We start from the raw sequence: 143,007 nt of genomic DNA, 5'->3' as shown, positions 1-143,007 counted from the left end.
GATAGTTTGGACAACTAAGTTACCATAATTTGGTAGTTCATTTTTTTCCTTTTCTTCAGTAGATATGATCAAATACCGATGACAGGGCCAAATTCCTATACTGCTGTTGTCGAGATCCGAACATTGGCCTCTTCTTCAAAATATTACCTACCGAACCAGTGAGTTAAATCTGTGCGGACACTCATCTACTATCTTGTTAGGCTAAAATGTGAAGGCCAAAATTTTGCCTTATTCGGTAGGGCAAGAAAAAGTATTGTGTACTTATCAAACACAAATGTAAATGCGTAATAAATATGACGAAACAATACATATTGTACTATTGAGATGTCAAAAGAAAAAATCTAGGTACGGTGATAGTGAATTTGGAGACAATATTCCATATTTTCGTTATAAATATCTTTTGGTACATCTATCAAAATACGGAGAAAAGAAAAGAAAACACCCCCAAATAGTTAACCTATTATAATTAATTTATAAGTAGGGTAGACAGCAGATAGGTATAGTACTCAGATGTTTAACACTATTCGAATTCATCTCAAATCTGACTAAATATTATCCGTTTCAAATTTTTGTTATCAATACCACTGATTTATTTCAAAAAAAAAAAAAAAAAAAATCATTGATTTACAAAAAAAATTCGGCAACCACTACTCAAAGTTACGCTTTCCTAAAACAAGCATTGTGACCTAACTGACAAAGAACTCTAATGAAGTAAACTAGTTTAGGTTGCATATAGCTGACTGCAGACTCAAACGCAATAAGTCAATAAACTACTTACATAGACATGAACTTGAAACTTTATAATTTACTAAGCCAATCATCCCACCAACTTGACTGGAGTTACATTATCAATACCTATAGAGTATGAACTCATTTAAGAGATTTTAATTTGGCAACATCAAATTAATGATAAATATTAATTTATCTGTCTCATTTTACCTACCATGTTTACTATTCATTAGTCAAACAACTCTTTTTTCTTTGCTTAATTTCTTTATAGTATTTCTTTAATGATTTATAAATTTAAAATTTTTTGTGCGTTTAATAATACTGTTAATATAGTTTCTAAATAAATAAATTTTTTATACTAATAATAAACTTAATATTATGAAAAATAGAATTAAAAATAACTTAAGTCAAACACAATCAACTAACATGGGACAAAGGGAGTATAAAAGTAATTTCTTATTATCATTATGGAGTTATGATGCGTCTTTACTCTTCAAATGAGACGTATACTCATTTAAAAGAACATGGTCCTCTTGTAAAAAGTGAGGATTGATCTCAATTGTCCATCAGAGTTTATCAATGGTTGAGAATTTTAGTAAAAAATATGTAGTCAATTTTATAATTATTCAAAATTTTTAAAAGCGGGGTTCATTTCATAATTCTTACAAACTTGAAAGTATAGTAATGATAAGATTCTAGTCTCTGATTTCTCAAGATAAAAAGTGTGGATGCGTCCCATTTTTTACCGGGGAGGTGTTCTCACCAATAGATTACATTGGATATATATATATTACGAATCATATGCGAATGTTTCTTTAGATAAAACCCGTTTTGACGGCTCTATTTTCGTAACATCCAATATCCAATGTAATCTGTAGTTCTATACACACATTGGCAATTATATTGTAACATCATATATTAATGTCGTGAAGCTCATCACCTCACGTTATTCCCCCATATATCATATGATATTATTATTCCAATGCACTCATTATTTCCTGATCCAATACGCACAACAATGATACTTCTCCAATCAACACTGCCTTGCATTTTGAGCCTGTCTTCAATATCAGATATTCAGATATGTATGATGAACATCAAATACTTGTGTGATGTTATGATCATGCATGATAACATTATTATTATTTATTTATTTTTGTTCTGAAAAGAGAAGGGCATGCATGCCAGTTCTGTCTTAGCTAACTTTAAAGCTTTGTCCTTAGGGCTGATGACAGTATTTTCCGCACGGGAATTTCTCTTTGTCACCTCATTTTGGGTAAGAGACAAATCCGGATTAAATACAACAAAAATAAATCAAAATGTTAGGGTACGTAGTAGATGGATTTGTGGTCATTCCTTGGTGACTTAGCTTGAGCCTTGAGGGAAAAATCATGATAGAGGGTAATGAGAATGGCACCCATTATTTGCACAATTATTGCACCTCATTAACACCATTTGGGATTTTTTTGGGTGAGAATTTGGGAATTGTTAATAAGAGACTAGAGTTGTCAAATCTAGCACATTAAGGGAGAGGTGTACATTTTTATGGACTGAATGGCAATATATGTGGACGAGAGAATTTTGACATTCAAAATTTTATTAATTAGAAAATTCTTTTGAGTTCGTCATTTTTCTAGGCTCCCCTACTCCAGTTTGACAGGATGGTGGAGGGATAAGTCACAGTGATCACCGGCCTCTTAGATGTGAGGATGCTCAGAAGGAGGCCATCACATTGGGTATAACTCTAAACTGTGACTGTCAATGCACGATCATGTGCCCTCGCTCACAATCTACCAGCTGAAAACTAATTGAGTTTTCTGTGCGGACTATATATATTCTTTATTAACTCATCATTGCAAGGTCGAACGACTCAATATAATCCGTGAAAACAAATAGTTTTTTTTTTTTTTTTAAATAATTCATACAACATGAAGTAGTGAATAACTGAATATAATGCAGTGACTTCAGTAGGGGAGAATAGCACTTTTCTTTCCCTTTTATCAAGTACTGAATTAAATGAGTATATATTATATATTATATAAGTTCGTATTAACTTAGCTATGATTAAAAATTACAATAAATATGACATAAAATTAAAAGGAACATCTTAGCGAAATTTACTCTGTTCATACTCTAGAGTTGCGGGTTTCTCTTGCCACAGGTCGAAAAGGAACTCCAATAATGTATATATGTTAACCGGGCAAGATGAGCACGTCTAGTGTAACAGCTGAATTGGAATTCGTCAAGTTTGGTATACTTGAAAATGATATTGGAAAGATTAGTGGTAAAGTCATTATCATTTTGATACTCCTAAATTGCCCCCTAAAATTGACGTTGTGCTGGACGCCATTATTACCGACACTCAAGATTTTCCACAGTTGAAAAAATATCTTTTAAGGGGGCCACAAATTTTTCTTACTCAATATAAGATCAATCCCAACGACTTTCCATGTTTATTAATTATTTAATTATAGGTCATGTGAAAGCCGTGAGACGAGTCAGGTCGGATTGGATCAATATGAAAATGTAATACTAATTAGGAATAAAATGTTTGTTGGAAAAATATGATACTTTTGAGTAAAAAATTGTAATACTTTTAAATTAAAATGTAAAACTATTACACTTTCTCATACAAATAATAAACATTTTATTCCTTATTAGTATTATATTTATAATATAATTATTACATTTGATATTGATCTGACATGTTTTACGGACAAAGATCCGAGACGGCGGAGACGTCTTACACAAGTTTTTAGCTTGAATTATATAGGGGCAGACTCTGAAAGAGAGAATTAGGGAACAATTAGAGTTGTTCATCTAAAAAGATCTAACAGATTATTAAAAAAAAAAAATTATGGTGACATATTTGTAAATAATTTGAATTTTAAAGTGTCACGGAATACAACTTTCAATAACATAAAGTGTAATTGGCAAAATTAGAGAGTATATTTGTTGATAAATCTTAAAAACCAAACCAAAAGACTAAAGCCAAAGGCCCAAAGTTAACCATGAATACCAAACAAATAACAGTAAAAAGTAATTAAACTCCCAAACAAAATTAAACTACCTACGGAGATTTAAAAAAAAAAAAAAAAAAAAAAAAAAAAAAAAAAAAGCTACCGAGTAAATAACAACTAAATCATAAATTTTTCGAATGCATGACCAGCTTTAATATCAATTGGCAGGATGCTGGACTTAACTCTTTGAGTTATAACAGGTAAGTGTATTTAATTTTCACATTGGGTGTATTTAATAACATTGTTGATTATTTGATTGAATGAATATATTGTTCGTCAATTAATAGTATTGTACTTTTCATATTGAACATTAAATCAAAAAAGATTTAAAAAAGAAAAAAAAAAAACTAATTGAGAAGAACTGAGAAGGAGTTAATTTGAACTTTTGTTCGTCAATTAATAGTATTGTACTTTTTACACTTTTGGTATTCAAGTTATTATTTAATTAGAGTTGGTTCTCAATGTGAACTCTATATGTAGTAATAATTTTACTTGCATACATAAACGTCATGTATACTATTAAATAAAAGGAAAAGGGTCAAATAGGCTCTTGAACTTTAATTTAAAAGTCAATTAAGGTCTTAAACTTTTTAAAGGTGCAATTACACCCATCAATAATTCATTTAAGTGCAATGAAGACCAAAAACAAATTAATGACCTGCTATCACAGGTCATTAGGGTTCAAGCCACCTTTCGGCGAATTTTTCGGCAAAAAAAAAAAAAAAAATGACCGGCGAAATTTTCAACAAAAGAAGTGACCGGCGAAATTTTCGACAAATCTGGATCGGTTGCTGGTCACCTTTTTTTTGTCAAAAAATTCGCCGGAAGGTGGCCTGAACCCTAATGACCTGTGATAGCAGGTCATTAACTTGTTTTTGGGCTTCATTGCACCTAAATGAATTGTTGATGGGTATAATTGAACCTTTAAAAACTTTAGGGGCCTAATTTACTTTTAAGCTAAAGTTCGAGGGCCTATTTGACCCTATTCACTTAAATAAATAATTCAAAAGTTTGTTTGTTTGTCTTTTTCCTAACCACATATACCCAGCCCTCAGCTATAGTTGAGTAAGACCTAGGGTGGCAAAGTGTCCCTTCATGAATTTTAGGTTAACTACACTTCCAACTTCCAAGCTAGGCTCCGATCCGTGATCTCTTCTTCTCCTAAAAGGTTGAATTTCCAATCCTAAGAACCTCACGTCCCGGCCCAACAGAATATGTGGGAGGAGGTAGATCATGGTAAGTCAGTGGCTCTGCAAACATGGCCAAATGATGGTGCGCACATTCAAAAAATATACCTACTTTGCACATAATCTCCTTAATACCGCTGCTAGTTTCGAACATTGGTCTCTAATCTCAAATATTGTGTATTAAATCATTGAGTTAAGCCCGAACAAACCCATGATCACTAAGAGACCTTTATCATCTCATTCACACCCATGAGTATTCAAAAGTTAAGTTAGCCTTTTTAAAAAAAATATAATAATAATAAATTAAAATAAATAAATAAATAAATAAAAATTACATTAGCCTCGGTAGTTGAAGAGTATAATTTTGGGTAGTTGAATACTCCGTATATAACGTGCAGACTGCAGAGAAAGGATAGTAATATGAGAAACTGTGCACGTGATAAGTGTAATTTTTACCACAAGCTGCGCTTCACGTACTTTGGATCATTTTAGGTTATGTTTAGTAAAATTTATTATAGAGCTTATAAATTATTTTTTAACAATACGGTTGGTTCACGGGATGAATTTTGAAGGGTAAAATAAAAAATAAAATAAAAAAGTTATTTCTGAAGACTTAGAAATATGTATACCAGGGGCTCAAATAATAGCTATTCCTTTAGGGGGAATGAGTCATTCTCAGGAATAATGTTTATGGGAATAGAAACTTTTATCAAACAAAGGAATATACCTATTACTAGGAATGCTATGTCATTTCAAGCCTATTCCGCGAATCAAACATGCCATAAAGGTTTCTACAAATTTTCATTGAAGTCACCCTAGAAATTAAATCCAAGCAATATAATGTGTATTCTGCGACAAAGTTATTGTTTAATGAAAAATAATAAAATTAAACAAAAAGCAGATAAAGACAATAAACTAATCAGCATATCAATAAAAAGGAAAGAAGAAATATAAAATTAAAAAAGCTGTAAATGGACAAGCAAATAAATATAATGTATAAATTATCACATATAACAATAATGTTATTTAATGTTGGTAACAACTAAAATAGGAAAAAAAAATGAAAAATGAGTGTAAAACCAAAAGAATGTGCAAGTGCAATGTATATGTGAGGTAATGTACATTATAACTGTAATTAATTATATTAATACGGAGTATATTTTTATTTGTATTAGTTTTTATCATTACTGACTCTTATATATATTATACGCATGTTTGTATGTGTCTGGTCTGTCCATGCGTGAAATAGAGTTTTAAATATTATGTGACAATACTTTATTTTATTTGTCTAAATCTCGTCAAATAATATTAATATTAAAAATAATAAATATCGCTTTTTTATAGAGATTTTGAGAAACCTTTTTAATATTTTGATGATAAATGAAATATGACAAAAATCATTCTATCACTTTGTCGATTGACTTTAATGCAAGAAATGACAATAGTGGTTTCAAGAAGAAATGTAATGTGATGGACCACGTAGCCACATTTGTATGTATAATTAATGAAATGTTTGTCCATTCATTTTGTCTGTTATGTCGTTGTGTGTATATATTTTCTTTGCTTTTATTCACCAAATTATTTAACTTTTTCCCGACATAAAAATATACAATCCTCGAATTTTTCTTCATTGTTGGAACCTTCATTCCCTTTTCGTGAGTTCAATTTTTTTAATATTTCATGTTGGTTGGTTTCACTTGAATTATATTTGTATTTTAGTGTTTTGTTCATTATATTTTAATTTTTTATATTTGTGTTGTGGACTTACCGTGTAATACACTTTCTTTTTAATTCTTTTCCGTTCAAATATGTTTAATTATCACGATATAAAAACTTAAATTTCTGAATAGAAAAATTCATAAGTAAATTACTGAAATCTGTAAGTATTTAATTACCAACAGATTTTCGTCATTGGTAAAACAGCAAAATATAATCTATAAGTATTTAAGTTGTTGATTATTGTGGTGTATTATTGGGCTAACTAGCTTCCAATTTCTCAAATTGTGTCTAGCTAGGTAGGTTGTGAGTTATGGAATGAAAGCAGAATTGATAGAGAATCAGTGTCGGCGGGCGAACCAAATTAAATCATATCACCTTTAATTGTGTGAAAGAAAAGACTGCAAGAAGGAGATGAATTGAAGCTTATTAATTAGTTTTGATAGGTAGGTAGCTCACCTCCCAACCCAACATATTGCTGAGATTCTGCGATAGTTTTGTTGTTTTATATGAACATTTTGATCCATACCTTGTATCTTGTCTTGTTGAGTATGTTAGCTTATTCAATTCTAACATTACAACCACCCCCAATTCAACCTTAGTAAATTTCTAAAAATAATTGAATTGAATAATATATGGCTATAATATAGATTAGCTAGGTAGTGTAGTGCCCAATATAATGTTGCCTCTATGTAGATGAGTGATAGTTGCTACCCGTCGTTGGCGGTAGAGTTTAAATCTAATCAAAGATATATATAAAAAAAAATGAAAGTATGAATTTGACCTTGTTGTGAGTACTAGAGTAAAAATATTTAGTCCATCTAGGTCCGGCAGAATATTGAAGTTGTTAGTTGTAGCAATGGGTGGTGAAGGGGCGAGCTTATCAATCTATTTACCTCTCTATTATGTTCTCTAAAAATATACTTAAACTCATCAAAGTTTTTAAGCTCCTGCCTACATGCTTCAATCACATTCTGAACATGAATATTAGAATGGCCTACATGCTTCAATCACATTCTGAACATGACTATTAGAATGGCAACGCCCTTAACACAAGTCACCACTATGGCTGAATCACTCTCGATTTCCAGCTGACAAGTCCTTGGTTGTGTGCTAATCGTAGTACTTTAAGAAAAGCGCATATCTCTGCTTCCTCAATCGAGCATCTTTCAATTAATGTTGAAGGTGAAACACTTAACCCAATTACCTTCCAAATCTCTGTGAAGGCCTCTACCCCAGCCTTGTAAGTCGTACTTTGCAACACCCATCCACATTTAACTTTAGCCACTTAGCCTCTAAACAATTTCTATATAATATAATGATGAGGGTTCATTTTCAATAAATTCTTATATAAACATATATTTTTAGTCAAATACATTTATAGTTTGTATAACATTCAAACTAGAACTTTAAACATTTTTTTTTTCTTTCAAAATTGTTAATTAATCATTACTTCCGATAAAAAAGCAACCAGCTAATCATTGACATTATGATTATATTAAAATTAAAAATACCAATTAGGAGAAGATTGCTGAGACGATTATTTATCAATAATCATCATGTGTACGTTTCTTCCAACTAATTAAGTCATGTATGTAATAAGCAAAAGAAGCATTATATTCCGATTGGATGAATGAGACATGAAAAGGGGTTACGTGATCCTCATAATTTCATTAATTAGTGGAAATAATTAAGACATGATGTTTAGGTTAAAACTAACCTTTCATTAACCTTAAAAGCTGGATTCCTTTCACCACAGCCAAACATCAAAGATTCGAAATCAATCATTATCAAAACCTTTTGTCGCTTTTCCTGCCTTTTTTTTTTTTTTTTTTTTTTTTTTCATAACCCAGGTATCCTTAGCACATTAAGCTCAACCCAATCCTAGTCCATATCTAAGAACCTAATTTTTAGATTGTCTCCGACATTATTCAAACTCTTACCCTATCACGAAAAGTAAATTTTAAATACAGCTTCTCAACAATTGAACCCTGCCTTGAGGGCAAAAGAGAATTATGAAACCAAATTTTCCTGCCATTTATAGATTGTAGAAAGTCAGAGTTTAATACTTTTTACTCACTCATCTGTTAAAATAATATTGTTTTTCTTTTTTCTAGATATACATAAATTTGGAAGCATATATTTAAAATGGGCAAAAACTTGTCTTATACCATCTCACAAATTCTTATCCGTAAGACGGTTCGAGTCGAGATGAAAATATAATACTTATATTAAAAAATATAATACTAATCAAGACTAAAGTGTTTGTTACTTGGGAAAGGGAATTTTGAGAAAAAATGTAATACTTTTTACATTTTGATTTATAAGTATTTCATTTTTTCATAAAAAATATTACATTTTCCCTTATAAGTAATTAAAAAATATTTTATTTCTTATAGGTATTACATTTTTCAATATAAGTATTAGGTATTACGTTTTTCAATATAAGTATTACATTTTCATATTAACCCAACCATTACGAAGATTCGTGAGTTTTAAACTAGTTTGTATTGGGTAAGATCTTAAATGTGCAAAACATTCTCTCATGAGTTTTAAACTAACTAGTTGGAAAAAAGAATTAAAATTTTAAATTATAAAAATGAAATAAATATTTGTTTCTTCAAATTTCATATCATATCAATAATTCAATATAGAAGTCCACATGCCAAGAATTGCACGTACTCAGAAGTCAGAACACGAATGATTAAAATTCTAACATTTGCTCTCTTTAAAGTAATTAAAATTGTGGATTGGGCCTTATCTGCGGTTTGGGCTCAACCCACATTTCTCATTGAGCTATCTATCCAAGATGAATTTTTCCTTTCGCTTAGGATAAATGGCAAATTATGATGCGGAACCGTGTCCAACTTGCATGATGGATACGGTTTCAAAACTGTTAATAATTATGAATATATAGTTCAAAAATTATAAACATATAGTTCTATAATTATGAACATAGAGTTGTGAACATAATCATGAACATATAGTTCTGTAATTATGAATATAGAGATTCAATAATTGTCAATATGAAGTTCAAAAATTATGAATATATAACTTTATAATTATGAATATATAATTCAGTAATTATAAACATAGAGTTCTATAATTGTAAATATAGAGTTGAATAATTATGAATATGAAGTTAAAAAATTATGAATATATAGTTTTATAATTATAAACATATAATTCAATAATTATGAACAAAGAATCATGTCCAACTTGCAAGGTGGACACGGTTCCAAGGCATAACGATTGAGGATAAATATTATTATTTTTTTGGGAAGTTAAGGTAAGAGGGGAAAATAAAGGCTTTGGGCAACTCAATCAAGTTGCTCAGTGTGGTTAATTAATGACTAGGGTCATAAGGTTTGTGGAAAAATGTTACAATATAATCAAGCACATTCATTATATCACAAGACACAACATTCTGCATTGTACATGTTTTTGGTACAAATCTTATAATGTACATAAGAAGACTATAGAGTCTGCATTATTGAACTAAGGTCTTAGAAGACTCACCCGAAGGGATGAGCGAAATTCTCCACACTGATGCAGGAGGAACAAGATTCAGAAGGATTAAATAGTCGTCGCAGGTCTCACCAAAAAAAAAATCCATTTTGTAAGGCTGCTGGGGACTTACTCACTTGCTATGATGCGGTGAAGAACTCCTTTTTACAAGAAGATTTGAACCCGAAATCTCTTATTAAGCGTTAAATATGTCACTGAACTTCAAAGATTTTTCACTAAGTGAGAAAGAACTTCATCGGCCAAACGGTTGAAACGAACGATTCCCCTTGCAGGAATATTCAGCCGGTTCATGGTACCCAATATTCTCGACGGCGCCAACCGTCTTGAACAGCCGCCGTTTATTAACCTCCTCCACCAGTGTCCGGTGCAACAGTTGGCTACGAAGATCCACCATCGACCGAACTCTACTCATCTTTGGCCGCTGATGATTCGACCCACAACAACCCTTCTTCTTATTGCTCCTGCTTGTTTCTGGGCACAACCTCGTACCCGTGTTTGTCTTTTGAATCAACAAAGATTCCCTACCCCCAATGGAGCTCAAATCACCTTCGCTTTCGGTAGCCCAACACAAGTTCGAGCAGTCGTACGAGTTCATTGAGCTTCGCGAACTCGTATCATCATCTGGGACAAGTCAAATTTGATTCTTAGATTAACTTTTAGTTAAGACAGAACACAGAACATGAACATATAGAACTAAAACTATCCGAATTTAAATGAAAAATGAACGTACTTTGAAGCCAATCATGGTTTATTTTTTCAAGGAGGTCTGGGAGAGAGGCCTGGGAAGATGACTGCGAGGAGAGGGAATAAAAGGGGTGGCGAGTAGTGCTAATTCCTACGTTGTTGTCGTCATCATCATCATCAATGTAGTTGAAGCTATGCTGTTTCTGATATTGAGTTGATCTCCAGGTTGGGACTAATGCAGAAATCTCCTCATCAATCATCTCTGCAATATCCAGAGGCATCCAATCTGTTATCTCCAATTCCTTCACCATTTCCGTGGCCACCTCCATTGCAGTGTCACTAGTGATATCAAAAGGGAAAAATATGTTCCTAGCTTTCCCTGCAATGCCAACCAAATCATAAAAATCAATGCTAATATTAGAAAGTTGGTTAGGCTACATCAGATTGTTCACTTGGTAACTAAAAGGTTGCCATTAAGCTCAACTCTCAACAAAAGTCATGGTTTATCATTCTTTACTGGCTAGGGTCACTGGGTAAACACCCCTCCGATAGCTGGGGTTCCAGATAAGGTCACAAGACAAAGTTTACCCAGTGACACTATTGAGTAGCTGTGGGTTTCTGGTTTGGGTTAGAAGGTGAACTTTACCCTCTGGGTTGCAGGTTTCTCTGGTCACTCAAAAAATAAAGGAAGGTGGAGCAGTATGTACCATCCTTATCAGAGATTTGTACTCTGAGGAAGATGGTATCATCTTCAGGATTCAATGTCCCAGTGATGGTCATATCTGAGCTTTTAGCTTGTTGGTCAACAAAACATGGTTCAACTTCAAGCAATTTTCCATTGGGAATCAATTTCTGGGATGGGAGTTTCGCAGATTCATCTTCTTCTTCATCAGCAGCAAGAAATGGATCCAGCAGCAACTCGTGAGCGGATGGGCGTTTGGAAGCAGGCTCCAAGCATCTTCCCACGAATCTTTGAGCCTCAGCATTGTCAATCCGATAAAATGCAGCAGGGAGCTTTCCCTGTGACAAACAATTAATGCGTATATGTTAACGTTAATTTACCAGAACTTTTTAAGGATGAAGGTAGCTTGCTAGCATGCATGCATGCATGAGCTTACAGATGTGACTTTCTTGTATATTTGAGCCGGATTGGTGCACTCGCTGTATGGATATTCAGAAGTGAGCATCTCCAATACACACATGCCAAAGGAGTATATGTCAACCAGCTCATCGTACTCCTCCTCGTACAACTCCGGTGCCATGAATTCAGGTGTACCTACCAAAACAACATCATTAATACTATTTTATAGGTCAACTCCAGTCAAGTTAGTCAAGTTGTTAACTTTGTAATCAACTAATCATAAAGTTACAAGTTCAATTGGTTTAACTAGTTTTTTACTGGCTAGGGTGCCTATTAGCTTTCTTAATTTGAGCCCGTTCTTTGCAGGTTAGGCTGCCTATTAGCTTTCTCGATTTAAATTAGTCAGCGGGAGGCAACAGATTTAACTTATCTTTTACCGGTTAGAGTCACAAAGTAGTCATTTGCTGGTTAGATTCACAAGTTTTAATTTACAAAATGCACCTCTCCAATAGTAACTACTAGTTTTTCTCCTCACTCAAATCGGAATGCACCCCCTCCAATAATAACTGAAAATAATGTGTACTTTGGTAATAACGAAAATAATGTACAATCAAACTGTCAATTTAGACTTTTACCTATGACACTATGGGCATGGGATCCACGGAGCATGGCTGCTAAGCCCAAATCGCCGATCTTGACTTGGCCGAGATGCCCATTCACAAAAATGTTATCACACTTGAGATCGCGGTGGATTACTGGGGGATCATGGCTGTGCAAATACGCAAGACCTTCAAGGATTTGGCGCACCCAGTTCTTGATTGCTCGAATGTTCACTGTCGTGTACCTCTGCCTGTACCTGTTTCAAAGACAACCCAACCCACGATTATAACCTTATTATCTCCGAAAGCGTGATTCGAGATGGAAGATCCATATATGAATGAATTATTTATTACTCTCTGAGCGTGCCGGAAGTGAACAACTCGGTGATGAAGTTGAAAGTCCGGCGATCGGTGTCGATCCAGGATGCATGGAATCGCATTATGGAGCTGTGATCAAGGTCCTTGAGGAGGAGGACTTCGGAGTATAGCCTCTGCAGCTCTTCCGGCGACCGGAAAACATTGTTCAGCTTGATCTGGTTCCAGGCAACCTCCATTCCTAGGACTTCATCAAATGCTCTGTAAACTGTCTTTATTGCTCCTTTACCCAGGATGTCCCTGAACTGCATTCAACCATCGCACCATCCATAATTAACCGACTCTAACTAATAAGATCACTAGTTCACTCCCAATAAAAATCAAGCTTCAAACTTATAATTATCAAACTAACTCTTTGACCAACTTGAGTAATAGATTACATTAGAGAATCTAAACTCAAAAATCCATTTAACTACTCTATTGCGTGTTTGGTAAATGGCTGATAGCTTATTGGGTTATTGAGTTTCATTTGACTAGTTGATAACATTAGCTGATTGTAGAAAAGTGTTTGATAAATTAATTGTTAGCCGCTTTTTGAATTTTAGCATTTTGGAGCAATAAATTATTACAAAAAATTAATTAATCAAATATTAATATTGATTGTTTAACCAAATCAAATAGCTAATAAATTAATCAAATACTAATATTGATTGTTTAACCAAAACAAATAGCTAATAGTCATCAAATAAGTCAAAATTGACTAACTATTTTACCAAATGGGGTCTATATTTTTTGTATCATCGAGGTGTGGGGCCAATACTTCAATGTTTGACAAAAACTGTGAATAATGCAAGGAACAGCTAAGGCCATAATAAGTCGACAAGTTGTAGTGCCATCCAGGAAAATCAGTTTCAATTCGCCAATAATGGAAAACTTGTTTTTTTTTTTAGTTATTAATACTATTTCTTCATAATATTTATCAATTTAACAAATTCAATTTTAAAAAGTCAACTCTTGGAGTTCAGCAAACCTCAACAAAATACATGCATATATGGTGTCCGGGTGCCAATTCAACAGTTCTACCACGCCTCCTAATTTAAGTCAACGCAGCAAATTGGTGCCCCTATCCACACGTGTTAAAATATAGATTTGGTGTGCTCAGCCTAAGGACATATTATCTCTTAAAATAGTCCAAAATCTTGAGATCAAACTATATTGGTTTATAACTTTAATATTAATATTATATTATCTAGTATCTACAATGATAACAAGCACTATAAAAGAAAGATAGAGGTGGCCACGAGTTTCTGATTAACAACTTTAAATTAAAAAAGACGGGCTTAAAATTAAATTTATAAATCACTAAATAATACTACATATAATATATGCATTTTGAATATGAAAGTGCTTCTTACACTACAAGAAAATAACAAAATACTAGTTGCAGATTAATAAATACCTACAAATATAAATGTTATAGTTTATGCCCAATCAGGGAGTTTCGAAAAGAAAGTGATTTTTTGAGGAGTGTTGTCTAATATGGTTCTTCCGAATATGAAGTCACAAATTTAATCATCAACGAACTTTATGGTGTATTGAAAACTATATATATTACCTCAAAAGCAAAAGAACTTTAGGTAATAAGACGTGTTGAATTCAATCCCAACCCTCAAAGGTTTTTTTTTTTTTTTTTTTTTTTTTTTTAACAAACAAACAAAACAAAAAAAAAATATATAGATTCTTTATAATTTTGACCCATCTCTTAAAAGGCAAATTTGGCTCCTCCTCACATGAAAAGGCATTAAATTCTTAAATACATGCATGCTACTAATATAATCCATGACAAATTTCAACCTAGACTAGAAAACATATAAATTATTAATGATTTAAAAAAAAAATCATGATAGTTAGTACTAATAAGTAATAATAGAGCAAATTAAAAACTTACACGTCCATAGCGTTCCGATGGATCCATCTCCACATATTCCAACTTGGTGGCTCCGCCGCCGAGGATATCATTTAGACGGCCGGTTTTGTGCATGGTGATGAAACACACACAACACTATCAAAGTGTGTGTATATATATAAACCTTAATTCCTCAAAAAGCTTGGTTATTATATTGCACTACTACTAGTTGTGTATATATGTATGTATGTTTTTAATTTCCTAGTTTTTGAAAGCTAATATTACGAAAGAGGGTGCTAAAAAATCCGAGGTTTCCCCTCGTGATTCTCGTATGAAAAAACACCAAACAAAAGCCAGAAGAGCCTCGAGTAATCGATCCTAAGCATGATCCAGCCCATCCCTATAACTCCACGCGAAAACTCGTCGTAGACTGTACCAGAAGGATTCATCTGACTTCAACAACGTTGTGCGTGTGTGTGTGTATATATATGTGTGTGGGCAGGAGATATATGTATCTATAGAAGCAAGGAGTGGGGAAGAAAGAGAAGCAATAAAATCTGAAGAATATTCTTTATGAGTTGTGATTTGCAGAGATGAATGAAGTGGAGCCACTAAAAGTGGGGGAATTGAGAGGAAACGATGTGGGAATTTCTGAATTTGAAGAATCTACAGCAACGTCGTCTTGGGAGCACCAGCACCATTGTTTGTGGTTGAATATGGCAGATAAGTCCAAGCAGATTCTTGACAAAAGGGAAGAATAGAATTGAAGGAGAGAGAGAGATTAGATTGATGGAAAACTGTTGGCTTTTTGGAGATCAAAGATTTTTTTGGGTAGGATGGGACTTTTGGTGAGAGGAAGAGGTTAATAATGAAAGGGAGATGGAAAGATGTATGGTATTATTGTTGTTGTTATTATTGTGTGTATGTGCTATTGTTCAATGCATGCATTATTCATTCATATATGGCCGTCCCGGGTTCCGGTTGGCCATGTTAAATAGTAAACTAGCTGACTTAGGGATAGTGACCCGACTTCCTTATTAATCTAATTTCATACAATATGAATAGTAATATAATATGTTAGAAAACAAATAACAATTACATTGAAATTGTATTATTTAAAGCTATAAATTTGGGTCATTGAATTACAAGTTGATGTTAGAATCGAGTGATTCCTATTTATAATGACTTAAATTGTGATTCAGTCGATCTGTCTTATTCAGCATGTTCATGCGTTAGTCGGATGGAATCAAATTTTATGCACTCCATCTCAAGCTTCATGTATGTCTTTTGGATTGCACCAAAGGGCAAGTTTTGCGACCTCAATTGCCTTAGAGCCTTCACTTATGGGAGTAGTTAGTTTTGTCACGGTTGAGTTTCATGTCTTTTGGGCTGCACTAAGCTAGGGGCTTGCAAGTTGCGACCTTAATTGCCTGAGAAACTTAGCTTGTGGGAGTAGCTTTAACACGTACGGTTGAGCTTCATGTCTTTTGGACTGCACCAAGGGGCTTGTAAGTTGCAACCTCAATTGCTTGAGAAGCTTAGCTTGTGGGAGTAGCTTTATTATCACGGTTGAGCTTCATGTCTTTTGGACTGCACTTAGGACTTGCAAGTTTCCAACTCAATTGCCCGAGAACCTTAATTAGCTTGTAGGAATAGCTTTATCATCACGGTTGAGTTTCATGTCTTTTGGAGTGCACCAAAGAGCTTGTAAGTTGGGACCCCAATTGCCCAAGAACCTTAGCTTGCATTGTGGGATCGGAGTAGCTTTATCAAGGTTTATTTAGAGGCACAGGTACACCTATAGTATATTTTGATACAAAGCTTTATTAAGGTTTATTTAGAGGCACAGGTACACCTATAGTATATTTTGATGCAAAGCACACAAGTTCAAGATGTTTGGAATTTGATTTGCACATCTCATACATGCAAGAGAGAGCCAATTAATAGACTATACATACAATTCAAACTTTAAAAAAAAAAATTGAATTGTATTTATATACTAATGCAAACCCACATTCTGAAACAAAGGCTACCCAAACGCGCGTCTTTTCAATTCCATTTCAGCCAACTCAAATGGATACATTTCAAAAATCAATTTCTTATTCATGCACCCATTATTCGTTTTGAGCGTATAATAGATTAAGTTATATAATACTAAGCTACTTCTACTCCCAACTTTTACTCCCTCTTACAAAATTTTGATGTTGACATTTTCCATGAAACTAATAGAATGAAGATAACTAATAATCAATATAATTGTCAAATCCGGGAGTAAAAGTGTGGAAGTACATGTAGTAGAACTCTATTAAATTTATCACCTCAACTAGGAGAATCCAAATCACTTTGACTCAAATCAAATCCGAAATGAACCCCACTAAAAATTATATATTCCACACAATGGTCATTTTAAATGTCAAATTTTAGCTAATTTTTTCAATAATTGATAACTTTTGTCTTTTCTTCTATTATATTATTAAATAATAATAATAATAATAATAATAATAATAATAATAATAATAATAATAATAATAATAATAATAATAAGATATCATATATTCGGTAACAACAATAGGGGGCTAAAACAGCTTCAACTTTTAGAATTAGTTGATCAAATAATTATAGTATAGGGTCGCTATAAGGGTTAGAAATTTATCATCAATCCTTTTCATATTGAGTAGTTAAAGAACAATAAAATGAGGAGAGTTTATGATGTTACAAGTTTTTTTTTAATCGCAATAATGGAACTATTTTATTCTATTATATATATATATATATATATATATATATATATATATATATATATATATATATATATATATATATATATATATATATATGGTGATGTTCCTATGAGAACCACCCTCCCATGAGTCCATGGGAACCAATTTAGTGCATTAAAAATTGGGGGTCCAAATTAAAATTCGCGTGTGCATATTAAGCATGTGTTGTGTGTAATTGAGGGATTCAAAATACGTGTGTACATGTCAAGCATGTATTGTGCGCAACATAGAATATGCATACATGCTCCATATACACACTCGAATTTTGAATCTCCAACTAATCTTTCATAGATCTAACTTTTTTAATGTACCATATTGATTCTTATAGACTCATGAGATGATAGTTCTCATAGGATCACTATCATAGATTTAAAAATTGAACATCCGCTTGGCAAAATAATATTGAAAATTCACATCCAATAAAATTTAAACATTTTTTATTAGTTTTAAAATTTTATTCTAAAGCTAAGATAGGAAAATAAATAGAATTATTTGGGATTTAAAGAAAAAAAAATAGGTGAACACTGTTTTAGAATAATGTACTACGAAATCAAACATTCTTTTTTATGTGTAAATAAAAAGTAATTAGACATTTTAAGAATGGATTTAATCAAAGGATGATGCTACGAAATTAGCTTGGTTGGCGTGAGTGGTCATGCATTCTCGTTCTTTAGGAGAGGTATTGGGTCGGCTTGGTACGAATGTGGATTAGTCTGAGTATGGTACGTGCTTAAAAGGTACCTCCGATCCTACAGTTAGGTACTCAAAAACTCAAAAAAAAAAAAAAAAAAAAAAAAAAAAAAAGATGCTACGAGATTGAAAATTTTTCACTTGCAATACATGATTTGTATTATTTAATAAATAGATTTTTTTTAATGGAAGGTGTGATCCATTAATTCATAATAAACAACTAAAGTGTAAAACCAATTACATTCTTTCCATGTTCTATACAAATTTCACAAATTCTCCAATGTTCCATTATTTCATCTTCACCGTACCATCCCAATTTGTTGGATTCAAATATTAGCTCAGTTAGATATTTCTAAGACATTAAGGAACTAAATTTCTAAGCCATTTTAGTCAATGGTTCATTACATTCTCATTCTATATGTTTGGACTCAAAAACAAAATAAATTCATTATTTAATTTATGTTAGGATATATTAGTTCAATTTACACAAACACCTATCACATTTTCAAACTATAGGCCGGTCTCCCGTTATGAATAAAACTTCATGAAATAAATAATAGAATAAAAAGAGACTAAATGTATATTACTCTTATTTTTGTATACACCAATAAAAGATAACAAATCATTTCATATTTATATTCAATTCATACATTTTTATTACATTATATTATGCCATATTATATTATATTACATTATACATACCCCATAAATTAAAGATTATTAGAATATATAGTTCAACACCGGTCTCCTGAGGGTTGTTTGCATTTGTGGTTAAAGGTATGCGTGGCAGTTATATTATAAATAATATAATTGTGAATTGAAAGGGAATACACTAAATTATTGAATTATTAGCATGTAATCCCATCTATTTGATGTCATGTCAGCTGGTAATTATATTTAATTTTGTCAACTCAATCATTTTTTAAAAATCAAAAAAAAAAATTAAGGAAAACCTCAATGAGGTATTACATATTAGTTGGTGAGAAATAAGTCTTCAAAATAATTAGTATAAAACTCAAATGCCCTACATATTAAATATATGTGAGAGTAATATAAAATGTTACTTCGTATAATTTTATTTTAAAATGTGTGGAAAATAAAATACCAAATGAGAGCAAGTAATTCATTTTTCTCAAATGTAAAGAATTCATATTTCATTGAAATAAATTATCCATTAATCAAATAAGGTAAAATTTATTTTTTTTTCGAATTTAAATAAAAATTTCTCTCAGAAAAACTTTTCCTATCAACCAAACAGGCCATAAGAGTTATACTATTTCAAATATACTACGTGACATTATCATACTTGACTAATTTTGTATCTAATTAATAAGTAATTTTTTTAACCCATAATGAGGTCAGTCAATTTATTAGAAATTTATAAGTTTTATTATCTCAAAATAAAAATAAATTTTATAATTTATTATTTTGAACCTCAAAGCTCGTCTTTTATAAAGTTTTTCCACCCAATGTAGGAATTTTACAGAGCCTATATATAATATGACAAATAAATTGTTGTTATTGTTGTATCTTTATAAATATTTTTACATGTTAATCGCTAACAATAAATAACTAATTCTATCAAATATTTTCAATAAATCGCTAATATAATTCACTAGTCAAAAATTTAAAATTGTTAATAATAATCAACTAACTGCTAACCTCTAATTGCCAAAGAAGGCGACCACCATTTGAATTAAAGAATAACAATAATATAATATTAATAATAATCTGTATTGTTGTTTTTTGTAATTATTATAACTACATAATTACAATACTTTCACAAATTTAATTTGTTGTTCTAGTTGTTGTGTTCAGTAGCATAGGAAAACAAAAAGTGATTAAACACCCACAAATATATCAATTAAGACAATTATACACGCACTCCGCACTCAAATTGCTTTGGGCAATATTGAATTTAATCAAAATACATGTCCAACTATCTCAACTAGAGTTAAAATTGATAATTCGTATAAACAAGTTTGTTAACAAATATATATATATATATATATATATATATATATATATATATATATATATATATGATACGATCATATGATTTAAATAGAGATACTACCCATTAAGATTAATGAGTTAGAATTCTAACAAAAAACATAATTTTTAAATGGATTAGTACAATATATGCATTTAGGTAACATGTTTTGGATTCACATGACACGATATAACATATTCTGTTTAAACATGTTATACATATTAATATACTTTTTAAATAAAATAAAACTTTGAAAATACTTTTTTTAAAAAAAAATTACAATGAAATGCAACAAAATATAATAATAAAGATATTCAATTCATAACTACCAGATATTTATAAAATGACAAAATAATATCTAAAAATCATTACCAATAGTCCAATACTAAATTTAACGGGTCAATTAAGCAAGTTAATCCATTAAGATACGAAATTTAACGGGTTATTAATAGGGTCGTAAATGAACTGAACATGAACGAATTGAACATAGCTTGTTGGTATTCATTTATTAAGATTTTTAGAGTATTTGTGTTCGTGTTTGTTTGTTAAGATTTTTGAAAATCATGGTCATATGTTCATATTCGTTTGTTAATTATTCATTAGTGTTCGTTAATGTTCCCGAACATGTTCATTCGTTTGGTCAATTAACTGTGTTCGTGAACAACCAACTAATTTTGTTCATAAACACTAAACAAACAAACACATGTACATGTTCATAATCATAATTTGTGTATGAATAAGAAATAGTCTAGGTTCACGAATAATAAACAAATTAAACAAACAACATAACGTACAACTATAAAAAATAATACAAATAAGTCCAAAAGTAACGTCCAATATCAAAGCCAAAAACGAGCACGAGTTTTTTTTTTTTTTTTTGAAAACTCGCCTTCAAAAGATTTATTATAATAAAGAAGCAATACAAGAAGGGAAAGTAGAAATCCAACAATGAGAATCAGTATCCGAACGAGCCGCCCTAGCTAAGGTATGGGCAAGCTTATTCACTGATCTAGAAACATAACAGAAGGACACCCTATCAAAGTGTCGTTTAAGCTCTCTACATTCATTCATAACACAGCCCGCATAAGAAAGGTCCTGCAAGGAACCATTAAGTAAAGAGCAGACTGTTTGGCAATCAGTATTCACCACCACCTTTCGAACTCCTCTTGCTTTAGCCCATGAAAGTGCTTCCTTAATAGCAATTGCTTCAGCTAGATGTACGTCATTTATTTGTTCATGAACATTATTAAACGAACAATAAGCATGCTTGTCTACGAACTCTTAGCAAATGATGTACCACTACTGGAAATTCTGAAATTTCCGACCATCTGAAAATAATCTTAAATTAAGTTGATACCAAAAAGTCCAAAAAATGGTCGGAAATAGCAACAAATGTTTTTCCGAATACCAAAAGTGATCGGAACAAAACTTTCAACTTGATTTAAGATCACTTTCAGGTGGTCGGAAATTTCAGAATTTCCAGTAGTGTACATACAAATGTTCAGATTTTGTTCGTTAATTAAATGAGTTCTAAAATTTAATTTGTTTATTTATATTCGTTTAAAATGCTTATTGAACATAAACACGAATAATTTATCAAAAACTTTATTCATACCTACTTACTAACATATCAACTCATTAATGACTCAAAAATACTAATTCATTTTCATGCATCATTTCATATCATGTTAACATATCGTGGCGCTCTTACTTACAATAACCAAATTGCTAGTATAGGGGAAAATATGGGCTGATATATAAATAAATAAATAAATATCTAAAAATTAATAAGTGTAAATGAAGGTTATATCATTTATTTATGTTGGATTTTTTTAATATCTTCAACCCACTTTTTACGAACTTAAACATTTCTCTTTTTTTTTTTTAATTATTTATTTTCGTCCATTTTCTCACCAACCTCTTTTCTTTGACGGCAAAATTTACTATTCGTATAGGTGACCACGTGTATGCGCATTTTCGTCCTCATTTTTTTTTTTATTGAACTAATATTCATTTTTAATTAACATTTACAATGTATTTTTTTATTTTTTATAATGGATAAATTAGACAAAATGTGGTTTTGTGGGTGGGGGTGGGGGTCATGGCTTAATTAAAAGTTCTCCCCTATTTAAATATAAAATATTGTTGTTGTTGGTGTTATTGTTCCACATGTTTCATTTTACCGGGTGTGTTTGGTTCACACATGAGAATCGAAATCAAATACTTAATAATCGTATAGGTTTTTGTAAAAGTATTTTGCATGTTTGGTAGTTGGGTGGAATTGAAATGATTATCAATATTGATGTTTAGTTATGTATGATTCTATAATGAGGTAATCAAATCTCATAATTGTGTTTTAAAAAGTTGTCAATCAAACACTAACTATGATTTTGATTCTCATTCTTAGTGTGTAAATCCATGAAGCAAACACACCATTACTCTTCATTTTTTTTTTTTAAAAGTATTTTATATACTAATGCTAATTACTAAACTAGATATAAATTTTAAGTCATAAATTACTCGAGTATTCTCGTTAACTCAATCCGTTATTGGTCAAACTAAATATTTACTCTTCATTTATTTTTTTAAAAAAATATTTTATATATTAATGCTAAATTAGATATAAAGTTTAAGTCGTGAATAACTTGAGTATAACAGAGACTGTTTTAGCGATTTTATTCTCCGAACGAAAGTCAACTGTGTTGGTGGCAAGTGGCAACCCAGAGTTGGTACAAAAGCAGGGCGAGCGGCAAGAAAACCAAGTCAGATTAGTTGCTGATGCCTGATGCTGTTTATAGAAGAAGATTAGAGTGGGGACCATAATAATTCATATATAAATTTCATGTGTGAAGTCATCAACCTTCAATTATTGAGTAATTGTAATTATTATAGCAAATAATAATCCAAAAAACTGCGATTTTATAACGAGTCAATTTTCTACTTGATTGGGAAAAAAAGAAAATTCAGCATTATGCCACCTGAAACACTAATAGTTTACATTCCCCGCAGAATTAGCTCAGTTAATTCAACCAATCAAGTCTTGTTAACTATCACTTGACAGATCAATGGTAGTGTAAGAGTACGAAGATTTAAATTCCACTGAAAACTTAGGGTCATTAAGAGACCTTAATTGATCAGAGGAGAATTGAAGCAAGGATGAAAATCTGGAGACTGATGGAACAACTCGTGATTTACTTTACCTCTTCCAAGGACTTTGGAAGCTTAAAATTAGTCTAACGTAAGCTGTGATACCTAATGTATAAACAACAACAATAAAAAAGAATAGTTGCCACTATAAAAAAGTATTACTGTATATCGCTATTTCAGTTACCTGACATTTCAGCCTGTTTTGTTTCATCCAACAACAACGTTGTAATGTTACAAAATGAAAGAATCATCAAAGGCTGACGCAAAATGTATGGTACAGACTGTAACTTACAGCTAAACTGAAAACGGATTAGTACTAAGTACTAAAATCTTCCTGTTCTAACTGGTTCTGGGATATTCACAATCCATGGCAGATGTTATACAACTTGTGATCATAGGTTGTCGTACCTATATCAGGGTTCCTCGTAAACACCGGTTTTGATTGCTGCAACCATACTATTGACTATTGACAAGGCAAGGATGCAGGCTTTACGAGAACTATGCGTCAGGTGGGAAGTCTGTCATCCATGGAGCATTTAGGTTAGGGTGCACCTTGTCCCGAGGAGAAAACGATTGGTTCACCTCTCTCTGATCAATGGCGAAATGGACCTCGCTGTGAGCAAAAGCGGGGCGAGAGTGTGGCATCTCATGGTAGTTACTGTCGAGCGTGTATGTGTCTGTGAAAGTCGGTTTCCTCCCGTTGGTTCTTGGAGAACTCAACGGTGCCCTAATCCTTCCCTTTGGATACCTATAACCGTGAGGAGGTTGATTCTGCGAAAATTTAAAGCACAGAGCTCTTAGGAACACAATGATCATAGTATTAGGAAAACATCGTATGAGAAATTACCATGTTTGGGAAATATGTTCCGGTTCCTCGTGGCTTTAGCATCTCTTCGAAGCCAAATGCAGCGGTGGGTAGTAACCGGGGGTTTGTGGGGTAGAACAACTGACTAGGAATGAAGCCGTTAGGACTCCCCTGAGAAAAACCATTCGGTATCAACTGTGATGGCGGCCAAACCGGACCTGACAGATTCTTGACGTGAAACGGTGGGGGTGGCGGCGGCGGAGGTATAGGTAATGCCGACAGATATTCATAGCACCGCCAACCATATTGCATACAACGAAAGTAATGGTCATAGTCCCCGCTGAGATCTGACAAACCCTTCAAGGGCCGTGAGCTTTGAGTGGTCAACGCCTCGTTTTTATCATTCAAAAGGTTCTGCTCCGAACCCTTTCCTTCGTTACATCCATGCCTCTCTGCCGGCTTTTCCTCCGAGCTTTCCCTTTTCATCTCCCCATTGCTTCCCGATTTAGTAAAGCAGAGATGTGGTGCAAAAAATGGCTTACCCGCTATTCCATTGGGCTTAACCTTACAATCTCCAGTAGAATCAGCAAGACAACTGGATTTCATTTTACAACTGACATCCTCCATTCCGGATGAATCACTCCCCGAAACAGGACGTGATGGAAAGAAACTATCGGGGCCCACTGCTGGACCGAGATCTTCAACACCAAGCCTCGGTGCACTTTCATGACGGTGCAGAGTATTAGAAAAAAATTTATTAAGTTCATCAGCAATGTTCTCCTTCGGCTGCAGAAGAATTCTCCCCAGTTTCCGAGCCCCAAATGTGAAAGCACTCTGTATTCGGTAGAAATTTCCTGTACACAATATCCAAGATATAAATTATTTAAGATACGAGCTTAAAACAGTGCAATGTTTATGCACCTATTTTAGCCCTGTTGGAAGGGCTAATATTGACATTTTCACAAACAAAGGTCAAGGGACAATTTTGAAGTCAAATACTAATTTTAAGAATACAATATAGTCAAGGGACCAAAAGTGAATTAGAATAATGCCATTTTACAGAATATTGAGAATATTTATGCCTTAAGCAAGCTATCCTGACCAAAAACGAAATATATAAAATTGAAAGGAATGCCAACTCAAGAAATAGAATTCGATCGTACCTTTACTGACACTACGCCCAAGATTATTATTTTCTTTGAGAGGATCAACAATATTAAGGTGCTTTTGTTGGAAGGTCCGGGAGTTCATTTCAAAGCCTCTGGAAGGAACCGAAAACTTGCTGACACAATATCCAATAAAATCATTACTCAACAGAAAATCACCACCGCCATTTTCAGGTGCCTCGGCTGCAAAAGGGACAAGAAAATCGCCTCGATGAAATAAAATGAAGAAGCATATAACAATGCTATGAGAGTATGAGATGTTGCTTACCCACAATATCAGGTAAAGATGATACGCGGACTGGACCGTTTAAACTAACACAATAATTCTCCCAGTCAAACTTGCTAAAATAATCCAAAAATTTGTACAGAACCTGAGAACGCAAACGTTCCAATCATTAGATTGTAAAATGCAAATAAAATATCGCGGATACATAGCATAAGTCCAAGGAAACTCACTGCTAAGGGACCATCTAGAGAAGAGTGAAATAGATGAAAGATGTATAGAACCAGAGTCTCCAAAGCGTAAGTAGATATCAAGCCGTGATGAGAACCGAGGATACGGCTTTCATAATAGCACCACGCTTTTATCAATATAATGCTGCGCTTAAATAAATGGTCTTTCCCAACTATGTGATCGACCTGCACAAATATAAGAACGCCTCTTCAAACTTCACGAGCACAATGATAAATAACAAGATTATCGAGTAAATGGCAAGTGAAAAGAATCTTATGAGAAATGTGACTGTGTGCATGTTGAGTGCACGTTGAGTGCATCTCGAGTGCATTCAATCACTTTTTAGTAGTCTCCGCAAAATTAAAATTCAATTTCAAGGAAGTACCTTCTCAAGAAAGCACAAAGAGCAAAGACCGCCGATTTGATTGAAGGAGATGTCAACGACAATATTTTGTACTATACATTTCACAATCTTGACCTGCCATAAAAATAAAAAAAAATAAAAAATAAAAAAAAAATAAAAAGGCAAGCATCAGTATACAATATATGATTGTAACTATAATAATAATAAAATTTAAAAAAAAAAAAAAAAAAAAAAAAAAAGACCTCGGCAGAAATGAGTTGGACATCGTCTACTGTGAACTCAGCAGCCTTATTTCGGTGCTCTCTTTCAAGAATGTATACTATGTCATTTGCCAACCCATCTTCCAGCATGGGAGCACCAAAGGCAGTCAAATCAATGTCGCCATCAGGAAGAAAGGTTTTTAGAGGTACCGATCCATATGGAAATACCTGTTATTAATTCAAAAGAACTTTTATTATAAACTGTAGAGTAATACCGAAAGCATAGCATTTTCACAACGTGTACAACGATTAATAGTTATGTTTATATTTGAAACTATCCAGTGAGCTAGCCGTGTGAAACAGTGCAAACTGTTAGATAACATAGATAAAAGCATGAACAATGCCCATCGTACAAACATAGCTACCTTCACAAACGACGTCACTAACAAAAATATGTTTCCAAAAAGGTGTAAATTATTAGAACCCAAAAAGGTTTCCTTTTCAAAAGTTTTTTTTTTTTTTTTTTTTTTTGGCAAAAACAGCAACACCCAATGCTCAGTGTTTAACTAAAATGAACTTTGGCTCAACTAATCGAAGTGCACGAGAATAGGAAAACCAAATCTTTATGCTTCACAGTTTGTCAATGCAAGGTATCCAAAACAGATATGAGATATTTAATACTCCATAACTGTTAACAATACATACTGAAATGACTTGCATAAATGCATTTATACAAATTTTCATCAAATCCTTAAACCTAAGCTTAAAAGTTATCTAGCAATCATCAGCAAACAACCTTAGCCACCTTTAAGTATACTTCACATATATACAGAATACACAAACTTCCTAAAATTAATATATTATGCAAATAAGCAAATTTAACCAAAAGTTATGCTTTCCCATTTGCCATTTGCCAATATATCCAAAACAGATATGAGATATTTAATACTCCATAAATGTTAACAAGACATCACTGAAATGAATTGTGTAAATGCATTATGCAAATTTTCATCAAATTATTAATCCCAAGCTTAAAAGTTATCTGGCAATCATCAGCAAACAACCTTTAGCCACCTTTAAGTATACTTCACATATATACAGAATACACAAACTTCCTAGAATTAATATATTCTTATGCAAATAAGCAAATTTAACCAAAAGATATGCTTTGTCATTTGCCATTTGCCATTTGCCAATGCACCATCTTGCGTAAATGCATTATGCAAATTTTCATCAAATTATTAATCCTAAGCTTAAAAGATATCTCGCAATCATCAGGAAACAACCTTAGCCACCATTAAGTATGCTTCACATATATACAGAATACACAAACATCCAAAAATTAATATATTTTTATGCAAATAAGCAAATTTAACCAAAAGAATTCAGCTTTTTTAACCAATGTAGTGGACTATATGCAATCAAAACATTTGTTACCCTTGTGGAAAATAGCAATTTCACATTCTACTGCAAAAAGAACAGATAAAAGATTTGCATAAAATTCAATCTGACAAAGAACAAATAGAAAAGACATGCATGAGCATTAAACTTAAGTACAACCTCACAGTGAATTGAATCTCTGATCAACCTCTGAATATAATTGGTGAGCGCTTTTCTCCGCTCTTCAGACTCAGTTGTCGGCTGGACATTCTGAATGATATCCCGGGTCAATTTCTCAGCCCCGGCCCATCGTTCTGGCCCGATAGAAGACGGGTCTGGGTTCGCCGCCGAGGGCGAAGACGACGCCGGCCCCTCCTTCCCTGCTGCGCTGGCGAAAGGCCCTCTAAGATCACCCATGAAAGCACCAAAGATTAGTCCTCAGAGCACCACTGATATCTCAGAAAGCAGCCGCCATTCCCAACGCTTCGATACGATACTCCGAAAGTAGATTTGGTGGGGCAAAGGGTTCTGCCGGAGAATCGAGAATTCCAATAACTACACACAAAAAGAAAATTCTACGAAGGATCAGAAAGGTGTTTGTTTCTATCCTCTTTCCTTCTCAATGGGAGTGGAGTTATGCAAAAAAGGGAGAGTCTTTGGGGAGACAGAAGATCACACGGAGAAGAATTTGCTCAGAGCTTATGAGTAGAGCCGTAGAGAAACAGAGAGTAGCTTCAATTTCCAGCTTTCATGTTTTCCAGTGTTTTGTACTATATCCCTTTTTGATAGTATCCTTGGTAAATTTAGGATTAGATTTTAGGAATAGGCAAAAACCCTATTCATAGTATCCTTGTAAATTAGGATTAGATTTTAGAAATCCTATTCATAGGATAAGTAACGCCTCATGCACATACCGCTCAGTTGGTCCCACACTATAATATACTCCGTAATAGTTAAACCTAATTTTATGAACCTACCGCTCAATTCGTCTCACACTATAATGTACTCCGTAATAGTTAAATCTAATTTAATGGGCTCTTTTTAAATATTAAAATACGAGCTTCTTACTTAATGGGCTGCCGTTTCATTTTCTTTTTATAAATTAAGATATGAGTGTCAGAATTTTAACTTTTGTGAACAAAGGTAAATAAGGTATTCTTGATTTCTTCTTCTCTATCGTTAGCCGTTTGATATACGCCAAATTCAACAATGATTCCTCATTGCATCAGTGTCATTTGTTGTGTTTTCCTTGAAAATTATGCTCAAAAGACATTTCAAAATACGTTAATTCAAGTACCAATGAATTTTCGAGACTTGAACATGAAACCGTAATCAAATTTTAATTAGATTAGTCTTATTCTGTTGGTACAAATACCAATGCGCTATGTAAATATTATACAAATTTACTAAATTATATAAAAGGTTAATATATGTTTTAATGAAAATATAAAATACATTGATGTAATCACATTCATGATGAGTTTTGCATTTTGATTACTTTTTTTTTTTCATGCATTTTATTTTATTTATTTTCTTTTACTTTGGTAAGACATTTCCAAATTTGCCCACTTTCCTTTTGTTTTCTCCTTTATGTACAAAAATTTTGTTAAACGAATATGCTTTGACTTATTATTATTATTATTATTATTATTATTATTATTATTATTATTATTATTATTATTAATTATAATAATAATAATAATAATAATAATAATAGGTATTTTGTTTTTATACTATTATTATACTCCGTAACTTTTTAAAATGTTTATTTATGTTCATTTTCATGTTTTATAATAATCAAGTTAGTGTGCGTAAAAAGGAATATTTGATATTTTTTTTGATTTTTGCTTATTTAGAAAAAAATCTTTTGCAAATTTATTGTCCTTTGGGGTAAGAATTAAAATATAATAAGTTTACTTAATTTGAATCGTTTAATTTTTTCTATCATTAGAAAATTGGAAAAAAAATATTATTTTTTGAATCACTTCTCTAAAAGAAATATAGATGTCATAGTAACATTATTTTAAAAATAACTAGTATTTCACCCGTGCGATGCACAGAATGAATTTGTTATAACATATTAAGAATATTTGGATCGATATACAATTATTTAAATTATAACATCAAATATTATATAATGCAATTGAAGATATGGTTTGGATCGTTTATGTTTGTTGATGTTATTATTGATTGAATTCGAGCAAATTATTGCTCAAATTAATAGCTAATGTGTAAATGTACGCATGTGATGCTGTAAGTTTAGAGATTTTATTCTCTTTGCTTAAATTATCATTTTTTAAGTAATTAAACCGTGTTCATTGTTTATGAATTTTGATTTTCTATTCCAAATAACTTCAATTAGAATATACAGTTGATTACGAGTTTACTATGTTTGCGGCAAAATTTCTCTCCCGTTTGAGAATTTAAATGAAAAAAAAAAATCATTATTTAATCAATATTATATAAATAATTTTTTTTTAAAAAAAAATAATAAATTTAATATTTTAAAGTGAAAATTATCAAATATGCTCTTAAACTTTACATGAAAGTGCAACAAAGTCTCTGGACTTGTGAAAAGTTTAATTAAACACTCGAACTTCTCAAATGAGTCACATAAGTTCGATTTACCGGTAACCAATAGATTTCTAGTAAAATTATATATATAATATGACACACACCAACACACGTGCATTATTATTATTATTATTATTTTTAAATAGTTAGCCGGCTAGGCGCTAAGTGCTACTCTCTACTGTCCGACTAGCTATTTGGCAATTTATATTGTGCACCACGGTGCACATAGCAATGTGCACCCAGGCACAAAACGCGCGCGTTTCAATTGCTGACGTCACTCCGCCCGTCCAAACGGTAAAAACCCCATTATGTGTATTCAGTTAAAAGTTTCTGCGTATTCAATTAAGAGTTTATGTGTATTCAGTTAAGAGTTTCTGTGTATTCCGTTAAGAGTTTCTGTGTATTTAGTTAAGAGTTTATGTGTATTCAGTTAAGAGTTCCTGTATATTCAGTTAAGAGTTTATGTGTATTATGTATCATGTTAGATTATGTGTATTCAGTTATGAGTTTCTGTGTATTCTGTTACGAGTTTATGTGTATTCGAAACAGATAAATTTTTTTTTTGATAATGCACCAAAACGACGTCGATTTTAGTAGGGCGGGGCGCACAATGCATTGTGTGCCCTGGTGCACGATATAACGACTGAGGTTTCTAGCACCTATTACAACCATGGATTTGGAAACCAACTTCTTCATATTTGGTAAGTGCGGGCCAACTCTTTCAACAATAATTTTGTTAATTTACAATGTTGAATTTTAAGATCGTTGTGTACACTACGGCATATGCCACGTTATATATCTAAGGGTGTTTAGTTTTGACATTTGTTCGACATTCGAGTAAAGTGTTTATTTCTCAAGGGCATTTGATTTTTTTTAGGACATTTTGTTTTGACATTACCGCATCCATTTTTGGTATGCTAGGGTTTCTTAGCTTCCTAATGGTGTTTTGTGGTTTGTTTAGGTGTTGTGTTTAAGTTATTTAGAACTCTTATTTATTTATCAAAATGAATCTATTGAACTAACCATATCTAATGGGGAATTAGGCTATTTAATGGCCTATTAAATTAGTTGACATTATGCTAGAATACCAATATGGCAATATAGGAGAAGCATTCAAGGGACATGGAGGTTTTATGCAATGGGACCTAGTAGCAATCAGCTGGCTAGGTAGGTGGGTGTGTTTAATTTGATTAGAGGGTGGTAGGTGCATGGTGCATCGTGGGAGCATGCGTAGACATAACGTGAGTAGAGTGTGAAGTGACATGTAAAAGTAGTCAGGGTTGCATGTGAAGTAAAATTAGAAATAACGGGTTCGTGAATGCAGAGAATAGTCTATTGAAACACAAACTGTTAATTACAGTGAAAGGGTTGCACAATACATAATGCTCGAATGTGGAGTAACTTGCACTTATGTATATAAAGATAGTGGAACGTGATTTCTAATGAGCTATATAGTAGCATAAATGTAAGAATCAACGAATTGAACCTGAACCTGATTACCCACATATTAACTAAGATGGCAAGCTCTCAATCTAATTTCCAATATTGACCTGATTGTATTCTCTCGTTTTTACCGGTTTCCAGTCAGTACTTTATAATAATAATAATATTCATTTGGATTTTCTTAAAAACCCAACGTAAAGTAACACGTCAACATTGGACCGAAATAGAATGTTAGTAACCAACTCAAGGCCTACTAAAAGAAAGATAAAGAATTAACGGGTAGATGAGAGAATGTAAACCCAATTAACTACTATGCTATGAAAAGCCCAATAGATACATTGCAGATTTATGGGCAAATTATGCCCTGGACCCGTGTCCACATTGAATTGTGGACACGGGCCCAAAACGACGTCGTTTTTTTAAAAAAACGCGTCATTTAGTTAAAAAAAAAAAAAAAAAAATTGCGCGCGTTTTGCCGTTAACGGCGTTAACGGCGTTATTATTTTTTTTTTTGGATTATGAATGTACAGTTATGCCGTTATGAATATACAGTTATGCAATTATGAAATTATGAACACAGAGCTCTAACATTATGAACTTACAATTATGAACATATATAGTGATAAAATTATGACCATGGAGCTTTAAAATTGTGAATATAGAGCTTCGAAGATTATGAATGTACAGTTATGGAGTTATGAATGTACAGTTATAAAGTTATGAATCTACAGTTATGGAGTTATGAATCTACAGTTATGAGATTATGAATCTACAGTATGGAATTATGAATGTACAGTTATTGATCAAATTATGAACAAAGAGCTCTAACATTATGAACTTACAATTATGAACATATAGTGATAAAATTATGAACATAGATCGAGCTCTAAAATTGTGAACATAGAGCTTCGAAAATTATGAATGTACAATTATGGAGTTATGAATGTACAGTTATGGAGTTATGAATGTACAGTTATGGAGTTATGAATGTACAGTTATAGAGTTATGAACGTACAGTTATGAAGTTATGAATGTATAGTTATTAACATATAGTAATAAAATTATGAACATATACTCTTACAATGAAGCGGTCTGAAATTTTTTTTTAAAAAAAAAAAAAAAAAAAAAAAAAAAAAGATAACAATGCCGTTAGGCACTGTTACCCGTGTCCAGCAAGCTTGCTGGACACGGGTCCAACGCATAAAGATTGAGATTTATGCTGGTTGGCCATATTTTGGCCCGTTCATGTCATTTTTTTTTCTATTAAATCAAAATGATAAGAATTACATATATAGTTACGATGCTATTAAAAAAATTCTAACCAATTGTTTTTCTTCGGGTCTCTAAGCCCACCACTGTGATCTATTATTATATTAACAACAAATAGAAGTGAGAGCAATCTCAATGGTCACAATTTTTTGTGCAAAATAAGAGAGAAGGGAAGAGAGGGGAGAAAAAAAAAAAAAAAAAAAAAAAAAAAGGAAAAAGCAAAAAAAAGAACACTTGCAAGAGTTTCCTATCTTTTCTCTCTTATTTTCTCTTTCCGTTATATATATGTTAAAAATCTAACTAAAATTCTGAAAATGTCACTATTATGATTGCTCTAAAAGCTTTGGAATTAGGTGCTCAGTAATGGAAATTTGTATAAAGATTCTTTTCAAAAAAAAATTTAATTATTGTGTGACTCTAAGAGAATATTGAAATATTATAAATATAGAAATTCATCTAGAATTCAAATCTACTCTAACTCACTCAAATTGGTAGTTGACACCACTCAAAATAATACCTGCTCAAACCAACCATTCACTTGCCAATTTTATGACAAATTTCCAACACCAATTAAATTATTGAAGAAATAATTCCCAAGGAATGCATTTGCGGGAAACAACTTTGTTATGGCAGCCTACCCTAGATTTACTTCTCAAAAAATCACAACATGTGACAGTTTACTCTAGATTTACTTCTAAAAAAATCACAAATAACCCAAACTTTCTAAGGTCAAAACACTCTCCCAACATGATAATATCTTTCTCACATTTTAAAGGAATAAGGTCAAATAGGTCATTGAACTGCACACTAAACTACAATTAGGTCATCGAATACAAAAAAGATGCAATTAGGTCCTTGAACTACACAAATTTATGCAATTAGGTCTAAAATGACATGTTTACCTACCTTGTAGGTTGCGAATTTTTAAAATAATTTTTAAAATAATTTTAAACAAAAAATTAATTAAAAAAAAAAACAGAACGGCCGGAGACGATTTCATCTCCGGCCGTTTTTTTTTTTAAATTAATATTTTGTTTAAAATTATTTTAAAAATTATTTTTAAAATTCACAACTTCGCTCCACGCCAGCAAAGTATCAGATAAACAGGTCATTTTAGATCTAATTGAATAAATTTGTGTATTTCAGGGACCCAATTGCACTTTTTTTGAGTTCGATGACCTAATTGCAACTTAGTATGCAGTTCAGTGGCCTATTTGGCCCTTATTCCCATTTTAAACTATCACAAACGTTTAAACCCATATATGTTGAGTTGGATCTTGGATGTATTAACACCAATAGTTGTCCTCCAAATCCAAAGGTACAATGCATGATATATACAGCCATGGGCATTTCTCCATTGCCCTCTTTTGGTGTTTGAGTGCCACCTTTAACCCCTTTTTTTGGTTCACTTTTTTCTGTATTTGCTAAAGTGTCACTACAAATATGTGTATTGTGTGTTGGACTGACTTAGCTTCTTCATTCACCACCCACATATATACATACAGATACAGAGAATAATAAGAAAGTAAAGAAGCTGGGATGCTGTGTGGGCTTTGCCCTAAAGCTAACTATAATAAGAAAGGGACTTTTGCAATATCTGGTAAAAAGTACAACTTTGTGATGCATCACAACCTGTCAACAAAGGTTACAAAGCACAACCAAAGTAGTGACGACCCACTAATGAAGATCAGATTTTTAATTAACACACTATTAATTAGCTAGAGATACTTATTAATTATCACTTTAATTTATATATACATATATATAATCCAGATTATTGGTTGGTCCCTACATTTCAAATTAAAGAGTTATAATCATGGTGCATCATACATTTGATACCCTATGCAGATTAAAGAATAGAGGACGTGAATTTAGGCAAAAAGCTTATCAACTAATTAATGTTGTTAATTTTAAGGATTCTTGTATTGGTTGAAGGTAATAGCTTGGCTAGGGGGAGACATCAACCGGAATAGGTGGCAATAATAATTTTCCTTAAAGGAACCAAAAATCTAAACCGGCATTGTATTATTTTTTGTCCTTCTTTTTCTTTATATTCACAGCAATAAATGAGTATCATTACAAACAAAATGAGAGAAGTAGACTAGTGTTTCATAATTAATATGCAGAATAGTAGCATTTGCCATGATTTTCCATATCTAATAATCTCACAAAAAAAATGTTATAACTCACAAATGTAAGTGTCAGATGCAGAGTTGATAGTTTTGTTTTGTTAGCAATCACAGTGTGTATTGTGTAGGCTTCAATTCTTACCAATAAATGATTTTCCATATCTAATAATCTCACAAAAAAATGTTATAACTCACAAATGTAAGTGTCAGATGCAGAGTTGATAGTTTTGTTTTGTTAGCAATCACAGTGTGTATTGTGTAGGCTTCAATTCTTACCAATAACCGACCAAAAAGGAAATTATAGAATAGCATATTTGCACATGAATGAATATAATGTTTATATACATTTTCATTAATAGGCCAGGAAAACCCACAGTTTCTACCAAATATACGTGCACGCTAGGAGAAGTCTGTCTTGCGATCCTAGTCAAAAAATAACCACAAAGAGGTAAACTAGGTTGTCCATTGCTAACCAGCTTAAACCAAGAAAGCTAATAGTATAGATAGCTCCATAAGGTGTTGAACTTTAAACAATGTGGTTACTAAACTATCTGTCCGACTAACTTAATTAGTTGGAATAACCCCACCATTTGGGTGGGTTTTAGGTTTAAAAAAAAAAATGAATTGGTTCTTCAAAGATTTTTAGCTAATAAGTGAGTGCATGTTATCTCCACACTTATTAAATAAAAATAATTATAAAAAACAAGGTTATCAAAGTGACGTTATCGTTAAACACAAATAAAGTAAACATTAATTAGCACCTACCAAGTCAGAGTGGACAAAAGGAATGAAAAAGAAAGAGAAGGAGCAAGCGATGAACCTCTTGGAATATGGACTTCCTAAGCATTGATTTGATGATAAGATAAATTAGTATAGTTCGTAAAATACTTTAATTAGCTTAAATGACTTTAGTTTAACGTTGTTAATTTAATATAACTACTCGTGATGAACTGAAGGGGGGACTGGGGGAAAAGCTAGGTTGAAAGTAAAGTGAGTTTAACGCATGTTAATGATCATTATGGTGTGCCAAAGTACACTTAATTAATTAGGTGACCGTGCGAACTGAATGTTGTTTCAGAAGGTCCCCAGCACGTAGATGAGAAATGCAAGGTACAATAATTGTGAAGTTTTGCATGTGAGGTAAACCTAATTGGTGTTTTGCAGCATCTTCATAACGGTGTATTTATCATATTTTAAAAAGTTGTTGATAATTTTTCGACCGGTTAATAATTTAAGATATTAAAGTCTTCTGGCATAATGTTTATAGGTACGAGTTTAAGACTTTTGTTGAGTTATAAGAACATCTTGTGGTGATTGTGATGGGAGTGCGGTAATGAATTGAATTAGCCTATTTTGCTTGAGAATGCTTAGGTTAAGTCGCTGTGAGTTTTGTTGGGCGAAAGTTTAGAGAATCAAATTAAATATTCTGCTATCAAAATCTAACTTTGGTTGCTATAAATATTCACTACTACATATTATTTTTTTACCTAAGAATAAATGCTTGAGCTGACATTTACATGAAATCCGTCATAACTATCAAATATTACAGCTATCATGGTGCCAAGTTACCTAACAAATAATGGAACACACTAGCTAGGAGTAACTTTTAAGACGAAGCCACTGCCATCTACTAGGCATCTTTCTCCTTTAATTTGAGACAATAATATTGAATTCAAAGAGTAAAACACTTTGGTCTAATTTACTACTATTTAATGCAATAGTTTTTAGTTTGTTTTATTTTAATTATTTTTTGTTTTGCTCTAAATGATGTATTTAATCAAATTTTTAAAAATTTTAGAATAAAAATTTAATGGTTCACACTAGATTGAGAATAAAAATTCAAAATTTTCAATCATGATGTGGTGAATTTAATGGTAGATAGATATAGAATCAATCTCAAAACAAACTCTCATTTCATATCATCCATGCAATTAATAGAGAAATAATCTAAAAGTAAGACATACACTTAAACTTACAAGACTTCATTAGGTCTGGTGCCAATAACTATTGTCGATTGATAGGTAGTCAAATTAAGTGGAAAAGTTCATCTCATCCCAAAATATTAATCGATTACCTCCTCTATTATGATGGTAGTATGACACTAGCTAGATGAGCGTATAAATTTCATTCAAGAAATTAAAGCTTCCATTTTAGAATCTTTCTTGACACTAATAGTCTTTTTCCTTACTCACAAAAGGTAAAATCCTCCACCCTAAGAACTTTCACATGCCGACCTGACTGCAAAGTTGTGGAGATTAGAGATAAATCATGGTAACTTAAGGTTTCATTAAGTAGAAAGACTATTGATAGTCTCTTTCATTATAAATTAATCTCTCAATAATAAAACTAATAACAAACACTTAAGATAAGAGGAAAATTAAACTAATATATATATATATGGTTGCATTCAAATATAAACTCCCTTAAAATACAAACTTGAGCTCGTGCACATATTAACATACTTACATACACACAAGGCGCACTGCCAACAATTTCTAGGATTAGTTCGTGCACACATTAACATAATTACATGCACACAATGTGTAGGAGAAAAAAATTGCAGATATCCATCAAAGCTCGTACACACATTAACATACTTACATGCACACTGCCAACAATATCTAGGATTAGCTAGCTCGTGCACACATTAACATGCTTACATGTACACAGTTTGTATTTTAAGGGGATTTGTATTTGAAAATAATTATATATATATATATATATGAGAATTTCTAAATTTAACTATCATCCCTGATCCCACAATTTCGAATCCATAATTCTAAACAGGACATGACATTTCCCTATACCATATATGCATTATTATTTGTTGTTGTTGTTGTTGAGGTGGTTTGACTTTGCATTTCTATGCAGATTCAAAAGCTGCGGCCTATGAGCCTATCTACATTCCCTAGCTGGGCGAGGCATAGGGAGACACAGACACTCGGACAGGTAATAACAAATTAAAGTTGTCAAAAACGAAAAGTTAATTAATATGGGATTATGAAACAGTAATCACTTCCATGTTTTTTATATTATTATTTGAGTAACAACACCAACCCCTTTATTATTTGGGAACAATGATTACTACTATACAGTCCGCATGGACAGCTCAATTAGTTACAGAGGTGAAGTTTGAAAACAATGATCTTGAATCAAGTCTCACCATCAGTAGTGTGACAGTAAGTATAAATGTCTAATATTTGTGTTTATATAAGTTATCATGATTTACATCCTCCCAAATGCTCTCGGATCGGAGCGTGGGGATCTTGGCGTTGGAGATTCAACATTCTTGGAAACAATGATTACTACTATACATACCTTAATCATAAAGTTAATTAGGTTAGGGGAATCATAATTTATCCAATAAACTGATGACTTTGCGAAATACAATGCCACTATGGTTCCAATAATGGGTTTTAATTTGCAAATCAGATTTCATTTAAAAACGTGGATTCTGAGAAATCATATCTTACTGTTTAAACCCTTTAATTTGCTTCTGGGGCACCTCAAAGGCCAGTTTTGGGAACCAATGGTAGCTAGCCAAAACGTACAAATTAAACAGATCAAGATCCACACACTGCAATGCCACATACATACACTGGATGGCTTTTGAAATGTCAGATGGGACTTTGCTATTTTTGCTTACTTCACCAAAGGCCAATGCTAATATTTAATAAACAAACTAAAGATGATAATAAATAGATTTCAAGAAGTGAAACTTTTTCTCTCTAATAACAACAATGTGAGGTCAGGAATTATATATACAAGAGAGTGAAATTAAAATTAGATTATTCAACTAGTTTGTGGTGGTCTTTATTTATAGTAGTAGAGCAAGAGCATAACATTGGAATCTCATCAACAGATCTGACGTGGCAGTATATAACTAGTAGTTCAGGTCGGTCATGACGCGTGTTGGATACCAATGTGATGCCTAAAGTAGTAATGACAGCAGAATTGACATGTTTTTCTAACGGCACCCGATCTTTGGTGACTGGTTTCTTGGACTAAATCTAGCTAAAAAGTAGGGTCATTATACTCGGGTTCTGACCCTATTGTATAACTCCATCAAAATTTAGAAAGGAATACAACTTGTGATTCACTTTTTTTTTTTTTAATTTTATTTTGTGGATGAATTAAAGTGTGTGGTGATAGTAGGGGGTAAAAAGTTAAGTGAGGGTATTATGTTTTGACAAAGAAGAATTATTTTTGATCCACTCTTGACCTTAGGACTATTTGTTCACTTCTACATTTGGTCTCCAAGTATTATTTTTATCATATTTGGTGCATGACTTTTATTTTTGTCACATTTTGTCATTTTGACCAAATCTTTAACAAAAACAGTTAAAATGTGTCAAATTTCTAGTTTAGACTTAGAATCCTGGCTTAAACATCTCCGCACTTCTTGATAGAAAACGGATGGGATATGGTTTCAAACTGGAACTATAATGTATTTTAGCTATTTTCTACTAGATATTTTCTCAGAAGAATCAAATATGGTAAAAATTAGTCGCATATAAAATATAGCAAAAATAATATTTAAAGACTAGATGTTATATTTAGCAAATAATCATACGGAAATCCAAATAATGCAACCTAAGGTGCCCTTATATGATCAAATGCTCCTCGTAGTTGTACTGTACATAATATTCATCCAAGTTGTAAAGAATTTTTATCACTCTAATGTTCATTTCAAGTTAACTAAATAAATAAATAAAAACCTTATAATAGCCAAATATCTACAGTAAGTCAGTAAGGCAAGTTGCATGAGATACAGATTATTGATAAAACATTACAATATACAAAATATATGTATATTATTGTTTCAAATTAACCTAGAGTGGCCACCAAAGTCAAATCGTAAGTACAAAATAAAGAAAAACTCGCACACCATTGCACTCGGTTTTGCTTTATACTGTACAGGTGGGTTTTGGCCTTTTTCTTGTTTAAAAAAAAAAAAAAAAAAAAAAAAAAAAAAAAAAAAAAAAAAAAAAAAAAGAAAAGTACATAAGGTATAATTAATTATCTTTAATTAATTATATATATAATTAAAGTGGAAACCTAGTACTTCATGTGTACAGGTGGGTTTTGGTCGAGTGATGATTATCTTTAATTAATTATATATATTTGTTTGCCAGTCTAAGCTCAAATTATTCCTAGTACTTCATGTGCATAACTGTCTAGCATTAACCACAATTTCTTCCTTAAAATTGTACGAGAAATATTCCATAAACAACGGACCACTGTACTGGAAACCTAGAAGGAATTCAGTTTGTACAATATAGTTGTCTGTGTGGAAGCATGCATGTGAGTTTCAGAATACTGGTACAGATTTCTTTTTCCCTTTGAAATATTTATTATAATGAAAAGGATAGGGAACATACAGCATTAAATAGAGCAGAAGGGATATGGGTGCAAATGGTCCACGACTTAAAAGCGTATATTATAATACCACTGAAATGTACCTATCAAATGATAAACAAGTCAGCCCCAATTTGTCAATGATTTTTAATTAATGAATTTGATATTTTGAATCCAAGAGCTCTCATACTTAAGGTTGTTAAATTGTTAAAGTATTAATCTCAGTTCCGAAGTTGCACTTATCTTGAAAGACACGAGTATTCTATTGTTTTTAGGTCTTAATTGATAGAATCGAGATTAGTTTCATTGGTGTTGTTGAATATATAATATATAAACATAAATATGCAATTCAATTATTAGCTTAGGTTATTAGTAGAGACGGAACACATACATCATTGGTATCAGAACCAGCAACCCATTAGCTTAGGAAGTAATTGGCTAGCATACATGAAGATACTTGAAAACTTAAGCATTATTCATAATTATATTAAAATCAATCAGTATTTAGTCATAACTTAAAAAATATTTATCATAAATTTCCACAAATCAAGTGTCTTTATGAGCCTTCAAAACCTAGTTTTAGCTTTGTCACCCACCTATCGATGTTCATTGTTGGAGGGCCGAATCCAACATCTTGCTATCAAAAACTGTTATTGATGACTACGTAAGTATAAGAAATACAGTTACACAGCGCTATTAAACGTTTGATCCTAACAATTGATAACAGAGCAGGTCACAAGTTCGCGCATCACACACGTAAAGATAAGGGTCCATTCAGAAACCTAGAAAATGACATTTTTTTGTGTTTGGTATTTAACAGAAAATGAAGTCAACAAAAATACTTATTTTGATCAAATAGAAATGACCCATTCTGAAGAAAAATGTCTTTTGAGATTTTTACTCACAAGACAATTTTTTTTATCTCTCTCTCTCTTACCGTTATAACTTCTGTTATCTTTTTTTTCATCATTGTTACCATGCATTTGCATCCACCATATATATCCTTATATCTTTAATTGTAACAAAGTCAGTAATACTAAAAACAAAAAAATAGAGCTTGTGGTGGTTTTACTGTACATTTGAATATTTAAATAGATACAGAGCTCCTAACATCAAGCAATATTCCAGAAACAAAAAATAAAAAATAAAAAATTGTCTCCCTAGGTTGAACGATTTCAAAGGTATGTGTGATTCCTTTATAATATTCATTCCATAAGGAATGTAATAGGCAAGGAATAGAATATGAATTGTATTTTATTATTTGGTTCGCGGAAGGAATAGACTTTAGGAATTATATTATAGTGTTTGGTTGGTTTAAGGAATAGAAATGAAATATGTTTTAAAAGACATAAATACCAATATAAAAATATGTGGGGATGGTGGTGGTGGTGGCGATGGCGGCGGCAGTGGCGGCGACATCGACATCGACATCGACGGCGGTGGTGTTAGTGGTGCTGGTGGTGTTGGTACTGGTGGCGTGGTGCTGGTAGGGTGGTGGTGGTGGCGGTAGCGACGGCGGTGGTAGTGGTGAAATAGGAAATAAATTTAATTGGGGTAAAATAGGAAATAACAACTTTAGGCTATTCTTGAGAACTCAGGAATAGCCTAATACCAGGGGCCAAGAATATATGTTTTTACCGAACAAAGAAAAAGGCCTATTACTGGTACCCGTGTTGGACGAAAATGTAGTATCTGTTCATATACTTTCTCAATCTACTGAAACACAAAGAACCAATAACGCCTCTACTGAGGCTCAAACTCACAACCTTCCCAATGGAAGTCCAACACAGGTACCATTATGATCTATATATTGACTATTGGCCTTTTCAAATTTTCGTCCTCAACGTTTAACTTGACCATAAATAGTCTCTTTGATTTTGTTCTAAATTTAGTTCTCCAGTTAAATATCCATTTAGAGCATCCATATTTGTACTTCGGAGGATTTTTGTCAGAACAAAGAATTGGGTGTTCGGTTTCTAACTAATGGGAGGGTGGATTTTTGTTGGGTTTGTTTTTCTGCAAATGTAATTTTTTATGCGACCCATAGCTGGAGAAATGGAGAAAAGAAAATATTTCCTGCGCATTTGGAGCACAATCTACGCTCAACACGCATTTGCTGGGACGCGTATGTGTATGTAGTTGTTTTCTATTTTATTTTTAAAAAAAAAATTGTCACATTTTTTTTTCTTTTTCCCTTTCTCTTCTCCCTCTTGCTTACATAGACTTACAAAAACTTGGAAAAAAAACCAAACAAATGAGCTTGCTCTAGTAAACATTAAATTTAAGGGTACGGTAATAATGTAATTATACAATTGTTAGTTAACTACAATCATATCATATATTATATATGCCACCATATATTACATTACCATATATATATATAATTCATCATTCACGTATAGTAGTTCTCTAAATGATTGGATATTCAATTGATTTAATCCCATAAAACTTTAGAGATTCCTTAATTTCTTTTTCCTACCAATCACTTATCTGCAGGAAATATAAATTAATATATTTTCTAATGCCAATAATTTTCTCTAGTGGGGTACATACCTAACCCTCATACGTATATAGTAGTATCGAGGGCTGATTGGGCACATTTACTATGTAAGTTCATGTTATAGGGGACAAATTAAATTAAAGAAGACTAAAGAGAGTATATAATTTATAGAGCTATTGGTTCAAAAGCCAAAAAAGTGAGTTTGGTTTCCCTTATTATGATTGCACTCTTTTTTTCTTTTCTTTTAAAACAAAATGTCCATACAACAAAAGAACAGAAGAAACAATATACATAAATTGTGACAATAAATGCTGCATTAATATTGTCCACCATCCAGAGTAGCTAGTTACCGTAATTTACTTGGAAAAGATCAATTACGTGAAGATCAAGTTGTAAATCCTCAAAATTAATTGATGTCCAATCAACACACTTGTTAGCCTCTAAGCTTATTTGTGATTTATGATGTCTGATTATTTCTCTTTTTACACGCAAAAAATTGAGAGTGGAGAATTTATCTATTATAAACTCATATCACCAACCATCGACAAAAATTATACTTATATTAATACCATTTTAAAATGATTCTTATTATCAATTCAACCAACCCAATTAGCTATGAATTGGATTAGTTTAATTGTGATTAAGGACAATTATAAGTAGTGTGTGTAAGTATATGTGTGCGCACATGCATATATATGTCCAAAGTTGATTCCTTAATTTAAGAGCTTAGCTTATTGCAAGAAATTGGTGATAAAGTTTGCCTAAGCTTTCAAGAAGCAAACTTCCATTATTGAGTTGAGGGTTGTCATCAAGACTATAATGATGCAGACATAAAGTGGAACAAGTGTTGCTCCGTTAAAGCTATTCGGTAATAGAAAACCCTAACAGTTTCTAGAATGCATGGAATATTTTTGTTGTGCAACTACCGGCAAAACCATGTAACATTGTAAAAAATTTGAACAATTTTTCTAATTAAAACAAAGAAGTTAAGTAACTTTGTGGATAGTAATCTTATTGAAAAGTAAAATTTTGATTGTGATATTGAGAAGTGCACTTTACGGTGTTGTGTTTCTTGGTGAATTTATGGTTGGCACATCTTATGTGTGACGTTCTGAAAATGTGTTAATTCTAATTAGTTTAGGAGTTAATTATAATTCATTTTAATTTAATTTGAGAATTAATTTTGTAATCTTAGTTAGTTTGGGGTTACAATATGATTATTTAAATGTCAGGTTAATACTATTACTTCTATCGTCTCCTATAAATAGCGTATTGTTTGGCAGATGGATAATTTACACAATACAAAAGAACTCAAAAAAAAAAAAAAAAAAAAAAAAAAAAAAAGCCTTAAACGATGTCCATATTCTCTCAAAGCTTCTTACAAGACCTTTCTACTAAGTGTTCAAATTGTTGTTCTAGTTCCCTGATAGTAATATAATTTGAGTGTCCAACTATATGATTTACCTTCTTGTGCTCCTTTGTTAATTAATGTCGCAATGTAACCTTGTGCTCAGTTCCCATATGGGAAGTCATGAGATTGAGCTGCAGTGGAGGCAGTGGTGACACTTTGGGCTTCAACAGGTTAAGAAAGTATAGATCAACAGATACTACAAAAACAAAATGTAATATACTCAGTAGCTTTAAAAAAAAAAAAAAAAAAAAAAAAAAAACCCTTATGGTATATCTCCTCTTATCTAATAAGCTCGTAGACGTTTGGGAAATATAGTACTACACTACTAATTATATCATAGTGAAAAATATCACCCATAAAAATATACTTTAACGTACATAATTACGAGAATTGAACCATACCAGGCAAATGATACTTAGCTAATTAAGAAAGTTCTTTTTCCAGAACTTCCTTGGATGACATTATATTGTTACATTTGTTTTTTGAAAGCCAAAAACTGATTGATTTTTTTTTTTTGACAGACCAAGGCATCGGCCTCGGCCGTGAAAGGGTCCTAGGGGCAACACAAGCTTCCACTATTAATATTCTTACATATTAATCGAACTATATAGAAATTAAATTGTAGTCCAATACTCAATCATAAATGAAAATCATTTTAAAATATTAATTCACGACTCAAAGGCAATCTAGTGGACTAAAAGTCTCACTTAATACGTGTTTCCAATGACTTGGTGGGGTTTGATTCTTGCCCCAACATTGGGGATTGGGGTTGGATGAGCTTCTTTTGATGTTGAGTTTTAAAACTAGATTGACTAAATTTATTAAAAAATGAGTTAATTCTCAATTTAGTAATAATTTTTATCGATTTACACCTATTTTTTTTTTTTGGGTGTGTTTAATTAGGTCCTAAACTAATGACCATTTTGGTCCCTCAACTATCAATTTTGATCAATTAAATTCTCAACTATTGATTTCGTAATCAATCTGGCCCGGGAGGAATCATCGCTTGTGGGGTCAAACCTAGGTTATCCTAAAATTCTCCTCTACAAAGAAATTTCATTTACCATCTGAGCTACCACCTTAGGTTGGTTTTATCCAATTGAGTCCAATGTTAAGATAGTTTGATAATTTCACAGCTATTAATACCTAATTTAGTCCTCAACTTTTGTAGTTTTACCCAAGTTAGTCTTCAACTATATAGTAATTTTACTCAATTTAATCCTCGATTATAGTGGTTTTTCTCTATTTAGTTATTGATTCTAACAACCGATGACTCAATTGCCCTAATTGATTTTTAAATACATTAATCATCATAAATTTAATATGTAAAAAATGTAAAATAGTCGAGATGAAATTGAGATGAGTGACTCTGATCTCTAGTGTTCGATTGTCTAGCCCATAGTAAACTTGTTCTAGAATCTCATTTGAAGAATTTTTCCAATGTTGATTCTTTCCATCCATAAGATTAATTCAAAGACGTGCAAGATTGTATTTTTTAAAAAATTAAAATCTTTCAACTTAGTTACGTTGTTGGTCCAAACATAAAATTATTATAATATACGGAGTAATATTCAAATTCTTTTACACCAACCCCACCTTTGCCAACCATATTCCACGCCCTCGTGGCGCGCAACGAGAGACATGCATTTTTACACAAATAATGCATGTATCATACCTTAGGCAATTCAAAATACATGTAATTTCATGGAAACATTTGTTTCTTCTTATCCTAACTAGGTAATTGATGACATAATCACAAAATACCCCACTCTTTTCATACAAAAGGCACGATCAATCGCGGTATTAGAACTCTCACACATACATGAGTTACATGCATTAAACTTGAGTTAATCGAAGGATATGTAACAACACATTTGTCAGATCAAGCATTTACCATTACGCCAAATGTTATAACTAGCTAGCTAGTATCAAATGCGCGACTTTATTTCCTTATATTTACGTATAACAATCAGTGTTGATATTGGACTTGACCCTCCAAGCTTCCACTACACCCAACAACATCTATATTTTATATATTATGTGCTCAAACATGCCCCAGTCTTGTTAGTGATATGACATTCAAACAAAGACATTGATTCCATCACAAAAGCTAGGTCGAGGAGGAAAACCATGAGAAGCCAATGTTTGTGGCACTCATATATATTGAACACTTTTCGGCACCACAAAGCACTTTTCTAAGGTCACACCTTTCGCTAGGCAGGCCCTAGATAAGCATATGACTCTCACTTTGAATAGCTTTCTCTCAAACTCTTCTGGGTTCCCTTTGAACTAAACCTTATCAAGTACTGGGTAACCTTCTAGCTTCCAGGTAGCCTTTTCCTGTCATGCACTCATGCAATCAATAGCCTCTCAACCAGAACAACAATGATCGGACACTCAAATCAATACCCTAAGTCCCTAACTTCACCATAAAAACTATATCACGAGTGGGGGCCGATTTGGCCATTGGGATTATATAAGTTTTTCATCCGATCTAGCTCGATAGGATCGGATGTAAAATTGTAAATAAAATAGACGTAACCACGTGACAGCATGTATGCAAGTACTTGTGAAGTAATAGATGCAGCACGAGGTAGAAAATCTCTAGCGATGAGAAGTGAGAAGCCAATTCTAATAAGCGCAGGGGGCACATACAAGTGGCCATATAATATGTGCCCTCCATTTTTATTTAAAGCATGCACTGTACGGAAAACACTTCAACATCTCAAATAAAGAATCAGCTTCCTCCAACCTCTGTGCTTATATATTTGGGACGACGCTCAGAACCCCTTACTTGGGATGTGTACTCCAACTGCCATCTTCTGAAACTATTATCCCTCTATGCTCTAATTAACCCCCTTCTTCTTCTTAATCTTCTTATAGTTTCTGTCCCAGAAGAAACTGTTTATTGTGTCTACAATTCTTCCCTGTTAGAACCAACATCTATATATGTGCTCAATTAACGACGACTCCGCAGGTGGCGGCGGCAATGTTGGAATGGTAACAACAACGTGCGATATTGAAGCCGCCGCCGTCGTCGAGGAAAACATCCGCGAACATAGGGCCAAAGCAAGAGAAGATGACGCCGCCGCCGCATCGCCGTCGTCCTCCTCGTCAGCCTGTCTTATTTCGATTCTCCGGCGACTTCCGGTGAATGAGGTGTCACTCCTACTCTCTTTCTCTCTCCCTTATTTCACACGTCCGTTAGTTTGCATGAAAACTATTTGGGTATAAGGGTATTGCCAGCCTATTTTATGGATATCATATTCATATTATAAAAATTTATAATTAATACACACACATATATACACATACATATATAATGTATGTGCAGCATGTGTGACATGGTAAACTACTTTACAAAGTATACAACATTATAAAATGTGTTTAAAGTTTTTTAGGGGTTATTTTGTACAAGAAATAGGAGCATATTAGTTGTCCTTTCACTTGCATTTTACTATATACATAATAAAAAGTTTTTTTTTTTTTTAATGTTAACTATTGAATATGCTGAAAATTCTAGTAGAAGGATCTATTCCTAAAGTCAAATTATGTGAAGTAGTTGTAAACTTTCAAAATTAATTATCTTATCATCTAAGGAGTATTTATTAGAGTAGGGAACTGTCAATATGAGGGAGACTTATTGTCCAATTCTCCCTTTACACTTGTTTGCAGCTTTGTGTACAAGATGTTACTCATGATGGGAGATTTAGTGAAAGAGACCATTTAGTTTCCCACTTTGTCATCAATTACATCATATCTTAAATAATAAATCACAAATCACTTATACTGTTGTAATAGTTGTATATATTTTATTGATAATATATACTTATTTTGAGCAACATCAACGTATTATCAAAAATTAAATATCTTTCACATCAAATTCAATCACTTCCCCATCATGAGGCAATGGGATGAAATTGGGGAACTCATGTCCCTTATCTTGACTATAATACCTTCTCGATCACCAAGTCTTCGTGACTTTAGTAGATTCAAATTCGGTCCTTCTAACATAGTCTTAGTATACCATAATACACAACATCACAACTCTTAATATTTGATGTCTTATTAAAATATACTTTTATACTTTATCAGTAATTAACTTTTTTATCTTGTTAATTTTTTAATAAAGTACAAATATATCATTCACCAATCACCATTAAGACCATACACGATCTCTGCATAAAATATTAATTTATGTATTATTTTTTTAGCGATTTTACTCGAGAACAAAAACCTAAAGTATTAAGAAGTACAACAATCAATAAAGGAAAAGACCAACTATTTAATTTTATTTTATTTTAAGCGTGCTAATAATATAAATGGGGTGTCACCACTTACCAGCCAGAAACAAGCCTAGCTTCTTTACTGTAGTACACCTGCATGATTAAAGAATTTAGATGCCCATAAATTGTAATGATCACGCACACAACTCTGGTGGGGTTTTCTTGCACAAATTCCTTTGCCCTTTATCCGAAGGTATATTCTTTCCTCCCAATTAGGAATCTTCTGAGTTGGCTAAGAAATGACTGCGTTTATGTTACACATCAATGCATTGCTAAGAAATGAAAGGTTTGAGAATTCTTCGGAAACATATGTTACATGTTGAGGCATAATGCATAAAGGTCAAACCAGCACTAAGAAGGCTGAATCAATTTAACCAATATAAACTCATTTTCTTCATTCTCTTTTAAGTTTTAAATGTGGGACTTTGAGTACTGGCCATTTTCGTTTGAACAGATCAATTATAAGCAATCTAGGCTGGTTTATCTCACTATGGTCCTTTGCTTATTAGGATCACAAGAAAGTTTCACCTAAAGTGCATCTTTTGATAGCAGTTATAGCCTTAGCTTTCTTGTAAGTCAAAAAAATGTGGGATTAAGAGTTCAAATTGAAAATTAGACTATACATTTAGATTTATATATCACATGCTTAATATTTTTCTAGTTTTTCATTATCCATTTCTGAAGTAAATAAATTTTCTTTTTGATCATTGGATTTAAGTATGGAGCAATCTTCTCCACGCCAGTTGTCTCACTCTTAGAAGTGTACAATTCAACGATGAGATTATTCACTGCGTTCGACGAAAAAAATCTCAAGTTACTTCTATTTTTTCCTTGAATTTTTAATTTTTTTATAGAAAAATTGAGAATTTATCCAATTAGTAAATGCTTCTATACTTGCCTATATATGGTTTATCATTAATTATATGTGTGCATGCGAGAGAGAAAAGCCAATAACTTTAGGTAAGAAGTTTTAAATTCAACCGCATTGCTCTATTATGTACCAATTAATAAAAATAAATAAATAAATTGAACAAGAAGGGGTGGTACCCACCACATGTTTGGGTGTAATTAAAACTGGTCCCTAGCTAGTTTGGCACCCATAATGTATGCATGTCCGCACGTGTTTGTCAGTATGTGTTACATACACGCACGAACACACACTTCTTTTAATTTGTGTCTATTTATTTTTGCACATTATAACGTAAATCATGATCTACCTTGTATTGTGGACTCTAATTCTAAGCAACTTACTATATCTCTGTTATAGTTAACATATTTTGTACATGTACTTAACAATTTATATGCTTGTAAATGAATTAAAAAACACATAACATATTAACTACATACACAATATATTATGTGCGTCTATAGTTACCATGTTATCTGTCTTCAATTTATTTAAGGCATGTGAATTATAGGTACAAAATATATTAAATGCAAATACATAATTTTTGAATCATGGTTGACAATGCAAGATGGACCAGATCCATGGTATAACAATTGACTTATTTCAAAACCATTTTATATTAGTTAATTATTTTGTTAAATATTATGTGCATCTATAGTTCCATATTATGTGTTTCTAATTAACATGAAAAGGTCTAGCCTCTATGATTTATGTTCAGTTGAGTTACCATGATTTACATTCTCCTAGATGTTCTGTTGGGCCGGGGTGTAAGGCCCTTAGAGTTGGGGTTCAACCTTTTGAAAAGAATTAACATGCATTCAATTTATTTAAGGCATGTTAACTGTAATTTAAGGTATGTTAATTGCAGATACAAAATATATTAACTGCACACACATAATTTTTGAATCACCATGGACAATGCAAGATGGATCGGGTCCATGGTATAACAATTGACTTATTTCAAAACCATTTATATTAGTTAATTAATTTGTTAAATATTGCAATTGCTGCAGATATGTGGAGAGGCAATTCCTCTAGCAAAGATTGCATGCCCGGTGGCCCTGACAACATTGTTGTTGTTCTCGAAGAACATAATCTCCATGCTGTTCTTGGGCCACATGGGGAAAACGGAGCTCGCAGGTGGTTCCCTGGCAATTGGGTTTGCCAACGTGACAGGCTACTCCGTCATGAAAGGCCTGTGTATGGGAATGGAGCCCATTTGTTGCCAAGCTTATGGAGCCAAGAGATTCCCTCTCCTCAGCCAAACATATATCAAGATGTTTCTTCTTTTGTTGTCTGTTTCCGTTCCCATCATTCTTCTCTGGCTCAATGTCGAGCCGGTGTTTATAAGGTTGGGACAAGACCGTGTGATTTCGAAGGTTGCGAAAGGGTACTTGGTTTTCTGTATCCCGGAGTTGTTAGCCAACGCTCATCTTAATCCTCTCCGGGCGTTCTTGAGGACGCAGGGGCTGAACTCTCCGGCGACGCTGGTGGCGACTTGCGCCACCGTTTTGCACCTCCCCATCACGTATTTTCTGGTCATGTATTTGAATTTGAGGGTGAAAGGGATTGCTTTGTCCTCGGTTTTGTATGCTTTGAATGTGAACACTGGGTTGTTGATTTATCTTGTGGTTTCTAAGGTGGCGATTAAGCCGTGGGTGGGGGCCACTTTGGCCTCCGTGGCGCAGGGGTGGAAGCCATTGATGAGCTTAGCGGTGCCGAGTTTGTTCGCCGTTTGTTTGGAGTGGTGGTGGTACGAGATTATCTTGTTCTTGAGTGGGTTACTGGATAATCCCGATTCATGCGTAGCCGCCATGGGGATTTTGATACAAACCACCGGGACCATTTACGTTTTCCCGTTTTCGTTGAGTTTGAGCATATCGCAACGTGTCGGGCACGGATTGGGGGCTGGGCAGCCGGAGCAAGCCCGGTCGGCGGCGACGGCGGGTTTCTGCATCGCGTTAGGGGTCGGACTCTTAGCCTTCGGGCTAAGCGTGGCTTTGCGGTCCGTTTTGGGGAGACTGTACACGAATGACCCACAAGTTCTGGGTTTAATCCAAGTGGCGCTTCCGCTTCTGGGATTAGCGGAGGTCGGAAACTCGCCGCAGACCGCCGCGTGCGGCGCCCTCACCGGCTCCGCGCGGCCCAACCTCGGGGTGCGGATAAACATGGCGTCGTTTTACTTGGTCGGGCTGCCGTGCGCCACCGTGTTTGCGTTCAAACTCAAGATTGGTTTCCGCGGGCTGTGGTTGGGGCTCGTGGCGGCGCAGGCGGCGTGTTTGACCCTAATGATTTTCACGTTGTTTCAAACCGACTGGAAACTTCAGGCCAAGAGGGCTGAGGAGCTGACGCAGACGGCCGGCGCCGACAAGGACGACGCCGGAACCAACCTCGTAACATGATGTTCTTCTTCTTCTTCTCCACATTGAATTGGTAATTCATTAATTTAACTGATTTTGAGTGGCATGCAATTTCAATTCTTTGTTAAAGAAATTTGCAGGGTTTAATTTGATGTTTCTAACATGGGAAGAATCTTAGTAACATGCTTGTACTCGTTATTTTTTTTTTTTTTACTAGTGTTTCAAGGATATGAATTCAATAGTAGTAGCTGAATTATTCTTTGTTTTTTAAAAGAAAAATTTTCTCATCCTAGCATGTGGCTGGAAAAAATGTGTAAATTTTCTTTCACAATTTTGGATTGTATAGTAGAGATTTGTATTAACATTTTAGTCTTGTACACTTTTCACTTGTATGGGTAATTTTGCCAATGACGACCCATTGACCCCATAATTAAATCGAAGTTTCAATCTCAAGATTTTAAGTCTCCTTAAAATTAAAGATTATGGCAATTGTAATGTATTTACTATTTAATTAATTATATATGATAGTGAATTCAGCATATTGAAATTATATACAAAGTACTTGATTTGTTATATTATATAACTCTAATAGCAGGTTTGGTTCACGGAATGAATTTTGAGTTAATAGGTAAGAAATTAAGTAAAATTCCTTGCTCCATATATAATATAATGTAATAACCTAATTTATAAGGAAATAATTTACTTACAAAAGAATATTTACACAAATTTTCAACTGGATGTACAGATTGAATCTTTTTAATTGCCAGCTCCGTATATAATATAACGTAATAGCGTATTTTATAAGAAAATAATGGATTATTAATTATTATGTTATTTTATAAGGAAATAATCAACAATACTAATATAGAATTACATTATTTACATCAATATTACATTAATACACGAATATGTCTACTGCAGAATCTTTTTCATACTTATTCGAATGGTAATTTTGCATAGAGAAGGATTCTTTGTACTATTTAAACACTTCATTATGCTAACTGTATAGATGTAAGCTAGCTTCCAACAAATTTCTACGATTGTAATATTTTACCGAACCAGACACATAAAATGGACGGAGGTAGTAATATTTAATATATTACAATAAAAAAATTACAATATTTATATTTTATAACACTAATACGAGTCATTCCTTCTGCTGCTTACTTATTGAAACTTTGTATAGCCGAAAACTTAACTATGAGTGGGAGAAAATTACTGATAATAGCTCTGATACTAAATTGAAGTGTGTGTATGGCTCTAATACAAAATTGAAGCATGTACTCCATCTCAACTAAAAGCCTAAGCTGATAGTTGGATTGCGCATTTGTGTGCGAGCCGAAGGAACACGTGGACCATAGTATCTTTTTTTATTGGGTGACGTAGATATTCGAACCAATGACCTTTGGCATGGCTCTGATACCAAATTGAAGTGTGTGCATGGCTCTGATACCAAATTGAAGCATGTGTTCCATAAATCTGTTACCACCTAGTCCATAGTTGACTATAAATAGTTTATTCCAAAAAATATGATATTCTGTTTCCGAAAAGGAAAACAAGATATTCGCAGGCTTTAGGTCTCCGTGTACATACCCCTTTTCATGAATAAACTGTACAATCGCCAATGATTCTATAGCTATACACGCTAGCAATCGATTTGTAAATCTGCAAGAAGAAATTCAATATATAACAATCAAACTTAAATAAAGTGTATCAATTACTCACAGTAGTCTTTATGAATCGAACTTAAATAAAGAGTATCAATTAGTCACAGTAGTCTTCTTAATCTTGATATATTGGATAAGCTAGCTTATCAATCGCCTGCAGAAAAAATACTACAATTATTTGCAACAAATGCACAACAAGCTAAGGCTAGACGCTTGGCCTATACAAATTCAATTAAAAATCCTAATTTATTAGGCATACCAATAGAGTGTAGCCTGCTACATGTCATCAAAAATGCATCTTAGGCACACCGTGGCAGCCGTCGAGATCCCTGTTCAAACAATCGATCAAAATAAATACATATTTTACAAGAACTACTTCTCAAAGGCTAGGAATACCAGACATGTAAATTTGCGATTCTTTTGAATGGTTAAGATCGACTCCAGATACCCCCTCGAACTTCAAAGCAACATATATATATATATATATATATATATATATATATATATATATATATATATATATATATATATATATATATATATATATATATATCTCTAAAAACATAATAAGTCTCAATCAAAGTTATACCCCTCATTTATGTCCATGTTTTTAATGCTAAACATTTTTCACATTGTGCTTTTAGAGTTGTATTATACACTTTTTTGGACAAAAATATCCTTACCCCGTTATAACTTCCGTTATCTTTTACATTACTTTTACCATACACTTGCATCTACCACATCTTTTCTTATATTCTTTAATTATAACAATATTTGTAAAACATTATATATTAAATTAATATAATAAATAAATTTTATTTCACTTAGATTATAATTAGTAAAAATTTGTTAGCTATTTTTAAAAATATAAATATTGGGCATATATTTTTAAATAGAAAAGACTAGTGTGTGTGTATATATATATATATATATATATATATATATATATATATATATATATATATATATATATGAGTTAAATCCACTTTTGGTCCTACATTTATTGCGCATTGGACATATTTTGCCCGTTTTTATTAATGTTGCCACATTTTGTCCAGACTTTATAAAAGTTAGACACATTTAGTCCACCGTTACTTTTGGCGTTAAACAGCTGTGAAATCGAAGGGCAATTTTGTCATTTCATGTGATTTTTTTCATCAGCCTTATTGTTTTTTGGTCTCCCCAGTCAAAGTCGAAGTCAGATGAGCAATTATGTCCTTTCCGATATCTTATCCGCCGTCACGCCCGCGGCCGCCGCCTCCGACAATCGTCTTACCTGTTTATCATCTTCTTCCAGACCGTACAGGCGGGTTTTGTTCATTAGAGCCAAAAGAACTCCAAAAATGAAGCTTTAAAAATCTCCAATTTAATCAAAGTTCAAAATTCAAATTACTAGTTAATGCTACAGACTACATTTGCATATAATTTCCCTCATCACTGCTTCTTCTTCTCCACTTCCCCCTCATTACCCCATTAATTACTTTTTGGGTTCTTCATTTTCTATAAGCTTCAGTTACATTAATAAAGATATATATATATATATATATATATATATATATATATATATATATATATATATATAGAGAGAGAGAGAGAGAGAGAGAGAGAGATGTGAAATAAAAGCTTTTTTGTTTTTCAGTTCAAGTGTTCAACTGAGTGCGTAAATAAAGACTGGGCTAAAACAAGCCTTGTCCATTGGCAACTTCTTGCTCTCTGAGGTTTCTTTCTCTTTTTCTCTCTTTCTGATCAAATGCATTTAATGGATTATACGTACCAAAATGGCTGCTAGCTTCCCTCTCCACCAAAATGGCTGCTAGCTTCCATCTCTCGAACCACGAGTGACCGTATGCAACACCATAGAGTAACCTCAGATCCATCGAGTGTTTCTTAGACAGATCCTCAACAGAAATGTTTCTGGAACTCAAGAACAATTCAATAAATCAATTATATATCAATCGTTTCAGAACTATAACTATAATTCAATTCCTTCATATAAACTGTGAATAATCCGATAGATAACTTAAGGAAGTTTTTTCATACCGAGCATGAAGATTAGTATAGATACAATCCCATAAGCCCATTATTTCTCTACCACACATGAATTTTGATTTGCCTTCTATTCCTCTGGCGGATTCTTAACCCTAACTTCCTCTGCTGCCACCGATTCCCCTTCTACCACAACCGTACCACCTTCAATCCCCTTCATCACCACCGCACCTTCATTCATCTCCTCCATCCCCATTCTCCCCTGCCTCCCCCTTCCACGAAAATCCTCCAACCTATGCCCAAATCTCCTGCAATCTTAGCAAAACTGAGGCATATTCTCATACTCTATCTTTTGCCAGAATCCTCTCGAGTCATCTACTTCCCCAATTTCAATCCACACCCTATCAATTTGAGGCTCAAGCAAATTAACCTCAACTCTAGCCTTAGCCGCACTAGGGAGAGTTCTCGGAGCAATAGCGGAGTCTACATCCGACGTATTCCAGTCCAGCGTCCATCGCAAGAATCGGACCGTCATGTTGTCGGTCCATACCGTTATGAATCCATACCAGTGCATTTGATTTCCAGAAATTGTTTGTCGGTCCTGTGAATTCTGCTTTGCATGTTGTTGATTCTGCTTTGGATCGCAATCAATCGGTGTTGGAAGCTGTTGTTGACTCTGTACAACTTCTGTGAATGATCGAGTCGGAGCCGAGATCGTACGGTGACCAGAGACGTCCTAAAAAGAGTCCACCTAGACAACGTGAGACAGATGAGAGACACGCTGATAGCTCTGATGCCCAAAATGCTTTACGCCAACGGGAAAGAAGGCCTGGGAAGTATTAGCACGCTTAACAGAGTTCTGAAGAGATTGAAGGCTCGCAAATCGAATCTCTTATCCGGAGCCGCAGATTATTAGGAGATCTTCTAACAAAATCGCCATTTTCAGTCGTCCCACATTCTTACTCCCGTCTGAATCTTGATTTTCCGGCCGGCTTGTGATCTTAATTAGCTTCTTATTAAGTAGAGGGTTTCGTGGTTGGAACATCTGACTTCGACTTTGACTGTGGAGACCAAGAAACAATAAGGCTGATGAAAAAATTCACATGAAGGACATAATTTCCCTTCTATTTCACGGCTGCTTAACGCCAAAAGTAACGGTGGACTAAATGTGTCTAACTTTTATAAAATGTGGCAAAATTAATAAAAGCGGGCAAAATGTGTCCAATGCGCAATAAATGTAGGACCAAAAATGGATTTAACTCTATATATATATATATATATATATATATATATATATATATATATATATATATATATATATATATATATATATAATATATATATATATATATATATATATATACATATATATATATATATATATATATATATATATATATATGTATATATATATATATACATATATATATATATATATATATATATATATATATATATATATATATATATATATATATATATATATATTAATCAAAGGGACAAATAGACTAGTTGGGAAATAACAGATTAAAAATTAAACCATTATAAAGAACAACCTCTAGAATATTGTTTTCAGAAGTACAAAATTGAAGCATGTGCTCCATCTCAAATTAAAGTCTAAGCTGATAGTTGGATTGTACATTTATGTGCGGGCCGAAACAACACGTGAACCATAGTCTCTTTTTTTTTTTTTTATCGGGTGACGCGAAGATTTGAAACAATGACCTTTGGCATGACTATGATACCAAATTCAAGTGTGCGCATGGCTCTGATACCAAATTGAAGCATGCGCTTGGCTCTGATACCAAATTGAAGCGTGTGCTCCATCTGTACTAAAAGCCTAAGCTGATAGTTGGATTTCACATTTGTGTGCGGGCCGATTATTTTGATAAGCTCCAAGCAACACGTGAATCATAGTCTCTTTTTTTATCGGGTGACGTGGAGATTCGAACAAATGACCTTTGGCATGACTCTGATACCAAATTAAAGGCTATCGTCCTCAAGATTGAGATGAGTCCAACAACACGTGAAAGGCTATCCAATTATTTACGAAAATATCACCACGATCTTTTTTTATAAAATCAGTGTTTCTCATCCTTTAGATCTGGACACGTGACGTGCGGTGATAAGTTCTCAGTTCTCTCATGGGCGACCGTTCGTATAGGTGAATTAACGGATAAGATAATATTTAATGAAAAAGTTAACGAATAATCGTATAAGAACCATTTTTTCTACCCATTATAAGCCTAACTTTCTTTGGCTCTTATTAGTATAGTAGATAGATAAGTATTTCAAAGTATATATAATGCAATATTATATATGAGAAGTTCATACATAGCTAGTACTAATAATCGTAACAATGCAATATTCGTTATTCTACCTTCTATACTTATAAACAATATGTACACTTACCCAACTGATGATTTGATATAATTGTAAATTGAGTATCACTTAACAAATCTCATCTTAACCTTAATTCATGGAAAGAGATGCACTTAAAGACATAATTATAAATTTCAAGAGGTGCACTTAGTTTAATAAATTCTAAAAAAAAAAAGTTTAATAATGAAAAATTATGAATTTTAAATTATATATTCTACTTATAACAAATCTAGCAAAGCTTTTGAATGGGAAACCAAGCCATTTTGGGCAATTGAACTCCTCATTTCTTTCTAAATCCAAAACAATTTCTTTCTCTCACAAAAATAAACTAAATCCAAAATAAAAGCATGGTGTGGGGTACAGGGCACTGTGGTCCTCAAGATTGAGATGAGTCCAACAACACGTGAGAGGCTATCCAATTTCCAAAATAAAATTGGTTGAAATATATATTCTCAATTACCATCATAAATAAATAAATAAATAAATAATTAATTAATTAATTATAGCAAAGTAGAAAAGAGGGATTGTGGCATTTTGGAAGAAGGTCACATCAGTGGTAGGTCTTATGTCAGACGTGCCTGCCAACATCTTTTCAAAGCTTCACATTTTAATTTATTTTTTATTTTTTTAAGAAACAAAAAAAAAAATAATGAAAGGACGCCTTTAAAAAGGGCAGACTGCCAGTGGTTGTAGGTGCAATCACAGAGGTTTTTACTGTTGTTATCTTTGATCAAATTAAATTCATTGCAATCTATGAATCGGATTTGTGTTTGTGTTAAAAATTTGAATCCGTTAACCATAACGTGTAGTGTCTATATTTAGTCTTATTATGTTCGTGTCGTTATCGTGTTAACTCGTTAACGAATTCGTATACACAAATTGTCAAGTCTAGAAACAACTACAGAGATTTTTACTGTTCTTCTCTTTGACCAAATTAAACTCATTGCAATCCTCTATGAATCTATCTTATTGGCTCGTGGTACCATAAGACATTAGGACGAGGATATCCATATGATTTTGTGTGGAGCCTAAAAGATGGAAGTTACGTTGTGGTTAAAAAGTGTGAAATTATTTATCTTATTATGGATTGTATTTTATTATGTTAGGTAAATATTTTATTTATAAGAATCACAAAATTTAAAAATTTTTAGTTTGTAAATACTTATAAAGATTACAAGTTTGTGTATAGCAAATATCATTTAAGGGAGAAAAAACACTGTTGAAAAAGTTAGAGTTTAAGACCATCAGTTAGGTAGCACAAAAGTGAAAAACTCAAGATACTAAACACTAGTGAAATGTAAAAATTATATATACTTATGTGTGTGTATTTACAAATATTTTGTATGTAAATATGCATAAATATTAATTTATTTGTTTCGTTCGAAAAAATGTATTTTTTATGGAGTTCCCGCCAATGTTTCTGAAATGTAAAAATACTCTCGAGAGAGAGTTTTCATATATTATAGACGATAAGCGAAAAGTGTTCGAAAAATTTAAATTATATTGTTAAAAATTAAATTTCTGACTGCTTTGAGGACTTGAAAAATGTTTATTGTTATTCCTTACCAATTCTCTAAAGTGGTTAATAACACTATCCACCAACAAAAGTTGTTGACAAATTTTAAACAATTATATTATCAGAAGTATTTTTAAACTTTATATTATCATCTGTGATAATAAATTGTCATTATATTAATGGTAATAAAATAAAATATGGTGTGCAAAGTTTGATAGAAAAAAAAGTTAGAAATCGTGGGTTTGAGGGAGTACGACGTACTGCGGGCAAGTCATGGACATGAATAAGGCCAACGTTAGGTTAAGACAATGTGAAGTGTTCCTTATCCTATCCATTTAATACAAGAGTGAAGATGAGAGAGGCAACATTGGATTTCCTAACTTTGAAATGTCACACAAAAACGTACCATTATTACAATGTTGTTTCGACCAAGACAAAGTAACACCCTCCAATAATTTGTGGACCAACCTCCATCAATATAATTAATAATTCTCTCTAGCCTAGATATTTTCTTCTTTTACGTACTTCTCATTGTATGTACAATGTGTATTTCTGCATTCTCAACTCCTATCTATTGAGCTTAACTTTGACTGCAATGTTTTGCGTTGCAATATAGATATTTTGGTTTGAGTTGTACTACATTTAGTCTCAATTTTTATTCTTTCGAATTTATTTTAGAAAAATAGTGTAATCTCATTTTTTACTCTCACACACAAAATTTTGATATAAATATTTATATTGGGACCTACATGAAAAAAGTAGCTTATCAGAATGCGCCACATTAGGGACTAAAATTTATGGAGTAAGATTATATTTGGGGGTCTATGTAGTAGAACTCTTTATTTTATGATGATGTGAAAAACATTAATAGAATTTTATTTTATTTTCATGTGGACCATAGTAAAAGTGTTTACATCAAGATTTTAAGTATGGAGTACAAGTTGGAGTATAAAATGAGAGTTCACATACTATTTTTCTTTTGGTTTTATTGCTTAGACACATCGACTTATTGGTGATGTATTGCGCATTTGAGTTGCGTGTTTAGAGCAACATTTGTGGAAGGTGACGCACCTACCCGGTGAGTAAAATGTATGTGCTCGCACCTGAGAGTGCTTCATGCGCTAGATGCGCGAGCGACATCGGCTACTGCACAACAATTTCTTTTTATACATTAAATTTTTCAATTTATGTTAAATCAATTCTAAACTCTCAAAACTCATGTCCAAGAGTCTATGAAGATATCTATTCTCTTTCCTCTCGCTTCAAACTAGCATATTTGCCTCAAAAAGCCAAGAAAAAAACTCTCAATAAAGATGTCCGTAGTAATAATATATGACAAATGGATGACTTTTAAAACAAATTTTAATAGAGTTAATTATACCAGAGGTCCGTTGCCTTTGGTGACAATTCCAGTTTTAGTCACAGACTATTGTTTTTGTTATTTAACATCCTATACTATTATGTTTTGAACACTTTTAGTCTTTCTCATGACTTTTCCTATTTTTAGTAAGGAAATTTTGTCTCTTCATATTTTTCTTTTGTTATTTTTCAGTTTCAACATGTTTATTTGGTTTATGACTTTACTAAAACCAGTTGAAAAATATGGTTACTAAAAATCAGACGTTGCCTAAAGTTCTAAACCAATTAAACCGATTGAAATCATAAAAATAACAAAAGAAAATATGAAAAGATAAAAATGTCCTTACTAGAAATAGAAAAAGTCATGAGAATGACTAAAAATATTCAAAAATAATAGTCTAGTATGTTAAATGGCAAAAATGATAGTCTTAGACTAAATTTGAAATTGTCACCAAAGACAATGGACCTCTGGTATAATTATTTTTAAAAAGATAATTATATTCACCCATTGTGTGGCTTGAACCCATGACCACAAGGTTAAAAGCCTTGCACTCTATTAATTGAGCTAGACAAACTTTTTATTTTTGTATAATAGCTTGCAAATAATACCGGAATAGATGTAATTTTTGTTCATATTTAGTACCTACGTGGCTATGTACCAGAGAAAAAGAAGGAAAACGCTCTTTTCCCCTTGTGATTTTTTACCTCCAAACTTATTCCATGATGTGACTTTTATTATTTATTTGGTGCCAATGAATTAGTTAATCTATCATTAACAAATAAATAAATTTAATTACTAATCACATGATGACACTCAAGATGAAAAATTTGTAGGGAAAATAATGCCGAGTTTGTAGCGAAAATAAAATGACAAATTCAAAAGTTGTTTAAAATTAGTTTTTGGCTGCATTAAATGAGTCAAACTATATTAAAATAATATTAATTAGACCGGCCAACTAATTGTGATCACTACAAAATTCAAAACTTCATTTTTTTTTTTTTTGTTATAATACATACAAAATTAGGGTTGATATATTATATAATAATAAATAATACACTACACTTTATGATTTACAAATTATTACATAAGAAATTAGGAACGAATTACTCAATGTATATCTTCTAATAATAGTTATATATTTTTTTTGTCAACCCATTCCGATATTTTTTTTTTAAGTAATACACTATTAAATAACTTTTATATTATTACTCCTTATTAATGTATATAGTCATGAAACATTTTATATATATATATATATATATATATATATATATATATATATATATATATATATATATATATTGATTTTTTATTTAAGTTTCAATCGATCTATTATGAAACAACCCTCATAATTTCACTTACAGATCTAAAGTTTGAACTTGAAATATTGCTTTAATAGGAAACAAATTCATTCCTGTTATAAAGATGAATTATTGTAGACATTATGAAGATTGATTGTGTAACGGTCAAATATTTATATTTATCATTAATGTTTTCCGTTACAAATGTATATATATATATATATATATATATATATATATATATATATATATATATATATATATATATATTGAATCCGGTGCACACCCCCTAGTCAGCCGAGCCCGTGAGCACACTCCCTGATCGTTGATTTTAATTTTTTGACGATTCAGATTGATTACCACTTGGATCCCATGTTATACTGATTTTAGATGAAGCATGGGTCTTTTTGTTCTTAAGCACTATATTTATTACTTTCCATTTCATTTATTTATATGTTTATAAAGATTCATAGCGTTATTTCAGCTCTCCTTAATCAATATTTCTCTCTCTCTCTTAGTAATTTTCTTTGGAATTTTACGGCGGTGTTTGCGTGGGTGTGGAATGGTGGGTGCGTTTTATAGTTTGCCATGTGTACACCTCCTGTTACAGAAAACGCACACGCCATTCCACACCCGCGCACACACCATCGTAAAATTCCCCACAATTTTTAAAAAAAAAAAAACACAAGAAGCCCAATATTATATCTACGTTTCGCACACGCCCGAAACTAGTAAAACACAAACCAAAATGTACATGCCAATTTGTATACGCACCAAATTTGTCATCCCTACGTATACGCAATAATTTGTTGGAGTAGTAAAAAAAATAAAATGTTTACTTTAAAGGTATAAATGTCAATTTAATATATCATGCGAAAAAAGCACCACTTTTAGAATAATTGAAGGGGCTAATGTGCTTACCTAAATAATTTAAGGGGAAAAAATGCTATAGATATATAATTCAGGAGGAAAAAGTGTCATTTTCCCTATATATATTTGTAACTGAAAGCATTAATGATAAACATAAATATTTGACCGTTACACAATAAACATATATAAAGATTGATTGTGTAACGGTTAAATATTTATGTTTATCATTAATGCTTTCCGTTACAAAATATATATATATATATATATATATATATATATATATATATATATATATATATATATATATATATATATATATATATATATATATATATATATTTATTTATTTATTTATTTATTGTTGTAATATGTAAAAACAGATGATGAATGAGAATATCTTACTTACTTTTATATTATTTTATTCAACAATTCTAATTCAACAATAGGTTGTTAGTGTGAAAACAAACGTTAAACTTTAATTCACAAAATCCTTACTTCAAAATTAAACTATCAAAATATTAGTGTTCATATCGCAACATAGCCATATTCAAACCATATGCAGAGAAGTAGATTTAGGCAGGTAGCACGTTGGACATTTAAGTGTAGTTAATAAGTTACATCTTCTTTAAATAATAAATTTAATTTTAAATTTTGTTATCCAATCAGTTTAGATAATGTATAAAAACAAAAAACAAAAAAAAAAAAAAGAAGAAGGAAAAACATTGTCATATCGAGTTTTTTTATATTTATAGTAATTTAAAATAATCACAAAGTTTCAAGACTTATGAGAGATGTTTATTAATTTTCTTGATTTTCGCCAATAAACTATGAGTAACTTAGATAACTGCTTGTAGTTCTTTACTAGATAGAATCCAATCACAATTCAAATTTTCATTGAATTAGTATTTGGAAATCGGAAGGGCAAAAAAATGACAAAAGAAATAACCATGTACCAAAAGATGAGAAAAATAAAACTTAAATACCAAACAATTTTGCGAATAAAAAGAGAAAAGAAAATACAAAAAATAAATAAATAAATAAAAAGAGAAAAGATTTATATGATAATGATTTACTCCATATAATTTATTAATTAATATTAATATAACAATTCCTTGCCACTTGTCTTCAAAGGGGTTTTTTGACACCTTAATTTATTTAGATTTTTGAAACTCTTATAATTATTGGAGGAATTTTTCGACACTGTATTTTCAATCTTTGAAAGGATTTTTAACACATTTTTCTTGAATGTGTTCTTTGACACCTATTTTAGGAGGGGTCTTTGATATATGTCATCAAAGTAGTTTTTGACATTTGTTATTAACGTTGTCTCTTAGGAAAATCTCCATATTTCTTATCAAGTAATATCCACATCCATGGATTATTTATTTGACATCATCCCATAGAAAAAGTCTCCATATCTCTTTAATTTTGAAGTAGTGTCATCATCTATGGATTTTTAAACATTGTCTTCACCCATGTGTTCACACATATCGTCGAAGAGTTTTGTTATTTAGAAAAGTTTTCATATCTCTTATACCTTGAAGAGGTAAATTGAGTCACCTGCATAAAAAGCTCAATTCAAATCTAAACCACCAATGTTAATGACAAGAATCAAATCCTAACATGTTGCTAAAAGTAATTTTAAAAAATACTGTTTATCCATTAAGTCAATAATGCCGTCGGACATAGTTTGCATACTTAGGGTTGGCGTTGTGCAAAGTGTGTGCAATTGCTAGTAGCATAAGAAGATATATATATTAAATCATTAATCTCGGAGAAAATAAGCAAGATAAAAGAATAAAGGAATAAGGGTAAAATATGAAATTGAAGTGCACACGATAATTCGATTATGTCATTAAATTTAAAAAAACTACAATTGAATATTTAAACTAACCTCATGTAATTCGTCAAATTTACAAGTTTTCTCAATGTCTAACATGCATGTCACCCAAATTTAAAATATTTTTTAAAAATAAAATAAATTAAATTAAAAAAGCTTTGTCTCTACCAGAGACAAAGAAGGTATCTTCGTCTCTGACCACTTCCGTCTCCATAGCCGGGGGAGGAGATCTTTTTTTTTTTTTAATAATTATTTTTTAAAAAATATTTTAAATTTAGATTACCTATTAGAAATCAGAAAAATTTATAAATTAGATGAATTGCATAAAATGAGTTAATTTAAAAATTCAATTGTAATTTTTTAAGCTTCAGTGAAGTAATTGTATTATTCGCCTAGTTTGATAGCATATTTGATCATTATTTCAAGGATAAAAAATGAAAGACAACTCCGTCCGTACAGGAACGCGATCGCCAAAGCATCGTGGACCGAGGACTTCCAAATCGCCGATGACCCACAGAAGACTTTCCTGCTCTCCACGTGTCTTCCTATCATTCGTTCCCCTTTCCTGCACTTTAAAACGTGTTCTTTATTTCCCCCTTTTTTGTTTTTTTTTTCTCTCCCCCACTTTAAACCCCATCGTCCTCGCCCGCCCACACCGTCGCTCTACGGCGAATATCCTCTCTCACCGTCATTTCCTCGTATAAAATTCCCTCTACATATATACCCACACCCCTATGTATGTATCTTTTTAGGCGAAGAGAGAGAGAGAGAGAGAGAGAGAGAGATACACAATTACACACACCCAACCACCTAGTCACCTGGTATGCCCCCCACTCCCAGACACAGAAAAGAAAGTAAAGTGCAAAGTTGTGGTCTTGATGGGTTACCGGGTTAGGTTTTAGCCTTTCCTGTATTCATATGCATGAGAATTGTGTGTGTGTGTGTATGTACAGTCTATTTTTAGTACTTGCAACCCGGAATCTCTTTACTTTCGTCTCTCTTATCTGATATCTCTTGCCATCTCGCTTCTCTCGAGGTTCCTGCTTTATTTTGTTTGTTTTCTATCCGCACGGTTTCCCAGGCTCGAGTTCCCGTTGAAGTTTCAAACTCAAAGTCATGGAAAGGCTCAAACTTTGGAAAGATATTTTTAGGGGTTTTCCGGAGTTTCTATCTAATTACTGAACAGTGTTTGGGTGCTTGGTACATAATTTTTCTTGGTTGATTAATCAATCGGTGGAAAAAATTTCCCCCCTTTTCTCGTCTGGTGATTCTGGATATGGGTATTCGAGTTTTTTATTCTATTAGGAATCTATTTGGTAAGCTGAGAAGGTAGTAGTACCGATTTATCGGGTATGGAAAGAATGGATTTTGGCCAATAATTTGGGTTTGGGAGAGTTGGGCGGGGTTTTAATTTTTTGGTATGTGGTGTTGAGTATGAGGGAGTCTGGGATAATCTAATTAGGCTTTCGGACGATGAGTTGCGGCAGTGAGAAGAACAGAGGAGGAGAAGAGGAAGGAGAATATGACAGGAGTTTTGGTGCACGGGTATCTGTTGATGGGTTATCTTTGAATGGATCGATCATAGCTTCCCAGCAACTGTGTATTGATGAGAGAGTTCTGGTTGACCCAAGACTCATCTTTATTGGATCAAAGATTGGCGAAGGAGCTCATGGGAAAGTCTACCAAGGAAGGTGTGTCTAATCTACAATCAATCATTCCCATTGTGAGTGCTTCAATTGTATTGAGTCTCTCACTGGTGCTTATCATCCTTAATCTCTCACCAAAATATTGCATAGTATATTTTATCAATGGATGATTGTTGGGGTGGATAATACTAATGTGTAGAATACTATTTCATTGGATTTCTTGAGAAGATGAAGTTATTTGTCAGATTTTCCTTGGAAATATATTACTGCACAGGCTATTTCCCCTGGCTTTTGGTGGACATTGAAGTCTGTTCTTTAGGTTTCTCAGTGTTTGTATGATGTCCTAGTTGCCTAACCTACAACTATGATTTTGTTCTTAGGTATGGGGATCAAATTGTTGCGATAAAAGTTCTTAAGCGTGGGGATACTACCGAAGAAAGGGCTGCACTAGAAAGCCGTTTTGTGAGGGAAGTAGCAATGATGTCAAAGGTAAAGCATGACAACCTTGTGAAGGTGAGTGTCACTCTTAATTTGTCTAAGGTCTTTCTATCTTGATGTGCTTATGGTTTTCTATCATGTAGTCAAAATGCAATTTTTACCTTAGTTATTGCCAATCTATTAGTTTGGTGTTGGGTTTGAAATGAATATTCATATATATGTGGCTTTTGATGCTCTTGAGTTGCTTATTTTATATGACTTTCTAGATTCTCTTGCCTGCCATCATCCATAAATTATCTTTTTTTGGGGTTTTTTTTGGCAGTTTATTGGAGCTTGTAAGGATCCTTTGATGGTTATTGTGACGGAGCTGCTACCAGGAATGTCACTTCGAAAGTATTTAAACAGTCTTCGGCCAGAAAAGCTGGACCTTCATGTGGCATTAAGCTTCGCTGTTGACATTGCTAGAGCCCTGGAGTGTTTACATGCTAATGGGATTATACATAGAGACCTTAAACCTGGTACCAAACAGCTAGATGAGCTGTACAAGAATTTTATTGATTCTTGTAATTGTCATTCGATTAAATGTTTGAGAAATGATCAATGTAGACCATTTAATTGTTATTTGTCAAGAAATTATATTTGAAACTGTTTTTCTCCAAGGTTTTCTTGCTTTTCAATAATTAGTCCAGCACATGCAAGTACCAACTTGGAGGTCTTTTTTATTTATTTATTGTTTAAATGTTTGCCCCCCCAAAAAAGCTGCTAACTTGGTGCAAATTTGTTCTTGTTTCTTCCTTATGCCGATGCAAGGAACCTTAAGTCCTTGTTTTCATTGTTTACATTGTACTAGGATTTGATCTTTCCCCTTTCTATGTTTTTGCTTTCGGGTGTTTTTCTCTCTGAAAGAGGCTTATGTTAAAATTTCGTTTTGCAGACAACTTGTTGCTCACAGCCAATCAGAAGTCTGTAAAGCTTGCAGATTTTGGGCTTGCAAGGGAAGAGACTCTCACTGAAATGATGACAGCGGAAACTGGGACATACAGATGGATGGCACCCGAGGTTTGGACCCTTACTTTGCAGAAATTATTTCGGAAGCCGGATACTGAAGTTTTCGTGTTCACTTTTCATGCTAACCATATACAATTTTCATGATTTCCAACACAATACTTGTCTAAGAATACATTTGCATAAGGGTTGTTGCTTGTGTTTAACGTCCATTAACTTATTGCACACATATTTTTGACAGTTTTATGATGTATTGATGTTTATGTCGGTAACACTTGCACTGAAAATTGATTTAATTCGCAAGTGTTTATTTATCTTTTATTTTTTTTAAAATTTTTTTGCTGTTAATCTGAATGGAATTCTGCAGCTGTACAGCACTGTGACTCTGCGTCAAGGGGAGAAAAAGCATTACAATAATAAGGTTGATGTATATAGCTTTGGGATCGTCCTGTGGGAATTGCTAACAAACCGCATGCCATTTGAGGGAATGTCGAATTTGCAGGCTGCTTATGCTGCTGCGTTTAAGGTACACATGGAATTTTGGGCTGCATTTTTGCTTTCTTCTACTAGGTGCCTAACTTGTAGAACGCTAATAGGACGGGTTTGGATAGTTGATAGTTAGGTCTGAAACCGGTTTAGGTAGTAGTGAAATCTGTATATCCAATTGTGTGTATGTGTGTAATAGGTTTGGAGATGATTAATGATTTCAAGTACTATATAGTATATTAGTATTGTCAATCGTGTTTGGAGCGGGTACATGTAATATTCATTCGTATTCAGGTAGTTCTATATGTATTTAGATTCACATTTGAAAATGACTAGACAGACGAGTACATACCTATTGTCATCCCTAATAACATTGGTAGAGTAATAAACAAAATATAGTATTATATATATGGTTATTTTAAACCGTTCTATAGTTGTGTTTGTTTTGTACTGTATTGCAATATCGATTTATATACTAATGATTGAAAGTGATCCTTTAAGAGTTTGACAATTTCAATGGCCTGTTATCGAATATCTGTTCTTGAACATTTATTTCTCGAGAGAGTTAAAATCTAACTAGTATTGGTGTTGTTTTGATGTGGAAATGCAGCAAGAGAGACCTGTTATACTCCCGGAAGAGATTTCACCTGATTTGGCGTTCATCATGCAGTCATCGTGGGTTGAGGACCCTAATATGCGGCCAAGCTTTAGTCAAATTATTCGGATGCTCAACGAATATCTGCTCACGCTCCCATCCCCGCCAACCCCATCGCCAGCCCCAGACACCGCTGAGGAGGCAATGGCTAGCAACGACTCCATAGTGGAGTTCTCCTCAAGAGCAAAAGGAAAATTCTCCTTTCTTCGCCAACTTTTCGCTGCAAAGAAGGCCAAAAACTCACAGTGATCGATCTGGAAATAACCGCAAAAGGGCGCCCCTCTATCCCGCCTTCCAGGCATGGGCAGATGCGAACGAAGCTTGGCAGCCGCCTTACAATGGTGCAGGCAGGAGATGATGAAACAACATAGCGCGGGAAGGCTATGTTCTGGAGAATCATCGTATTGACAAATAAAATGATCTAAAGGAAAGGGTACCTTAAGAGATGTTTTGTTTAGGTGACAACCTAAATTGTAAAGGAACGTGTTCCAAATGATACTATGTTCATATCCAAACTTTTGTCCTTTTTTAATGTTGTTTCTTATCCATTAATTTTGTATGCCACCGGCTTCTGTTTCTAAAGGTTGACTGGTGAAGCTCCGGTAAACGCCGGCCGTTTACACATGGTGGGCTAGTCAACCGTGCCCTCTTGTCATGCTTAATTTAATCACTGAAATAATCTATGGCTAATGGATGGGATGGTGGGTGTGTTTTCGACTTTAATCAAAGTTTAACATGATAAAATGTGTAACCTTAGTTGGTCTATTAGTTTAGTACAATAAAATTTAAAGTTCAATTCTCAATGGGAGTGATATATTTACATTCTTGATTTGAGTTAGTAAATTATTGATAACTAAAATATATTATCAGGTAATAGTTGCGGGTTATTTTCATCACCAATATATATATATATATATATATATATATATATATATATATATATATAATGATAAAACTAAATTTAGGGTGTGTTTAGTTTACATATGGGAATCAGAATTGGAATTGGAATCAAATATTTGATAATCGTAGTGAATTTTGGTGGTATGGTGGGTGGAATTGGTATGGTTACCAATATTAATGTTTGGTTATGTATATCTTATAATGAAAATAAAGTTTAAAAAATACAAAAACAAAAAATCAAGGTAATTGATCTTAATATAATGACGTTCATAGCACCAATAGGAACAAAAAATAAAAATAAAAATATGAAGGATGTAGTGTGAAGGTGACTGATCGGACAAATGAGGAGGGATAAGATGAAATGATACATGTTTTTAATTTTAATTAGGGAATGCAATTTTTAATTGGAGTGGTAATCAAGTCACATGTATTTTAAAAAAATTATCAACCAAACAATAACTATGATTTTGATTATGTGTAAACCCATGAACCAAACACACTTAGTTAAAATAAGAGTTAATTCCACCGGAGGTCCCTTGTCTTTGGTGACAGTTTCAAATTTAGTTTCAGACTATCGTTTTTGCCATTTTACATTCCAGACTATCGTTTTTGCCATTTTACATTCCTGACTATCGTTTTTTGGATACTTTTAGTTCTTCTCATGATTTTTTCTATTTTTAGTAAGGGCATTTTTGTCTCTTCATGTTTTCTTTTGTTATTTTTCTGATTTCAACCAGTTTAATTGGTTAGGACTTTATTAAAAATTGGTTGAAAAATATGGTTACTAAAAATAAGAGGTTACCTAAAGTTCTAAACCAATTAAATTGGTTGAAACCGAAAAAATAACAAAAGAAAAATATGAAGAGACAAAAATGCCCTTACTAAAAATTAAAAAAATCATGAGAAGGACTAAAAGTGTCCAAAAAATAATAGTTTGAGATGTAAAATAGTAAAAACGATAGTCTGGGACTAAATTTGGAATTGCCACAAAAAAACAAGGATCTCCGAATTCCTCTTAAAATAGTCAAAGATTAATTCTCTAGCAAAAAAATCAAGCTAATTAATAAATGAGGGAAGAAGATGCAAGGAGTCTATCGTCCATTCCCTTTTGAGTTTTGATCAAGTCTTAATGGATTTAGTCAGGTCAACGGTTGCATCAATGACTAGCGAAGACTTCTATGCATCTGAACATTTAAAAAATATAGAATATATTGTGACATGAAATCATTTTTAAATGTGAAGTTTATTGTGACAATTATAATAAGATATTCTTTACAATAATTTTATATATATTATATGATGTTCACATTTTTTAAAGGCCAAATGATTTAATATGGAGTTTCTTGTTAAGTTAACATTCTGAAAATAATTAAATAATGCTAATAATTTAAAACTTTTTTTTTTTCCTGCAAGGAATAAAACTTGTTTGTTGCTACCTAAGTTTTTCATAGCAAGTCGGCTCAAATTGAGAAGACATACAACTCTCAAACTATCTTATCAATTTCATTGTGATTTATACTAGCTAGTCAATTTAGACTCTCGTTGCAATATACATATTTAACTTTTTAAAAAAGTTACAATTTTAGTACATGAAGCAACAAAATAGTGAAACTCTATTAGTAGAGGTGTTACCAAACAGAATTTTCGATAAACTATTCGTATTTGTGTTTGATAAGCGTTAAATGGACATAAATGAACAAATTTTAGAGCTGATTTAATAAACGAGCAGAGTATGAACTTTTTATGCTCATTTACTAAGAGTTCGTGGACGCATTCATTGGTGTTCGTTTAATAATGTTCATGAACAAACTCGTTTGGTGTTCATTTAATAATGGTCATGAACATGCTCGTTTAGTGTTCATTTAAGGTTGTTCATGAATATGTAGATGTGTTTGTTTGTTTAGTGTTCGTGAATGCGTTCGCTAACGTTAACGAACACGATTGTGAACGTGTTTGCGAACATTAATAAACACTAATGAATGCATAACAAATGAACACGATCAAAATTTTTAAAAACCTTAACAAACAAACACAAATATAAACAGGATGGAGTGGGCCTTCTTGGAAGGTATGATGGGGGCGTTGGGGTTTGACAGGAGGTGGACAGAGCTTATAATGTTGTGTGTTACCACGGTGCGCTATGCTATTCTTGTAAATGGGGAGATTGTGGGCCAGGTGTGTCCCACCCGGGGTATACGCCAAGGCGACCCACTGTCGCCTTATCTATTCATTCTGTGTGCTGAAGGCTTGTCTATCCTTTTGCAACAAGCTGAGAGTCGGGGTGATATTCACGGGGTGAGGGTAGCGCGGGGGGCCCCGACTATCACTCACCTTTTCTTCGCTGATGACAGCTTATTATTTTTCAGGGCTACACAGCACGAAGCTACGAGAATTAAGGAGTGCTTAGACTTATACTGTCGGCTTCAGGTCAACTTATTAATTATGAGAAATCCAGTGCAGTGTACAGTCTTAATACGTCAGCCGATGTGCGAACGTCAGTTTCCGAATACATGGGTGTTCGTGCCGCTACCGATCTGGGGCGCTACTTGGGCCTTCCCTCTTTCCTAGGGCGCAACAAATCTGCCACGTTCAAGTATATTGAGGAGAGTGTACGAACCCGTATTGGCATTTGGATGCACAAGTTCCTATCCCGTGCAGGTAAGGAAGTTCTTCTCAAAAGTATAGCCCAGGCACTCCCGATCTTTACCATGTCATCCTTCTTACTCCCCTTACGTGTTTGTGACACGCTAGAAAAATTATTCAACCGCTTCTGGTGGGGAGGTGGAGGGACGGGAAGCCGAGGTATACACTGGTTGAGCTGGGCCCGGATGTGCAAATCGAAAGCGGAAGGTGGTATGGGGTTCAAGAGATTGCACGAGTTCAATCTAGCTTTATTGGCTAAACAATGTTGGCGGTTTTTAATTTATCCAGATTCTTTGACTAGCCGCATACTAAAGGCAAAGTACTATCCCACCACTGACTTTATGAGTGCACAAATAGGCAAAAACCCGAGTTATATATGGCGCAGCATCATGGCTGGCCAACAAGTGCTAAGGTTGGGCATTGCGCGACGTATCGGAAATGGCCTGGACACGAAAATCTGGGGCTGGAATTGGTTGGCCGGAACTAATAATGAACCGCTACACACACCATGCGCAGAACACCTCCGGGAGGCTAGAGTTAGGGGCCTCTTTGACGCTCATGGACGATGGGATGTGGATATTGTACGCGACATATTTCTGGATGTGGACGTAAGACGTATTCTCTCAACACCGATCAACACCCATGTTAGCGACAATTGGCGGTGGCTGGGGGACATTCAGGGAAGGTACACGGTGCGACACGGATATGATTTACTGATGCATGCCGAACCTGAGGCCACAGGGCTGACTGACTTCCGCTCGTGGAACAAATTATGGGGGTTACCAATCCCACCTAAAGTTAAAAATTTTTTGTGGCGTTGTGCGAGAAACATACTACCCGTACGAGAGAATCTACACCGAAAAAATGTATGGATAGGTGGTGGCTGCCCGATTTGCGGTCATACTACAGAGACAATGGAACATCTGCTATGTGAGTGTCTGATCGCATGTCGTGCGTGGGGGACCAATGACGTGTTACAAGGGAGGAGCTGTCTGACTTTCATGGACGAAACAATAGGTACCTCAAATACGATCGAGGCTGTGAAGTTAGCGACCGTTTTCTGGACCACCTGGTGTATCCGGAACGAAATTGTTTGGCATGACAGTGCTGTGTCCGTGGAGGAGGCCTACAAGCGTATTTTGCACTCCCAAACAACCTGGATGGTAACTTACGCTCCGGTGCAACGTCCTTCTTGCCGCACTACTGAACCCGAGAGATGGACACCACCTCCACACGGAGCCATGAAGTGTAATGTTGACGCGGCTACTTTCGACACCGGCGCCAGTTTTGGGGCGGTAATACGTGACCATGGTGGCACCCTCATTGCTGCGAAGAGTGGCTGGTTGGAGGGGATTGATGATCCGTTTCTAGCTGAGGTTCTTGCTGCCAAAGAGGCACTCTCATGGATGAAGACGCAAGGCCAGGCAAACTGGTTTTTGGAATCGGACTGTTTAAACTTTTGTAATGCTTTTAATTCATGCAATGTTAATCTTTCCTACGTAGGTCTTATTGTAAAGCAATGCTTATCGATTGCTACTGATATGGGCTCTGTAAAAGTGGTCCATGCTAAGAGAACAGCGAACCGTGTAGCTCACGAGCTTGCTCGAGCGACTGTTTCGGAGGCTGTCTCCGGGGAGTGGAATATGATCCCACCTACTTGTATTGTTGATGTTTTACGTTGTTAATGAAAGCTGCTTCTTTGTTTCAAAAAAAAAAAAAAAAAAAAAAAAAAACACAAATATAAACACTTTAAGAATCTTAAAAAACGAACACGAACAACCTGTATTCATTCGTGTTCGGTTTGTTAACAACCTATCTATTAACATTCTATTTAGTACATAATTATTTTAATAATTTTTATGTTTTTTTTTATATATAATTATACCACTCTTTTAGTGTCGATATTTTATTTGTAAAATAAAGAACTTAATTTTAACATCTTCATATAGGAAAAAATACGTACAATGTACCATAATTAAATAAGAAAAATATCAAGAAAAAAGGTTGCATAATTTTATAATGAAATACCAAAACTGAAGAAGTTATAAGGAAGAAAGATAATAAATTACTAATTAAAACATTTATATACATGTGACAAAAGGTGGAATTGTTCGTCTCAGGTTCCTCCACAGCTCAACTGACCAACAAAGGCTAGACTTTTGTTCATTGCGCACAAAGAGTCCTACTCATTTCAAAAAGTTACTACTACACTACCGCTAGTAAAATTTAATCCTTGGTCTCTTGTGACATTTCTCAATTGCAACTAGTTGAGCTGCTAATGCGAGCTAAAACACTTATGGCGTGTTTGGTTCATGGAATAGGTCGGCAATGGAATTCTGTTCCCGGAAATACACCTATTCTATTGTTTGTTTTGTCATTTTATTCAAGGGAATAGCGTTCCTATGAATGAGCTATTCCCTTTGCAGAGGGAATAGCCATTCCTAGGGGACCCCCTAGTATTAGTTATTTCCAAGTATTTGGGAATAGCTTTAGTATTATAATACCGAAAATACCCTACCACCGCCACCACTGCCGCCGTCTCCACTACCACCCCACCACCGCCACCATAACCATCGCGGCCACCACAACCACCGCCGCCACTGCTACCGCCACTGCCACCAACACCACCATATATTTTTATAAGGGTATTTATGTCTTTTGAAACATATTTCATTCTATTACTTAAACCAACCAAATATTGTAATATAATTCCTAAAGTCTATTCCTTCCGCGAGCTAAACAATAAAATACAATTCTTATTCTATTCCTTGCCTATTCCATTCCTTGTGGAATAGCATTCCTATTACCTCAAAATTCATTTTGTGAACCAAAGGTGCTGTTATATACTTCAGGGGCTAAAACAACTCATAATATAATCGAGTAACTAAAAATACAATTTTCCTTTTTAAGTTTTATATTTTCATTATTATTATATTTTTGTACATAATGAGATGAAACTACACCAAATATATAACACATATGGAGTATAATATTTTCTTCATCACAACAAATTTATTCAAATAATGCTTTTGTTTAAAAAATAATATCACAAATAATCATAACTTTAAAAAGTTATTAATTTTTATGAGTAAAATAAAAAACACACCTCTTGTCCCATTTTATTTATATATTATTCATGTATCAAATTAATTTTATTTTTAAATTCATATCTTTTATAAAATAAAAGATTTAAATATATATATATATATATATATATATATATATATATATATATATATATATATATATGGATTAATATTTCACTGAATTATTTATATCATACAATCATTGAAAAGGAAAGGTTTGTATTTTTTAAAAAAATATCTTTTAATTTTTAAATTTAGAAAGGATTTTCTAAAAATAAATAGCACAAAATCTATCTAATTTATTTTTATATAATTAAAAATGGGTAATCTGACAGAAAAGCACCTTTTCCTTTGCTGATCTCAAATCCCATCAGAAAATGGTAAAGTCAAATCTATTGACGTGTACCCTCTCACTTTCTCTTCCAGCCGTACGATTTCATCAACCCTTCACCCGGAACAGACCAACGGTCGAGATGGGAAGCGAGTGCACGATCGGGTAAACCACGTGTGTTTTTTTTCCGCAGGGGAGAAACAGTAAATACAAGTCAGGAGTCAATGGCACTTTGAATAGCAGTGCACAGTAAAGGAACACAGGGGGGAGGGAGAGGAGAGGCATCAGATATACACATGTATAGATTGTAGATAGATATATATATAGAGAGAGAGGGGGAAAGGAGATAGGAAATCTGAAGTTCTGAGTTGGAAGATTCAAGATCTGTTCTTAGCTGAAGTATCGGTTCAAATCTTTCTGGGTAATTTCTTATGGTCAACCTTTAGAGAGTTTTGAGATTAGGGTAATGGAATTTGTAGCTTTGGGGGTTATCTGATCTGAAAAAGATTGAATCTTTACTCTTGATTTGGTAAAAGTATTGTGGTAGAGCAAGATAGGGTTAGCGTTTGATTTGGGTTAAGTTTATCTGAATATATTTGCTATGTGGTGATTGCTCTTTGCTTGGAATTGGATTTCTGCTTGGCATTTGTAATTAAAGAATAAGGAGGAATTTTTGTTTAATTTTTTGGGCACTGGGGTTTGGGGCTGGGTGGGGGAGGTGATGATATGGAGGAAAAGGAAGCGGCTTTGCATACTGCCATAAATGCAGTGCAGGCATTGGGAAGGGGTTTTGATGTGAATTATGATACAAGATTGCTTTACTGTAAGGGAGTGGCTGGGTCTAGGGTTGTTGAGATTGATGAAGAGCACACAAAGGATCTTTGCTTGTATGGTGATATAGTGGTGCCAAATGTCTCAAGGGATGTAGTGAATTCCCCAGAAATCGGTGGGCGTGATGGCTCGGGTGTCTGCAGCTATAATGAGGTATGTTTGCCTAAAATTCTTGTCTTCTAATTTGAGCTTCATTTGTGTATTGTTATCATTGTGTTCTGTATTCTAGTTTTAAATTAGAAACTAGTGGCTCTTGAATTGTGCATTGATTTGAATGTGGAGCTGTTGGAGGTAGTGAAAAGTTATTTGTTCCTTATATGAGAAACAGTTCTATGTAAATATATGGCCTTAAATCAGTCAAAGGGAAATTGAAAATAAGAAGTGGAGTAATATATAAACCGTGATATGACTTTGCAGAGATTGGAACATGATGTTCAAGGATAGGATTATGTGGTTAACTGTTGCTGAGTTAGGACTTAGGAGAACCTGGAGGGTGTGGTTGAGTGGAAGGGACTCATTCATCCTTAATCAAAGGTTAACGGTTCGATCCTTGGCTTTGGGAATGGAGCAGCCTTAAATCTCCATGCCAGCTGTCCCACTCAAAAGAGGTGCCTACAATTCAGCGAGGGGATTAGTCACTGTGTTCGACGGTAGAAAGCCTGGGTATACCCAAAAAAAATAAAAAGTTAGGACTTAGGAGAGTGGAAAGGATATTTTTTTAACACGGTGGCTTGAGAGTGTATTCAGCTTTGCAATTGGAGATGATACTTTGGCCATGGCTGTGAAGAGTCGGGGCCGGGAGCGAGGTTGATAGCTCATTCATGTGTCTGTGCTGCATAAAAGCGTTGAACTTAGCATTGGCTAATTCTAATTATTATTATTATTTAGGATTTTAGGTGCATACTAACTATAACTTGCTTGACATATAAATTTAATGTAGATGGTGGAGTTTTTCAATAGAAAGGCCAATCTACCGGGCCATGCTCCTCTTGGCAGCTTCAATGCTGCATTCAGTTTTACCGGTTCAAAGCAAACAGATGCTGCCGCCACAAAGACCCTTTGTATGGATGGCTTTTTCATTCCGCTTGCTAAAGTTCAGCTGATGAAAATGCCTCTGGTGTTGCAAGAAAATGTTAAAAGAGCGGTGCCGACATCATGGGACCCACCCGCGTTGGCAAGGTTAGGACGTGCCAAATATTCTTGTAAATTACTGTGTTGCAGCACGTATTTTACTAACAATTTTATACTCTTTCAGTTTCATAGAAAATTTTGGGACGCATGTTATTACATCCATAACTATTGGTGGTAAAGATGTGATTTACGTTAAGCAGCATCTCTCGTCCCCTCTATCTACGGTAGAGATTAAGAATTATGTTCAAGATATTGGAAACCAGAGGTTTTCCAGCATAGAGAGCCTTACAAGCTCGGGATTATTGAAGTACAAGGATAAGGCTAGTTCACTTGTACCTTTTTTCCCTTCGGCAATTTTTTTTCCTTCTCTTATCACTCTTTAGCGTATTTATGATTTATCTGCTTACGCTTTCTTGCTAGTTCAATTTTTCAGGGTAGTGATCCATCCTTGTTCAATAGTCAAGGGATATACCCTCAACCCACTAGTGCTCCGTTTCTTGCTGGGAATGGCAAAGAGGTATTCAGATTTTTTTTTTTCTTTTTTTTTTTCATTTCTCATATAGGGTATAACGTATAATCCAAATGAATACATGTAAGAATTTTTTTAATGAAGAACATCATTCATCCTAAAGTCTTGCTCTAGCGGTAGTGTGGGGGTTCGAATTTCACTGGGAACCTGGGGGGTCATTGGGAGACCTTGACCGATCAGAGATGATGAAGACTCCCTGTGCACAAGGTGTATAGCTAGGGGTCGGAACCCGGGGACTAATGGGGCAACTCGTGATTTACGTAATGTTGGGCAGGGGCTCTGGGGGCTTAAGATTAGTCTGGCGTAAGCTGGGATACCTAATGTATTTAAAAAGAAGAAAAGAAGATAAAACCATTCATATGAATATATGATGTTTCTCCATATTAACGAAATGCATGTGAACTCGTCCATTAAGAGAGATCGGCAGTTCGAATCCCCTCTCGTATGTAAAAACCAATCTGGCCATCACTTTGCCCCTTAATTGGGCCGGCCCGGTGCGAACGGGGATTAGTTGAGTATGGTACGGGCTTAAAGGTGTCTCCTACAGTTAGGACCTGCTCAGGACACCTCGTGGTCTGACAACAAAAAACGAAATGCATGTGACTTGGTATATAATTATGTTATTAACTAAGTGCAGTGACTTAATGGAAACTAAAAGTTTCTTTCCTGCTGTTAGGCCTGAAATTTTTTGATGGATCTAATGCAGGACGTTACAGTCATTTTCAGAAGAAGGGGAGGAGACGATCTGGAGCAAAGCCACGTTCATTGGGCAAAAACAGTCAAGTCTTCACCCGATGTCATCGAGATGTCATTCTATCCGATTACAATGCTCCTCGAGGGAGTTAAAGGAAAGGAGCATTTGTCTCGTGCTATAAGTCTCTATCTTGAATGTAAGGATATTGTAACACAGAAGTCCGTTCTCCCCCTTTTTTATTCCATCGAAACACTAAGCAACTGTTACATTGGCGGCTATTTATTCTGATATCGTTGTTTGCAGACAAGCCTCAACTTGAAGAGCTGAGATATTTCCTGGAGTTTCAGGTCCCTCGAATTTGGGCACCTCTTCAGGACAGACATCCCGGCCAACAAAGAAAGGAACCTGTTTGCCCGTCATTGCAGTTTAGCATGATGGGGCAAAAGCTTTTCGTCAGCCAAGAGCAGGTGCCCGTTCACAATTTACAATCTTGAAAATGTTATTTCTTCCGTGCCCATTTACATGTAATGGTTATATGCTCAACACGCCCCCCGCCCCCTCACGTGTGTGGTGGGTGACGTAGAGATTCGAACCCATGACCTTTGGTCTGGCTCTGATACCAAAATTGAAGCATGTGCTCCATCTCAACTAAAAGCCTAAGCTTATAGTTGGATTGCACATTAATGATTATATGCTCAACAGGAGCCATTATTGATCTAAAATATTTTCTTGGTTTAACTCTCAGATTTCAGTTGGGCGTAAGCCGGTGACGGGCATGCGGCTAACTCTGGAAGGGGTGAAGAAGAACCGATTGAGCATCCATCTTCAACATCTGCAATCTCTTCCTAGGATCCTTCAGCCGTACTGGGACTCCCACATGGCTATCGGTGCACCAAAGTGGCAAGGACCAGAGGAACAAGATAGCAGATGGTTTGAGCCCGTGAAATGGAAGAACTTCTCGCACGTGAGCACCGCACCCATAGACAGCCCCGAGACATTCATAGGCGACCTCTCCGGTGTGTACATAGTCACCGGGGCACAGCTCGGGGTGTGGGATTTCGGGTCAAGAAACGTCTTATACATGAAGCTCCTGTACTCGAGGGTACCAGGATGCACCATCCGGAGATCATTGTGGGACCACGCCCCGACTGATAAGTCGAAGAAACAAACTGCTAGTCCCAGCCCCGGGGATACGAGCGTGGATTCGGGGGAGCACACAGCCGGCAATAAGCTGGCGAAATTCGTTGATATGACCGAGATGTGCAAGGGAGGGCAAGATCCTCCGGGGCATTGGTTGGTGACAGGCGGAAAACTGAGCGTGGAGAAGGGGAAAATTGTTTTGAGACTGAAGTATTCTTTGCTTAATTATTAGGTATAACTCAAATGCAGCAGCAGAAGCATCCCCTCCATGATTAATGTAGTTGGGCAGTGTTTTGGTGTATATTGGCCTCCCTTTTTTACCTTCATAAATGTGAATTGTATCTGTTTGATGAGTTTTGGTTTATACCTTCTAGTTGGGTTTTCATGTATAAATTTATTTCTAGTATATGCTGCAAAATGGTTTTTGCCAAAATAGACTACTTAAGAGTGTGTGTGAGTTTTTTGGTGGAAAAAATGGCATATTTGATGCCCTTTTACCTTTGTTATTGGTAGAGCTGTTAGAGCATCCATAATAGTAGGGATATTTTGTGGTCTTTGAGGAGTTTTTGTAAGTGTGATTAGGAAAGAGAATATGAGAGTGAGAGAAAAAAATAAAACAAAACTGATTTAAAAAAAAAAACGGTCACTGTTAGGCGCCCAATGCACGCGCCCATTGGGTGCACTCGGGCCGCGCACAAATGTCTGATACGGCTAGCCTCATTTTCCAATGGGACTCACTTTTTACCATTATTTCCTCTCTTGTAGAGGAACCTTAAGATTCTCTCTCTTGCTTCTCTCTGTTTACTTGGCTTCTTTCTTTGACATAAACTCCCAACAAATCACAAATATTGATGCTCTTAATACGGGTTAAGTTCACCAGCTACGGGCTAGGTGGGCCGGGCCAAAAAGTCTGCTCCTTGGTGGGGCTGAGTTTTACTAGCCCAGACCGCTTTGCCTTGGGTTAGGTGTGCAAAATTTTAATCACAAATTAATGTTTCAAATGTGAATCAAACAAAATACTTTAAATAAAAAAAATAAAAATTTATAAGTTAACTTCAATATCATTAAGTTAATTTATGACACAACAATAAAGACTTTATTACATATGGCAGTGGAGTTATAACAATTTAAGGCATCCTAAGCTGGCAACTGTCAACACACCAAAGTCGCTCAACCCCTAAATGCTTGCATTTGCTTCTCACAACTTGCTCTTTAAAAGATTAACTTTTCCTACTTTAATTTTTATTTTGAGTGACGAGAAAAATTCGGAATCACTATCTGTCTTGGATAAATCATATTTTTGCGTAATACTTTACAAATCTTACATATGAATTAAACTGCATTACAAAGACTCTATGTGACGGGTTTGACCAAAAGGACAGTTTAGACAGCAGAAAAAAAACATGTGAAAAAAATTAGAGAAAACTGAAAACAGAAGTAGAAATAGCTTAACCATTCCTCCCATAGGTCTACTTAAGCTATTTATTATTCAATTTTTGCACACACTTAATACTAGTAAACAATAATACCAATTAAACAAAAAAGGAAAAATAATAGAGTATTTTCATCTGTCTTTTCCATTTGAAAAACAATATAATATTTGATGGATAAAGACATGAGCCATGTCCATGTTACATTATTCTTCTTAAAACTGACCACCTTCAAAAGTTTGACCAAATTGCCAGTCCGGCGGAGCGACGTCCAAATTGGTGACGGTGCGGCCGTCGCTGGCGGTGACCCGAAAAGAGAGGCTTTGACCGTTGAGATAAGAGTGGGCTTCCCAATTTTGCCCCCAATTTCTTGACATGGGCATCCACCCTGTCCTTGACCCCTTGATGAACACTGAGTCAATGTCTCCTGCTCCCCCAACGTTTGTTATCAACAAAAGATTAAAGTATGCATGTCCATTGATGGTGAACCTCATTCCTCCTTTCTTCTCACAAGCAATTCTAGTCAACAAAATAAAATAAATTAATCCGATTTTGTAACACTTTTATGGGCTGTTTGGTTCTTGGAATAGGCCTGGAATGACATAGCATTCCCAGGTCTATTCATTTGTTTTGTAAACATTTGTATTCCTTATTTCTGGGAATGACCCATTCCTTTTACATGAAAATATGCTATTACTGGTCCTCCTTGGTATTAATCTTTGAGTTATAGGGTAATAGTGAATTCACTGTTACCTTCTGTAGGCAACTGCGACAATTCCGGCTCGGTATTGAGCGATTTGAAGGAAAGCGGGCTCGGCTAAGTCGAAGTGTTGGAGAGGAGGATTACACCACCCGCCGTGATTGTTAGCCAAGGCAAAGTTAGGTGGGCAGAAGTTGGTGGCGGTGACGGTGATGCTGCCGGGGTGGCACACCCTTGATTCTTCTTCATTGCACTTCAATTCGTAGCATGCCCCGCAGCTCGACCCGCTGTTGAACAATGCTGTACTTAAGGCTGCTGTGTTTGTACCATAACCTTGGCTATACAAGTTTCCATATCCACATGCTCCTCCTGCATGCGTACCAAATTAAAATGCCCAAAAAAAAGGGTTTTTGATCGACTTTGGAATCCAAATCAATACATTCTTCCAAAAGGCTGAACCCCAACCCTAAGGGCCCCCACACTCCGGTCCGACAGAGCGGTGGGAGGTTGTAAATCATGGTGACTCAACTGAACATTAATCACAGAGGCTAGACCGGTGCTCACTGCGCACAAGGAGCCCCCCTCACTTTGAGAGGTGACCAGTTGAGCTACCCATGCGGGTATCCAAATCAATACATGCAATGCCAAGTAGTAAGATGGATTTATCCTTTCACTATCTTGTTGGGACGAGGTGTGGGACTTTAAGGACTAGGGAGTTTTGTCTTTTGTGAACAAGATTGACTGACATAGTATGTGTTAATCAAACAAATACAGTTTAAAATTCTTGGCCCGAGGACCTCACACCCTGGTCCATGATGGTGGATAGATAAATCAGGGTGACTTAACGACATCTTAGGTGAGAATGACCAGTGTTTTGTGCCTACAACGAGCCTATCATATTGCGACTAACAGGTCTCAATCATATATAATTACCTATAATCTACCACTTGAGTTACCCGTACAAGCATGCATGTATGTATGTAATGTACTCACCCATTGTTCCGGTAGCATCAGCACCGCCGTAGAAGGTGGCGTGGCCATTCTTCCAATCGCCGGGGGCGGAAGGATCTTCGCCACCATGGAAGAACGTCCCACAAGAGCTGTGGAAACAAAGAACAAGCACAAGGATGAAAAATGGAAAATGGAAGTTCTCCATTGAGAATAAACAAGCTAGCTAGCTAGCAAAGAGTGGGTGACAATGTATATAATGCTTGTTTGAACTTACATTGTAAATTAAACCTAATTGCTAACGTATTTATAGGCCAAAGTAATTGTTTTGTGGGCGTGCATGTGTACAGTTATTTTTAATTTCAAACAAGTAGTGAACGTGCCGTTTGAATCGACCCAACACCTAACAAAGGTTTAAATTTAATTGATAGCGTACCTAACGAACTTGTTCAAAGTCATATATAGCTAGGGTCAGGTCAGTTCATACTTCATATATACAACCAACTTAAACATATATAGAGTTAGCAGTTATTATATTGTGTATACTATAAAGACGTTATCTTGTGTTAATCTCTTTGTATATTGTTGATTTATTAATGTGACAAATTTCAAGCTCTAACCTGTCGAACAAAGGTACGAATTCTTTCCACCAAGTCAGAGCTTTAAGTTTGTCAAATAAACTCATTAGAAATGACTAACACTGCATGGAAACGTTTGTCTCATATAACGAGAGGAAATCAAATTCTTAGGACCAAATAAAACAGCAACTCCGAGAATAATTATGGGCTAAAAAATAAACATGACCATAACTAAATGACTAAATTTATATATAATTTAGAGACTAAATATGTCATTTTTTTTCTACCGTTTATTTTGTTAAAAAAAAATATATATATAATTATAATAGTTTCGAATAGTGAAAGTAAGGAATTTCACCATATTAGAATATGAAATTGTTTTTAGGAAAATGTATCAAATAGGTCATTGAACTTTTTACAATGTATGTCATGTATCAAACTATCAAACAAATAAAATGTGCAATTGAGATATTTTCTAATTTTTTCTAGTAAAATTCGATCATATTTCTTATATGGTATGTACTAGGAGTTGCTCTTTCTACTATCATATTAATTGGAAGTAAAGATTGAAATGATTTAACTCAAATTGCATTAAAAGAAAACAGAAAAATGTCTCAATTGCATATTCTTTAAATGAGTTAATACCATCTGAGGTCCTCCGAGTACAGTGATTTTGCCACGTTTAGTCCTAAACTTTTAAATTGACCATCTGTGGTCCTTCGACTTTCAAATTTAACCATTCGTGGTCCAAGTTAACCACCTATGGTCCTTCAAGTTTCAAAATTTAACCAATTGTGGTCCTTTTGAAAGGACCATGGTTGGTCAAAATTTAATAGTTGAAGGACCATGGGTGGTTAACTTGGACCATGAATGGTTAAATTTAAAAGTCGAAAGACCACAGATGGTCAATTTAAAAGTTTAGGACTAAACGTGGCAAAACCACTCACTCGAAAGACATCGGATGGTATTAACTCTTCTTTAAATTCAGTGATCCAATTACAATACAAAATAAGTTTATTTGCTTATTTGACACTTTTTTCTTGTTTTTATTAGATTATTGATTGATTTGTTTGAGACCCTACTCCCACCTCTCCTGTTACACTGCCATTATTATCTATGGCACTTTCAGCTATTTCCATTTCCATGTTTGATGCGCATGCGAAATGGAAGTATAACACTTTATGTTTAATTTATTGAATTTAAATTCATCCAAACTAACAAAATTTAAAGACATTTTAATTAATCTCTTTTAATTTCTCGGATGAGATATCAATTTATCTCATTTACTCGTGTACTAGCTTTAATTACACTAAAACGACTGCATCATGTGAAATATTTCAATAACATTTTTTTTTCTTTATATATATATGAAAAATTTTACAATGTCACTCCCTACCATACTTGTTTTCCAAAGATGGAAAAAGTATGAGCATTTTGGTCACATCAACTTAGGAAAGTGGGAAAAAAAAACATTGGGTAAAAAAATCCTTATTTCCCTTTTTTTTTTTTTTAATGAAAAAGGCAGTTTAAAATATAATTTTTGAGTTAATTCTCAAAATGTCCTCCGACTATGGCATTTTCTTAAATTGATTCCTTGACTTTTAATTGCATCCAAAGTGATCCTCCGACTGTTGAATTTTAAGTCAAAATGGACTGTTAATTTTTGTGTTAAGTGGGTGTTCAAATGAGGGATAAAACTGGAAATTCAGAATTTTCACTATAGTCAGAGAACTACTTTGGGTGTAATTAAAAGGCAAATGGCCAATTTGAAAAAAAAAAGTATTTGTCAATCTCAACGATTAATTATTTATTTAATACAAAGTGGTATAAATAAAAAATGACTAAAGTGTCCCACAATAATTTAGATATTTAAGATACATTATTAATATTAACATATAGTTTGTTAGTAGTGGACTAAAACAACCACTTTGATGAATTGAGAGATATTAAATCCTCAAACGAGACTACCAAACTTGAGAGAAATTAAATCCCTTTTCACTCCATTGGGACTTGGCAACGGACTACCAATTAAGTGCGTTAATGGATTGAAGCTATGACACTATGATATATTCATGTACATTTAGTATAAAATGATCTGAGTTTTCAACAAAAGGATGTGATTTTACCTAATACTGATATGTGAAAACTTTTATATATTTATAAAAATGTCACAACATTTATATTTAAATTGATATGGCTTATATATATATTATATAATCTATGTGAATATTTTATACACAAAGTGTTGTGTATTTACCAAAAACGATGCTATTTTGTCTCAAAGTGATACTAGCTTTTATTATAAAGTGATTTGCTCAAGTTCTGCATATTTAGAGAAGTTCAAATCCCTCAACAAAGGTGAGGATTCACATGCCTAACTCTCACATTCAGATCCATTGTTGTGGTGGAGTGATGGTGGTGGTTTAAATTGATAAGACACATTGTTAGATTTTAATGTGATTATGGTGCAATGACAACGTAAATGACCTATTTGTCAACAACGCTCAAATATTAAAATTTATCCTGATTTAGTTAGCTTTCAAGTTATAATAATAGCGGACTTGCTGTATAATCTTATCAATTGTAATGAATATAAAAATTATTGAAGTTATTTATATTATGTACATACAAATTTGTGACGATAGTAACTATCACAAAACGTTATCCGGCTACATGAAAGCATGAACAAATGGAAAATGGCATTCGAATTGAAAGAGTAAAGCTATATTATAATTAATTACTCATCCTTCCTATAACATAGCAAGATATATACATTGAGCAGAGTGTGAACACATGATATATTATGACATTGTTGATGTAGATATCAAGCACGCCTTTTACTCAAGCGCCAAGAATTAGGCTCGTGATATCTGTCGTAAAGAGGTTCAATGCGCTCCTGTCTCTTACGTTTGCTCAATTTAGTCGGGTCAGCCACTTTGAAGAATCGCGGTGCCAACTCTACCAGCCACTTGGGATCAATCACGGTCACCTCACGCATATATTCCTTGGTTGTCATCACGAGCTCGTGATAAATAACCCAATCGGGCTGCCTTTGGAATACAGCACTACTGGGATGTATATATACTGCCTGGTTCTCAACCAAGCTTCTATACCCTTCTTGTGGATCCTTCCTAGCACCATGGAAAAAGAAACCTGCAGCTATGGCCTTCCTTATCTTCGTAAAATTTTTTCCAGCACTCACAACATCCAGTTTGTACTTGTCCATGATGGAAAGGAGCTGTTTTCTGACATCTTGAGCACGCCTCAAAGATCGCGATTGTACAAAGTTTTCGAAGCACCAGGGTCCAGAGAAATTTTTGGCTTTCCATGCTTCATAAACGGCGAGCAGGGTTAGATGATCACCCTCTGGCTGAAAGAACTTTGCCCTTTTCTGATCAGCTTGTGCTTGTTTCTCCCGAGGTCGGTAAAAAATATTGCCCGTCTGAATCATTGCAATGATGGTCAAAATCTCATCACTGCATCCAAGGTCTACACTGGCGAGTAGCATTTTGGACAGTGGAGGTTCCAGGGGAAATTCCGCCATTTTCCTACCCAACTTTGTCAACAGCCCCTCTTCATCAAGAGCTCCTAGAGTGAAGAGCTGCTCCATGGCGGATATTAGTGCTTGAGGAGAGGGAGGATCCATGAAATCAAAGGACAAAAGATCATTAATACCCATAGCTTTCATATTAAGCACTGTCATCCCAAGGTTAATACGCTGAATTTCCGGGATTGATGTGGGAGACATTTCATTGTGAAATGCACTCTCTGTGTAAAGACGATAACACTTTCCTGGTCCCGTTCGTCCAGCACGCCCAGCTCTTTGCTTCGCTGAGGCTTGTGATATAGGCGTTATCACCAATGAATCAAGCCCCTGTTTTGGATTATATACATTTTGCTTAGCAAAACCTGGATCTATGACATAAAAAATGCCATCTATTGTTAAAGAAGCTTCGGCAATATTTGTAGCAACAACTACTTTTCTCTTCCCTGGAGGGGCAGGCTCAAAGATTCTAGACTGCATTTCGCTAGGCAGGGCACTATAAACAGGTAAGATTATCAATTCAGGAACATTCTTACCCAGACCTTTCATCCTCTCATAAAGAGACTGGCAAGCATAATCAATCTCTTCCTGACCAGTCAAGAAAATAAGGATATCACCTTCAGGTTCTGTTAAATGAATCTGTAAGACTGTTATCAAAGCTGCATCAAGATAGTCGCCTTCTGGCTGCTTGGTGTAAAGTATCTCCACTGGAAAGGTTCTCCCTGGGATAGTAAAGATGTTACAGTTGAAAAAGTATCCCGAAAACTTCTCTGCATCTAAAGTTGCAGATGTGACGATCAACCGAAGGTCTGGTCTTCTCTTAAGTAATTGCTTCAAGAGACCAAAGAGAACATCAGTATTAATGGTTCTCTCATGAGCTTCATCGAGCATTACAACCGAATACTTAGACAAACTCTCGTCCACCAGTATCTCCCTCAACAGCATACCATCTGTCATATACTTTATCACAGTCTCTGGCCCAGTACAATCCTCGAAACGAATGGCGTAACCAACTTCTTCCCCTAACCGGCAACCAAACTCCTCGGCAACCCTCTTCGCCACTGACATTGCGGCCACTCTACGTGGTTGAGTACATCCAATTTTACCTCTCGTGGTATATCCTGCCTCAGCTAGATACTGTGTCAGCTGTGTTGTCTTGCCGGAACCTGTCTCTCCAATGACAACCAAGACCTGGTTATCGTGTACAGCTTGAACCAATTCCTTTTTCAGCTTGTAAATGGGTAGACTTTGCCTCTGCTCCTGAATGGAAAGCTTTGATCTCTGTCCAAAAGTAAGTGCTTTACCATAAGCATCTTTCTTCCACTCGGGCATATCATAGGCTGACAAACCAACACCCCTCAGCTCTTGGGCCAGATGCCTCTCACCTGTCTCGGGCATTGGATCCTCCCATGGTCTATTTAGATCTTTAGGGATGGAATCAAGCATTGTTCTTTGTTGCTGCTCCCTTACTTCTCTCCTCTCCTTTATCAAAGCGGATTGGAGTGCAGCTGCTCGACTCAAGGAACCCTCGGGATTTTTAAAAATCTTCACAGGAGACATATCAACTGAGTACCGACTCTGGCCTTGCAAGAAAGGCGGTTCGTCTTCATTCAACTCAATCTCGAGCTCCTCTTCACCACCTTCTTCCTGATACATCATTCCATCCCCTTCTTCATCAAACATAGGACACTCCTTAAGACTTAAGACACCTGAAGCCATGAGTTGTTGTGCCTCCCACCTCTCTGGCGAACTCATTCTCTTCAATGGCCTTCTTGATGGGACGACAACAACATCATCCTCTGTGATCCGAATCCCTGAAAGCCCAATTCTCGTCCTACTCCCCTCCATATTTCCCCGAGATGGATTTTCCCTCAAACCATCATCATCTAAGCTCTTCTTCAGTGGTAGCAAATCCTTTCCAGTATTCTGATCAACATCCCTCATGGACAAACTCAATTTCTGCCCAGTCACTGAAATTACCTTCACGTATACCTCCTGATCCCTCTTCACCAATTCTTTTGCATTTGCAACCCTCCGAGTTGCCATCTGTGAAACATGAACTAATCCTTCCTTCCCTCTGTACTCATCCAGCTGAACAAAACAGCCTGTGTCCATTACCCTGGAGACTCTCCCCTTATACACTCCATACAATTCAGGTTCCTCCGATCTATGCATCACATTCTTTCTATCATTATCCCTATCTTCATCATAATCTCTTCTTTTCCTCCTATCATATCTATCCCTATCTCTTCTACTGTCTCTATCCCTATCTCTTCTCCTATCTCGTCTATCATCTCTGTCCCGCCTATCTTCTCCCTCATCTTTTCCCCTGTTCTTCTTCGCTTCCACCTCAATCTCCCTCTCCAACTCCTTAACCCTTTCCCTATCATCCTTTATTTTCAAAGCAGAAAATTGTTCACCTGGCTTCTTCGAATCCTTCTCGGACTCAGACTTAGGCTTAGGAGGAAGAATTGCATGGATTATTGTGAGCAGCGTCCGAACAAAGTAATCCGGCATCTCAGCACCGCTCTCCTTCAATTTTTCATCGAACTCTTCCACAGTTTGGCAGTTCCGGCCAATTTCCGTGATGAACTCCGCTAGAACCTTGTCTCCGACGCCTATATGCGTCTCCAGCTCCGAGCACACCTTTGAAACAAGAGATAGATACTCTAGTTTCTTCAATCCGTCTTCTTCAACCTGCGGCCCCATATTTCACAGACTTCACAGACCGATACAGCGCTGCGACTCAACTATTGACGGGAAGAATGTATAGAAGTATTGATGCATGTAAATCTGGCTTAGGGTTTATATAGCCTAATAAGTAATACTCCGTAACTAATAGGGATTGGCATAATTCCGGTTCAATCAGGGACACCCGCGGGTTTCCCATTTCGGTTCGGATTCGAACACTAACGGGTAAATGGGCCATGGCCAAACACGCATTGGCCTAGGAAGGAAAGTTGACTTTGGGACAATGGTAATGGGCTTATAGCCCACTGATGCGTTAATTACATTGTGGACCATAGTCCAAATAACATTTGAATTATATATTTACAATTAACGTATTATATATATTCACTTAATAAATTATATACATATTACAATTAACATATTATATACGTACAAATAATGAATTATATATCTATTATAGTGAATGCACTATGAACATGTAGTTAATATATTATTCATTTTTAATTGTAAAAGATATACCTATTACAATTAATATATTATGTACCTTAGCTTCAATTTATTTGTAGGTACATAATTTATTAACTTAAGGTACATAATATATATGTTAACGATGCACGTCAACCACTCGTTTCACATGGTGCAAACACTATAAATATGACCTCTTGCCCCATTTTTACATGATACCATCACCATTAGCAAGGGAAGATTCAGAAAACTTTTCAGTGTGGGTGAAAGATTAAAACTAACGAGATATTTTAAAAAAGATTGAAACATTTAGAGACCGAGTTATAAATATAATATTGTTGACTATAGACGAAAAATCAAAATACATCAAGATAAAAAATATTTAAAACAAAATATAAAACATAATTAATTTGATAAAATAGTTTGAATGGAAAATACATCATAAATCACTGATCTCACTATTAATATTAAAAAAAAAAAAAAAAAAGAGAGAGAGAGAGAGAAAAGAAGTCACAATGTTACAAATAAAAAATCCAATTAGAATTCTCACTATTAATATTTTTAAAAAATGTCAAAAACAAAATTTCTCTGATTATTAATATTAAGAAATGAAAAAAAAAACACAATATTACAAATAGAAACAAAATTTCACTCATTTGATTATTAATATTAAGAAATGAAAAAAAAAAAAAAAAAAAAAAAACCCCACAATATTACAAATAAAAAAGGGTTCGAACAACAAGTGATTTCATATTTTATATTTTATGGTAATAATAAAGTCTTACCAACTAAGCCAAATTAATCTTTTACTTAAATTTTAGTATATTTAATATATATATTATATATGGGATGGGGGAGTGGGGGCAGCCCCTATGTGGCTCCGCCAGTGACCATTAAGACACCTAGACCAATCGTTTCTTCATGATTGAAGTAAAAAATAAATTCACAAAGGAATTGCATATAAGGTAGATACAATTTAGGATGTGTTTGGTTTGTGGGTTTTGCTCATAGGAATGGGTATGAAAGTGATTGTTGTTGTTTGGTTGATAGGTTTTTAGAACACTACTATGGGTTTCGAATATCCCATCAATTGAAAAACCCATACCCAAATACAATAAGGGTTTCATTCCCTTATTCATTTTCAAGCACTACTATTAGTAACCATTCTCATTCCACCCTACTACCAAACATGTTAAATACTTTCATCAAAACCCATTACCATTACCAAGTATTTGATACCCATTCGGATTCTGATTCCTATGTGCGATCCAAACACACCCTTAAGTTAACAGCTTGTTATGGAAGTGGAATTAAAAAAAAAAGCAATTGAAAGGATTTAGTTTGAATCTTAGGGTGTATTTGGTTGGTGGGTTTTGCCCATAGGAATGGGTATGAAAGTGATTGTTGTTGTTTGGTTGATAGGTTTTTAGAACACTACTATGGGTTTCGAATACCCCATCAATTGAAAAATCCATACCCAAATACAGGGTTTCATTCCCTTATTTATTTTCAAGCACTACTATTTGTAACTATTCTCATTCCACCCTACTACCAAACATGTTAAATACTTTCACCAAAACCCATTACCATTACCAAGTATTTGATACCCATTCCGATTTTGATTCCTATGTGCGAACCAAACACACCCTTAAAACAATTGAAAGGAATCCTTGCTTGAATTTGATCTAAATCTAAAAGTGTTTTAGCTAGGAGATTTAGAGAAGAAAAGGATAACGAAAAGTGATCTAAAAATATTTGTTAATATCTATTTAAATAGTTAGAAATTGCGCTAAACAAAATAGGAAAAAGTACTGCTTAAGCCTCAACGCCATGATTGCTGCTATGTCATGACGCCAATCGTGATGCTTGATACAATAATATTTTGCACTTCAATTCTCATGATGGGATTATTGATGGTCATCAAGCTTGATTCCACATCGTGGCGTCTCTCCAAGTTCTCAGGTTCAGCTGGTTATGACCATGATATCTTGCCTTAGCTCGCGAATTTCCTTTGTCGCGCTACAAGTTATGTTTGTGACCACCAGAGTGATGCTCGACTTCAAGAAGTGAGTCTTGGGTGCCACGATGGCTATCACGACATGAATCCAATTGTGATATCCGAGCTTTAGTCTTTGGTTCATCATGTCATTCTCCACCACAATGTGAGCTTGAACCTGACCACCTATATGTTTCCAATTCCGAATCGTGCTCCTTTAACCTTATGTGCTATGCCACGTCCTTTTGTCATCTTCAACTACCAAAACTACCTCTAAATCTCACTAAAATGCTCCATTTTCAGCTTGATTCACTAATGCCTCCTTATATCCCAAATAAGCAATTGAGAACAAAATATATCCCAAAATTCATCAACAACCAATCATGTAAAGTAGGCATTGCAAATGAAAAGTGTTAAACAAAACAAAAAAGTAACGATGCAGTATAGTGAATATAAGTTAGATATCTAACAAAATAAGTCCATAAGAAGCAATATATAGAATGGAATATCAATAAAGTCAGGTTTTTAAAAAGCTTTAAGCTAGTTTTATATTTTCATACTTATTTAACATTATATTTTCATGCACCCAAATGTTTGTACACATTCATACCTCCCTTTTTCAATCTTTAATAAATTTGAATTTGATCTACACCTTACGCTGCTAGTAAAACTAAACTTATTTTAGATTTATTGACTAGTTAAACTGAGTCTTGAGAGTTAACTTTTAATAATAATAATAATAAATTTATCAATGACTATTTTTTTAATAAGATAGTGGCAGCAATGAGTAATAAATTTATTGATTTCACATCATGTAAGTTTTTTTTTTTTTTCCGAAGAATATCATGTAAGTTAAAAGATTGAATTGAGTAGTGTATGTAATCGTGTTGAGAGCATCATATCAATTATCAATGGTGGGCTACTTAAAGCCAACATTTTAATACTATCCCGTACAAAAGTAAGTTCAAGAGTAGCGTTTGATCCTAATTTAAATACTACGGAGTATCCTATAATATCTTTTGAAGTCGGTGTGGATAATATTATTGTTCACCTCTTGAAATGTTAAGCTATCGGCAACTCACACTTCAAACTCTTTTTGGTATTTCGCACTAATAAGTGAAAGTGCCCTTCACTCTAGAGGTAGCCTTTTTTGGTCATGAACTGATCACTCAATAAGAGTGCCAATTGATAAATCATCAAGTCATGAAGACGATCATAATTCCACAACATACAAAAGCTAACTTGAATTTAGAGGTAGATTTGTTTTCTAGTATCACTTTACAATCTCTTGTAGAGTTTATGTAAAATATTTCATTGAATATATATTATTTTATTTTTAAAAATATGATATTTTTACCATAAGTAATTATTGATATGTAGTACAATGTTGAAAAGTTTGGGCACAAATTTCTACTTATCACGGTCCAATAATATATGTTTTGACAAAATCACAAAAATCAATAATTTTTTTGACACATGCATGGCAGTCATAACCTTGTTTTTATGCTCCGTCAGAATTGCATTTATTACAAGTGTGACTATTTCACTTTTCTTTTTCTCTCCATATATCTTTTATTTCTCGGAATTATTTCTGTTTTTTTTTTCTTTAAATAAAAACACTCCGTATAATTTCCAATAAGTATAAATATTTTAATACGGATTATTACTCATAGAGAATATTCTACGAGTATACATCTCTTTACGTATTGTATACTTATTTGATATCAAGTCAGGTCACCTAGAGGCCAGAATCATTCCCGACCTTGATCGACCACTAGCTTGATGTGCCTGACCTACACACGACGATCGAGAGAACGCTTCGTCAACGTTAGTCTTTGTTCCACCCGCTCTAGGGTCGACCCCGACCTTCTTAGGTCGAGAAGTTCGCCCCGAACAAGACTACTTAAACACTGAGACCCACATTCCTGACTTTGTACCAAGCACATCGTGGTGCTGTTTCCAAGCTAGCTCCGAGCTAGCTGATTACATCGCGACACGTGTCAAGCATGTCGAAAACTCGACACGTGTCTATATCCTCCTCTATAAATGCCACATTTAATGTTAGAAGTGAGGGCTTTTTTTTGCATTCTTACTTACCATACTATAGCTCGGAACTCTCTAACCTTACCTTGTCACGCGAACAACCGAACTTAATAGCTTAAACCAACAAGCAGACCGGTCAAAGATCTTCCTATGATCCGATCCTAATACGTATTTATGAATACCACCGTATTTACTACGTCATTTATATAATTATCAATAAATTAATAAATGTAATCACAAATTAATAATTTAAAATAAACTTTGATATAATGTTTAAAAAAAAAAACTCATTTTCAGTGGCGTTGCCGCCCTCAAAGTTCAATGAATCATATTTTCAATCACACAACCATTCACATTGGAAATTGGAAACCCTAATAAGGACAAAATTTATGGACGTTGGGGGATATGGAAATTATTATTTTTGCATTGTAGTTCACCTTTAAAACTTTTAATGAGCACAAATAAAACTAAAAATGTTATTTTTTTAAAATAAATTGTTTAAAACAATTAGTAATATTTACGTGGTTAAGTTACATGTCTAAACACTCAAAATTTCAAGTATATGAGTATATCAAGGGCAATAACTAAAACTAGTAAAATCATATATTTACATGGTTTAGAGAAGTATATTCATATTCGAGATCTTATTTTAAAAAAGATTAATTTCTTCACAGGCAATTGTTATTAAAAAAAATTGTTATAGAGAATTTATTTTTCAAATATTGACTTGGTAACATAAAATGTAAAATTATTTTTCAATTTTTTTTGTGGTAAAGATATTTATTTTAGGAGCAAATACAAATTCAAACTATAATTTGTACTTCTTTTTTTTACTAAATATTTCATCAAAATGCGTAGTTTATAATAAGTATCATAACTTTTTCAACAATTATCTTCAATTAATAAATTATACCACAAATTAATAAAATAAACTTATGATAAATATTTCGATTTGCCCATATCCCTAAAGCAAAATAGCACTTGTATAGTTGTATTTCCAACCGTTTTCCTTTTCCAATAAAAACACTTTGAAATTTATTTCTCATATAGATTTTTCAATCTATTATCATTTTTTTTTTCAAAAATCTTTTCTGTGTTATCATTATCGATTGTAAACAAAGAAAATTGAATAAAATTTAGTAATATTCAAAATTCTGAATTACATATCAAGTATCAATGCGGTGTGGGTACAAGTCTCTGGATGGTCCACTGATTCTCAATTTGATGCCTTGAACACTCCACCATTGAAGGGCCTCCGGGTTTCAAGTGGCTTGATCTTCAAAGAAGGGCTTGTATATATAGCTTGTTCTTCTTGAAGGGCCTCCGGGTTCAAATGACTTGATCTTCAATGGAGGTTTGGATCAACATGCATGGCTTGATCTTCAAAGGAGGTTTGGATCAACAGGGAGGATGGACTTTTACTTTTAGCATCACATTTTATTGTGATCTCTGAATAAACTTGATGTTTCTATGAATTGTTCCTAAGATCTGTGTGATTGCATAGAAATGAAAGACCCAATTTATAGCTGTAGGATAGAGAGTTTTGATAAGCTCAAACTCTTTTGATATTATCTAATTAACAAATTAGATAATATCAATATCATCCATACAGAAATTCAAATATACTAATATTGATAAATAATCAATATTTATCAAAATTTAAGTGTCAACATCGATTTCTCACATAATTATGCATCTTTATGAAATAGCGCATAGTGCATTCTTGCATTAAGAAGACATAATGTGCAACAAGTTTGACCAACAACGTGTTGATAAGTATCAAACATGTGACGTTCAGATATAAGAATTATATCTCACCCACTTGACCACCAGGTCACCGATTTGGTGCATTCTTTTTATTTTCTTTCACTAAGCAATGCAAACTATTTCATGCAAATTAGAATTAGAGGACATTTGGTTCACAAAATATTGAATTACATTATTTAAGTTATATTACACCTATGTGCTCAAATTTTATTTTATTTGGTACCATGGAGAAGGCCAAGGCCTTCGCTAAGGAATCCTCCAGGTCAACGTGCCCCAGCATCAACTCGTAAGAGATCAATAAGGTAATTCAGAGAATCTTCAAAGATGATTGTCGTCTCCCAAACACTAAACTGACTAATGTTAGCTAGTTTGTCAGTACATTTATTGTCCTCCCTCCAGGCATGGGAAAATTGCATTATATACATATAGTTAAAATTACAAAGATATAAAAAAAAAATAGTTTGAGAAATGCAATTTTAATAATGTATGAATAAGATAAGTTTTTAAATGTAAGGAAGTATTATAAAGATAAGGATAACATTCTAAGCATGTGTTGCACACAGCTCACGTACTCCTAAATGTTGCTTCATAATATTTTGAATTCCAGAAGAAAATGGAAATCTTTGCCGACTTGTGATATACATACGACCATCCTTAAACATTATGTGTTGCACATATCCCAAAATTTCATATCAGCTCCCAACCCATCCCTGCCCTTCCTTCCTGGCAAGAAATATAACATTGGATCTGGATGGGCAAATTATATCTTACACAGGACGCACAATGCATTGTGCGCTCTGACCAAAACGACGTTGTTTTATATATATATATTTTTAAAAATTCTGTTTTCGGTTTCTGTCATTAACTTAAAAAAAAAAAGTTCTCTTCATATGTACATAATTGTAGAGTAGAATACACATAAATTCATAATACATAATACACATAACTCTTAACATAATATACATAAAATCTTAACATAAAAAAAGACGCCGTTTTGTGCCGGGCGCACAATGCATGCATCCTGATGTACGATATAACGATTGATCTGGATGCATGCATCCTACTTTCCATTTGGGCCGCTCAAACGAGGACATGTATTTAATGTATTATATATTAGGTAAATTATATTTTTGTATAACATATATTACACTAATCATATTTATAATTTGGAAAAAAGAAAAGAACAAATACGTCCTTAAAATTTACTCTATTAGTCTCTTAAATTTTCAAAAGTTACAATTAAGCTTTTAAACATATTATTTTAAAACATGACTTAAAAATTGATTGACGGATCTGACCAACTTCTGGCTGGACTCCAACCATATTCTGCCAAAAATTAAAACACCAGTGAAACGGTGACTGGTGTCGATTGGTTGCCTTCTCCGGCGAAGGAGACGGCAGACCAACTAGTTTGAAAATTCTCCATTCTTTGAAAATTGAAAGATGACAAGAACTTTATTAATTACTACAAATCTAGCTAAGCTAGTTATCAGATTTGGTTTCACTCGGGAACGTTCGATTGATTGCATTTATTGCTCCCAACTAACAACACCTCCATTAATGGTCTGATCTCGCAGAACACAGTAAGACTGTAAGAATCTCCCGTTCACACCATCAAAATTTCTGCTATAAATTCACCCCTCGCATGCTCCCCACTCCATCACCCCTCGCTAGCATCTATAAATCTCTACAAAACCTTCCCTTTTCCAGATAGATTATCATCAGATCAGAAGAATGGCGGCAAAGCTTAGTTTGGTTGTTTGCTTTGCAGTGTTGTGCATGGTTGTGGTTGCGCCCCATGCAGAGGCCGCCATGAGTTGCGGCACGGTGGCGAGTGGCTTAGGCCCTTGTCTCAATTACCTCAAGGGCACTGGACCTTTGGTCGGAGGCTGCTGCAACGGCGTTAGGAACCTAGCCGGCGCAGCTAAGACCACCGCTGACCGCCAGACCGCTTGTGGATGCCTGAAATCCTTGGCCGGCAGAATCTCCGGCCTTAAACCTAACCTCGCCTCTTCCCTCCCTGGAAAATGCGGCGTCAATGTCGGCTATCCCATCAGCACCTCCACCGACTGCTCCAAGTAAGCTGAGCCTCAGCTCATTCCTTTCTTTTTTTTCTTGGATGACGAGAAAACACGCAGTCACAGCTGCAGCTCAACAAAAAGTCTAAGCTGATAGTTGGATTGCATAATAATGAAAGTTGGATTGCACATTACTGGTTATATGCTCAACAATATCACCTTATGACCTTAGTTAACAAATTAAAGGACCAAATAAAACAATCTGGATTGTCCATAACTAAGCGACTCAAATCGAAAAAAACCATTAAACTGCTCTTCTTGAGAGTGCACAGACTGACCAACTTTGCTGGGTTGCTCCATTTCTTTTGTATAGAACGTAAAAGTAGGGTTGAAACTGATCTAACTTGTGTTTTTTTTTGTTTGGAACTATGATTTATGTTGCAGGGTTCACTAGAACAGATGGGAGAGTGCATGTTTTCTCAGACGACCGGAATATATAGCAACATCATCATTATCATCATAAGAATAATATATGCAGAGGAATAAGATAGGGATCATATCTTGTTGTGATCCCTGCAGCTAGGGATCCGATTTGTAGGAAACCAGCTTTCAACTATGTTTTTTTTTTTAATGGTCTTTTGTTTTAAGTTTTGATGTTTTACGTAAGGTTGCTCTGTCTGGTCTGTACTGTATGTGTCGCAAATATGAATGGTGATCCATCTGTACTTCACTGCTATTTATATATAATCTATATATCTATCAGATTTATCCACCACAGTTTTCTTATATGTTACTTCATAAGCATGTGTTGCCCAAAAGATAATAACTCTAAATAACTAAACAGGTTATATATTCATATATCTTATTATCTTATGTTATTTTTTGAGTGACGAGTAAACGTACTATTAGTCACAGTTTGAAAGTGTCCGATAAAAGACCACAATGAGGTCAACTAGCCTAGATTATCTATAAATGATCGACTCAAACTAAGGCGGCAACGATTCGAACTAGTGACCTTGTGGTTACAAGCCCATTTTGGTGTAGGTAACTTTGCTGACAAGCTCAAATTGAAAGGACAAAGATTCAAACTTGTGATATTGTAATTACAAGCATTGATCTCTTATCATCCCGGGTTTATCCCTTGATTATATCTTATGTTGTTAGAACTAAATGTTGTTTAATGGTATTTTAATTTCAAGAATAAAATGAAAGGCCAGCGATACAACTCATTCCTAAACATGTGTTACACCCAACGTAACTCACTCCTAAATGTTGCTTCATAATATTTTGAATTCCAAAAATAAAATGGAAATTAAATCTTTGTGGACTTGTGATATATACTACTCATCCTTAAACATGTGTTGCACATGAATATCCCAAAATTTCATACTGGTCCCATCGCATATTCGCATCCCTGCCCTTCTTGCCAGGCAAGAAATATAAGCATCCCATCAATAATTTTTCTTTATTTTTATGCTTTGTTGGAAGTGAGAAATGATGATTTGTTAAAAAAAGAAAAAATTACATTTGCAGTAAAATGATTTTTTTGTAAAACCTGCACGGAGAGAACAAAAAAAAAAAAAAAAAAAAAAAAAAGCAATAAAACCAGGAAATAAAAACCTACAAAAAATCATGACTAATGGCCTTGCTCTAACACGGGATCTGGATGCATGCATGCATTCAATTTGAGCTGCTAGGCCCACTACACACCATGTGCATTAGGGTAAACTATATATACTCATGTGTAAGATAAATTACACTAGAAGAATTCAATGGAATAAACTTATAACTTTCATGTATGATCGAAAATTATGTTTTATCTACTTACCCACCCTTTTTTAGATTTTTTTTTTTTTTTTTTTTTGGTTTGGTAATGGGTTAAACTTACCATCATTACCAAAGAGCATACATTGGGTAAATTCCGTCTTGTGACCGTAGTTAGCTAAGAGCTACAATGAGAAAAACTAACTTGCTAATAGCTTATCCGCTAAAACTAGTTGCCCACAATGGACTAGCTCAAACCAATTCAGAAGGACAATAGTTCGTTCTCATAGGGGACAGAATTTGTAATCTTGTAGTTAACAAGTAAACAGTTTGATGATCAACTTGGCTAAAGGTACTCTTAATTTTTTGATTTTTTACTTTTTATTAATGTGGCATGCATGTTTTGATTAATTCAATAAAAAAAAATCAAAATTGAAACATAAATGACAAAATTTTTACTAGAAATCTAGCTATCACTTTCCTTTCACTCTGGGCAACGTTTGATTGATTGATTGCATGCATTTATTGGTCCCAACTGCCAACAGCTCCATTAATGGTCTCACAGTGTACAGTGACACTAGCTCCTCCGTTCACACCATCAAAATTTCTGCTATAAATAAATCCCCCAGCCATTCTCCCACTCCATCACCACAATCACTACTACTTAGAGCATCTGCAAAGCTCAGCTACACATATATATCCTGTCTTTCATTCCCAGATCGATCAGAGGCAATGGCGAATCTTAGTTTGGTTAAGGTTGTTTGCGTTGCGGTGTTGTGCATGGTTGTGGTTGCGCCCCACGCAGAGGCCGCCATTACTTGCGGCACGGTGGCGAGTAGCTTAGTCTCTTGTTTCAAATACATCAAGGGCACTGAACCATTGACCGCAGCCTGCTGCAAAGGCGTTAAGGATCTCGCCGCCGCAGCTAAAACCACCGCCGACCGCCAGACCGCTTGCAACTGCCTCAAATCCCTGGCCGGCAAACTCTCCGGATTTAACCCTGGCCTCGCCGCCGGCGTCCCTGGAAAATGCGGCGTCAACGTCGGCTATCCCATCAGCACCTCCACCGACTGCTCCAAGTACTATACTCCGGCCTCTTTCTTTTCTTTCTTTTAATCTATTGGAATAAAGTTTAAATTGGCCACGGAACGTAACTTAAAAATACAATTAGGTCATTGAACGAAAAAAAATGTTATTAGACCACTAAACACTCTAAAAATCATACTCTAAAAATCAATCAGGTTGTTTATAGCTGACCAGTTAATTAAATCTAAGAACTTGTAATCTGACGATTTCGCTATATGTTTTTGTTTGATACTATGATTATTTGTGTTGCAGGATTCACTAGAACAGATTATGGGAGAGTGCAGGGTTTCTCAGACAGGCCATTACAGAGAACTACGACGACCGGAATAGTGACATCATCGTTATTATCATAAGAATAATATATGCAGAGGAATAAGAGGGGGATCATATCTTTTTGTGATCCCTGCAGCTAGGGCTCCGATTTGTAGGAAACCAGCTTTCAACTATGTTTTTTCTTCTTTTTTTTTTTTTTAATGGTCTTTTGTTTTAAGTTTTAACGTTTTACGTAAGGTTGCTCTGTCTGGTTTGTACTGTGCCGCAAATATGAATGGTGATCAATATGTACTTCACTGCTATTTATAATCTATATATCTATCAGATTTAACCACCACTGTTTTCTTGTATATATACACACACACGCACTCGTTCAAAAGCACACTATCACTTTAACATGAAATAATTTAAACAAATTTCTGCAAAAGATCATTTTTATTAAACAAAAATAATGTTGGACTTACTTAATTTGGGTACGAAGGAAACCTGTAAATTAAAGGTGTGTACAGAGTAAACAATACTCCTATGTAATAACTTATAAATGATATATAAAAAAATCATGTGCTGCAAGCTCAACTAAGATACCTTCTATTAATTTACTCTCTTGTCTTTTTCTTATTCCACTAAAATTAGAAAGGCATGTGCCAAATTAAAATCACAAAAAATATAATTAATTTGTCAAGAATTGAACCATCCCTTATCAACACCTCATAATCCGCGCATAGCATTACACCGATATGGAGATTTAGGGTGTGGTTAAAAATCAGGAAAATGATTTTTGAAATTATTTTATGAAAAAAGAGATTTCTCAAAAAAATATTATATTATCATTTTTAGAACTGTCTTTGGTGTGTTTTGTTCATTTTTTAAAAAGAGAAAAAAAGGTCAAACACCCTAAACTTTATCTTGTCAACTCCGAAGATAAAATTGATTATTGGCGACTGTTCGACCTATCATCTTCCACCAGAGATGGAACGCAACCGGTTGGTCAACCACTGGTCACCTTCTCCGATGGAAGGTGACCAGTTGGTAGCCGAGGAGATAGGTAAGAGAATATGGCTCATGATTAATATTCGGGGCAAAGAGAAGAAGCCTTGAAATGACTTCCCTTTAAAAAGAAAAATCATTTTTCAAAAAAACAAAGTGATTTTTCCTTTAATCAAAATTAATTTTTTATAATTTTAATTTTTCAGACCTTGTCAAACACTAAAAACTCAAGAAAATAATTTATAGAAATTATTTTCCAAATTTCTAAACACACTATAAGAAATTAAATATGTAGATTAGTTGACATAAATAGTAGGATTTACTTTTTTCTACCAATCTAAACATGACATCTAGATCGACATCACAACCGACAAGAGTAAAAGAGATTCCTTACGTACGTACACTTATGACTTACCACAAGTTGAAAGTTCATACCTCACTGGGCATTGGCCAATTGAAGCAGTATTTAATGCAGAGGAAGTATGAGCCATATATGGCGTGCACGTATCTCCAAATTTCATCAGCACAAGAAAGAAATAATATTATTACAATTCCATTATTTCACATCTCAATGCCCAGGCCATTCAATGCTTTCAATCGGTTAGTTGAGTTGGAAACTCCCAAATATGACAAAAGGATCGGATAATTAAACAAGAGACTTGAGGACGAGGAACGTTATGCTGTAAGCACGTGTCCACCTCAGAAGGTAGGCATAATTTTATATTCATAATTTATATATTGTAGATTCATAATTTTTATATAGTAGATCAATAATTTCTATATTGTAAATTCATAAAATTTATATTTTAGATTCATAATTTTTAAACCGTAGATTCATAATTTAAATACAGTAAATTCATAATTTGTATACAATAGATTCATAATTTGTATACTGTAGATTCATAATATCTGTACTGTATATTCATAATTTATGTACTATAAATTCATAATTTATAAACTATATAGTTATCAATTATAAACATATAGTTCTCTGATTTGTGAAAATAGAGTTCAACAATTAAAATCTAAAGTATAAATTTTATGAATCTACAATATAGAAATTATGAATCTACAATATAAAAATTATGAATATGAAATCGTGCTCACCTTGCAACGTGGGCACGTGCTCATAGCATAATTTGCCCAACGTTGAGGGGTAAGATAGATCTAAAGAACAATGGCGTATGGTAGGGCCCAAAATTCAATTCAACAATAAATTCTTAGCCCACTGAAAGCGAAATCCTCTCATATCAAGGGGCCAATATGATTGTGAATAAATAAGTTACAGCGATTCAATAATTTATTAGGTGAGAGGATCAATACGTATATAATGTTGCTTCTTTATCATAATTTACCATTCAAGAACTAATTAAGCTACGTTACTTAAGTGGACTATTAAACGCTATATTCTGTTTTAACTACTAGTATTATGTTTAATACTAGTAAGTACATTTTATCTAACTAAAATTTTAAGTTAATAGTTGAACTATATATTTATTATTTACCTATCATATTGTTTGCGTTCCAATTTAGGTATGGTTCATACTTCACAGAATTCAAATCTTGACCCACAATCTAGGTTTAGTTAATACAGCGTGCTTATAGATTAAAATTTGTTGTTATATATTGTTGTTAACTAAGTTCAAGAGACTTGACCAATGACCTTGTGATCTAGTGGTACGAAATAACTTTTTTTAAATGAGAGATCATAAATTTAATTTTCAATAATCATAAATTTAATTTTCAATAAGAACAATATTGATTCTTAATTTGTGTTGTAGGTTAAGAAAGTAATTTATGAAGATATATATCATTATAATAGAGTTACTCAAAAAGTTCACATAAGACTTGAATTTATTACCGAATATGACAAAGAGACTTGAATTTGTTACCAAATATGACATTAATGGACAATTGGTAACCTAGTCGATCCCCGCCTAACTAGGGATGGAAATAGGTCCCAAATAGGGACCTATGACTCAACCTAGTTTGACTCGATTCGACTCGACGGAAAAGCCAAGCTTGAGTCTATATTACTATCCATTTAGGTAAATATGCTATGTGAGAACATGCTCCCATGTAAAAGGTGAGGACTGGTATGATCAGTCCTTGAGGATTTCTATAAAATAAGGGAAGAAAATGAGTTTCAGTTCATTTTATAATTATTGAAACTTGAAATTTTCAATAATATTAAATTGACTCAATCATTTTTTTATTAAAACTTTCAATAATTGATGAACGTAATCTTACTGGACAACTGATGAGATATGTCCTTACTTTTTCTAGGAAGACCAAGGAGGTTATTCTCATTTGAGTTCACCCATGTGTGTGAGAGATGTATTAGCACGTACATGTATAACCCAATCTTAGAAATCCAATTTTAAATAGCCCATTTTATATATTTGTAAAATGTATTAGCCCAATGTATGCTATTAAAGCCATTAATGTTTGTGTGACTTTATGATTTCATTGTGTATGAATTGTTATGGACTTATGATTTTTTTATTTTTTTTTAATGATTCTGGACTAGTTATTGTGTTTGGTTTGAACTTGTTTTAAACTAGGCGATGCCATTTTATATGAGCTTGTAAATATAATGTACTAGTTAGTATGTTTGAATGATTGCACTGCACTTAGGTTGGTATGTAATTCTGGAGATTGTGATTTGTGATTTTTGAACTTAGTACTTGTGTTAATGTATTGTAATGATCAATTTTTATAATTGTGTAATTAAATTTTTTGAATTAAATTAATTTTATTATTTTTAGATCTTTTAAACATGTCTCATACGAGACTAAATCCTTGGTTGTTAGGTTTACGCTTGAACCAAAAATAAAGCACACTCATATAAGCTCAAGTGGCCTAGCTAAGCTCAAACCCTAATCTCACAATTGTTATACAATGAATTGATATTCATCTTACATTGTATATCTTAATTTAAAAATTACGTGTTTCCAGTTGATATATTATATACATATAACTAATAATTTATGTGTATATAAATAAATTAAAAACATAAAATATATTATTACAGATATGATGAATCAGATCGAATCACGAAAATATTAAATAATACGAGAATTATTGTTCTCTTTTAAAGCCGAGTACCACCTGTAAGAAAAGTTGTTGCGGAGAATAAATGCACAGGTTCTACAAGCTTCCGGGTTGTGGGGGAGACAGATTCATCTGCTGACAAATGTTACTCAGTAAGTTAATGTAAATTATTATGTGTGGTTGAGTTTTTCTTGCATTCTTTAATTCCATTTATGAACACATAGTACGGAGTGTCGAGTATATCCATTAACCTTTGACAATATGCATGTGCATAGCATCAATGAAAGACAACGATAATCTCAAAGGCGTGGTTAATTGAGTGAAAGGTTCATTCATTCTTAATCAAAGGTTAAGGGTTTAATTTTATATTTTGAAAATAAAATATGCTTAAATTTTTAGGCCAGCTATTTCATTTAAAAGAGAGGTGCCTACAATATAGTGAGGGATTAGTCATTGTGTTCGACGTTAAAAACGTTGAGTATACCAAAAAAAATAAATAAAAGACAAAGATGTCTTGAGGGGATCTCAACAGAGTTTGGATGGCTAGAGTTAGATAAAGCGTTTTTGCACCTTTGTTGCACACCCCCTCCCCCCCCCCCAAAAAAAAAAAAAAAAAAAAAAAAAAAAAAGGAAAGATGATTTGACTATTGATTTGATAAGTATAAAATCATAAGTTAAGTTAGATTTACCGTGTGAGCGGTCAATTAATCTTCTTGACTTGAGCGAATCAATTATGAGCAATATAAAATAATTTATATTCTTATGGCATCTGACAATTAGGATCACAAGACACATGATTTATCTAGTACATACTTGGAGTGGTGATTACTAATTTTCTTCTATCACTCAAAAGAAAAGAAAAACAAAAAAAAAAAACAAAGAAAGACAACGATATCTATTATAATTTAAAAGGAATAAGGGTCAAATAGGCCATCGAACTACACACCAAACTTCAATTAGGCTATTCAACTAAAAAAAACTACAATTGGGTCCCTGAACCGCGCAAATTCAAACAATTGAACCTAAAATGACCTGTTAACCGGGTAACTAGATGACGTGGCGGTTAATACCAAATTAATTTTTATTTTGAAAAATTATTTTAATAATTTGTAAGTAAAAAAAAAAAAAAAAAAAAAAGGAAAAACCCGCCGGCCACCCATTCCCTCCTTCGTTTCCACCGGAATTTACAAACTGCAATTACTGAATTCAGAATTGATAATGGGCCAATTATCCAATCCTCCCATGTGATTTTCAAGAATTGAAATTTCGATGGGCCAAGCTTGATATCATGTACGGTGCGGCGGCGATTGGGGCAAGAGTGAGGTGCAGCGTTTTGGAGACGAGCGGCGATTGACTTCATAGGCTAGACAAGCATGGGGATGCCAAAGATTAGGCCAATGGCGATGTTGTAGAGGGCGATGAAGATGAGGGCGGTGTTGAGAGTGAGCACCAACACGTACTATTCATCCCGGCGAAGACGAAGGAGGGAGAGGGGAAGGGGTGGCCGGCAGATTTATTTATTTATTTTTTTTTTTACTTAAAAATTATTAAAATATTAAAATAATTTTTTAAAATAAAAATTAATGTAGTAACCGCCACGTCATCTAGTTACCCGGTTAACAGGTCATTTTAGGTCCAATTGTTTGAATTTGCACGGTCCAGGGACCTAATTGTAGCTTTTTTTAGTTGAATGGCCTAATTGAAGTTTGATGTGTAGTTCGATGGCCTATTTGACCCTTATTCCTAATTTAAAATTATTTTGACTTTGTTGGATTAGTATTATTGGTTCACTGTCTAATACTATTAAGTATCATTAAATATGATTTTTTTTTTTTTTTTGGTTATATATACTTGAAAATGATGTCAATATAAGAAAAAAGAAAAAACATAAATCATTATTCAGATACTTACAATTATCATTTTTGATGTGTCATTTTTTTTATTCAACAAGTAAATTTCTTATTAGTTCAGAGTGGAGTTTGTCAATTTATCAGTAATTTATGATAATAAGATTTTTTTTTTTTTTTTTTTTTTTTTTGAGATGGCTAGCTAATAGAAAGTTATAATATAATGGTAGGGATGCGATGAATTTTGCAAAACATATATACACACCCATATATAGAAACTTACCAATATTTATGAGTGTTTGATTTGGATACTTTTAGTCCCAAAATTATAATGAAGCACAAAGAGTCAATAACATCTCCACTGAATTTCAATCTCAACATGTCATATGAGCACAAAGTATTTGACATAAATTTAATGCTTTAATTATTTGCAAAGCACATTTAGTTATTCAATTATTATTAAAGTGTGTCAAGAAGTTACTACAAATTTAGTCCTTAAAATATTAAATTCACCTTTTTGATAATAATTGAAGGACAAAATTTACATATCAAATAATTAAATTACTAAATCTTTACATTGATCATAATTGAGTGATTTAAAATACCATTATTGCAATACAACGAAAGATCATTAATTTATCAAAGAAAATAAATAAAATCCAAATTAAACATAATATTCAAAAAAAAAATAAACTTTACTTATGCATAATAGTTCACAAACTAGATAGAAAAGATAACCTTACATATTTTATAGTTAATTAAACATACATATATTAATTTCTGTTCACAATTGCATTGTCCAATAATACATCACCAAGATGTCCGCATGGACAGCTCAATTGGTCATAGGGGTGAAGTTTGAGAAGAATGACCAGGGATTGAGTCTCACCAGCGATAGTGTGAAAGCAACCTCTCAAAGTGAGGAGGGCTCCTTGTGCGTAGTAAAAAAAAAAAAAAAAAAAGATCTAGCCTCTGTGATTCAGTTGTGATTTAATTACATCTGGCGATTCAACCTTTTGGGAGGAAAAATACATCATTCATATTAAACCTAGCGTCACCAACTTTAATTTCTGTTATTTGTGTGCAAATGACAAGGTTTTTTTTAATACTTAAGTAATCCTCGCAACACCGGCGGCAGTGTGGGAGCAACCTCTCAAAGTGAGGGGCTCCTTGTGCGCAATAAAAAAAAGGTCTAGCCTCTGTGGTTTAATTCAGTGATTCAGTCGTGATTTAATTACATCCCCCCATATGCTTTGTCGGGGTTGGAGATTCAACCTTTTGGGAGGAATAATACATCATTCATATTAAACCTAGCGTCACCAACTTTAATTTCTGTTATTTGTGTGAAAATGACAAGGCTTTTTTTTTTTTTTTTAATACTTAGCAATCCAATTCAACTTCTACAGTGCCACATTCAGTCATGACATCAAGTCAGGTGACGAATCACTACACTAACACCCGTGACAAACTAAGCTTTTTTTTTTTTTTTTTTTTTTTTAATAAGAAGTATTATTTTCTACCTACAGAATCTCATTATTTGCATGTTATAGATAAAACATTTATTTAAAAAGCTCTAATTGAACCTCCAATCCTGTAGGGTTGTGGTTGTAGTTGTAGTTGTAGTTGCTAATTTTTTTATGAACTACTCACATTTTTAGATTATTAGAATATATAGTAGTTATTACGGAGTATAAATTTATTTTCGTGTGATAAGGAAAATCCGGGGTCAATATGCATTAGGTAAATTCGTTCCTATATAATAATCTACATATTAAGTCACTAGAAATTAAAATCCAGTGCTAACAGGTAACTTTCTGTTACGCAAATTTTGTTCCATTCATTCGACTGCATTTTTTGAAATAATTTGCACTGCTAAAAGTTTGAGTTTTTTTTTAACTACTTTTACTGATTAGCTAATAAGTGCATGTTTTAACCATTTATTGCGACGAAAACGCCTTTTACTAATTACTTTTTGCTGATCAGAAAAGTGGATTTCGGGTAATATTGCCATAGGTTCCGATCATATGCGACGGGGACGAGATTGACGAAAATGAACGGAAAGTTTGTCGGAAAAGAGCAAGTGTAAAACTAGCACGACTCACTCCGATCCATTATATTCATATTTCTGGAAACCACGTATTGAGTACACTAGCAGACAGTACGACAGAAAAAGAAACACAAACAGAAACCTATACTAGACGCCACCGGCCGGAAATCCTAAAGACGACGGCGGCGGACGACAATATATATATATATATATATATATATATATATATATATATATATATATATATATAACAAGAGCTGCACTCAAGGAGTCTGTACGCCATAGCATAGCTGGATAATATAATGTTCGTTTTTCCTCTTATTTAATCAACTCCATGATGCAGCATTTATCGTCTTCTCATGCTTACTGCACCCTGCGTACATTACAAAGAAAAGCAAAAAAAGTTATGTTAGAATAGTGAAAATCAAGTGTGATTAAGTACCCCTAAAACTCCAGTCAAGTTAATTAAATTGTTGAGCTGGTCAGCTATATAAATAATCTATACTGATTTACCTGTCAAGGTCACAATAGTCTACAAGTTTGACTTCCATAATAACTTATTGATGTTTCTTGGTTTAAACCGATAAGTTATATCAGGTTAGGGTCCAGGGCAATCAATACCGGTGTGGTGTCCCAAGGCCCCTCTTACCGCATAGACCAGCCTTAACCTATGTGAAATTGGTTTTTCTCTACCACGAGAACAAATGGCCGGGAGCTATCTTCGTCAATTCCCTGATGAGCCTATGGCAGGGGATCCTGGGACGTCGCATTGACGTTGGTGATTGTGCTGGACTCTAGGCCCGTGGCATATAAACCATCTAGTCCGGTTTACAAAGTTATATGTAATGGGGAAGAGTTAATAGTATAAGATACAACTTTTATATATATATATATAAAATGTTGAAAAGTTTGAGGGATTTTTAGTTGGTGTATAGTCAAGTAAGAATTATGTGTTTAAAGCTACAGTGTACACGTACGTTGCGCAGTTAGTGGAGAGGGAGATCTTGTAGGGAAGGGTAACGCCACATTTTTCCGGGAGGTTGGCGGCCAATTCGAGGTTTATGCCGGGGACAGAGGCGGCGGCGTTCTTCATGCAGTTGCAAACGGTCTGGCGGTCGGCGGTGGTGGCGGCGGATTTATAGAGGGATCTGATCCCGTCGCAGCAGTTCATCGGAACCGCACCGCCGTTCCTCACGTAGTTCATGCATGGGGACAATTCGGTTACCACGGTGCCGCACGTCACGGACTGTGCATGCAGGCCAGCCATCATCGCCGCCGCCACCACCACCATGGACATCACCACCATGCACGCCGCTTTTGCCATTTGGCCGTCGGTAATTTTGTTGAAATACAGACTTAATTAGCTTGGAGAAAGGTTTAGAATTGGAAGGGAAAGGAAGTAGAATGCTTTGTGTGAAGAATGGTTTAGGGAGAAGCTGTTTATATAGAAGAGGGAGGTTAGCTATAAAAATGTATATATGGTGCATGCACCGGCCTATTAGACTGATTTCCGGTCATTATTCAATTTTGTCATTCAAGTTTATATTAAAATCTGACAACCCTAACCCAAATCAGTTAGACTATTATTTTGATAATCACAAAGTTCAAAGTTTGACTTTCCGTAAAAACAGTCTATTAACTTTTTTGATTTGAGTCGATTAGCTATAAACAACCTAGATTGGTTTGAGACAGATTCATCTGCTGACAAATGTTACTCTGTAAGTTATATAAATTATTATGTGTGGTTGAGTTTTTCTTGCATTCTTTAATTCCATTTATGAACACATAGTACGGAGTATAGAGTATATCCATTAACCTTTGACAATATGCATGTGCATAGCTGCGCATCAATGAGAGACAACGATGTTTTGTCTCAATTAAATTGATCTCATTGTTAATTTGGTAATTACAAGATTATAAGTTAAATTTGATTTGCAATCTGAGCGGCTTTTGACTTTTTTTGGGTTAAGCCGGTTAATTATAAGCAACATAAAATGATTTACCTTAATTATGACCCTTTACAAATTGAGGTAGTCACAAGACACACCGTTTACCTACATACTTTTGAATAGTGATTACTAATTTTTCTCATCACTCCGAAAGAAAATGAAAGATTGAAAGACAACGATGTCTATTAATATCAACATTAATGATTTCAAATTATTTTGATTTTGTTGTATTAGTATTATTGGTTCACTGTCTAATACTATTAAGTATAATTAAATATATTTTTTTTTGGGTTATATATGGTTGACAATATAAGAAAAAAAGAACATAAATCATGATAGAGATTACTGCTGGAAATTATGGAATTTCCGACCACCTGAAAGTGATCTTAAATTAAGTCGAAAGTCTTGTTCCGACCATTTTTGGTATCTGGAAAAATCTTTGTTGCTGTTTCCGACCACTTTTTACTTTCGACTTGATTTAAGATCACTTTCAGGTGGTCGGAAAATCTCGTGCTCTCAAGTATTTTGTTCCACTCATTCGACTACCCTTTTTGGAATTAATTTGCACTGCTAAAAAATTTGAGTTTTTTTTTACTACTTTTACTGATTACCAAATAAGTGCATGTTTCAACCACTTTTTGCTGATCAGAAAAAGTGGATTTCCGGCAATATTGCCATAGGTTCCGAGCATATGCGACGGGGACGAGAATGATGAAAATGAACGGAAAGTTTGTCGGAAAAAAGCAAGTGTAAAACTACCACGACTCACTCCGATCCATTCATAAATATTTCTGGAAACCACGTACTGAGTACACTAGCGGACAGTACAACAGAAAAAGAAACACCAAACAGAAACCTAGACGCCACCGCCCGGAAATCCTAAAGACGACGGCGGCAGACGACAATATATATATATATATATATATATATATATATATATATATATATATATATATATATATATATATATAAAACAAGAGCTGCACTCAAGGAGTCTGTACGCCATAGCTGGAGAATCTTCTTTTTTCCTCTTATTTAATCAACTCCATGATGCAGCATTTATCGTCTTCTCATGCTTACTGCACCCTGCATACATTACAAAGAAAAGCAAATAATTATGTTAGAATACTGAAAATCTAAGTGTGGATAGTACCCGTAAAACCCTAGTCAAGTTCATCAATTGTTGAGCTCATCAGCTATATAAATAACCTATACTAGTTATCTGTTAGGGTCACAATAGTTTACAAGCTTGACTTTCATAATAGTTTATTGATTTTCTTGGTTTAAACTGATAAGCTATATGTCACGGGGCTAGAGTCCAGCGTAACCCGAGACCCCTCTTACCACGCAGACCAACCTTAACCTGTGTCAAACTGGTTTTGCTCTACCATGGGCACAAATGGTTGGGAGCTATTTTAGCTCCTTGATGATGAGCCCATGGCAGGGACCTCGGGACGTCATATGGACGTTGGTCGTTGTGTTGGACTCTAGGCCCGTGACATATAGACCATCTAAGCTGGTTTACAAAGTTTTTTGCCAGTTAGGGTCAGAATATGTAATGCGGGGAAGAGTTAACATATAATTAAGATACAACTTAAAAACATATATAATTGTAACGGGTATAATTAAGTTTGAAGGATCTTTAGTTGGTGTCTAGTCAAGTAAGAATTATGTGTTTAAACAAGCTAGAGTGTACTTAGTAGTACGTACGTTGCGCAGTTAATGGAGGGGGTGATCTTGTAGGGAAGGGTAACGCCACATTTTTGGGGGAGGGCGGCGGCCAGGTCGAGCCTCACGCCGGGGACAGAGCCGGCGGCGTTCTTCATGCAGTTGCAAACGGTCTGGCGGTCGGCGGTGGTGGCGGCGGATCTATAGAGGGATCTGATCCCGTCGCAGCAGTTCATCGGAACCGCACCGCCGTTCCTCACGTAGTCCAGGCACGGGTACAAGTCGGTTACTACGGTGCCACACGACATGGACTGTGCATTCAGGCCAACCATCATCGCCGCCACCGCCACCACCACCATCCACGCCGCTTTTGCCATTAGACCGCCGGTAATTTTGTTGAAATAGAGACTTAATTAGCTTGGAGAAAGGTTTAGAATTGGAAGGGAAAGGAAGTAGAATGCTTTGTGTGAAGAATGGTGTAGGGAGAAGCTGTTTATATAGAAGAGGGAGCTGAGCTATAATGTATGTATGGGGTGCACCTATTAGACTGATGTTCATTATTATGTTATTCAAGTTTATATTAAAATCCGGCAACCCTAGCCCTATCAGACTATTACTTTGATAATTATAAAGTTCAAAGTTTGACTTTTCGTAAGAACAGTCTATTAACTTTCTTGATTTGAATAGCTAGCAATAGATAATCTAGACTGATTTAACTCTCTGTATCATATCGTTCCCAAGTAGTTAGAGTCACAAGGCGGAGTTTACCAAAAGCCCCTGCATCACTGGAATAGTGGATGAATCATTCTAATTTGTTGGTCCTATTTCTTGAAGAATACAAGTAACTTTGTTGGAGAGATGGTAGTTGGAAGTGATTAAAGAAATTGAATGCATTTTGATGAATGTTGTCACCTAATTAAATTCAAGAAAATGGTATGCACGTAAAGGGGTTATTAACTTGTGACCGTCCATTGCAGAAAGAAAGTAAATGCGTACAGTCGTGCATGCTTTCCTGTTTGATGTACGTACCATCTTTAATTAATTGTATTACGTAAGGTGTCATGTAAGGGGGGGAAAAAATAAAATTGCTTCTTACGTGCACAGCGGGCACATGCCGTGTTGTATTTTTCATTTGGTTTGGTCGATTTGGATACTTCAACTTTAGTTTGGGATTGCTATGGATGATAGTGTTTGAGTGTTTTCCATTTTTAGTGTAAGCAACAACACTGTTGACGAAGGTTGAAATTAACATAACTTTGATATGAATTTATGAAATTATAATGTTTTCTCAAAAAACATTTCGATGGTAAAAGAAAAAAAAAAATAAAAAAATCAAATAGGCCATTGAACTTTATTCGAAACATTCAAATTTATCATTTTAGTGTATTTAAACTCAATTACCGATAATTCACCTTAAATAACTGGTCAACAAAATTCCAACGACAATTCCATCCATAATTCTGGCGATAAAAAAAATATTGACGATAATTCCGACAATATTGAACACAACTTAGTTAGGTTCGACCAACACTAAAGTAGTCACTATCCTCGTGTTACCAAACAAAACAAAGCGACTATCATCCAATCATATCTAAGGATCTAAGCTGGTTGGTGGTTCAATATTGCATATTAGGATTAGTTGGTAATATTGAAATTAAGGAAAGTATTTATGCCATCCATGCAATGTTGATTGGTAATAGAAACATTCAAAAAAAATCTTAGCTTTGACACCTAATAACATTAATTGGTGTATGTGTCAAAACCTCGTGATCAAGCGGCATGACTATGACACTCTTAAATGAAGTCAAAAAAATTTGTAAAAAATATTACATTTACTATATAAGTATTATACGGAGTACAATTTTTCTCATAAATTCTTTAACTCTTAATATTATATTTTTCATCATAAATATTACTCTTATCTCGAACAAATAACTATTCAATCTCTAATGACCTTATATTACATTTTGATTTAAAACTATACATTTTCTTTATAAGTAACAATCAAATTATTCTTGATTATAATTACATTTTCATATTAACATGACCCATCTATTAGACAGTCTCACAAGGGACTCACCGCCAAAAGTTTGCCTTATGTTCAAGTCAAATGTGTTCGCGGAAAAATCAAATCTTCATGTAACTTTGATTAAAGAATGCTATAGATCAAAGCACTTAAACTATCATTACCAATAGATTTCAATAGTTGGATATAGGGATAGGGATGGCAATGGGTCAGGTGTGGGTTGGGGAGGGTTACATCCATCACTCGACCCACCTTATATTTTCTCCACCCACCCCCACCTCCAACCCGCATCGGGTGAACTTTTTCAGAACCCCACCCCACCCCCACCGGGTGCGGGTGCCCACTACGGGTACCCACCACTTATCATCTTATTATGTTTTTCAAAAAATAATATTTAAATTATTTACACATAATGAAAAAAATAAAATCCATTAGTGATACTAAAACATAAATAATGAAAATATTTAAAAATATAATAACTAAATTGTTAATTTTTAAAAATAAACTTAGTAGTTTTGATATAAAAAATAGTAAAAAGATACACGAAGTTATATAAACTATTATAAATAACTACATACTAGTACTTATTTTACTATTATATATATATACACACACACACATGGTGGGTCGGGTGGGGTTCTAGGCAGGTCTTGTACATAGATCCCGAATCCAACCCGACCCACTACGGATTTTCTTTTTTAAGGCCCACCCCGACCCACCACCCACCATCACCCAAAAAAACCCGATCCATGCGGGGTGGATTCGGGTGGATATCCACGGGTCGGATTGAAATTGCCATCCCTATATAGGGATGGCAATTTGCCCAGTCCCCGACTAGGATCCCCGATAGGGACAGGGATTGGAAATTTTTCGGGGAACGGGGCTGGGGACGTAGATACCCTTCCTGCCGCGCCCCGTTCCCGAAAAATTATTATAATTAAAAGAAATATATATATATATATATATATATATATATATATATATATATATATATATATATATATATATATATATATATAATTTTTAAATTAAAATTTAAGTTTTTAATTTTTGAAATTAAAAATTACAATAATTTAAAATTTTGATTAAAAGTTGAACGGGGATTCCCCGTCCCTACCAAATTCCCTGCAGGAAGCCGGGACTCCCCGTCCCACCCCGTTGCCATCCCTAGTTGGATATTACCCAACTGGACAAGGTAACTGCCATATTTAGCAGCCAATTTCAAAGCTATATATACAATGGAGTATTTGGTACATATTCATCCTGCCCCATTTGTCTTGTCAACTGAATTACACATTCATAAATTTTATCTGATTGAGCATGCAACCTGTCTCGAACAGTGAATTCAAAAACATTACCATTCACTTCAATGGAGCTGCAGCCTGGAGTCTTCTCTAGTCCTCTCTTACTCATCATCTTCCTCACTTCCCTAGCTTTATGCAACATATTTGCTCCAACATACATGTTGCCAAGTAAGACATAAGTCCCGCTATCATCGGGATCCAGCTGGAGAAGTTTCAGAGCTGCCTTTTCACCCAACTCAACGTTTCTATGAACGCGACAGGCGAAAAAGAGGGCCCCCCAAATTGCAGCATCTGCATTAGTTGGCATGCTCACAATCAGTGCTTCAGCCTCTTTCAGCAAGCCAGCCCTGCCAAGAAGGTCAACCATGCAAGCATAGTGTTTAGATTTTGGGGGAACGTTAAATCTGGAGGTCATTTCAGTAAAAATCTTGTGACCTTCTTCTACTAAACCTCCATGGCAACAGGCCAACAGGACCTCAAGAAATGTGACATCATCTGGTGAAACACCAGCATCCACCATCATTGCGAAATGGGATAACGCGTTGCGTGCATCTCCATGAAGGGCTAAAGCACCAATAACAGCTGTCCAAGTCAATGAGTTTCTCACAGGCATCTCGTGGAAGACCTTAAGCGCCTTCTCGACATTGCCACACTTGGCATACATATCGACTAAAGCAGTTCCAAGAGACACAGTAAGAGAAAGATTGTGGATTTCGACATAATGATGAATCCAACATCCAATATCAAGAGCTCCTAGTTGTGAGCAAGCAGATAAGCAAGAAACCATGGTGACCTCATCAGGCTTAACATTCATGGCTTGCATTTGTTGAAACAGTTCCAAAGCCTCTTTCCCACACTGGGCTTGAACATATGCTCCAATCATGGCATTCCATGTGACGACATTGCTCTTTAGTTGAAACTCATCAAACAACTTTCTAGCATCATCTAGAAATCCAAACCTCGCATACCCAACAATCATAGTAGTCCAAGTCACAGCAGTCCTTTCTTCCATCCTATCAAACAGAGTCTTTGCTTTCTCGAGATCACCACATTTCACATACATGTCCATAAGTGAATTACAAAGAGGTAAAGACAAATTCATTTCCTTTTCCACAACATATCTATGAAATTCCATTCCAAGTTCCAAACTTCCAAGCTGGCTGCAAGCTAAAGCCATACCAATTATAGTGATCTCATCAGGCTCAACACCCTCAATTCTCATTTCTCTAAAAGCCCTTAATGCTTCGCAAGGTCTCCCACTTTTTACATACCCATTAATCAATGAATTCCATGAAACCACATCTCTTGCACAATATTCACCAAACACCTTCTTTGCAACTTCCAACTCTCCACTACACACCAAGAAGTGAACCAACGCATTATGCACAAACCTATCCTGATAATGACCCATTTTCATAACATGCACAAGAATCTCAAAACCCATATAAAACAATGACAATCTGGAACAAACCTTGAACAACAATGGAAAAGTATAATTATCAGGCCTTAAAGTATCATCATCATTGTGTTTGTCAATGTACACTAACAGTTCTTTATACAAGAATAGAGCTTCAATCGGATTTTGGCTTTCAGTATAACCTCTAATGGCAACATTCCAAGAAAATGAATTTGAGTTTTGCATATGATACAGTAACGCCTTGCAATAATCAAGACTTCCCATCTCTGACATAGCACAGAAAGCAATCAAGCGACTCGAAGCGAACCCATCTGAAAAGAGGCCAGTGGTGACCATTTGGGCTTGAATTTGCTTGAGGTGTGCCATGCATTTGCATTGATTCTCGAGAAGAGAGAGGAGTGGATTGGAGAGGACAAAGGAATGGGTTGTATTCCAGTTATATTTAGCTTTGTGGTGAGTTAACAGACAGTAGCCACTGATGAATGACGAAGAAGCTCGACAAGAAGTTCCTAGAAGATGAGGTTCCAGAGTATAGAATTGGCGGGGTGATTTGAGGTTCTTGATTATGAAAAGAGGGACCATGGGAAGTACACATTCCTTGTAAAAGAAATGAAACTCCTGTAAAGTAGCAAAGTTCAGTCACCAAATAAAGAGTTTAGTTTCTTCCAAAGACTAATCATATGTGTGTTTGTGTGTGTGTATATATATATATATATATATATATATAGTGCACACACAGATACATACATGTATTTAAAACCTTGAATATATGAACACATGTAGATGTTTGAATTTATACAGATTAAATCCTGAAAATCATTGCATTGTGCTTTACTGTATCTGTAGGTGAAGTGAACAGTTAGCACACAAAGAGTCAATTACACAAATAATGAAATACACAATACTTCAATACTTAATAACAAATTATCAGAAATTAAATCAACTTCTTTCACAGAATCACAAATCACAAGTTCACAACACACTGTAGGAGGCACGGAGTGTCGAATTACCTAATTCCGTGAGTTCTGTTGCAGATGCGCAGCAGGAGAGGGAGCACTGGAGTCTGGAGGTCTAGTCCGTCGGGAGCTAGTCGCCGGCCGTCGCCAGCCGGCGCCGACACGTCGTTAGTTGTCCACGTGTCCCACCGGCAGACCGCCGAGTCGGAGAGACCGACGCGAGTCTTGTTCGGCAGTAGCGCGGTACTGACTAGTGAGTTAGTGACTAACTGGCTAGTTTCTAGGGCAAAAATTAGGAAAGGAAAATGAAAGATAGTGAAAATTGAGCAAGATTAAAAGCTGAAAATTGAAAAGGGTTTAAATTTCTTTTAATTATATATAGATTATATATTAAATTATTAGGAATAAAAATAAAATAGGCTATCCAACTACACACGAAATTATAATTAGATCATCGAACTAAAAAGTTATAATTGGGTCTTTCAACAATATAAAATAATGTAATTGAACAAAAATGATTTGTTTACCTGTTGATGACTGACGTAGGTTATTGAATTAAAAATAAATTTTTTAAATTTTATTTTAATAATTTTAAATTTAAAAAAAATAAAAAATGAAAAAGAAAAGAAAACGTCGAAGGTCCGACAGCTTGGAGACAATGAGACATCAAATAGAGAGCTTATAGCTTATTAGTATCTTAAAATAAGCTATAAGCTCTTAAATAAGTTCTGCCAAACAAATATGTTTATTGTACTTAGACTAGAAGTAAATACATAGAACATAAGATGATGAAAAGAAGTTCAAAACCATTAATAAACAATATAAAGACTCTATTTGGTAAAATATTAGTCTATCAGTCAATTTTTGCTTATTTGACCACTATTAGCTATTCGATTTGGTTAAACAATCAATATGAGTATTTGATAAATTAGCTTTTTGTAACAACTTATTGCTCCAAAATGCTAAAATTTCAAAAGTTGTTCAAAGTAGCTTTTTCGATTAGCATTTTGAGAAAGTCATTTTGTATGCAATCAGCTAACAACTAATTTATCAATCACTTTTCTACCATCAACTAATGTTATCAACTGTTTTCAAAAAAAAAAAAAAATGTTATCAACTAGTCACATTCACTAACTCAATCAGCTATCAACTAACCGACATTTACCACACCCAAAATCTCTTAATATAGGCCGAATGGTCAAATAGACCCATGTATTAACATTGATTGTTCATCTAGCACCATGAATTAAAATATGGTCATTATACTCTCAATTATTTTTCATCTAGCATTTTTAGTAAGTTTCTAACAAGTAACCCATCTAATTTGCTTACGTGGAAAAATAAAATAAAAACAAAATGCTGAGATGTTATTTTTTTTCATCTAACTTGTTGTTTATTTCACTTTTTTATGTAGAAAAATTCATTTTTTTAAAACATATTTTCGATTATGTTGATTTTTTATATGGCTTGAAAGATTCCAACTTCTCATATGTTGCGAGTGTTGAGTGTGAAAACACGTAGGGGTATTCTAAGCGGAATGCATCCATGTTGTTGTTACCATACATTTGTCCTGCAAAATGTATATTTTTGTCGTGGAGGGGTACCCCATTGCCTTCAAAAACATGGCCGCTTCCCTCAAGGGCCAGTCTCCTTTATTCGTTGTATATCTCTTTCTCTTTCCAATGCTGCACATTATACCTCATAACATGAAGTTTCTTAATTGTTACTTCAATCAGATTGTAGTTGTAGCTAGTAAACGTAAGTATGTTCTTTTCTTATCTACACTTAAAGGAAGTCGGTAAATTAAGTTATACCTCAAACATTAAATCAAGTCGTCCCTTAGTCTATTATTAACGAGTTTTTTTCTAAACTCCTCAATCTCAAGTGTGTACAGAAGAGCCTCATAAACGCACCATCCAAAACCAAAATAAAAACCAATCCCAATAAATGGGTTCAAAAACCACAAAAGCGGTAACATACTTATTTCACAGCCGACGAGAAAAATAGATTCACTGTACTGTATTTTTTTTTTTTTTGAAAAATTCGTAGAAGAAATCAACATAATCTAGAAATATGTAAAAAAAAAATGAAATTTTTTAACCGAAAAAAACTTTAAAAAGAGACAAAACAGCAAGTTAGATGAAAAAAATAACATGTCAGCATTTTGTTTTTATTTTATTTTTCATGTAAGCAATTTAGATAGGTTACTTGTTAGAAACTTGCTAAAAATGCTAGATGAAAAAATAATTGAGAGTATAATAATCCAAATGTACCATATTTTAATTTATGGTACTAAATGAACAATCAATATTAATACATGAGTCTATTTGACTCTTATGCCCTTAAAATAATACCTAATAGTGGATCCTCATCTAAAAACTGTACATACGATTAGGTATCACGGAGTAATTAATAGTGAGTACTTCAAGTAGAGTTGTCTAGCATAGTTCTATGTTTATTATACTAGACTAGACTAGAAGTTGTCAAAAAAGTTGTCTAGCATAGTGAGTACTTCATGTAAAGTTGTCTAGCACAGTTCTATGTTTATTGTACTAGACTAGACTAGAAGTAAATACATAGAGCATAAGATAATGAAAAGAAGTTAAGAACCACTAATAAACAATATAGAATTTCTTAAAATAATACCTAATAATGGCTTCTCATATAAAAGGTGTGCATATGATTAGGTATCACGATACAAAACAATCTGGATCCATTATAAATCTGGTAAAAATAGTAATAATATTAACCGAGTCTAAGAACTAATTTTAACTCCTAAGAAATTTGAACACGGGTCTTGTAGTTAAAATGGTAAAATACTAGTGTCATTCTTAAAAATGAATGATTAACATGTCTCAACTAATTCAGAGTAATGTCATTACCACACGTGAGTTTAACTTACTAGTTCAATAGACTATATTTGAGAGAAGAATAAATAGACTTGTTAGTTGACACCATTATAGCAAATATTGCAAGTACAGAGTTCAATTTTTAATCAAAATCACTATTTCGAATATTGACGAGAAAAATGAGTCATAACATCTTAAATTAAAGAGAGAAAATAAATTAATTATTTGAATTAAAAAAGAAGTAATGTATTAAGTTATCATTAATTGATTGAGACACATAATGAGATGTATCAACAAAATACCTAATCCATTACATTACATACCAAATCCATACACAAAACAAAAATAAAAGGTAGCAAAATCTCCCTTTCAAAATGCAATAAAAGCCTCAGTGGCTGGGCTGCTACAGGGACCTAACCACAGCCTTGGTCAATCTCCTAACAAAAGAAAACTGAAATAACTTACATCACAGCTAAGCCTGGAAGTGGCACAAAGCTCTGCCTACTATAGGATTAGTTGTGGCTAGCATCATCATAGCTGCTGCCTGCAACCACAGCCATGGTCACTACCGGTTGGTCCTCTTCCTCCTAGTGATATCTTCCTGTCATGGTAACATACTAACATCAACTTTCTTGTTCATCTAGACACAACCAACAATCAAATAAGCAACAAAATTTGTTCAAAATGCAGAATGAGTAACAAACAAAATACTAAGAAATGCAAGGAAAAATAAAGTGATTGTATATGACACTTACCAAATAACCAATTTATTTAATCATCATAAACTAAATACAGCATATAAAATGAGACAAAACAGCTTAGCGTGTATGGAGGTAAAAATTATGGGGGAAGATTTAGGGTGTGCTTGGTAAGCACATGGGAATCAAATACTTGGTAATGGTATGGGTTTTGATGAAAGTATTTTGCATATATAATATACAATATAAATTCATGGTATGGGTTTTGGTGAAAGTATTTTGCATGTATAATATAAAATATAAATTCATTTTATGTATTACATATTCATTTTTAGTAATTTCATTTACTAAAAATAAACTTATATTAAGGTTTATCTTACTACATGGATCAAGTCATTTACTTGCAAGAACTTAATTGAATAGTACTTCAGCATGTGAAGTGTCTGGGTTGGCCCGTCGTGTTTATGGGGTTGTCCACATGCAACTATTTAAGGGAGTTTGGCCTTAAGGCCTACCCTTTAAGTTCGTGTGTCTATGCTGAATTCTGCCCATTATAAATACACTACCCATAAATATCGATGAAAAATATTCAAATTTTTGTGTGTATTAATAAATATGGTCATTTTAAAAAAAAATAATATTGATGATATATTAACAAAAATAAAAGGAAATATAAGTAAAATTATAATAAAGAGATATTGATATTGCTCTCCTAACTTTACCTCCTTACATGTTAATATTTGATTGATTCTTTTTATATTCAATTAATAAGTACATTTCATTTTACAATAATCAATAAATAATTATATATATATTACCACATGAGAAGATAAAATAATAACATTATTTTTTTAACTCCAAAAACTCTAACCCAACTTTGAATTTAGTTACACCTTCATTTTTAAAAATCCATTAATTTGACATATAATAATCATTCGTACTAATTGCATAATATTATGCTAGTGTAACTTAAGTGCAATTTAGAAACAATATTTCAATATTATTCTCAACTTAGAAAAATATAATTATTTTTGTTGGTGTATAGAACATATAAATCTATTAACTTATTTAAAACTGAAACTGATATGATCATACCTTAATCTATATTAAAAATTTAAAATAAAGAAAAAATATCAAATAAACTCTTTAAATCAAACTAATAGTGCAACTGAAAATTCTCTAACTTAAAAAAAATCATCTAATCCCTTAACCCGATAAACAAGTATAATTAAATCCAAAATTACTTATTCCGCATGTTACTATTAATGTGTGATTGTTATACCATGGCCGAGTGTCCACAGTGCATTGTGGAACTTGATCCAAAACAACATTATGATTATGTACTTTCAGTTAATAAACTACGGAGTATCTATCTATTACAATTAACAAATTATGTATCTACAATTAAATTATTAAGTAGATGCAATTAATAAATTATGTATATATTGTTAACATATTATGTACCTTCAATTTATTTATAAGTACATAATCTGTTAACTGAATGTACATAATATGTTAATTACAGAGATATAATGTGAATGTCGTTTTAGATCAAAGTCCACAATGCAAGATAGACTTTTAGTTTATGATATAATTTGCCATTAATGTGGCTAACAATCACGAAGGAGAAGGGAAAGTCCATTTAATCAAATCCAACTCTCGACTAACCAAAATGACATGTACCCAATACCAATCAGTACTTTGGTTCAGGCAGTGCCACTATATATACCCACTAGATTAGCTGCATTTTGCAAGCACAACAAACAGTAAACCCCATAGCAAGAGAAGCAAAGCAAAGATAATTGGGAGGAATGGCAAGTTCAGGAATGATCAAGTTCACAGTGGTGCTCACCTGCCTGGCAGTGATTGCATCCCATGCTGAAGCTGCTGTGACTTGCGCGGGAGTCCTCAACAGCGTGGCGCCCTGCATTGTGTACCTCAATGGAGGCGGTATAGGTCCAGTTCCGCCAGCCTGCTGTGCCGGAGCTAGATCCCTCAACCTTCAGACAAGAACCATGCCTGATCGCCAAGCTGCTTGTAGGTGCCTGAAGCCAATTCTTAACTCCTTTCCCAATCCTGCTGCTGTTCCAACCATTGCTCCCAAGTGCGGCGTCAACTTGTCATTCAAGATCACTCCATCCATGAACTGTGCAACGTATGTATCTCTCTGAATTCCTCTTTCTTCTGGTTCCTACATCTTTTAGCTTATTGTAACGCTTGCTGAGTATTGTTATTGTGTTGCAGGATCAATTGAAGCTTATTCCCAGGGCTACCTGAAGCAGATTCGACTTGAATAAACATAATAAAGATGGTGACAATTGTCAACTCCACATGCATGGAGCCATTCTAGTTAAATTACGTTTTCTTGTCACCCTAGATGGTGCCTTCCTATTTGTCATAATCTTGCGTGTTGCGTGTATTAATAGGTTGTTGTTTAAACAACCTCTTGTTAATGGAAAATGTTTGAGTGTTCTAGTCTCTCTCTCTCTCTCTCACAACCACATGCATGCCCACTTTAGAGTTCAGAAACTGCATGTATGGAGTAAGTAAATTCATGTTGGAAAGTGTATTCATGATGATAAGAGTCCCACATTGAAAAATAAGAGAGAATCATATAGGTTTATAAGAAAGATCATGGGTTAGACTAACTAATTGATTGGATTCAATCTTTTAGTGTGGTGTCTAGATGGACTATATCCCTTTTTCATCATTGGTCACTACACATTTCTTAAATCACAGAACCTATAGTTTCTCTGCTACACCTCAGGATCAAATTCATGTCAAGTCAGGAAAGGCTAATATATATCTGTATTAGATTTCAAAGATATAGAAATAAATTTAGGTAAGGAACATACCTGAGACATGGTTGACATCCAGAGAAGAAAATCTTGATGGGAAAGAATATATGAGTGCTTTTTAGTCAACTGTTCCTGCAGTACCCAGAAGTTTATCAATTTCCACGACATCCACTGTATCTGTATTCCCATCAAGAACGATTCTCTCAAGTCGAGCTACAAGAGTGTGTGCTGATGAACTCAACAATAGGTTTTCTTGTCTCAAACTTTCAACTTCTTTCCTCAGTCCCACATTTTGCTTTTCAAACTCGAGGCAAGATGAGAGCTGATTGTTCAAAATTTTATTGTCTCTTTTCAGGTCATTAATTTCCTTTCTTAGTTCAGTTACCTGCTCTTCTAGAATCCAGTTTTTTCTTTTCAGATCCTCCTCACAATTATCCTGAATAAACAAATCATCAGGTCTTGAAAAATAATCCAGAAACTCAAAAAGATATGGAAAAACAAAAACAAAAGAGAAAGTTAAAGAGGATATACTGACATCACTGCTGATTAACACAATGGAATCTCCACATGAACTTGGAGGATTCTCTGCTGGTTCTATTTCACTTTCTACACGACAAGGTGTAGAGATTAAAACACAGCTGTTAGAAGATGTTCTTCTTAGATTTCTGAATGGCGAACAATCATTTTGCTCCTGATAGAGTTCTCTACTGATTGTAGTCGCTGAGTCCATCTCCATGTCAACCGCCAATTGTTCCACCATCTGGAAAAGTATTTAGATTAAACAAAATTAAGAGACATACCATGCTTTGCTACTAGTATCTTATTTAGGAAGAACACTTTATGAAAAGAAACAAAGTGGTAGGGAAACTTACATTACAAACATGTGCAGAAGACTGCTGCTCCATGATTTGCCCTGCATTTTCCCCTTGTGCCTCTAGCAACTCTTTGATCATTCCAATTTCTGACTCCTCAGAAGTCAATTCGAGGCTCCAAATAATCTGTAAGAAAATAATAAACAAATAAATAAATAGAGAAAATTGATACAAAGTTAATTGCCCAAAACTTTCCACAGAACCACAGAAACTTCCTTAGACAGTGTTTTCTTTTGCTTATTGTACAAACTTGTACTGTTAGGTACAATCAAAGTTTATTCGTAATCCAGACACCAGCAGTCGTTCCTCAAAGAAACAATGATCCTACGATACTATAAAGTTACAGAAAAAGTTGGCTTCTCTAATCAAAAGAAATGAATAAAACAGAGATTGAAGCCTCGAATGCTTAAATTTGCAAGACCAGAAACAATATAGGATAAATTTGGAAATATAATACACCAGCAAGTATAGCAACCAACCAATTTCAACCTGGCTCGCATACCTGATTACTACCAAGAGTTTTGAACTTGTCAATGAACCACTGACGATGATGAGATTTTGTACTTCCCCAATGGCAAACACGAGGAAACTTAACAGCATTGTCTATTAGACAAGGCCGAGCTATATCAATATGCTCATAACACCATATCTGCGCAAATCAATGTTGGAAATGTTAAATTCCATAAAAGATGAGTTAATAGCATAGGAATAAATGTTATTTACCCCAACTATTAAAGCACAGATAGAATCACCAAGTAATGCAGAAAGTTTCATCATTCATCAACCAAGGGGCATTTTTATTAAAAAATGATTCAATGCTGAAACAAAAATATTAATATTACAATTCAGTTAGATTGGTAAACTTACTTGAAGGAAAATAAGACACCCTCCAACATATTGCACATTGTCCCTCTTTCTCTTGCTCAACCAGTAAAATAAATCTTCAAGAACAGCTGCACCCCAAGCAAACTGATCCACATTGTCCACATCTCGGAGAAGATAAAGGTAACGGGAATCTATTTTTCCAGTGGTAGTGGGGAAAAGTAGTGTTCCGAACATGTACAACAAAAACAACCTCAAAAAGTCATCATCATCGGTCTCTCCAAGAGACTCAAGCCTCTCTTCTACTGAGGCAACTGTGATTTTTCGATTCCAGAGGACAGCACCGTACTCTCTTTCCAGATTAAGGAACGGTGTATTGTCTCCTATGCTTACAGGATTTCCAGTCACTCTTAATCCCAAGATTAACACAACATCCATCAGAGATATGGTAATCTCCCCATGAGGAAGTACAAAGGAAGACTTGTCACAGTTCCATCTTTCCATCAACTCAACTAAGAGACTTTTGCAGAGCATTTGGTTGGGAATCAGGAGTAAATTGCCAAACCCAGCCCTCCTCACGGCCTCTTTCTGAGCTTCAGTCAATTTTTTGACTCGCTTCACAAATGAAGGCAGCGAGAATCGAGTACTGAAATTCCCAACCTGCAAAGTGCAAACCACAACAACATTCTTTCCATCAGCATAATCCTCTTCAAGCTCATGCCAAATGAGAAAACTACAAAATTGTCAAACAAAGTTTCATAATTCAATTAATCATCATTTATACAACTTAAGTTCAAATTGAAAGATGTGTTCCCTCAACTAAAAGTTTAAGGGATAATTAGATTATATATATTATATATGCTCAAAAATGAATTCAAACTCAGACGGGTAGTTCAGTTGGTTGCTGTGTTACACCCTATTTCTGTTGGGGCAGGGGGTTTTGCTTTTGTGGAGAAGAACAAATGAATTCAATGTGGAAGGAAAATGAAGATGAATGAACTTACCGCGTTAGCGCCATCTTTCTGAAGAATTGAGGATCTTCTGCTCGATTTCCCCATTTTTCTCCAATAAACTAAAAACCCTAGCTTTGAGGGTAGGGGGCGACGGGACTGCGTCAAGGTGTTGGGGAGGAAGGATTGCTCTAGGTTTTGGCGTCAGGTGGAGTTTGCGGTGGGAATAATGGGAAGAGCTCCAATGAGTCACCGGATTCCGGCGTTTGACAACCGGAAAACAGAATTTCCCGGTGATGCCGCGTTCCGATAAACTTATCTGATGCAGCCTTTCGGGTCTCTAGACGACGATGATCAAGATTCAAGGGCCGTCCCCAGAGCCCATCAGTGACAATATTTTGCGACGAAAGTGAAGCCGTGAGGTGTTGAAGACAATAAAGGGCGCCAAAACGCGAAATATATGCACTTCAAGCTACAGTGTGTGAGTATGCAGTACATTGCCAAAGCTTGCGGGAGAAGCTGAAGGGATAAAGGGCGCCAAAACGCGAAATATATGCACTTTGAATCTCAAACTAAAAGGGGGCCACGCTGAAGTCGTACGATGTCGTCTTTCAGAGATACTTGGGCAAATTTTACTTTCAACCATGGTCCATAACGGTGGCGTTTCTTTTCATGAAACGGCATCCGCTTCGCGTAATTAATTTTGTTTGTATAAAATATTTAATTTTATTTTATATACATTGTAGTTTTATTTCAGTACCACCACAATTTTATTTTGTTTCACATACAGTTTCATTCGATGTTATACATATAATAGTATTATTACAGTGAGACATGTTATTGACTTTCATTTTATACACATTGTAGACTTATTACAACACTACTAAATTATAATTATAATTCAACTACGATTTTATTGGACACTATTGATAGTACTAATTCCACGTAGTGCGGTTAAAGTAATAATGCGACCAAGTTAAAGCAAGTAAATCTTTTATTGATCGTGTAAAAGGACCTAATACAATCTAAGTGGCTATTCCGAGGGCCGACTGACTGCGATCGGGATGCTCTGTAAATAGCCTATCGATCGTTCCAAAAGTTCCTCATACTGTTGCCGCCGTGGGTATTTATAGCCGCTAGGCCGGAGACATAGCTCCGGCCCGCCGGCATGTAACCCACGTAGCAACCACGTGTCTTCACCCCGTGAGCCCTGCCTGTCAGCGCGTAACGTTGCCACGTGCTTCTTCTCAACTCTCACATCCAAGAGCTACCGATCAGGTGTTGAAGACGTTGGTCGGGAGATGCGCTAGTCGGGTCCGACCGGGTTCCTTTAGAGATACCCGACCTGTAAACCTGCATAAACAACAATAAAACACGTGGCATGTCGGTCGGGGTATTCCCTACCAACTATATACACCCAAATATGTGAAACTGTTATTCAGTTTCATTTTATATACATTGTAGTTTCATTACAACACAATTACAATATCATTTTGATATAACTACAACTTTATTTGACAATATATAACAATATGTTAGACATGTTATTCAGTTTTTCTTATACATACTGTAGTTTCATTTCAGCAAAACTAAAGTATCATTTATATTCAACTACAGTTATATTCGACAATATACACTTAATACGTGAGACATATTATTCAGTTTCATTTCAACACAAATAAAGTATCATTTCATTCAAATATAGTTTAATTTGATAATATAAACACAATATGCGATGCAGTTCTATTTTGTTATAAACACAAAAAAAAAAATACGAGATTTGTTAAAAAGTAATGACTGTCGTTTATTTACTTAAAGAAACGGCGTTATTTTCGAACAATTGTCTATAATATAACAACCAGAGATAGTTCTATTTGGGCTTCGAATTTCAAAGCCGGTTAGATTTACAGGCTGTTTGGTTGAGATAAAGGAAAAAGAATAATGTGATAATACAGTATGAATTCAAATTACGTTCTTTGGTATAGAATAATAAAATTATTGGGAGTAATATGACAAACACTATATAAAGACTAAATTGTTTTGTGTAATAATAATAATAATAATAATAATAATAATAATAATAATAATAATAATAATAATAATAATAATAATAATAACCAATGGTATATTTGTCATGTCTTCACTTTTTTTTTCCCTTTCTTAGAGCATCTATAATGGTTGGGGAGAATTGAGGGATAATGTCAAAGTGATTATGAGAGAGAATGTGGGAGGGGAGAAAAAAAAAAGAAAAAAAATTAAAATTAAAAAAAAAATTAATAAAAAAACTGTTGCGTCAGGCGCGCACGTGCAGTGCACGCGCCCGTGTAGCCATGGGCTGTGCGCAAACGCGCACATTCATTGTTAACTTTTTGTTTTTACTTTTTTTTTTTTTTTTGCTGACATTATCTTCATATTTGCAAGATAAATATCTTCTAAAATAGCTCCACCCCACATTTGTTATTAACCCCACCCAATAACTCCATAATAACCACTGCACCACTGATGTGGATGCTCTTACAACCATTGAGTTGCAATTCATGAGAGGGTACTCATGAATTGTAATTCAACAAAAAGAAGGGGATTGCAATTCTCTCAAACTAAATACTCTAATTTGATTTGGGAAGAATGGAATAAAGTATAGAATGAATTATAACTACATCCAACCAAACACCCCATTAGTGGCAAATAATGCAAATTATATCGTGAACATATTTCATCTTATAAGATAGACATTTATCTAAAAATGGTTGAATAGGCCCTTAAAATTTTACATGGGAAGACAATTAAGCATATAAACTTTAAAAATGTGCAATTAAATCTTTCAAATTATTAAAATTGATCAAATAAATATAATTTATTGATATCCAACACATTACGGGTAAAATTACATCATTAACCACCATTGATTGTTGTTGGCCGTCTTCTTTCAATTGACAAACCGCCTTTTCCCTAAGAAGGCGATCCAAAGAGCCGTGGGAGTTCGCTAGATTTTCGTCAAAATGGTATTGACCGGTCATGACAAGTTCATAACCGATTGGTAGCTTTCGATATATGAAAATATCATGTTGATGAATTTAATTGTACGTTTTAACAGCTCATAGTTTAATTACTTTTCGTATAAATTTTAGAAATTTATTTGACCAATTTTTAAGAAAAAAACGTATAGTACACCACAAATAAATAAATAAATATATTTCACTAAAAGTAATATTGTAATAATATATAATAAACATGCAAAAGAGTTATAATAAAAAGTAACGTATAAAATGATCACATAATATACTAAAAATACAATTTCAATATTCTAAAAATTAACGTGTATTATATGATATGAAACTGAATCCAATATATAATGATTAATAATTATGTGGTTTGTGATTTTTCTTAAAACGTAACTCAAAGGAAAAAAATAATTGCTAGTTCCATGATTTTTGTAATAGTGTCATAATTAGTCTTTCACTCATAATTTAGTTTTATATTTAAGCTCATAAAATTGCTAACATTGTTAAATTTGATATTTTATTGCAATTTTCATTTGACCAAGATTATGGAGTTATGAAAATTTATCGGTCAAAATTTATCGGTATTATAAAATTTTAAATTAGAAGAAAAAGACTAAATATATATTTATACATATTTTTTTAAACTATTGAAACACAAAGAGTCAAAATCTTACATTGTAATTACACTGTAATAAGTCATAGCTATATTGCTTGATCACAAAATTTTAACACATTGAATTAATTAAAAACAAAAAGGGTTTATGTTAGTGGGGACAAGTAGGTAGTTAAGATGGCCACGTCAGACGAGATCTGTACGTCATCGGGGGGATCCGACGGCGGTATGTAAGAGTCAAAGATCTATCACTACGGGTCTCTTTGACCATCGACCACCCCCAGGAAAATCATATGCTAAAAATAATAGTAATTATTATTATTATTATAAGAATAAGAATAAAAAAAAAAAGAAAAAAGAAAAAGAGAAATACATACTAGTAAATGAGTTTCCAACTTTGACTGGCTTTTCTCACTTTGCTCAAAGCCCCTCTTCCTTGAATTTCGAGCTACTTTTCCATTCACACACGTGAATTCACCAAAATGCCATGGGCCCATCGACAGTTGCATTTTTGTATTTTTAATCTCGAGTGTTCTACACTTCTCCTTATCATGTTTTCAAATTTTGTTCATATAAATAACTCAGTTGGTTACAAAAATAAAGTTTTTGAATAATGATTAAGGATTGAGTCTTATGATTTACATCCTCTCAATATTTTATTATGTCGGAATGTGGAGGCCACCAAAAGTCACGAGACACTAAAAGTTGTTTTTCTTTTTTTAGTGACTCTAAGGACATAATCTTATGAGTTAGATTAGTTCGAAGAAGTTAAGATCATTTAAGGATAAAAAAATTATAAATTATAAATAATTAAAAAAATATGTTTGAACAGATACTATAAAGTAATAGAGTCATTCAGGGAAAAAAAAAAAAAAAAGATAAGTCAATCAATGCATAAAATCTGATGGATGTACGAGATGATACAAACATAAATCAAGGGAAAGATGTAGGCCAAGGACAAAAATGTCAGGAAGGGTTTGAGTGAATCATATATATATGTGCGTGTGTATAGGTAGTGGTTGGATAGAGATACAGAATAATGGTATATATCTTTCTTAAATGAGAAATTTATTCATGGGGTTTTTGGTTTGACTACTGCATCTTTGTACTCCATTCCTACGGACCCCCACTTCTCTCTTCCCCATCTTCCTTCTCCTTTCTCAAAACACCTGCTCTTTGCCTTTCCCCATTGCCCTTCATTTGACTTGTCCTTAGGGTTTCTCTCTCCCCCAATGATCAATTTCATTCTGCGGGTGCCTTTGTAATCCCCAAAGATCCACTCTTTAACCCCAAAATAAGCTCAAGATCAGTTCAATTTGCTCAGGTAATTTTCTCTATGTTATTTTCTTGATGTCACTTTGTAATATTTTCTGCCTGTTTATAGTTCTGATGGAGAATTGTAAGTGGCAAGAAAGCTTGTTTCATATTTGCCCTTTTGTTGTTGATTTTTAAATGAAATGATTCTTTTTTTTTTTTTTTTGGAAATTTTCTTATTGAAGTTTAGTTAATTTATGGTTTTACAGCATGGATTTAAGTTTGGTTTTGGTGGAAACAAAATTAATATTGGATTTAGATTCAGTTATTGTATTTGATGTGTTCTTAATCATTTATGTAAAGCTCTGTGTGTTCTTAATCATTTATTCATTTATGATATTTCTCTTTAGGAACTCAGCTGTAGAAATGTAGAATAGGCTCGGGTCAATTTGCACTAGGGCAAACAAAGATTTGGGTGTCCTTTAGATATGAAATATGAATCAATTACTATGTAGGGTGCTTTTGCTTGTTGTTTGATTGGCTATTCAGTTCTCCCGGGTCCCATGTCATATCAGGAAATATGGGAATGAAAGAGAATTAAGTTGTTGAATGTATGTTTTCATTAATTGATGGGTTCAATTATTTCGTTTTAATCATTACCTTATATTTCTCGGTTTTGAGGCTAATTAGGGTGTGATGCCTTGTGAATAATCGTGCGTGTTTCTCACTTCTGCAGGGAGGACAGAGCTGATTGCGAGTAAAACTTCGAGCTGAAGATGGGATGTTTCACCGTTTTGAAGAGTAAGAAGAAAAAGTCTGAGAAGGCAATCCATGTTAAACGTGTTAACCCTCAGGATCCCTCGCCTACTGCACTGCCTGAGCCCGAAATACAAACACGGGCGTTGCAGTCTGCTCCACCGAGTTTTAGAACTAGAGTGAAACCCGTTCAGTCGAATAGCGGGGTAGCCAGCAGTAAGATAAGAGTACGCTCTGCCCCATCGAGCATTGATGCCGCAGAACAGGATACTCTCATGGCAAATGAATGTGACGAACAGGAGGAATCCAGGTGCCGTGTTGGGTCAATGAAGGAACATCCCTCGTCTATTCCTCAACCGCTTCCTCTCCCCTCACCTCAGAGTGCTGCCTCCCTGAAGACTATGGGAAGCTTTAAAATTGGAAATGCGAGTGGCCCTCTCAATGCCTCGGGTCCACTTCCACTTCCTCCTAAACTCCCGCCTCCCATACTGCCTACGGGAACCCTCAGAAACTTTTCGTATGAAGAGATTGCAGCTGCCTGCCACAACTTCTCTCCCGAGCGATGCATGTCAGAAAGACTTTCTTCTATCATCTACAGAGCTTCATTCGGGGACGATGCCTTGGGTGCAAAGAAGCTTGACGCGATCGTCACTTGTCTCCACCCGTCTTCTCAGGTAATACTGAGTTGCCTACACTTAACTACCAACCTGGCAACCTATAAGAGAGGTCGGGAGTTCGAACCCCCTCTCGTATGAAAAACCAATCTGGCCAGCATTTTGCCCCTTAATTGGGCCGGGCTCGGTGCGAACGGGGATTAGTCTGAGTATGGCACTGGCTTAAAGGTGCCTCCTAAGTTAGGGCCTGCTCAAGCCACCTCCTGGTCTGACCAAAAAAAAAAAAAAAAAACTACCAACCTATCGCTAACCTGGCTTGTTACTTCGATTATTGCTATTGAAGGGTCATATTACGAGAATTAGTAGCTTTATTTCTTTAGACTCTCTTTACCTTCCATCTTCTGGTTGGTTTAAATCAAAATAGAAATATCAAACCACAACTTGTATATCTATAAACAACTTCATTGCAAATTTTGGTTAAATCTCACTGGCTCTTTTGGTTTTCCAGGGATTGAAGGAGTTCGTGAATGAAGTTAACACACTAGCTTCATTGCAACACCCTTCACTTTGTAAACTAATTGGTTTCCATGCACGCGAAGGCTCAGGGCAGAGGATGTTGGTTTATGAAAGGCTTTATCACGGAAGCTTAGACAGGCTTTTATTTTGCCGATCTGATGGCCCCCCCTTAGATTGGAATGCTAGAATGAAAATCGCCTTGTGTGCTGCGCAAGGTCTCACATTCCTGCATGAGGAAGGACCTTTTCAGGTAATCAATACGGTCATCTGACAATGATTAATGTGGTTTTAAAATAATAAATTCCACTTTCAGTCACTCGAGTATAGATGGAATTCAACCGACTCTCAATAAATCTTTAGAAACCCGTTCTTGCAACAGGCCAATGGAAGGGCTATTATCATCCAATTTTTAAATTTTTGGGGAATTGGGGACCGTTACAGTGATCATATGTGGAATTCCACTGGTTATCGAGTGATAAAAAGTGGAAATAGTTCTTAAATTTTCAATTTCTCTTGGCTAATGCTGTACACTTTTACGTGTTTACTGATTTTAGTTTTGAATTTACAGGCAATGTTCCATGAATTTTCAACTGCCAATATACAGATTGACAAGGACTTTAGTTCAAAACTTTCGGGATATGGTTGCATTACTCACATTCAAGAGACTAACATTTGCAGTAGTTCAGCCGTGAGTGCATCAATCACTATCTATCTATTTTCTATCTTTACGAACCTTTTTTCTCAATCATCTTTCATTTATTCAGGTGCTTGCGAATCTTTCTGCGGAGACAATGGAGAGGGGTTTTCCGACTCCTAAGAGCAATGTTTGGAGTTTTGGGATTGTACTTCTCGAGTTGCTCACTGGCAGGAAGAATTTGGACAGTGGTCATCCAAAGGAAGAAAGGAATTTAGTGAAGTGGAGCCAGCCTTTTCTGGCCGACGATTGCAGGCTATCGCTTATCATGGACCCTCAGCTGAAAGGTCGGTTCCCAGCCAAAGCAGCTAGGACGATAGCCGATATTGCTCAACGATGTTTGCAAAAGGACCCCTCCGGGAGGCCAACGATGAGAACTATAGTGGAGCAGCTCAAGACGGCACAAGACATGAAGTGCCCGTCTCGATTTCCACTTCAGGAGCCAGGAAGAGTAAGCATGAAGCACATGTCGAAATCACCTAGTCTAAACGGGATTGTCGTCCCCGCCCCAAAGCTAGGTCTTTCGCCTTCGCCACCAACAAGCAGACTATCAAGGACAGGTGCACCGCGTTTGTCCCTTCCTTCTCGAACATGCTCCTCCATCTCAATGGAAGACCTGGAGCGACTGGAGAGCCGGAGATCGTCGTCTTCATATCTCCGAAGAACTAGTGTTGAAGGTTTTTGATTGTTCATAGAGAGTGATCCATAGAGAACATATTTTTGTTTTTAGGCTTTGCTTTCCCTTCTTGGAAAGTGATTTTAAATGAAGTATAGAAGATAAAAAGATGTGGTTTCTCCACCATGCCATTCTCCTTGTAAGAAATCATGGGGAATGACATTATGTAGATATGTTTTCCCCTTAGTTTTCCCTTTTAAGGATGGGATATAGTTTCTCTTCTTGGTTGGTACACTCATTGTGTGTGTGTATGCGTATGTATAGAGATTATATTTTGGTAAATCCGTGGAAAAGTTAAGTTGTTGGCAGGAACCTACCTGGACTTTTTAGTACTCTTAACTAGTGTTGTAAAAATTGACCTAGGCGGCCGCATAGGCGCCCCTCGGTCGAAACGATTTCAGCCTTAGGTTGCTTTTAGTCCCGACTAACTGGTCCTAACTCGAACAAGCATGCTCGCAACTGTGTTAACCTGGCTTATATGGTTTATTACGTACTTTGTTTTTGGGTCTAAATTAATGATATGTAAATACGGGGTATACGTAGAGGGTGACCTGCGTATAGGACTGACTGTCCCGTCGCCGTGTATAGAATTGATTGAGTACTGAAGCTTGGGAATCCTAATAGTGGGTCGGGAAGCTCTGGTTCAGTTTTATGCCAAAAGTCCTCGTCTAGTAGCAATAAATGCCCTATTTATAAGAGGGGAATGGGACAGACTCCGAGCCTCCGACATGAGCGGCACATAGCAAGCATGCACCGGTCGTTACCGAGGCCGTGTTCTGCTACGGCGGTACTAGACTGGAGCCTACGAGGCACGAGGCCGAAGGTCAGGGGCTCGGTGCCCGGACGAAGGGCAGGCGGGCATAGGCAGACGGCTGGGCCATGCTAAGGCCGATCATGGTGCAACCGGCCCAACCTAGAGCGGTCGACCAGATCGGTTCCGCAACCCGCGAGTCCGAGAAGGTGGTACTGACCGAAACCAAGCGGATACTACGACAATCGAGATGTATACTTTATCAATTAATTTACTTCTTTAGAGTCATTTGTCACAATGTGAGTTTAACCACCAACAGACTTTCATGTAGTGATTACGGTTTTTCCATATCAAAGCATGCTCTCAAGTCTCAAGTCTCAAAGTGACTATTATTCTCATTTACCTTATCCAAGGTCGGGTTAACACAGTTCTCTGGACCATTGTGAACCCTCAAATACTGCCATTCCTACTACTACTACTCAATCTTCACTTCATCTTCGTCGACGACAGCCATGGCCGGAATCTCCGGCCTCAAGCCGGCCTTCTGCCCCAATCTCTCCGTCGTTTCGTTCAAGTCCTCGTCCCTCTCATTTCCATCTATAAAGCTATCTCCTAAAATCTCCTTCCGCTCCAAATTCCCTAGTAAGTAAATTCCCCTCCCCTCATACTCGACAAGTTTTCCTGGCTTAATGTTTATGTTTCCTTGCAATTTTCAGGAATATATGCGTTTTCTAGCAATGATATTAAAGTGGGCAGCAACATTGAAGTGGACGGAGCTCCTTGGAGGGTTGTTGGTAATTTTTTTGATTCTCCATTTTGTAAACTTTCCCTGCTTCTATCTTTTCTACCTGGAAAGTTTCTGTTAAATATTTCTATGCGTTTTTGTACAATTTTTATTTTATTTTAATTGTTTACATCATCCAATTCTTGAATTTCTTACTGGGAAATAATGGCACATAGATTATGAGAATATATAAAGGTAATATGGTGTTTGTTGACCCCCTTAAGTTCAGTCTATTTGGAGGAATTGCCTGTCACAGATTTCTGACAAGAGAAAGACACTTAATCCCAGGACAATTTTATTTCTGTTCATCAAGTATAAATGTGTGATTGTGTGGGTTACACAAAAGATAGTGCATTGGGGATTAGGAAGAAGGTTTTGTCTATATTTTGATATTAGTTTGCTTCACTTTTTCACATTACTTGTTTTTGTGGGCATTCATCAGAATTTCTACATGTCAAACCTGGCAAAGGAGCTGCATATGTGAGAACCACATTGCGGAACTATGTCACAGGAAACTCGGTTGAGAAAACTTTCCGAGCTGGAAGTAAGGTAATAGTTTTGGAGACAATATCCCTTGTAGTCAATCCCCCCCTCCCCTGCTTCCTCTATCTCCCTCTCTTTTTCCATACATAATGTGGATCAATGAATTATGGACTCCCATATTTTTCTAGATAGAAGCAGCAGATATTTCCAAGGAGACAAAACAGTTCACTTACAAAGATGGTGCCCAGTTTGTGTTCATGGACCTGGTATATTTCCTTTTGTTTCACAAGTGTACCTAAAGAACTGCACACATTGCAGCTTCATTTACCGTGTGTCTTTAAAACTACAAAATAATTAGATATTGCAGACAGTGGTGGCAAAAAGATGATCTCGGTTTCTATTTTGTTATGCTTAAGTTTTTGGGTGACTGTATTTTGCAGAATACGTATGAAGAGTTTCGCCTCAATGCATCAGATGTTGGGGATAAAACAAAGTTTCTGAAGGAGGGCATGGACTGCATTTTGCTTTTCTGGAATGGAAAAGTAAAGTCCTGTTATTAACATATTGGAGAATTTGATTTACCATTTCACTTATACAAGCTCCTTTTGAATGCAGTTTCATTATTAATTTACAACTTTATGGAATCTCACATTTTGCTTTAACAGTAGAGCACTATGAAGTACAATTGACAATGGTGGTACTAATTTTAATACTTTTGTAGGTTATTGACTTTGAACTCCCAATTACAGTGAAGTTAACAGTAGTTGATGTTGATCCTGGTCTTAGAGGAGACACAGCCCAAGGTATTGTTGGTGGCTATGGCCCTGTTTGGTAAAATAGTTAGCCTATATGCCAATTTTAGTTTATTTGACCACTATTAACCTTTTGTTTTGGTTAAAAAATCAATATTAGTGTTTGGTTAATTAGCTTTTTGTAATTCCAAAATGCTAAAATTCAAAAAGCTACTCAAAGCAACTTTTTCAATTAGCTTTTTGAGAAAGGAAATTATACCAAAACCTTTCTACAATCAGCTAATGTTATCAACTAGTTATACCCTCTAATTAACCCAATCAGCTAACAACTAATAGTTATCAGCTAACAGCCATTTACCAAACATGGCCTATATCTTGTATAGGTTGAAAGCTAGCACGTTACAATTGCAAGAAGGGATAAGATAATTTATTACCCAACATTTCAAATAGAAAAGTAAAGTAGAATCTCATGGGAGATGGATATAACGAGTTACTAGTTTACTAGATTAGATCAAAATTGTTGATTACGAAACTGTAGATGCAGGATATGCATGCCATCAGTTTGTGTTTCATTTTACTGTTCTTGAGTCTGGCTATAATTTTGTGCTGTATGGCAGGTGGATCAAAACCAGCAACCCTTGAGACCGGTGCTGTTGTTAATGTTCCATTGTTCATAGACAAAGGGGTGGAGATTATGGTGGATACTAGAACCGGGCAATACATGAGTCGGGCATAGATTGCTCACTGCTGGGGAATAAGTTTTCATCACCTTACTTATAATTCCCCATATGGATTTTTGAAGCTTCCATCAAAGCCCGATTACAAATGCAATTTTGTAAATCTATGTATTGCATAATGAGTTGATAGATGTATACATTTGCAGGCGTTATGAAAACTACATAGACATGGCTTTCAGCCTTCTGTTCTATTACTAATATCACTGGGTATGCAGAAGCTTTTCTTGTATCTTTAATTTGCATTTCATGAACATATGAAATCTGTGAAAATCCTAGCAGAAGTTAAACATGATTCCTAATTTTCTTGCCATTACCAGAGTTAAGGTGGATGTTGTATGATCAACTTGTTTGTTGATACCATGTAAAGGGATATGAAATGAATGGAATTCTTGCTCATTTATGTTAACAACAGGTTGTGTATTTGGAAGTACAAGATGGTCAATTACCTAACCAAGAATTGTTTATGCATATCATAATAATCATTATATAATTATTCATTTGGTCACTTACATCAACTTTTATTAAACTTGTTTTAATCACGTTAAAAGTTATTATTATTACACCATTCCCAAGTGGCGGAGCGATTCCTTGAAGTGGGTCTTTATAGATTTGTAATTCGAATGTAAGAGAAGATAATAATAATAATAATAAAAAGTCATTTATTTTCCGTTTAGAAATTTGGAAAAGCCATTCCTTTTGTTTTGCAATTGGATAGTCTCTTAAAACTGGTCAACTGAAAAATTTAGAACATTCCTTTATATAAAGAGTAAAGTCCATATCAAAGGCTCGCATACCCACTGACGAATTCATAAATTCCTAACTTGAACTACTCTTTTTAGTTTTCACGTATTAAAATTTGTATCAATCCTAAAAACACATTTTAAATTTATTATGAAACAGTACAAAAATATTTCAAGAAATTTACTTTTTTTTTTTTTTTTGAAAACAGAAATTTATACTTTATTACGAAAGGATCCACAAATATTTTCAGACGAATTTTAAAAATAAAAACATATCCAAAAATAAATTATTCCATAGCATACTTACCATACAATCTACGATCAATTTATTTTGATTATAGTCTAAAAATATAATTTTAAAACCATAAATCCTTCACGTGTTGAGAAACCCAACCCAACATCATATCATTATACAGCTCTCACTCCCCCACTCAAACTCTTACAGCCTACAGGGACACTATCATTCTGTCTTGCTAAAGTGAACCAAAAGCCATGAAAACCAAACCCTTTCCTTTCTTCATTCTCAAGAATCTTTCCTACACTTGACCAGAGTCAAACAATCCCTTTCCCCTTTCCTCTTCATGTCCTTCACGCCTTCAAAACTCACCCACTAAAGTCCATCACTCCTAGGACCCCACACTCTGACTTGATAAAATTGTAAAAGAATAAATCATCAGAGGATCGAAAGTACTCATAAGTTAGGGGCTCATCATATTAAGTAAAACTTCAATTCTATATTGTGACAATTAGAGTTTGATTCTAAATCTTCATACTCAGCTTAATCTATCACCTGAGCTGTCATGCGGGCTCCACGCCTTCAAAACTCACCAAGCGAATTAAAGTCCCTTAGCTTGCTATGGTCTAGGGCTCTACACTCTGACCTTGACAGGATTGTGGATGAGTAAATCATGAAATGAGATGCTCATAATAATAAGTCAATCACATTGAGTGAAACTCTTACAATTGTCAAAACTTGATGTGTAAAAAAATTTATAGTTTTGATTGATTGATTTATTTATTATATTTCCACCGTGTGTTGCAAGCTTGCAATACGAGTTCTACTACATGTACTTTCAAATCCTACTTCCTCATATTTCCTGACATGGCAAACAAGAATATGATATTTTCGTCATGTAGGTCCCATGAAAAGTATATACATCAAGGATTTGTGAGAAGGGGTAGAAATTGAGAATAAGAAATGAGAGTCCATGTAGTATTTTTCCCTTCCAACACTAAGAAACTTCTTTATTTTATTTTATTGTTTTGCTTTGTAAAAAGGAGTTATTTTATGTAAATGGGGTCCATTTTTAAAAGTAAATTAGAATTGTAAGAATGTAAAGAAAATAGTGAATAAATTGCAAATTTGATGATGTGTATTGTGAATTCATTTTTAAAAGTAAGAGAATATTGCGGGGATAAATTCAGCCTAATTGAAGTGTGGGTGCAGGCTTCAAGCCTCCAAAACTGAAAAGAAAAAAAATAAAAATTTGATCTTTACAAGAAAGTGAAGAAACTCTTGGTCGGACACATGAGACTGACCCCCTTCATGATTGAGTGGCATAAAGTTGCAGCACCCAGAAACATGGCTCACTGTCTGAACAAACCATTGTTGGTTGGATATATATATATATATATATATATATATATATATATATATATATATATATATATATATATATATATATATATATATATATATATATATAGTACATTAGTACATTATATTATGCATACACATCACAGATGACATGACCTTTCATATCTATCTATATTCCTTACATTGTACTTCTTCAAGAATGTTGCAAATGGAACATGGATGATTGTTAATGATGTTGTTTTACTGTTTAAGTATACTTCAGAATAATGTCTGGTCTGGGCTCTCATAGTATGTATGTAGCAAGACAGGTGGTGGAGTAATCATTTTATGAGTAGCAGGATTAATTTAGTTGGCTTCATCTTCAAACTTCTTAGCTTGTCACTACATTATTACATATTAACTCATTGTTCTTGTAGGCCTCATTTTTCTTGTCTCCAATCTTTCACATTTTCTTACATTCTTTTAGTTTTATTGGCGAATTTTAATCTGCTTTTGATTTTTGGACTATTATAATATTGTCATTTTTAATTTGACCACATTCAGTTTAACCCTTTTTATTACGGAGTAATATTTCACAATTAATCATTTTTTATAATTTTTATTAAATTAACCTTAATGTCTATGACAATTTTCATGAAAGACTAATCTTTTGGTTAAAAAAGATGTTCATAAATAAATAATATAAGAGTAAGTCGAAGGAAAGTTTTTTGGTTGTTATGGAAGAAAGAGAATGTTGGTGACATACGAGAGAAGATTGAGATTCTTCTGCAAGAATCTATTTTTTTTTAAAAAGAAAATAAAAAGAAACACGGGCAGTGCATACACCCAAGTTGCTTAGCGGGTGCATGATCTTTATGTGACTACTGAATGGCTGGAGTAGTCGCTAATCTGATTTTTTTATTTTTTATTTTGTTTAGCGTTGGACTATTTGTGCGCATAAGTATGCAATATGATGTTATGTCTAAAAGTTATATTGACTTAATTCATCTTCTTATGAGTCTGGGAGTAAGTTCATAAGGTCTAGGATATAGTCTGATAAAGTCAAAAAATTTAAATTGTGACAAAAGAATGAT

At 34.3% G+C, this 143,007-nt stretch overlaps 17 protein-coding genes and 1 long non-coding RNA gene across 23 annotated transcripts; 9 read left to right on the top strand and 9 right to left on the bottom strand.

Moving 5' to 3' along the window:
- Nucleotides 1-10,062: 10,062 nt before the first annotated feature.
- On the bottom strand, nt 10,063-15,059 carry LOC109182373 (probable serine/threonine-protein kinase WNK5). The gene is made up of 7 exons (XM_019332542.1): nt 14,808-15,059; nt 12,899-13,164; nt 12,581-12,801; nt 11,983-12,140; nt 11,572-11,884; nt 10,911-11,243; nt 10,063-10,801 (listed from the first exon to the last, which is right to left on the bottom strand). The coding sequence occupies exons 1-7, from the start codon at nt 14,898-14,900 to the stop codon at nt 10,413-10,415; spliced, it is 1,773 nt and encodes a 590-aa protein (XP_019188087.1). The 5' UTR covers nt 14,901-15,059; the 3' UTR covers nt 10,063-10,412.
- An 8,459-nt stretch (nt 15,060-23,518) lies between these two features.
- Nucleotides 23,519-28,547, bottom strand: LOC109180888. The gene is made up of 8 exons (XM_019330593.1): nt 27,925-28,547; nt 26,407-26,592; nt 26,186-26,278; nt 25,803-25,985; nt 25,615-25,717; nt 25,344-25,529; nt 24,223-25,034; nt 23,519-24,146 (listed from the first exon to the last, which is right to left on the bottom strand). The coding sequence occupies exons 1-8, from the start codon at nt 28,159-28,161 to the stop codon at nt 23,874-23,876; spliced, it is 2,073 nt and encodes a 690-aa protein (XP_019186138.1). The 5' UTR covers nt 28,162-28,547; the 3' UTR covers nt 23,519-23,873.
- An 18,835-nt stretch (nt 28,548-47,382) lies between these two features.
- Nucleotides 47,383-52,339, top strand: LOC109181334 (protein DETOXIFICATION 53-like). The gene is made up of 2 exons (XM_019331084.1): nt 47,383-47,587; nt 50,635-52,339. The coding sequence occupies exons 1-2, from the start codon at nt 47,426-47,428 to the stop codon at nt 52,021-52,023; spliced, it is 1,551 nt and encodes a 516-aa protein (XP_019186629.1). The 5' UTR covers nt 47,383-47,425; the 3' UTR covers nt 52,024-52,339.
- Nucleotides 52,340-55,244: 2,905 nt separating this feature from the next.
- On the top strand, nt 55,245-69,682 carry LOC109182148 (serine/threonine-protein kinase HT1). Of its 2 annotated transcripts, XM_019332221.1 has the most exons (7): nt 55,245-55,259; nt 65,666-66,594; nt 66,930-67,062; nt 67,310-67,505; nt 67,922-68,046; nt 68,360-68,518; nt 69,089-69,545. In XM_019332221.1, the coding sequence occupies exons 2-7, from the start codon at nt 66,377-66,379 to the stop codon at nt 69,380-69,382; spliced, it is 1,125 nt and encodes a 374-aa protein (XP_019187766.1). In that variant the 5' UTR covers nt 55,245-55,259; nt 65,666-66,376; the 3' UTR covers nt 69,383-69,545. The 2 variants fall into 2 exon arrangements, with proteins under 2 accessions (XP_019187766.1, XP_019187767.1); XM_019332222.1 differs by lacking the exon at nt 55,245-55,259 and having other exon boundaries at nt 65,525-66,594; nt 69,089-69,682.
- A 2,861-nt stretch (nt 69,683-72,543) lies between these two features.
- Nucleotides 72,544-74,361, top strand: LOC109181162. Its single transcript, XM_019330917.1, has 3 exons — nt 72,544-72,691; nt 72,965-73,361; nt 73,782-74,361. Exons 1-3 carry the CDS (start codon nt 72,544-72,546, stop codon nt 74,359-74,361), a joined length of 1,125 nt encoding a protein of 374 aa, XP_019186462.1.
- A 2,458-nt stretch (nt 74,362-76,819) lies between these two features.
- On the top strand, nt 76,820-80,851 carry LOC109182126 (MACPF domain-containing protein CAD1-like). The gene is made up of 7 exons (XM_019332189.1): nt 76,820-77,077; nt 77,865-78,103; nt 78,180-78,375; nt 78,489-78,572; nt 79,291-79,474; nt 79,582-79,745; nt 80,024-80,851. Exons 1-7 carry the CDS (start codon nt 76,820-76,822, stop codon nt 80,648-80,650), a joined length of 1,752 nt encoding a protein of 583 aa, XP_019187734.1. The 3' UTR covers nt 80,651-80,851.
- Nucleotides 80,852-81,844: 993 nt separating this feature from the next.
- LOC109181060 (expansin-A4-like) lies at nt 81,845-83,773 on the bottom strand. The gene is made up of 3 exons (XM_019330817.1): nt 83,542-83,773; nt 82,602-82,917; nt 81,845-82,367 (listed from the first exon to the last, which is right to left on the bottom strand). Exons 1-3 carry the CDS (start codon nt 83,702-83,704, stop codon nt 82,064-82,066), a joined length of 783 nt encoding a protein of 260 aa, XP_019186362.1. The 5' UTR covers nt 83,705-83,773; the 3' UTR covers nt 81,845-82,063.
- Nucleotides 83,774-86,643: 2,870 nt separating this feature from the next.
- LOC109182284 (probable pre-mRNA-splicing factor ATP-dependent RNA helicase DEAH5) lies at nt 86,644-90,388 on the bottom strand. 2 transcript variants are annotated; one of them, XM_019332412.1, is made up of 2 exons: nt 89,328-90,388; nt 86,644-88,739 (listed from the first exon to the last, which is right to left on the bottom strand). In XM_019332412.1, the coding sequence occupies exons 1-2, from the start codon at nt 90,325-90,327 to the stop codon at nt 86,899-86,901; spliced, it is 2,841 nt and encodes a 946-aa protein (XP_019187957.1). In that variant the 5' UTR covers nt 90,328-90,388; the 3' UTR covers nt 86,644-86,898. The 2 variants fall into 2 exon arrangements, with proteins under 2 accessions (XP_019187957.1, XP_019187956.1); XM_019332411.1 differs by having other exon boundaries at nt 86,644-90,388.
- Nucleotides 90,389-98,227: 7,839 nt separating this feature from the next.
- LOC109182307 (non-specific lipid-transfer protein 1-like) lies at nt 98,228-102,055 on the top strand. Its single transcript, XM_019332444.1, has 3 exons — nt 98,228-98,658; nt 99,043-99,073; nt 101,735-102,055. Exons 1-2 carry the CDS (start codon nt 98,315-98,317, stop codon nt 99,050-99,052), a joined length of 354 nt encoding a protein of 117 aa, XP_019187989.1. The 5' UTR covers nt 98,228-98,314; the 3' UTR covers nt 99,053-99,073; nt 101,735-102,055.
- Nucleotides 100,995-102,052, top strand: LOC109182306 (non-specific lipid-transfer protein-like). Its single transcript, XM_019332443.1, has 2 exons — nt 100,995-101,441; nt 101,701-102,052. The coding sequence occupies exons 1-2, from the start codon at nt 101,095-101,097 to the stop codon at nt 101,708-101,710; spliced, it is 357 nt and encodes a 118-aa protein (XP_019187988.1). The 5' UTR covers nt 100,995-101,094; the 3' UTR covers nt 101,711-102,052.
- A 7,919-nt stretch (nt 102,056-109,974) lies between the features above and the next one.
- On the bottom strand, nt 109,975-113,713 carry LOC109180972 (non-specific lipid-transfer protein 1-like). Of its 2 annotated transcripts, XM_019330704.1 has the most exons (3): nt 113,630-113,713; nt 110,634-110,959; nt 109,975-110,029 (listed from the first exon to the last, which is right to left on the bottom strand). In XM_019330704.1, exons 1-3 carry the CDS (start codon nt 113,648-113,650, stop codon nt 110,020-110,022), a joined length of 357 nt encoding a protein of 118 aa, XP_019186249.1. In that variant the 5' UTR covers nt 113,651-113,713; the 3' UTR covers nt 109,975-110,019. The 2 variants fall into 2 exon arrangements, with proteins under 2 accessions (XP_019186249.1, XP_019186248.1); XM_019330703.1 differs by lacking the exon at nt 113,630-113,713 and having other exon boundaries at nt 110,634-111,075.
- LOC109180974 (non-specific lipid-transfer protein 1-like) lies at nt 112,634-113,736 on the bottom strand. Its single transcript, XM_019330705.1, has 2 exons — nt 113,316-113,736; nt 112,634-112,691 (listed from the first exon to the last, which is right to left on the bottom strand). The coding sequence occupies exons 1-2, from the start codon at nt 113,648-113,650 to the stop codon at nt 112,682-112,684; spliced, it is 345 nt and encodes a 114-aa protein (XP_019186250.1). The 5' UTR covers nt 113,651-113,736; the 3' UTR covers nt 112,634-112,681.
- A 1,661-nt stretch (nt 113,737-115,397) lies between these two features.
- On the bottom strand, nt 115,398-119,302 carry LOC109180879 (pentatricopeptide repeat-containing protein At2g22410, mitochondrial). The gene is made up of 3 exons (XM_019330583.1): nt 119,031-119,302; nt 116,468-118,638; nt 115,398-115,476 (listed from the first exon to the last, which is right to left on the bottom strand). The coding sequence occupies exon 2, from the start codon at nt 118,600-118,602 to the stop codon at nt 116,527-116,529; it is 2,076 nt and encodes a 691-aa protein (XP_019186128.1). The 5' UTR covers nt 118,603-118,638; nt 119,031-119,302; the 3' UTR covers nt 115,398-115,476; nt 116,468-116,526.
- A 2,765-nt stretch (nt 119,303-122,067) lies between these two features.
- LOC109182408 lies at nt 122,068-123,104 on the bottom strand. Its single transcript, XR_002054375.1, has 2 exons — nt 122,950-123,104; nt 122,068-122,465 (listed from the first exon to the last, which is right to left on the bottom strand). It is a non-coding gene; the product is annotated as an uncharacterized LOC109182408 (long non-coding RNA).
- A 1,160-nt stretch (nt 123,105-124,264) lies between these two features.
- On the top strand, nt 124,265-125,001 carry LOC109182406 (non-specific lipid-transfer protein 1-like). The gene is made up of 2 exons (XM_019332598.1): nt 124,265-124,678; nt 124,768-125,001. The coding sequence occupies exons 1-2, from the start codon at nt 124,335-124,337 to the stop codon at nt 124,775-124,777; spliced, it is 354 nt and encodes a 117-aa protein (XP_019188143.1). The 5' UTR covers nt 124,265-124,334; the 3' UTR covers nt 124,778-125,001.
- On the bottom strand, nt 124,896-128,398 carry LOC109182405 (serine/threonine-protein phosphatase 7 long form homolog). Of its 3 annotated transcripts, none has more exons than XM_019332596.1 (6): nt 128,020-128,398; nt 127,061-127,675; nt 126,696-126,842; nt 126,194-126,319; nt 125,857-126,081; nt 124,896-125,757 (listed from the first exon to the last, which is right to left on the bottom strand). In XM_019332596.1, exons 1-6 carry the CDS (start codon nt 128,071-128,073, stop codon nt 125,440-125,442), a joined length of 1,485 nt encoding a protein of 494 aa, XP_019188141.1. In that variant the 5' UTR covers nt 128,074-128,398; the 3' UTR covers nt 124,896-125,439. The 3 variants fall into 3 exon arrangements, with proteins under 3 accessions (XP_019188141.1, XP_019188140.1, XP_019188142.1); XM_019332597.1 differs by having other exon boundaries at nt 125,693-125,757; nt 125,853-126,081; XM_019332595.1 differs by having other exon boundaries at nt 124,896-126,081.
- A 4,196-nt stretch (nt 128,399-132,594) lies between these two features.
- On the top strand, nt 132,595-136,383 carry LOC109182011 (probable serine/threonine-protein kinase NAK). The gene is made up of 5 exons (XM_019332018.1): nt 132,595-132,904; nt 133,571-134,264; nt 134,713-134,970; nt 135,289-135,408; nt 135,485-136,383. The coding sequence occupies exons 2-5, from the start codon at nt 133,611-133,613 to the stop codon at nt 136,097-136,099; spliced, it is 1,647 nt and encodes a 548-aa protein (XP_019187563.1). The 5' UTR covers nt 132,595-132,904; nt 133,571-133,610; the 3' UTR covers nt 136,100-136,383.
- An 855-nt stretch (nt 136,384-137,238) lies between these two features.
- On the top strand, nt 137,239-139,896 carry LOC109182012 (elongation factor P). Its single transcript, XM_019332019.1, has 7 exons — nt 137,239-137,483; nt 137,558-137,635; nt 138,068-138,174; nt 138,297-138,374; nt 138,549-138,650; nt 138,830-138,911; nt 139,478-139,896. Exons 1-7 carry the CDS (start codon nt 137,354-137,356, stop codon nt 139,594-139,596), a joined length of 696 nt encoding a protein of 231 aa, XP_019187564.1. The 5' UTR covers nt 137,239-137,353; the 3' UTR covers nt 139,597-139,896.
- Nucleotides 139,897-143,007: the final 3,111 nt, after the last annotated feature.

This window comes from Ipomoea nil, unplaced genomic scaffold, assembly GCF_001879475.1.
Source record: "Ipomoea nil cultivar Tokyo-kokei standard unplaced genomic scaffold, Asagao_1.1 scaffold1043, whole genome shotgun sequence".
Lineage (NCBI taxonomy): Eukaryota > Viridiplantae > Streptophyta > Magnoliopsida > Solanales > Convolvulaceae > Ipomoea > Ipomoea nil.
This window is presented reverse-complemented; position numbering and strand designations above follow the sequence as displayed.

Excerpts from the sequence above, each read along its gene's own strand:
- LOC109182284 (XM_019332411.1), bottom strand. The coding sequence starts at position 90,327 with ATGGGGCCGCAGGTTGAAGAAGACGGATTGAAGAAACTAGAGTATCTA.
- LOC109182306 (XM_019332443.1), top strand. The coding sequence starts at position 101,095 with ATGGCGAATCTTAGTTTGGTTAAGGTTGTTTGCGTTGCGGTGTTGTGC.
- LOC109180972 (XM_019330704.1), bottom strand. The coding sequence starts at position 113,650 with ATGGCAAAAGCGGCGTGGATG. Across the intron at positions 110,960-113,629 it reads TGGCAAAAGCGGCGTGGATG|GTGGTGATGTCCATGGTGGT; the intron begins GTGGTGGTGGCG and ends GCGGCGTGCATG.
- LOC109180888 (XM_019330593.1), bottom strand. The coding sequence starts at position 28,161 with ATGGGTGATCTTAGAGGGCCTTTCGCCAGCGCAGCAGGGAAGGAGGGG. Across the intron at positions 25,986-26,185 it reads CTTTGTGCTTTCTTGAGAAG|GTCGATCACATAGTTGGGAA; the intron begins GTACTTCCTTGA and ends ATATTTGTGCAG. Across the intron at positions 25,035-25,343 it reads TGGGCGTAGTGTCAGTAAAG|GAAATTTCTACCGAATACAG; the intron begins GTACGATCGAAT and ends TATTGTGTACAG.
- LOC109182307 (XM_019332444.1), top strand. The coding sequence starts at position 98,315 with ATGGCGGCAAAGCTTAGTTTGGTTGTTTGCTTTGCAGTGTTGTGCATG.
- LOC109182011 (XM_019332018.1), top strand. The coding sequence starts at position 133,611 with ATGGGATGTTTCACCGTTTTGAAGAGTAAGAAGAAAAAGTCTGAGAAG. Across the intron at positions 134,971-135,288 it reads ATGAGGAAGGACCTTTTCAG|GCAATGTTCCATGAATTTTC; the intron begins GTAATCAATACG and ends TTGAATTTACAG. Across the intron at positions 135,409-135,484 it reads ACATTTGCAGTAGTTCAGCC|GTGCTTGCGAATCTTTCTGC; the intron begins GTGAGTGCATCA and ends TCATTTATTCAG.
- LOC109180974 (XM_019330705.1), bottom strand. The coding sequence starts at position 113,650 with ATGGCAAAAGCGGCGTGGATGGTGGTGGTGGCGGTGGCGGCGATGATG.
- LOC109181162 (XM_019330917.1), top strand. The coding sequence starts at position 72,544 with ATGGGTGTTCGTGCCGCTACCGATCTGGGGCGCTACTTGGGCCTTCCC. Across the intron at positions 72,692-72,964 it reads CAAGTTCCTATCCCGTGCAG|ATTCTTTGACTAGCCGCATA; the intron begins GTAAGGAAGTTC and ends TAATTTATCCAG. Across the intron at positions 73,362-73,781 it reads CTGGGGGACATTCAGGGAAG|TGCTGTGTCCGTGGAGGAGG; the intron begins GTACACGGTGCG and ends TTGGCATGACAG.
- LOC109182148 (XM_019332222.1), top strand. The coding sequence starts at position 66,377 with ATGAGTTGCGGCAGTGAGAAGAACAGAGGAGGAGAAGAGGAAGGAGAA. Across the intron at positions 66,595-66,929 it reads GGGAAAGTCTACCAAGGAAG|GTATGGGGATCAAATTGTTG; the intron begins GTGTGTCTAATC and ends TTTTGTTCTTAG. Across the intron at positions 68,519-69,088 it reads CTTATGCTGCTGCGTTTAAG|CAAGAGAGACCTGTTATACT; the intron begins GTACACATGGAA and ends GTGGAAATGCAG.
- LOC109182373 (XM_019332542.1), bottom strand. The coding sequence starts at position 14,900 with ATGCACAAAACCGGCCGTCTAAATGATATCCTCGGCGGCGGAGCCACC. Across the intron at positions 11,244-11,571 it reads ACAAATCTCTGATAAGGATG|GGAAAGCTAGGAACATATTT; the intron begins GTACATACTGCT and ends TTGGCATTGCAG. Across the intron at positions 10,802-10,910 it reads AAACCATGATTGGCTTCAAA|ATGATGATACGAGTTCGCGA; the intron begins GTACGTTCATTT and ends GACTTGTCCCAG.
- LOC109181334 (XM_019331084.1), top strand. The coding sequence starts at position 47,426 with ATGGTAACAACAACGTGCGATATTGAAGCCGCCGCCGTCGTCGAGGAA. Across the intron at positions 47,588-50,634 it reads GGCGACTTCCGGTGAATGAG|ATATGTGGAGAGGCAATTCC; the intron begins GTGTCACTCCTA and ends CAATTGCTGCAG.
- LOC109180879 (XM_019330583.1), bottom strand. The coding sequence starts at position 118,602 with ATGGTCCCTCTTTTCATAATCAAGAACCTCAAATCACCCCGCCAATTC.
- LOC109181060 (XM_019330817.1), bottom strand. The coding sequence starts at position 83,704 with ATGGAGAACTTCCATTTTCCATTTTTCATCCTTGTGCTTGTTCTTTGT. Across the intron at positions 82,918-83,541 it reads TGATGCTACCGGAACAATGG|GAGGAGCATGTGGATATGGA; the intron begins GTGAGTACATTA and ends GTACGCATGCAG. Across the intron at positions 82,368-82,601 it reads GTCGCAGTTGCCTACAGAAG|AATTGCTTGTGAGAAGAAAG; the intron begins GTAACAGTGAAT and ends TTTGTTGACTAG.
- LOC109182406 (XM_019332598.1), top strand. The coding sequence starts at position 124,335 with ATGGCAAGTTCAGGAATGATCAAGTTCACAGTGGTGCTCACCTGCCTG.
- LOC109182012 (XM_019332019.1), top strand. The coding sequence starts at position 137,354 with ATGGCCGGAATCTCCGGCCTCAAGCCGGCCTTCTGCCCCAATCTCTCC. Across the intron at positions 137,636-138,067 it reads AGCTCCTTGGAGGGTTGTTG|AATTTCTACATGTCAAACCT; the intron begins GTAATTTTTTTG and ends GGCATTCATCAG. Across the intron at positions 138,375-138,548 it reads AGTTTGTGTTCATGGACCTG|AATACGTATGAAGAGTTTCG; the intron begins GTATATTTCCTT and ends TGTATTTTGCAG.
- LOC109182126 (XM_019332189.1), top strand. The coding sequence starts at position 76,820 with ATGGAGGAAAAGGAAGCGGCTTTGCATACTGCCATAAATGCAGTGCAG. Across the intron at positions 79,475-79,581 it reads TATAAGTCTCTATCTTGAAT|ACAAGCCTCAACTTGAAGAG; the intron begins GTAAGGATATTG and ends CGTTGTTTGCAG. Across the intron at positions 79,746-80,023 it reads TTTTCGTCAGCCAAGAGCAG|ATTTCAGTTGGGCGTAAGCC; the intron begins GTGCCCGTTCAC and ends TTTAACTCTCAG.
- LOC109182405 (XM_019332595.1), bottom strand. The coding sequence starts at position 128,073 with ATGGGGAAATCGAGCAGAAGATCCTCAATTCTTCAGAAAGATGGCGCT. Across the intron at positions 127,676-128,019 it reads AGAAAGATGGCGCTAACGCG|GTTGGGAATTTCAGTACTCG; the intron begins GTAAGTTCATTC and ends TGCACTTTGCAG. Across the intron at positions 126,082-126,193 it reads CTTCTGCACATGTTTGTAAT|ATGGTGGAACAATTGGCGGT; the intron begins GTAAGTTTCCCT and ends ATACTTTTCCAG.